Below are 111,948 nucleotides of genomic sequence, written 5' to 3'. Positions count from 1 at the left end.
CATCCTCATTTCCACCCTGGCCTATGGATCATGGAATCCTCCCTTGCTGCCTGTGGTCATTCTGTGATGTCAGCCTCACTTGAAATCCCTCTTGCAGAGCAAACAAGAAGCACAACCTGTGGACTTTGCTTTGAATATTCTCCTTTTCTTCTGATGGAGAAGTGTCTGGAATGAGAGGAGATGCAGGGATAAACCCTACAGCTTGACCCAGCATGGCAGATTTTGAATGTGAATAAGAAATATCAAAGTAATATCCAGTCTCTTACTTGAGCAAAAACTTGTATTTTGTTAAAGATGGACAAAGCAGGCAGCAAGTGCCTGGGCAATAAGTGATCAAGTAACTCTTCAGCTGTACAGGCTCACAGGAAATTGTCTAATCTTCCTTACAACTCACAAAACAAGGGAAGCAGGATGCAGAAAATGAGATATATTCTCTTTTTGCCTTGACTTAACTTGTCTTTTCAACTGAATTTCTCAGAAATCCAGGTCCAGTGACTGGAGGAGCTTCAGCCTTATGAGATGTCTCGTCCTGGACACTGAAAAGGATCAAAAAACAAAATGGGATGAGGCTCCAGAGCTGGAATGCTCCAGTTCAGGCTCATCCATATTATTAATATTTCTCTTGACATCTTGTTCATTCAAGACACCTGTATAGCTCAGGCCCTCCCACCAACCACAAGAATACCCTGCCAATCCACAGGGATTTCCTACAGGGCTATTTTTAGAAAAAAATCAGAGTTTTGAATCAATAAAATCTGCTTAGGTCAGAGTTCCATCAGTGTCGAGCCTGGCTGGTTTTCAATCAATCTCTTCATTAAATTTTCATGTCTTGATAGAAAATTAGGGGGAAAAAAAATGAGGATTTGTTATTGTGTAGGAAAAAAAAAATTGCCTTTCAAGCAATGCAGCTATAATTTGTCCAAAGTTGATCCACACTTACAGAACTTCTTTGACTTCTGTGAATATTTTTAGTTTTTGTCTGGCTACTTTTGATGGTTTATTTAAGGTGTTGTTGGCACAAGTGGGAGATTTCTGGGAATTTTATAAAAGCTTTTATGTTTTTTTTGCTTTTATTCTGGAAGCTTTTGTGTGCCCAACAGCTGACAAGCTGCTTCCAGCTCTAGTGGCTTGTCCAATAAAATATATTAATGTTCCCTACGGCCTCGATACATTTCTGTGATGCTCAGAAAAACAGAGGGCTGCAATTCCCACCTCAAAGCCTCTCACCAAGTACTCTGCCTGACATGTAAAAACCCCAGTGTCCTGAGGCATTTGTAATACAAAGTTGAGGTTATATAATGAACCATCCCCTTCAATCCTGATCAGGACAGACCCAAGGTCATTTCCCTGGGAATTTCAGGAGACTTTGGCACAAACCCATGGCTTTTTTTTTCTTTTTTATAATTACAAGCCACTTTTGAAAATATTGCCTGATACCACCAAAATGTCCTCAACCCAAAGAGAGATTTTTTTTCAAAATCTTTTCCTTGCAATGCTTTTTTTCCCCCCAGGTGCTCCTTTTTCAGGGTGAGGAGGTGTTGGCATCTCTTTTGATGCTGTCCAACACGTGAGATCCAACAGGAGGTGGCATCCAAGCAGAGGACCAGTTCCCCCAGGTGGCTCTGGCACATCTGGCTGGGATTTTGTGCCCTGTGGCCCTTCAGTCTGAAGGCACATGAGCCTTGCAGTTGATAGATTAACATCAAACCAGCCCCATCCAGGTAAAGGCATTTTTACTTATTCCAGAGATGTGGCTGCTCTCCTTAGTGGGCATGGCTCCACAGCCTCTCCACTGCCCTCCTTCCCAAACCCTGGGGTCCTTGAATGTTTGAGTTCTTCCTTTTAATCTCAGATTCAGTCTTGAGAAGAGTAAATGCTTTGCAGCCTGAGTGAACCCAGCCAGGAGTTACTCCCCAGTAAACATCTTGTCCTTTGTTTTGCCATGTTATCTTGGTCATTGTTTTTCCTGCTCAGTCCCACTCCAGGTGACTGAAACCACATAGAAACCATAAAATGGGGAACTCCCAGTTTTCAGGGCCCATCTTCTACCATTGTTTGGATGCTCACCTCACCTTCTCCACCCTAATTTCCACCCCACTGAGAGCTCCTGAGTTTTCTCCTCACGGCAGTGTCTCACCAATGCCCCCATGGGAGGGGTTTGCTGAGGTCATTCTGCATGGAGGACATGGCCTGGTGGTCATTATGAGTGCCTCTGGGGTGAACCTCAAACACCTGAACTCTGTCTCTGTAAAGAAATCAACCCCCTAAGGCTCAGTTCTGTAACAGTGAGCATGAAAATGAAAAAAAAAAAAAATTCAAATAGAGTAGACTTTTCTATCCCCACTCAGCTCTGTGTTTAGCTCTGAACACCAGCACTCATGGCAGGACTGTGTTTCCATGTAACACACACTCCCCTTTAGATAATTGCACTTAATTGCTGGTGTTGGTGGCTCAGACATCTCCCAGGCTCCACTCACAGCAGTGCTGGGGAGCTGAGCAGGGCCACCACGTGTGGTCCAAGCTGCATCCCCAGGATGCCCAGGGCCACTCACACCTCTCCCTGCTGCCTTGGCAGCTCTGGGAAAATAAAAAAGGCCCAGGGTCTGTCACAGTTCTGCCCCAGCATGCAGGGCAGGAGTTCTCTGTGAAATGGGAATCACTCTTTTCATCCCAGCCAATTAACTCCGAAGGATAAAGATGGAGATGGAGCTGACAGCAGCTGAGTTTATCACAGCTTTCAGTTTAGAGGAAACAACCCTCCAATGTGTGCTCTGAGCAGATGGATGTCACACAAGCCAGGGTTTTAGGAAGCATTCCTGATTTTTCCAGGCTTCTCTCCTTAAGACATTCCCATTGCCTCTTTTGAGCTCCAGGGAGATCAGCAAGGCCAGCATGGGATGGTGGGGGAGCAGCAGCCAAGGAAGGGCAGGAAGGACTGGCTGGAAAGCCAGGGTGGGGAGCACTGAGGCTGGATAACTTCTGCCCCATGGGGCCCTGCAACAGAGAACCCTCCCCCATCAGGAAGGGATTTGCCCCTGGAGCCTGCCTTGGTTCCTGTGCTCACACTGCTTTTCAAGGGAAGGACCCCACAGAGCTTTATGAAGGCAGTAGTCTGACCCCAGCTCATAACTGAGATGCTAGATATGTAACAGCCTCTAAAATAAACATTTTTTTAATTGCTCAAATGGAGTATGAAGAGAATCACTATTTTTCTGTCTTATTTTCGCAGCCCTTCTCTTTTGTAGTTTCTGAAATGCCCAGCCCCGCAGCAAGGTTAGCAAGAGTTTGGTGTTCTACCCTTAGGGTATGAATCAGTGTGAGTGGACACAGGATAACTTAAGGATCTGCTCTTTGCACAGGGATTTATTGCCAAATAATTCTTCATTCCTGAAATCATCAACCCCAGCGCTCTGAAATAGCAAGAGATAAATATTAATTTTGGTGATTCCCTAAGCCACACTCACAGAACTTGTTCACAGCGTTTATCTGTATCTGTTTCAGTCAAAAATTGTTGTAATACTTCTTGGTGATTATTTGAAAAATCCACTGCAATGTGCCACCTGCCCCTCTGCACAATGTGCCTGTCCCCTGTTTTTCTGGGCAGCTACAGGAACCAGATACCAGGGTGAGGAAGAAATTCCCCCATGGCTCTTTTGGCAAACTCCAAAGACCATTATGCCAACCACCCTCTCTGGTGTAAATTCTGGTTGTGCAATGTGGTTGTGAGCTGGCACCAAAACCTTGCTCTTCCAGGCACCTTCTGTCTTCAGGTGACTTTTGAATGTAGAAGAGTGCTTTGCCCAAAAGACCTGCTTTCTTGAAAGCTTCTCAGCTTATCTATGCTGTCTTTGTTTCTCAGCTGCACCCTTTGCTAGCCTCAGACCTAAACCAGACCAGAAGAATTTTGTGAAGTCTGCCTTGGGAGTGCATTGAGGTGCAAATGCAGTGAAGAAAGTAGCCTTTGACTGGTGTTATTTTTTGGCTGGTGAAAAATATGCCTCCTGTCTTCTATCAAATGCATTGAAATTACTACATTAAATTAAATAGTTTCCTCCTCTTCTTTTTTTTTTTTCTTAAATATACAGTGTTTTGTTTCATATAGTACCATTTGCTATAGTAGAATGGCAAATTATTGTGGTAGAGCTAAACTACTGTGGCTTGAAGAGTTTTGCAAAAATATGGGGTTTTATATTAGACGAACATGGAGATTTTGGTTAGTCTGAGGTAGCAGCTAATGAGGCAGAAATAAAAAACTTGGAAAGTTAAGAGACTGCTCTCTCTGTTTGGTTCTCTACTTACATAGGAAACATTCTTGATTTTATAGGAAACTTTCTTTACTCCCCTTCTTAAACTGATGCTCTGCTTTGCCAGGACCTGAAACATTACAATTAAAAATAATAGACTGTCCTGCATGAATTATGAGACATTTACACCTTGAATGCATCTTCTTTCTATTATTAATTGTCCTTTTCCCAGAGGGATTGTGAAAAATGGGCTGCTTTGAAAACAGCCTTCCCCAGCCTGCTGATGGAAGGAGGGATGATGGACGTGGTTTGGATTCTACATCTTGTCACTCCTGGGGTACCTCTTGCCTGCTCCTTCTGCCTGCAGGAGAGGAGAGGGGTCCAAGGGCACAACTGCCAGGCCAAAAATCACGAGTTTCATCCCCAAACCCACCGAGATGTTTATGCTGAAGGGCTTCTCCCTCAGGGCTTTAATTACAGCAGCTCTAGCTGAGCAAACAGAGAGGGACCACCAGGTCCCTGTCACTGCAGCAAGAGTCCCTGTCCCCCCAGGAGAGCTCAAAGGGAGCTCTGGAATAGCTGCTCTTGCACAATGGCCATGCATTAAGTGTCTGAGTGGAAAAACTGCACTAAAAGGTGCATTGTGCTGCCTAAAAATAACCAGCACGTCTTTGTCCAAACCACATGCCTCCAGAGGGCTCCAGGATTGAAGCACGTTTGGATCAGGGAGGAATGCTAGTCAGGGAGATCTTTTGCTCTCTGAAGCCACGGGGAAGAGTCTGCAGAGGCTCTGGGAGGATTTGGCACTGCAGCACCAAGCTGCTTTCACCGGGGTGATCACCCATGTGCACAGGAGCCTGTTAAAATCTGGGAGCTTGGCTCTCCAGAGGAGCTCACAGCTGCCCAGGGGAGGCTGGGCACTGCCACAGAGCTCTGGGCTCCTTTAGGTTGGAACAGGACTTCAAGGTCATCAAATCCAACGCAGCACAGCCGAGGCCACCACGAAACCATGTCCCCAGGTGCCACATCCACACCTTTTAAAGACCTCCAGGGATAGTGACTCCACCACTTCCCAGGGCAGCCTATTCCAGTGCTTCCCTAGAAGCTTCTCCAGACCCTTTCCCACCTTTACTGACCCCCTCTGGATGTGCTCCAGTACCTCAATCTCTTTCTTGTAGAGAGACCTCCAAAACTGAAGACAGACATATTTTGAAGTGCAGCCTCACTTGTGCTGCATAAAGGGGACAATCTCTGCTCTGGTCCTGCTGGCCACACTACTTTGGTGAGCAGGAGGTGTCACTTGTCATCCCATCACCTGCCCCCATGGCAAAAAAATTCCCCTTCAGACATCATGTTTGCCTTTGCCTGGAGGGAAGAGGCTCCCCAGAGTATGGTGTCTTACTGTGAGCTGTTCCAGCATATTCTGGGGATGCCACGAGCTGCCGTGCTGGGTTTGTGCCTCCAAACTCACTTCTCATCTGTCTCCCCTGTCTGCAGGATTCCTGTACCTTCCTCCCAGGTAGATGGATGAGATTTTGGATGGGAAGGGTCAAGGTCCAGCTGAATCCAACAGACTCCCTTCCTCCTTCACCCTCACCCTGCCAGGCTGTCCTTTGTGCAGCTCAGCTTTACTCCTTCCATGATAGCATGCATTTCAAACACTACTTTAAAAAAATTTTAAATTGTCCCAAAACTCTCTCACTCTCTCACTCTTTTTCTTTTCCCAGCAGCTTTCTTTCTTTACATTTAAGATGGTGCCGGTCACCTTTGCTCCAAAAATACACAAAGCTGCTGCATAACTATTTTCCAAATAATTAATCTTTCCAGTGGAATAACTTAAAGCCTCACGTTTCCTGTTATGTTACACAGCTGCAATTTGTAACAAGAGATCCTGCGCTGAGCTACGTGGGCAGAGGGCCAAGGACGTGGTGCTTTACCTACACAAGAGCCCTACATAAATAATCCTTCCCTGCATGTTAAACAGTTAGGTACTGTTCAGTTCAAGAAAAAAAAAAAAAAAAGGAGATGGAAAACAAAAGCCTTTCTTTTGGTTGTCATTTCACAGTTTGGAATTAAATTTTCAGTGGTAATCTCTTTTGTTTGGTAAGCTTCGGGGGCTGGGAAAGCACCTTCTCAGCTGCCAGGGACAGACATGCTTAGTTTCACTACCTATAGCTGTTTTATTGATTAATTCACATATCACACAAATATTTTGTCTGCCATAAATCTTACAGCCTCCTATATAACTGAGATCTCCAGATATGCCAAGAATAAGCAAAGTAATCCTTACTGCTCTGCCAAAAAGCAGGTTTGGGTGGAAGATGGGAGAAGATGGGAAGAACTCGTGGGAGATGGCCAGAAGATAGGGATGTCACTGGATGGGACACTTGGAGCCAGGCACAGATCAGAGCCACCCTGAGATGGTGAGAAAGGATGCCAGGAGCTGCACTGGTGCCCTGCCAGCTGCAGCATGGGGACAGCTCTGAGGTGAAATGAAACCTCCCTTGGCAAACCTTCATCCCTCCTCTGCCTGGCACGCTGCAATTTTGGGGTCTGGCCACCCCAAATCCCGGAGTGCCCTTTGTCATGTGTGTTTTACATATCCAAAACAACAGCATCATATGGGCTGTGGGGTGAATGCAGGGCTTGGATGAGGCAGCAGCAGTGTTTATGGGTGTTATAAATCATCATCAGAATCATGCACGCTGCACTTGTACTTTCAGGATAGCAATGAGAAGGACTGGGACATGGCATAAATCAGTTGTAAATTGTTGTCTTATCAAATGGAGGGAAAGGATTTCAAAGGCTTTCAGGAAAGACAGATAAGCACAGTGTGCATGCTCACGGGTCAGCCTCCCAATTTCATCCCTAAAGATACAAGAAGGAGCTTGCCAGAAGTTTGCTGTGGGATGGGAAGATCTGAAAGCATCTAAACCAATTTAGCACCCAGCCTCTTGTGCTCTCAGGGGGATTTTAGGCATCATTCACTTCCAGACCTCTAAATACACTCAAAGCATCTAACCTGTGGTTAAGGGGACTAACATGAGGGAGGTGGGATGGGCTGGAGGACAAGTCCCTTGTAAGAGCAGGTGCTGCAGTTTTTCTCCTCTTTTTGGTGAGGAGATGAGGCTGTGAGTGAAGCAAGGTAAAAATCACAGTTCACTCAGCCCAGTGAGGCAATGAGCCTGGAAAGATTGCTCCCAGCTCCTCCCAAATTTGAAGGACACTCCAACCTGTTCTGGGGGTTACTGTGAGACTCGCAGGTGATGGAGTGCTCAGTGAGGACACTGCAGGCTGTGCTTTCCCTTGGCTGGTGCTCACACTGGAAGGATTTTACCCCAGGTGATGGACAAGAGCTAGGTGCCCATGTCAGGACCAGTCCCAGCTGCTCAGCTTCTTTCAGACCAGCCACATCAGCTGCAATGTGCAGGAATAACCCTTCAAAAGGAAAACAGTTTGAAATTAGGCAAACAGGAGAACAGCTTCCAAAAGGCATGAAAATTAGCTTGTTTCATGCTTAGAATAACCCCATTAGCTCAATATCCTGAATGAATTATGCCAAACTTCCCATGCACACAGGCACATGCACAAAATCCCCCTTTGGGCTACTTAACAACAGTGAGAAATTTCAGAAGAAGCAGCTCCTGAAAAGAGGGAATTTGAAACAAAAGTGTCCTTTGGAGCAGAACTATAAAGTGTGTATCATTTTGCTTTGATATTTAGAATGGCAACTGTTCTTCTTCAATTGTGAAATATATTTCTTTTGTACCAGCAAATCCTTGAAAAAAGCTTAATCTTGCACACATTGTGCATTAGGAAAATTCCCAAATTAAGACCTCTTTGAGACACTGATCAATGCAGTGGTGAGGAAGGCCAAGAGGAAGAAAAAGCAGCTCAGAGAGGGAAAATTACTTCCTTCTGGACAGAGAGAGCTATTTATTGTAAGCATAGACTGCATTATGAGAAATTATGTTTGTGACTTCACTTCTCCTACGTGAGAAGGTTTGCACCCAGGTAAAGCAGGTATAGAGGTAATTGTTCTTCAAGAGTGTTTGATGTTCTCCTCACACACGGGTGCTGTCGAGCTCCATGCAACTCTAAGAGCTTAAAAACTTGTTTGTGAACTTTTTTATTTCAGAGCTCAGAATAAAATGCTGGACTCACACGAAGTCCTTGCCTTTCCCCCATGTCTGCTCCTAGTTGCTTCTCTACATGTGACTAAACCATGAGTCCATTTTTTCCATCAGAGTGATCCAAAAGGCTGCATGCCACCTGGAAATGACTTTGTGTCAGCACAACTCTTGTTAGACATCAGAGTGTCCCTACCAGCAAATTGGCCCAACCCTGGAACACTTCTACCCTTTCTGGCACGGAAGAGACACAAATCCAGGGTAAATTTGTATATACTTTTCCCACCACTTGTGAAATTTGTAGTTTGGATATCTTCTCCCAAGTTTGAAGCAGTGGGTGGTAAACTTTGGAGAAGAAATGGAAAGGCCAGAATGGGAGGTCATATATGGCTGGGGAAAGGAATGTGGCAGGAAAGGTGATGAATTGGTGAAAAGAACAAGCAAGCAAGCAAAAAGTAAAATAAACTTACAGAAACATAGAGGAGTTCCATTGAAAGAGGAAAGAGAAACAATCTGGGAATGTCAGGCAGAGATGTGGACAGTATATTTAGTTAAGCCACTGACACTGGTGGGAAAAGTGACAATTGCAGGGTTGAGATCTTAATCCAACAAGGGAATTTCAGCATGGCTTATTTTTAGACATGTGAGTAATCCTCATGATTTCAGATCAGAAAGGTAGATCCCAGCTGGTATTATCCTGTTGTCAGCAGGGACCTTGCTGTTAGGAAAAAAAAAAAAATGTTTTAAACCTCTTTTATGTCACATTTTATTTTTCCCTGTGAAAAAAAAAATATATACATACCCAAATTTATTCAGATTTATTAATATTTATTAATAAAGACATGGAGGTGGCTGTTGTGAGATGGGAAACAGGGTTTGAGGTTTCCTGTGGGCTGACAGGTCTGCCTGGAGGCTGCTCCTGCTCTGGTTGTGTTTTGCTGAAAGCAGGCAGAGCCAGAAAAGCAGAATGATGGAGTCACTCCTGGCATGATGGAGTGAGCAGCAGGACATGGGCACCCAAGACAGCACATCCTCAAGAGTGGGACTTGTCTGGTGTGGAAAAAACAGGCAGGGCACAACTGTGCCCACCCCAGGCTCTTGCATCCTGTACAGAACATGGATGGAAAGGGAAACACAGAAGAGCACATCTAAAGGTGAGCCTGGCTCAAACATTCAGTGCACAATATATTATATTTACATTTTACATGAGATAATCTTGTTGTAGTTATTTATTGATTGTTTCCAACTCCACTGTCTCCTCTTAAAAGTCAGACTAGACAGAAGCTTGAGATAAAGTATTTTATTCACTAGATTTTAGGGTGGGATTTTTGGAGGGGGAGGCAGGATTGCTGGTTCTTTCTGCATCCATCCTTTTAAAATGGTCTCAACAATAAGTGTTTTAAAGGTTTCAGACACGGAGAAAACAATGATTCTTGGAGTGACCCAGCTTCAAGCAACCTGTTCCTATGTGGAGATGGTCCTGCTCTCTCTCAGTGACATTTTATCACTTACTGCAAACACTGCAGTGTCCCCTGACACAGCCAAGCCCACCACGGGCTGCTCCTTATGTGCCACTGATTTCCACTGATACCAAAAAGATTAAACACAAGCTCACTGTCCCCTTTTTGTGCTGGGTTTGCACTGGTTGTCCTGGTTTTGGGCATATTTGGGAGAAATCTTCCAAAGGAGTTTCTCTAGAAAGCAGATTCAAATTGCTGGGTGCAATATGGTGTCACAGAGAGATGGTTCCACCACTTGGCATTGATGTGGCATTTGTGGGCCCCATGGAAAGACCCAAATCTGGGAGAAATGAACATCTTTCTTGGAAAGGAGCACATCTCAAGGCATTGGCTGATCAGAAAGATCTGTATCTGCCTGCCTGTGACCTGGCATCTTCTGCTTAACAAGTTGATTTTTAGCAAATAGACCCATATAAGAAGAATTTGTCAGCAGGTTACTCTGCTTCTTTCCATTGAACTGTCGTGAGCAACATCAACAATGTCCCATCATTAAAAATTTATTTTGGAAGAAGGTGTAAAGCAGTGAGATTGGGTTAGTCCATCCTCATCCTTTTATCAGTGGCATTGTGGGTCTCTGAAATTCAGGAAGTTAAGAAAAGATAAGGAGCACTCCATGAACTGGGCCCTTTCAAATATACATCAAATTGCCTCCAAGTTTGCCAAACCTTCCAAGGAAGAATTAAGGAATACAAAAGAGACAGAGAAATGACTGATATGAAGCAGGTCAGATGCTCAGAAAATACAGCATTGTTGCAAAAAACAAAAAACAAACACAGAAACAAAAAAACAATCAAAGAAACAAAAAAAAAACCAAACAAACAAAAAAGGTGGGGGAAAACTAATTTTAATCAGTATAAAAATTAATCCCTATGATTATGTAAGCATTTTATACTGTCTTAGATACAAGTTCTGTGGAAGAACTGCTTTACCATAGCTGGGAGCAGGAGCTCAGGAAAGCAAAGGCCAGGTCCTCTATCATTCTATTCCTGAAACCTGGATTAGACAGCAATGGTTTAAAAGGACCAGGCAGGAGCAGCAGCTTTATTTATGAGAGGGTGATCTCCAGTGGTGTGGAGTGATGGTGACAGCAATGGAAATTTGGGCTAGAAATGCTCAGGAGCATCCCTGAGACTTCTGCCTTTGGGCAGCTTTGAGAGCAGCATTTAAACCTGCAGAGGAGGGATCACTGAGCCAGCCTGTGCATCTTGCCCACCTTTAGCTCCTCATCTTCCTCCTCTGTTTTCCTGAAGGGAGAGGAGGAGTGAGGTGGGGGAGCAAACAGCACAGCAGGGCTTCAGAAACCCTCCAACACCTTGAAGCCCCATGTATTCCAGTCAGGAGCCACCCAGGCAGTCACAAGAGCAGGAACCAGAATGTGGGGTTCCTTAAAATCAGAGAGTCTGGGGCATGTTACAAAAAGCAAACCTCAGAAACAACAAGATAGCAATTTAGAGCTGAACAGTAACTCTAAGATTTGTCAACAGAAAAATTATACAAGAAGTAGAAAGAAAAGACAAATAGAACCATAGTCTGTGAATTAACACTTAAGTGAAATAACTCCCTAAGTTAGAGAAAAGTGTATCTAGTGAAATATTAAGAAGTTTTAAGCTTAATAATAAAGCTCTGTACATTGTATCTTAAAACTTGCAAACAAATATTGTATTGGAAACAAACAAACATTGTTTTAACCAAAAGTACATGTACTTATAGTAGTTGGGTAAAACTACTGTCATTATGCTTTTGCTTTGTGTGATTAGCCAAAAAGCTTTTAAAGTAAATTGTAAGTTCTGAGTCTACTACCTAAGATGTAAGCTACTAGCATTTTCCCATTGTCATAACCATGTAATGAGACCAGTACTAAAAACCAAACAACTCAAGACACGTTCCTCAACAGCCCCATCCCATTCATGATTTATACACACCCCCCAAACCAACAATCCCAGCTTTGCAACGCTCGGGCGAGGCTCGCAGGGACTCGTGGACCATTTCCCCCTTTCAATCCCGAGCCGGACCGCGGCAGACAAAGCTCAGGCAGCCCCTGTGCACCTCCCGGCCCCTTGTCCCGGTGCATCGCTGCATCCCTGCATCCCTGCATCCCTGCATCCCTGCATCCCTGCGCAGCGCCGCCGCCGGGCCCGGGGCGGCCGGGAGGGCGCGGGTGACGCACCCGATCGGTATTAGAAGACTTCACCGGCTATTTATAGGCCCCCACCGACCGCAGAAAGCTCTTGGGCTCGCTTTTCCTGCCTCCCTCCATCTCGCTCAGCGCGGCGGGGGAAGCACGAGAAATGCCGGCAGTAAAGCGGCGAGTCCGAGCGCCACATCCCCAAGCACAGCGGAATTTCTGCCCCTCCGCTAGGGGATTCAGTCTGAACAAATGATTTCCAGCATGCCCCGGCCTCCTTTTCAGCCTGGATTTCTTTCCCGTTCCGATTCTTTTTTTTTTTTTTTTTTTTTTCCTCTCTTTCTCTCTGTGCAGTTTCACTTTCCAGTTCCTGGCATTGGCTTGGCTGCTCCTCAGCAGGGCTGGATACACACCAGAGACCGGGAGACCTCTCCACTGAGCCGGGCAGATTTCCCTGCAGCTTCCCTGTGTGTCCCTCAAACAGCCAGGCTGAGCCTTGTCACTTTGGCCAGTGACATCTGATGCTCTCCTGACTGCAGGGCCAGCCTTCATCTCCCACCTTCACCCTCTGAAGGACAAACCCACGGTCCCCACCCTTGTCACCCACGTCTCTGCAGCCCCTGCCCTGCTCCCATGCTGGTGGGTGAGTCAGTGAGGACTGAGCAGAGCTGCGGATGGAAATTGCACCTACACATCCACCCTGGATGCTTCTTTCAGCATGGATAACCACAGCAGTAAGTCTTAAAGTACTGTTGTTGCAAAAGCACGGTGTACTCCAATTTGGGGCAGAGGTGGCATTTGGAAATGTGAGTAAAAAGTTCAGTACACCTGGATACGGGCAGTGAGGTAAAAACAATGCCTAGTGTCCACAGCAAAGGCACTGATGGAGAAGTAGAGCCATCTATAATCACTTCAGTGAAGTGAAAAATAGAGGTCACTGGAGGTGCACATCTATTCTTTTTTTTTTAGCAAAACTGATTTTCACAATATTTATTGTCAGAAGCATTTCCAGCAGAAACACTCCCGTCTGCATGCGGGCCCTGAGGTTTACAACAGAGGTAAGAGAGGACGACTGTGGGAATTAAATCTGGAGCAAGCTAGTCTTCTGCTTTTTCAGTGAATTAACCATTGCCCCACCTGAGAGGCTCTGCTCCTTGCAGCTCCATCAGCAATTCAGGGCTAAAGCAATCAGGGGTGGGGTGTCTTCTCAGTCTTATCCTTAAGTAAATCACTTTATCTCTCAGTTTTTGTATGGCACCCTGCTCCACGCTTATCTCTGTGGACTTGCAGGCTGCAGGGCTCTGTCTCACTGCAAGGTAGGATGTCCACACCAACTCCAGGCACATCCCCAGAGGGATGAGGCTCAAAGAAATACTGGCAGACAAATAGCAGGACCGGGGTCTTTCTCTTCACAGAGGAATGGCACATACAGCTGCAAAGAGCTGGTCCCAAAGATAATGCATTATGATTTTCAAATTTATTTTTATTTCTTGCATTCACCATGTCCAGTTCAGGGCTCCTCTCCTATAAGAGACATTGAGCTTAGTTCAGCTTCTGGTCCAGCAGAAAGAAAGGTGATGAAGGGATTGGAGTTCTGAGGAGAGGCTGGGGGAGCTGGGCCTGTTCCCCTGGAGCAGAGACACCCAGAGGAACCTGATCCATGGCTGCCAGTGTCTGCAGGGAGGGGCCAGAGCAGGGCCAGGCTCTGCTGGGCACCGGGCAGTGGCACAGGAGGCAGCGGGCAGGAGCTGAGGCTCAGCAAGTTCCACCTGAACGTGAGGAAGAACTTCCCTGTGCAGTGCCCCAGCAGGGCACAGATTGCCCACAGAGGCTGTGGAGTGTCCCTCCTGGGGACAGTCAGGAGCCATCTGGACACCATCCTGTGCCTGTGCTCTGGGGTGGCCCTGCCTGAGCAGGGAGGTTGGATCTCCAACCTGACCCATTCTGTGATTCTGTAGCTCATCAAAATGAAGATACAGGAAATTCACTTGAACCTGGGCATGGTGCTTAACATTTGGCCAACAGAACCAAGAGCATTCTACCTTTTTCTTGACAAGCTCATCCCTTTGTAACCTTCTGATCTCATTTCTAAACCTTGATGTGAATGAGACTTTTGCTATAGGTGTCTTACTCACAGCTGTGTCATGACCAGGTCATGTGGGATGTGTGGGACTGAAAACTGGGTAAGAGAAAGGAAATTCTTATTCCTTCTATGCAGTTCCTTTAGAGGCTTCACAGAACTTCACAGCGTTCAAGCCAGTAAAACTTCAGGATGCCTCTGGAAGGCTGTTTTAAAAGCAGATAAAAGCAACAGCCTGCACAGGAAAATTTTGATTTATTCCTTAGTTCCTACTTCTTCAGTTTTGGAGAGGCACATTCATAAACCATAAAAGCAAATTATCCCTCCACTGACAAAGATCCAGCCTTGACCTTTCTGCAGTACAATTAAAATGTGAAAGCATTTTTGCCATATGACTAGAATTGTTCCTTTCATTTACACCTCATTTTCTGCCAGCACCAATGTGTAAGGTGGTCATGACTCACAATAAATGTCCGGGAGTTCTCCTACAATAAAATCCTGACTTTGAGGGACTTCCAACTTGAGCTGGACAGAAACCTCATAAGATGTAACTTACTCTTGAATTCAGCATCAGGCAGCTTTGTTTCCTCTGATTTTTGTGTGCAAGATTTTCTCTTGAATTCAGCATCCTGGTCCACATGCAGCTTTGTTTCCTCTGATTTTTGTGTGCAAGATTCTCTTACCAGGAGTTTCCTAGAAGTAAAACTTGTTTTCATGGGCCACACGGAAGCAACCCTCCTACAAGTACCTGACCCTTGGCATTTGGCAGAGGAACGTGCTTGATTCACTGCTATCATTTATGGTGTTTTAGCCAGTGCTGCAGTTGTGCCACTGCATTCCTAAGCAGGAAAACCCACACAGGCTCTGCCTTGGATGGGCTGCAGTCAGATGAGGACTGGTCGTGCTGAGATGCTGCAGGTGGCACTCATGGCTGGGGAAGTTTGCACACAAGCACCCATTAGGCATTTCAGAGCTCTACATAAAAGTTCTGTTAATTTCTACAATAAATATGCAGAGGGACAAACTCCATATTTAAATTGCTGCTCAAACTTTGGACTATTGTATTTTAATATAGTAAGTGTCATGTGGCTTCTGGTAGTGGAATAATACAAGCAACTCAGTGTGTTATGCATTTGCGGATTAGGTTGTAAATGTTTGTAAACCAGGCAATAAAGCTGTACGAGCAGAAGCATTTACAAGATAATAGTGAAGTAATTTGAGTTTTAAAATTATGGGAGAAGTTGTTGCTTGGCAGTGCTGTGTGCGGAGACAGACACTGGACAGATGAAAACATTATAACCAATAGAAGAACACAGTCCAAGGTGAAGAGCAGCTTACAAATGTGTATAAATGGCATGCTTTAGGGATAAAACATTACAGATTTTTTTGCCTTTAGATAAAGGAGAGTCTGTTTTCTTGCAACAAGAGCTCTGGGTCTTCTCTCCTGGCCATTTGCAAAGCAAAGGGATTTGGAATGTGATGCTAAACTTCTGGAGAATGCACATGAGCATGATTATGTGATGGTAGTAATGATATTAAACTTGAATCTCAATCTTTCAAACTACACAAACTGTTTGTCCTGTAATCCAATAATTTTCATATAACTATTTAGAAGGATGAATGTAATTTTAAAAAAGCAGGCATGTAACACAGGTATACCTATGTTCCCAGTTCTACTTCACAGAGAAAGGGTCAGAAGCACCCAATATCTAAATGAAATGTATAAAATGGCAATTATCTCTGTTTCAGAACATGGTATTGTTATTTCTTTGCTAAATACAGATGGTTTCCAAGAATCTATATACTCATTGCAGCTGGACAATGTTTATAGGCCCGTGGCAGAGGATGGTTTCCAAAGGAATTTAAATACTGCAGGGAGTGGTTTTATATTCCAGGGCCCCAAGTTTGCTTTGTGATAGTGGTTTAGTTTCACTGTTGCTCAAGAAAGAAGCCCTCTGTTCAAGAGGGAAATGCAGAAGGTGTGAAGTGAACAAATAAAATGTTCAGTTCTCCATGCCCAGCACAGCAGAGGACTAGGAATCAGCATGGCAGAAAAGGAGACAAGACAAGATAAACAGCAGAGCTACGAATCCTGAACAAATCAGACACGTAATACTGGTTTGCATTCCCAGAATATAAATTAACACCTGGTAAGATGACTGTGTTTTTGAGATAAAATTTTGCTTTCCATGAATACCCTCTAAAATGGGCTTAAAAATCTTTCCATAAACATTTCTAGCCACTAATCTAATTGATGGGAATGTGCTCAAAAATAAATACAGATGAAGGAAATTCACTGCTTTTATTCACTTAAAAGTGAGTATTTGCAGGTTTTTAAAGGTATTTCCTAAGGTCAATAACTAACTAAACAATCTTATTTTGTAAACAGCTGTGGTGCAGTAAAAAAGCCAGACTTCACAGGTCTTTGTGTGAACCTATGAACAAAATAATCTCAATTATGCTCAGAGGAACAAATATTTTTAGCAATTGTTCCCCTCAACACGATACACACTTTCTGGAAGATGCAGTTGAAAGTGAAGTTTATGTCAGCAGGGCACCTGCATGGGATCAGAGATTTCTGACAGCTTGGGATGTGCATGGATGTGAGCAAGGAGGGATCAGTTTGAAACCTCAAAGCCATGGGATTCAGGGGAGCTGCTCCCTGCTCACGAGGGTGGAAGAGCTGCATGGTGTTGCTATAGGACACGAAAAAGCACAACACGATGGCAAGGTAAAAAAGAAGAAGGTTTATTCTCTGACTCCAACTTTTATACTTTTCCAAAGGTGACAGTGGATTGGAGAGTGAATGGGCCACCTCTCCAAAGGCATTGGACAAACCACCAGTACATCAACTTCCTCCACCCCCACGAAGGAATGCAAAACAATATGTTGTTTATAGAAAATGTGTGGGAAAGTTTTCTAACAGAATGTAAACTCAGAAGGCTTTAGAAAATTTTAAGGATCAGGGCAACAGCATGGAGCCCCTGGGACCTGCCCCAGCTGCAGGCACCCTGCACACCTCCAGCAGACCTCCTTGCCCTCCTTTTGCTCTGTATTTTCTGCTTTGGTTCTCTCGGGTGAAGCCAGAGCCAAACCCCTGAGACACTTATTGCAGTTTTACCCAAATTACAGGGGAGAGCTGCTGGGTGTCCCAGCAACTATCCCTGCAGAGCTGATCCTCCCTGTGAGCATCCTGCAGCAGTTTGGTGCAAGTGGTGTAGCTTCTAAGCCCAATCTAACTGAGCAGCAGCCTAGCAAACAAAATCCCAAACAGCCAAACGTGCAAAAGCACCTCCGAGAGAAATCACCTTTGGCAGGCGGGCTGCATTTTCAAACTTTTCTCTGGAGCTCTGAAATTGAGACTTCAAAAGCAAAAGCCAAAAAACCCTGCTGCATATTGGGAAAGCTGCAGTGATGATATGGAATATTCCCTGGGCTGCTGGCTCTGGAAGGGTGCAAAACCCCCGTGCAAGGCTGCACAGCAGCACGGGATGATTGCCTGTAGGCTTTCAGCAGCCACAAGCAACCAAACTCACAAACTCCATTTTTGTCTCAATTCTGTCCGATTATTGATGCCAAAGAAGGTACAGCTACAAAAAGACAATTACCTGCCCTGAGATTCCCACCCTTTTCAGTTCTTTGAAGGGGGGGGGGGGGTGTTTATATATATATATTTTTTAAAATTTTATTATTTTTTTATCTGTCATTGACTGGTGAATGCTCTGTTCATTCTGTTTGCCAAATTGCACAGGACCTGATGCAAAGCCCTCTTTATTGCAGAGTGAGCACTGCTGAAGGCTGCAGAGCCCTGCAAGTATTTGAACCTCTTGCTAATGGCAAGGAGTGGGGAGAAAGATGACAGATCCTAAATTCTCTGCTTTTGCTACCAATTCAATGATGGGAGTCACTGACAAACATCCTTCATTATTCCCAATGATTAGCTGAAAAGAAAATCTTATCCCCACTGTCTTTATTTTTCTTCCTTTTTTTTTGTTCTGACAGGGTGGCTTTAATGGTCTTATTTCCTTCCCCTTTCACATTAAAGCAATTTGTGTACTGTCCATCCTGGATTTATTGTGAGACACTATGGCAAGGATGGCAGAATGGGGCCTTAGATGCTGGGACACAAATCAGAAAGCCTTTTTTGGTGTCTGATTTAACTGCTCCTGCTTCAAATGAGGAACTGTGAATACTCCCCTGTAACTCCCTTGGATTTCAATAAAAGCAAGCAGGAAAATACTGTATTTAGTCCCACCATTTCTGAAGTGAACAACATGAACAAATTATTGCAGGTTACCATTTTTCAGCTCTTCAATTACTGTGGATGTCAAAACAAGAAAAAAGAAATCTTTATTTATAGTAGTCTGTTGACGGAACAAGTTTTTAAAGCAAACAAAATTGCATTTTTTCAGCCTGTGAAAATGCCAATGTAGCCCCTTCTTCTGTTACCTCATTATCTTACAGAAGTCTATCAGCTGTTTTGTGCTTTTACTATAAAAAAGCAGGTCTTGGTGTAAGAGTTTGTACGTAGAGATGAAGAGGTGAAGCACAATTTGAATATCTCATTTACTTCACGGGGATGAAAATGCTGGTAAGGTTCCAGTATTTGTCGGAAAATCCTACCGGGCATTATTTCCTCCTCGTGCCCGACAGAAATTCTTCCAATATGAATCATTTGTGATAACAGCATTGCTTTTTATTTTACACCACTGACGCTGCTCCTACGCTGCTCCTACCTGTCCATTCCCCCCAGCAGCAGCAGGAGAGAGGAACTGCGCTGACGGTGTTATTTTTCTTTTTTTTTTAATTTTTTTTTCATTTAACTGGACAAATTCTGACAGCGTGCTGGATCCTGGGATGTGCTTTGTTGTCTAAAATCTGTCAGAATTAAAAAAAAAAAAAGAAAAAGAAAAAAAAAGAAAAAAAGAAAAAACAGAAAAAAAAAGAAAAAAAAAGAAAAAACAGAAAAAAAGAAAGAAAAAAAGAAAAAAGAAAAAAGAAAAAAAAGAAAAAAGAAAAAAAGAAAAAAAAAAGAAAAAAAGAAAAAAGAAAAAAAGAAAAAAGAAAAAAGAAAAAAAGAAAAAAGAAAAAAAAAAGAAAAAAAAAAGAAAAAAAAGAAAAAAAGAAAAAAACCCCTCAACCCCCCAAAAAACCAACCAAACAAAAAAAGCCCTCAAAAAACCCCAAAAAAACCAAAAAACAAACACAAAAAAAACCAAAAAAACTCACCAAAACCCAGCAAAAAAACCCAACAAAAAACCCCCAAAACAAAAACCCCCCAAAACCCCAAAAAACCCAAAAAAAACAAACAAAAAAACCCCCCAAAAATCAAAAAAAAACCCAAAATAACCCCAAAATAAACAACAAAAAAAAAAAAACCAAAAAAAAGCGGAGCTCTCGAGCCGTGACACCTGTCAAGCACAGGCGAGCCGCGGCTCCCCGCTTCCGCTCGGCAGGCGGCTCCGGGCCGAGCCCTTCCCGTGCCCGGGGTCTCGGAGGCGCCGGCCCCGCCTGCCCCGCCGGGGTTCCGCCGCCGCGGCCGCCGCCCCCGCTCCCCGCGCGACCACCTCCCCGCCGCGCCCCCGCGCGCTCCCCATTGGCCGCCCGCGCCGTCCATCAAGCCGAGCCCCGCTGCCGATTGGCCGGCGGCCGGGCCGGCGCGCGGGTCCCGCCCCGCGGGGCTCCCCCCGGCCCTCGGCGGCGGAGTGTCCTCAGAAGACTCGCGGGGCCGGAGGGGCCGGCGGCCGGCCCGCGCTCCCATTGGCCGCCCGCCCTGCCAATCATCCGGGCCGCGGCTCGCCGTTGGCCGGCGGGCGGGCGGGGGGCGGGGCGCTCCCCCCGCGCGGTGCCGCCCTGCGGCCAACTCCCGTGTGTGAGTCACGGCAGCGCCGTCAATGCCGTGTGCGGGCGGGCGGCGCTGCCTGGGCTGCCCCGGCCCCCTCCCCCGGCACAGGGCTGGCGGGCCGCGCTTGTCACCGTGTCACATCCTCCCCGCCGCCTGCCCTCGCGGCTCGCCCTCCCCAGCGCGGCGGCATGGGATAGCGCCGGGCACGGCCGCCCCCGCCGCTCGTTTCGCATTGACCTCCCCGCGGTTTCAGTCCCTCCCCCGCGTGTCCCCCGGGCGCCTCCCTCGCCGGTCCTCGCCGCGGAGCCCCCGGAGCGGGTGAGTGCCGGGCTCGGCCCTCCCGGGCTGGCTGAGGGGGCAGAGGGTGCGGGGGGCCCACAACTGCTCCGAACTTGGGGCATCCCCCTCCCGCCGGGCTGCGAAAGAACGGGGAAAAAAAAAAAAAAAAAAAAAGAAAAATAGGTATAACCCCCCGGCGTCGCTGCCAACTTCGCGCTGCCGGCGATTGTGATGTTGATTTTATTTTGGTTGTTTTTTTTTTTCCCTGATGGTTGATGTGAGGGTATCCCGAAAGGGAGCAGCCCCTCCGTGCCGGGCTCCGGGCACTGTCCGCGCTGGAGGAGCGGGGAGAGCTCCTTTTGGAATTCCAGGTGCTCCATCCTCCTCCCCGCGCTCTCAGCCTGGATGCTTCGCTGTTACCTGGCTTCTCTCGCAGGAACATGCGTGCTGGGAAGGGGGAAGCCGTGGTCCGCAGCTTTGGGGAGTTTTGGTGTCTTGGCTTGGGATTGGGAGCGCTTGATGTGAAATCGTTATGTCTCTGTTTCACTGCTATTGATTTTTCTTTTTTTTTTTTTTTTTTTTTTCCCCTCAATGTATTTTTAGAACGTGAATGTGGTATATGTTCTCGTGTGCTGTATATACAGAGCAGCTAAAATAAAACAGAGGCGTGGAAAACCCCAGCGAATACAGCAGCGCACAGGGCATCCAAAGCCTCAGTGCTCTGCCGGGTTCATTTATTAATATTAATTGCTCGATCTTTGTAATTTATATCATATGGAATTGCTGAATTGAAGGTTTACCAAACCTCACAGGGCTCCAAAATCTTCTATCTCAGGCATCTGAAAAATAGATCTACTGAATTTTTGTTCAGAGGAAGGGCCAGCATCATTCTGGGAATCCTCCACATGAAGTTTCTCTTTCTAAAGGCAAGCACCCTGGTAAATAAGTCATAGTAAAGCATGGCTTTACTCAGTGGGTGCTCAGGTGTGTGCAGAAGGCCAGAGGGTTACAAGAGAAAATGAAATCTTTACTAAATCTTGTCTTGCTTTTATCTATAAATAGAGGGAGGGAAACAAAAATAAATCAGCTGTGATATTGACATCAAATAGAAAATCAGTCCTTTTCCCAGGGGTAAACTTGTCCAACGTGACCTGAAAACTTCCTAAATTTTGCCTTTATGGGGAGGGGTTCTTCAGCTGCGGTCTGTTGAATCAGTACAAAGTGGGCCTGCTTCTCCTCTGCAACGGGCTTGGCACCAGTGTAACTTCATTAACAGAGCAGCTTTGCATTAATGAGAGGAGCAATCAAGAAACTCAGGTTTTGAGGAAGGCCCCTGTAGTAATGACGTGACAAGTCGTGATTCCTCCCCTCATCAGCCCCAGTGACACCACCCTTACTCACCCGGAGTGGCACTTCACTGCGCAAGTGCTCCCTGGATGCTTCTGTGACTGCTTGTGTACTACGGTGCCACTCTGGGTGAGGTAGAGCATGTTTTTCTCAGAGCTATTTTATTCCCTTTCCTTGAAATGACAACGCGTTGGATAACTATTTTTATCTTGGGCCACGAAGAAAACTTCTGAGGATTAAATGTAAATCTGCTTTGTTAAGTGACCGTACCAAAACCTCTCCCTGTTTAAGACTTCTGCGCCGCCAAGTGAAACGGGCAGGTAAGTTTTCTGTGCGTTTTAGCTTTCCCTCGTTGCTACAGAAAGTAGGAAAAAGATTGTTGAAAAATTAATTATCTTCTCCTGAAATTCCTCTGCGCCTGTGGGATTCCACACCTGTATGCGGTGCTCAAGTTGGAGTTGTTTTCCTAATTCCCCCCAGACGTACACATGGCACTGTTAAAGTGTTTGCTATTGAAATCACTGGCAGAAGGATCAGGCCCTCGGCTGGTTTTCTTTACAGCAGTTGTTAATGACTTGGATGTGGTGTTGTAGAAAAATGATATTATCTGGTGTGTCCATAGCTCAGATCCGCTGTCTTACTACAGTCTCTAAGAAGAAAGCTCTGTGCTAAGTAGCCTGTAAAGAAAATGTCTAACAAAGCAGAGTTGTCTTCTGCCTTTCTGCGCTTATTTATAAATCTCTTGAAAGTTTGTGTGATACTCTTTCAGAACACGACAAGATCCCTGCATGTTTGTTTCATGTTTTCATTTCCTCGTATGACTGTGTTCATTGCTAAGCCTTTGTGTCACTGATTGAGATGGTATTGTAATTAACATTAATTATGCAAACTAGATTGTTTTTAGAGGCTCTCCAACTCTGTATTGATACTGTCAACTTGTTTGTTTGTTGAACAAAAATCCACGCATTTCACCGTTCTCAGAGGAAATAGATTAACCGATTCCAAGTTAATACATGCATGGGAAACCATAGCAAAAAATCAAGTAGTATTAGCTCAAATGGCACACTGAATCTTGATGGATGTGGTGAACCGAGTGTGGCTGGATCTGAAATATCAAGGCAGGGCAAACAGGGGGAGCAGGAAAGGAGACTCGAGGTACAGTCATCTGGGGAGGGTGTTTACACTGCAGAGTTCCATTACAATTTTCCAGACAGACAGTACTAGGATCAATTGGGCCAAATTCTGCCATCCCTAATTGAATGAAATTCTCACTAAAATATACTGGAGCTGCCTGCTTGAATTTTTTTGAGAAATGGAGAAAAATAGCAGAGTTTACTTCATTAAATATTTAGGACATTTTTGATTTTAGACTTGGAGAAGATATTTTCCTTAAATTTGGTTTAGAAGGTGTTCCTGGTTTGTCTTTTTAAAAGAAAAGCTTAATAAAAATATCTTTGAAATATACATCCGTGTAGCAATGGTAACAGTTTATAGTTTTTTTACAATGTTAATTGTAGTGACATCCACAAAAGGCTCCATGTCTGATTCTGAATCACCCTCTTGAAACCCTTTTGAGCTGAGAAGGATTTTAGAATTTCTCCCTAGAAGTCACAATTGTTGCAATATTTGTATTTTGTATTCTTCTGTACTCTTAGGAAGAAAACCAATAGAGGTGGGGACAGTTTAAATGGGAATTGGTTGTCATGATATCACATCTGAAAATATATGCAGACTGGCAGATTATTCCCCGTCTTAAAAATCAAGTCTCTCTAACTTCTCATTTAAATAAGCAAAATTTGGTTTGCAGCTTGCTTTGGGTAATAAAAGAGATTTTTTTTTGTTGTTGTTGTTTCTACTTTTGGTGCAGTGGTCCTCTGGAAAGGTAGAAACGGCGCCCTGGGGCTCAGCAGAGTGGAGGGTGTATAATTATATGGGAAGGCTCCATAGCATCAGTGAATTAGCATTAGCAGCTGACTGAGTTTGTTAAGTTGTAGAGATGGCATTATGGAAATCAATAAAATTCTGATTTCTTTTCCTTATTGCAGATTCCTTGTTAAAAGGAAAAGATGCTATTTGTTTGTCTGCCTTTCATGTAGGCTTGCCAAACCATTAGTTGATTTGGAAAGGCAGGTTTTTCAGTTCTGGCAATCGGCAGTCAGGTTTGTTTTGTTTTGCTTTTTTAAAACTCTTTTTAATCTCTATTTATTAGATTGTCTTCCAGAAATCACGCTAACATCCTGGCCTGCAAGTGGCTTCATGTGTGTCTGTCAGCAGAGGCAGAAGGGAAGGTCACTTATTTTCCTTATGACATGCTGGTGTGGCACTGTTTGTTGTAGCCCAAAAGCTCTACGTTCCTGTTTCTGCTTTAAATTAAGTTCTCCCAAGGATTTGGAGGATACCGATGCTGAAATCCACATTCAAAATAAAAGAGAAATAGTGCCGTTAACTGTTTTCAGACGTGTGTGTCAGGAGGAATGATATTAAGTGCTGTAAGATGTATAATATGCGTTGGCCTTTATTTCTTTGTCTCAAAGCTTCTCCTGCTTTTATACCAGAGATACAAGTACCCAGATCATTCATCACACTGAGACATGACAGACCACCAGCCTTATGTTGCACGCTGTGGAACATGTACGATGCATTAGGCTCTGATGATCTATATAAAACATTTTAATTGGGAGGAGCTGTGAATGGGAACGGCTGTCTTCTCATCCAAGGCTTTAGCTTTTTCTTCTCTTCTTCCCGATTGAAATGAAACTTCAGTTCACCACCAGATTATTCTGGTTTAATGTGGCTGTATGCTATGACTCTGATGAAATGGTTTTTCATGCTAAAGTACAGTGCGGGGGACCCCTTTGTGGTGGATGCTAATTTGGTGGATTTTCTGGAGCTAAGAAGGTCCAACCCTGCAGCTTCCTCGAGGATGCAGTGGGGAGCATCTGCTGTGTGACACGTGAGCAGCCTATGTAACAGAGCTGGGATGTCACGAGGCTTGTGGAGCACCTTCTTGTATGAAGAGAAACACTCCGAAATGCTGGCTGCATGATGCAGGCAACACTGAAGATCAGCAACTTGGAAAATTAATACTGTGGTGCATGTTGATGTTTCAGGGGGAATTCTGATGGAGGCGTGGTCCCAGCAAAGGTAAACTCATGGGTCTGGCAGCAAAGGTGAAGTAGCAGCCTTGCTCTTATCTCTTTGGTAACCCAAAGCTGTTTGCTGATAAACTGGCAAAATTGTGTTTATAGTTTCCCTATGCTTTGTTTCTGTTAATCTCTAATTAAGTGGATCCAGGGAAAGCCAGCATGGTGCTTTTAGTGCTCCACTACAGCTTAGAAATGACACTCTGCTTTCTAATGATTACAAGTAGGTGAAGTGACAGGAAGGGCAGAGATGTTGGAGTAATGTGATCTGGAATTAAATTCCTGATTCTGTTAAATATTTACCCATAGCTGTAGTGATCCACAGTACTTCATATCTGCCATTGGCCACATGTGTCCAGTTAAGGACAGTTTAAAAGCACAGAAATACAGGGGGGAAGAAAGAAAAAAAGATAAAGAGACCTTAGCTGAATCAGAACAAAATCTCTTTAGCTCCTACCATTTGAAATAGGGAGGAATCCCAAGAAATAACAAGGGTAAAGTCTCTCACAGCTGCAAGATGACTGTAGTGATTGTGACTCTGAACAAGCAGGTTCTAGATAGAGAAGGAATTGTAGTTACTCTGTGGTCTTGTCATAACCCTGTAATGTGGTTAAAGCATTAGTTCTGGAAACAAGTACATTGAGAGCTTGAAGTCGTTTCCTTAAAAAGGTACCAGTCTATATTCATGTATTTTCTGTGGGCCAAAATAAAATACTGCTTGTTGGATTACCCAATTTCAATATTGTTATTAAAAAAAAAGAAATGCATCCTATTTTCCATCTGTCAGATTAAGTTAGCTATTCCTATGGATGCCTTTTTCTCTTTTATCTTTGTTTGTTTGTTTCCTTCTAAGAACCTTTACATCATCTGCTTTCCTACTTTCTGTCCTACTGAATTCCTTTTTCATTGTTGTTTTGATTCCTTCCACTTAATTCTGGAATGTTTTTTTCAATTTGTTATTGTTCCTTCCTAGCCTTAATCAACTACCAGTGCTGCTGCTTGCTTGTAGAATCACAAGGTCCGTGTTGAGGAGTGTCATGCCAATAATATTTAATGTCCTCTGTCCTCAGGAAGGGAAAGGTTTACCACTGCTGACCTGTAGTCCCATGGAAAAGGTGAAGGGAGAGCCTGTTGGAGGTGTGACTTGGATCAGTGCAGTCATTATACCCAGGTGTCATCAGCTTCCAGTGCCCTGTGCTGTAGCAAAGCAGGTTTTTTGCTTCTTCTCTCCTTTGCAGAGCTCACTTCTTTTTGTTGGCTTGTTTTTCTGCTTCTCTTTATTTGGCTGTCTTTTCTAATTTTGTCTTTTTTCCTCTGTAATTTGTAATAGCTACTGATGACCTCTCAAACTGCATCACAGGAGTGTTAAGGCTAGGTCTTTCCCTCATCCTCTCTGGAATATTTGGCTGTTGCCAAAGAAATTGAGGTCAGAATCAGTGTCTCTTTAAGTACCATGCACCAAAAGTGTATGTACATGTGTTGAAGACAACAAAATACTGTTAAAAAAAAAAAAAAGTCAAGATTTGTAAAGTTAAAAAAGCTAATATTTGTTTTAAGATGCATTGTGAGAACTAAGGTGTAAAATGATATAATGAATAAAGGCAAGGATGCAGCCTTTTTCAAGTGCCTTTAAACCTTTTTAAAGGAACACATCAGTTCTTTGCTGGACCTACTCAACTGAAGGAAGGTGAGCCATCCTCCTTCCTGTGAGAGGGAACAAATCTGATAGAGCTGAGGTCTTTAGGCCTGGTGGTGGTGGTGATTGTTGCCTGATGTCAAGTGAAGGAAGTAGTGGCAGATATGCAGTGGAAAAATGCCCAGGAACAGGCATTCAGCCAATCCAAGGAGGCTGTTTTAACTGTCCTTTGATTTGGAATATTTTTAGTTCAGATATTTCAGTGCAAATTCTAGAAAAGGCAGTTTCTCTCTTTTCAGATAGGCATGCTACAAAAATCTGCCAATCTTGAAAAATCCAAAAGAGGGAGGAGGTAAAAAGTAAATCTCAGATACAGTTTTCTTCTGTCCCTCCTGCCATGTTCAAAATGATATCTCATCTTGTTCTTATCCTTGTTCAGAATAAAAGCTGTGATAATCCATTTCCTTTGCTGTGATAATCCCTTGCCCAAATGTCCTGGTAGCATTATTTGATTTTGGTGCTTGGACAGCTATCATATCGCTCCTACAAAGCAACAGTAATAGATGTTACAAACAACAATATAATCCAAGAAATCCAGAGTTAAACTGCTTACAGCAGAGACTAATTGCATGCTAGAGAGTATTATTGTGTCTTCCTGATTGATGTCCCTCATTGGCCAAGACAGACTTGCAGATGAGTTCTTAACATATTATTTAACAACATGGTAGTGCTCTGTGTTTAAATTGCTTGTTGTTGTGGGGTTTTTTATTGCCCCTCCCCAGTGTGGGGTTCAGATCCTCCTTATTAGTTTTATAGAAAAGCCACAGATCCAGATTCCTTCTGGAACCATTGCAACATGAGGGAACAAAGTGTAGGGATTTTTTTCAAGAGCTACTAAAGTAGCCTGTGCTCCTTGCCCAAGGAGAGTTAAGAATCCTTATAATCGCTGGGGCTTTCATGTGGTTTTATTTTTTATTTTTCCTTTGACTTTCTTTCCCACTTGAACCCTAATCCTGAGGGAGCTGGAGCAATTACCCAGCCTATCTTACATCTTCCCATTCAGAAGAGGATGGAGTGGGAAAGAAGGTCTGCATTGGACCTCAGATATTCTCTCTAGCCCCTTTGCTACCCCTAAGCCACACTACTTCAACCTGAAAAACAGCAGAGGAAAAAATCCTGCTTGAACACTTTTTCCTGGCTTTAATGAGAGATTTTTACAAAGAGAGGAAATAGTGTAGGTGAATGCATCTAGCACCCTGTAGGAAAGGGTCACCACCACAGGGATGCTGCTGAAAAAGGATGCCAGATCCTCCCAGACTCTGTACCAGGCTCTTTGAAAGGCTCCTGTGAAACAAAGAAGCTATATAGCCAGTGTATATGTATATTTCTGAAGGTTATGCTGGATTTCTGCCATGCCACAAACCCAGATTAGAATAATTTATAATAAAAAGTGAGGCATGGATTCCAGAAGTGGGTAATATGATGGGGGAAAGAGGGAAGTGAGTAGCAGAGAAAGCAAATCCGAAGGTTTTCTGGTCCATAGATGTACCCCAAAGTGTGCATTTACTGCCACTGTCTGTAGGAAGAAGCTACAGTCCTAATTTTTGATGTCAGAGATGACTGTTACATAGTTGGTTTAATAGACACACTGTGCACTGCTGTTTGTTTATTTATTTGCACTGGGACTGGGGATATTTCAGGTACTTTCCAGGTGCTTACAGATAATTTCTGCTCCAAGGGCTTCACAAATCAGAGAGGCCGGAGGAAAGTAAATGGGTGGGAATTGAGTGCTGAGAAGCAGAACGAGATTCACAGGATGCAGGGCCCTTGAGAGCAGTGCAAGCATGTGGCAGAGGTGTTGTGCAGGTAAGATGGGGAGGAGGATGACTGCAGTGGCCTCCAGGAAAGAAAAGGGCACCTGGTATGTCTGGAAAACAAGAGAGATCTTTTTGCTTTTCCTCTGCATTTCAAGTCAGTCTGTGGTCAGTTTAGAGCTCCCAGCTCCTCATCTCTCTCTTGGATCCTCTCCCCTGTATTTGTGATTGTGTGATGTGGTGGCTTTGAAAGTGGAGTTATTCTGTCGTGTTCTATGCAGAGAAATGCTGTAAAAATGGGAGAGCAGGAGAATGAGGCACATGAGGTGCGTGCAGACAATATGAGGCTTGACATGGCCAGGGAGAAGTAGCATTGGGGTTTTGCACAAGCATTCTTTGGGGCACAAAGTGTCATCATCTTCAGTTATTTTTTTTTTTTTCTGTGATTAAGGCCCTGAGCATGCCTGTAATGCGAAACAGAAAACATAAAGAAAATGTTTTCTCTTCAGCCATCATTCTAGCATGCTTATGTGTGTATGAATCATTCCTCCTCCATCTGGAAGGATGAGATGCAGAGCTCTTTTCTAAGGAGGTATCTAAAGTACATCCTCATAACAGCCAGCAATTGGCATGACAAAAGGGTTATAGCAAGTGGCTGGCACTTTTCCCATCCATCTTGCCACTGGAAACATAATGCTTTTGCAATGTGCTTGTTCTTCAGGCACCAGTGTGCAGAGCCAGTCCTTGGGACATGCAAACAGAAAAGTTACACGTTGTTTGCTTTTCTTTGTGCACCTCCTCAGCAGCCCAAAAACTGGGAAGAGGAAATAACACTGATAAACTGTTTTCCTTGTTTGAAGCATGATGTGGAGTGGATGGGAACAGTGGGGTACTTGTGGAACATCCCCAGGGCAGAAGGCATTTGGCACTGCCAGTGTGACATCAAGTGTGGGAGAAGACTTTGTTTTGCTTCTAAGCTTGTATGCTTTGCACAGAACAAGGGAAAATATAGTAGTATTGAGTGCACAAGGAAAAAGGTCTGATTTTTAAAAATGTCATCTGTTGTTCATGTGTTTACATACAAGATGGTTTTATCTTGTATGTATTTTGTCTTTCACTTGATTTGCAACAAGGCTAAGGCCTGAATCCATTTAGTCTTAAGTGTTCCTGTGATGTTCAGAAAGGGTTTTATTGCACTTTTTTTGGTAGAGGAGTGTTTAATGTGGTGTCAGAACAGGCAGTAGAAAGAAGGGCCCCTAAATCTGAGTGCTCTGCTTTAACAATTCTGTTGTTACCTTTCTCTTTTCCTGACCATGATTGGGAATGTCCTTGTCTTGCAAGCAGTGGCCAGCTCTGTATGTAGTTCAAACCTAAATGTAGAAACTGGGTGTTGTTCTGCTGAAGCTCCTTGGGGCACTCTTGAAACTCACCAAATACATGTGCATGGGATTGGACATGTCTTTGCTGTTTCCTTCTTTTGGAGGTAGGAGAGTCCAGGATTCATTGCCTGCCCTCAGGGTCTTTGATGCAGTAATGAGCTTGTGTTTTGGACCAGTTGTTCTCAAAGCTGGGACCAATGGCTTTTCCTCCCTGGAAAGTGCCCCTGCAGACAGGAAAAGCCTCTCTGCCCCCCATCCCTGCTCTGCTTGTTAACCAGTGTCTGTTCAGCAAGGCAGGCTCATTCCTGCTGCAGGAGCTGAGAGGATCTCTCCACCTCATGCAGGATAGTCTGGAGGTTTAAGGCACTGCTCCTGCAAGACCTCAGCTGACTTGGATTGCAGTGGGAATGGCAGGGAGGAAGTCACCAGTCTGTCTTACTGGAGAGCACCAACTCCTGTTCTGCTGCATGGAGAAAGCAGGCTGCTTAGTGCCTTGTTCATGAGGCTTTTTAAAGGACAGGTTTCTGCCTCAGTATACGGATGCAGAAACTTCCTTTCTGCTTCTTTGCAAAGGGTGGGTTCAAGATGCAGCCCTGTTCTTGGCATCTCATATGAGCTGACTCTACACAGTGACATGCTGGCTTCAGGACTTCCAAGTACTCTCCTGTTCCTTGGTATACTTTGGGTTTGGGTTAGAGGAGATGGATGGTGGGTCTGGAGGCTTTCTGCTGCAGGGCTCCTCTTGTGAGGTGAGAACAGCCGTGCCCCTTTCCTTGGAGCTGTGTGACTGCGGGCAGGGTCTGTGAAACCCTCCCGTGCCACTGAAGCTGAACACTGTGTATCAGTCTGCTTTTAGGGGGCTGCTCTGGATCTGGGATGTAAAATGTCCTAGAAAGCCATTCTGCCCTGGAGAGTGAAATCCTCTTGCATATTAGGGCACAGTGTTGGACTTTGTATCCGGGGAGAGCTTTTCTTTGACTGTGTCTCAAGCTTCTGTGTTATGCATCTTTTTGCTGATACATGATAGCCCGGAGAAGACCCTTCAGGCAGGGATGCTTTGTTACTTTCTTTAGCTTCATAATTCCTGTTTCTAGTATTGTGCAATAAACACAATTAGCATTTCTGGTTTACTTCAGGGTGTGTGCTAGCATGTGAAAAGGATTTGATATGTTAACTCTGCCATCTTTCTTACCTGTGCCTGAGATATGACCTGATTATGATCTTTCCTGATACATAACAGCTTTGGAAAGGAAGTAACACTCCCTATACTTTCAAAAACACTTGAGTAGCTTGACTTCAGTGTGCAGTACATTGGTACCTTCAGTCTCTTGCTTTGAAAACTGGTTTCTGGATCCTGCAGAGCACAGTCAGCAGGTGGAGGATGTTCACATTGCACACTTCACCTGCAGTGTCCAGCTGGGACGTGCTCTATGAATATAAATTTAGTTTTGCTTTTCTTTGTGTCATGGGTCAGAGTTTACAGTCTGGGGACCCCCGAGGCAGAAGAATTGCTCTGCCATGTGTGTATGAGCACACTCAGCAGGTGTAGTTTGTCCTCTAAAGTGTTTGGTATTTTCTAGCCCGAGTCAGCCGTGGGTATTTCCACTTGTTGAGAGGCTGAAGACCAGGTTCCCATGACCTAAATTGTGCCTAAGTCTCTGTGCTTGAAGGCCAGGAGTCAGATGGAAGAAAATAAAAGATACAGTGACTTAGGTGCAATTTAGGACATAAGAATCTGGCTCCTCCTCTCCTGAAATACCAGTGTGCCAGAAGCATCTGATGTAGGAAGCTGCTAGGAACAGGCCAGGCCAGTGACCATATTTCACTTTCCAAGGTATTTCTAAACATCCCAAACTAGACTTTGCACCTTTAACCAATTTGAATTCTCAAGCCAATCCCTTCAATGTTAGGCAGAGCAAGGAACCTGATCCAAGCAGCACTGCTGATTACTGGAAAGGTCCTGACATCTCGCTTTACCCTCTGGAGAGTAACTGGAGGGGTGGGGGAGAGGCCTGGAGCTTTGTTAGTACATGTGTTGTTTTCTGCCTCTGGGGATTTTTGTTGTTGTGCATGCTCTTGTTTTTCCATCTTACACAAAATCTGAAAGCTTGTGTTGCAGCTGTGGCCTAGGAGGAGTAGGCAATGTTACCCATCAGAAGCAGACAGACCTGGTGATGAATGAGGGGGAATTTTGGGCTCTCCAGGGATGTTGAGGTTGCTTTGCAGCCTTCCCAGGGTGATGGGCTGTGGGGGACTGAGCCCTGTCAGGCTTGCTTGTGGTCACAAAGAGTGTGATCTCTCACTGTGTTGGCCCTGGTAATCTCTGACTATCAGTCATCCTCTTCTTGTTTGGAGGAACTTTGACTTAATGAGAGATACCCCTTGAGCTTGAGTAACTTCTACTTGAAGATACTAAGCTCTGTGAATACTGCAGAATATAATATCCTATGCATTTGAGCCCTTCTGAGTGTAATGCAGTGCTGTTCTTGGAATGATTTGTTTCAACTATAGGGCCAGTTTAAATAGAACTATTGAAGTACATGTTGCTGTTCATCATACATCAAAAAGTGAAGTCCAGTGAATAATGAGTTACCACGGGGCACCATAATGAGATAAGAACTCATCATAGCTTTGCAATAAATGGCAATGTCATTAAAAGAGAAAAAAAAAAAAACTTTTTGTCTATAAGCTTAATTGGAAAAGCCAGAAATCTTGAGTGGAGATTTTTAGCATGCTGACCAACTGAAATATATTGTAATAAGAGCAAAATTATGTGTGCAGAGAGTGTCCAGTATTTTGATTGCTGCATGAGACACATGGCTTTGGGATATTTTCCTATGTATGCCTTTTGTGTAGGTAAGTGACAGTACCTGATTTTTGGTCCTGGAGGGAAAATGTAATCTCTTATTATTGAGCAGCTTTCCAAGATGCAGCAGTTGTCATTAAAACTCAACAGTAGACCATGGGGCTGAATTTGGCAGGTGAATTCTTCTTCCCCTAAACATTTAATGGCAATGACTTGCAGTTATGTCATGCCATAGTTTTAAAGTGTGCAAGGCACTTTGACTCATTTATGTTCTCATTCAGGTTTCTAATGAGCATACAGAAGCAGCTGCTTTCTGGGATTGCTGATAATATGAAATATGGTGAGGGTGGCCAGCCCTGGTGGGTACAGGGGTATCAAGCACTCCCTCTTTCACTGAGTTTTGCAGAAAAGCCTCTATACTCAAATTTCCTTGACTGCAGAATGTGGCTCTGCCCTGCAGTTTGTGAAATATTTTAAATAAAAAATTCTAAGAGGAATGATGTGGAAGATCCATGTCACTTTTCTTCCCTTTGTGGTGCTTACTTTAAGTTATTGCTTTTAGCAAGTAGAATCATTATACCACAGTGGTCTCAGGCATAGTTAAGGAGGACACCATGATCTGCCCATCTGCAGCAGCTCTGCTGGAAAGGTCTCATCTGCAGGAGCCCTTGTTTGCTCTTAAGGATGAAATGCAATTGAGCATCTGGTGAAGTCTGCTCTATGGTCTAAATTAATAATAAATATATACCCGGGGATTTTTTAATCCTTGGTCTTGAATTGATTATTTCCTACCAGTTGTAGGACTCCAAAGAGTCCTACTTTTTCTTCCATAAGAAAAATAACCTGAAGGCTTCAAGGTTTGGTGGGCAAATGCAACACTACAGGTAAGATGTGGCAACAATAATGCATGAAGAGCAGTGTGAGGAAAAAGACAACTTCCTGCTCTGTGGTGTTTTTTTGTTTTTGTTTTTTTTTTTTTTCCCCTAATTACATGGAGTTGGAAGAGTGAGCTGGTAGGATATGAATGTTGCCATCCAACAAAAAGTGTTGTGATCATGGGTGCCATGCAAGCATGAAGCTACAAGAGACTATGATGTGTTTTGGGGAACAGACCAGGAATAATTCAGGCCTGCATATGGCTTTCTCTGGTTTCTACCTTAACTAGGTAGGTTAAGGGAATGTCTGCAAAGCTAGTGCCCAAAGCTGGAATTGTGCTCCCTATTCCAGTTAAACCAATGTGTAAATAAACCAGTTCACTTGATGTTCCCATTAATTTGGACTGCTTACCTTTCCAGTTTTTCTAGCTTGTGATTTGAGCAGAATGAGCCAGTAGGAAAAATGACAGTCTGAAACTGGCTTGGCTTGTCTCTGGCTCTCCCCAGAAATCCAGTTCCTTTTCTACCACCAAAATGGGGCCTGGCTCCATAGCTATTGTTCAGGACACCTGAGACAGCAAGATCATCTGCCACTGCCTAGAAAAGGACAGCAAGGAAAAACTTTCAATCCTTTGCCAGCTTCTTCTGCATCTTTCTACCTGCTAAAGCCTTTCTCCACTGTACAAATGGCGTAGCAGCTGTGGCTTGAAAATCCCTGAGGCTTTCTCCTCACCCTGGGGTATTTAACTGTGTCCAGCCCTGGCACTCTCATAGGCACAGGCAGCAGGAGCTGTGTGTGGGCCCAGTGTCACATCTGTGCCAAGCACACTGCTCTGCCTGTGCCTCCTTCCAGCACAGCCACAAAAGCAGGCTGGCCTCTGGGAAGACAAGTTGTGCCATTTTTCTGACTTGAGACCTTCAGGCCTGTGATGACCTTGAGCCTCTTATCCCTGAAGAAGGGAATATCATGAAGAAGCCTAATGGGGAACCAAAACTTGGGTTACTGAGGGATCTCTGGGACCAGTCAGTTTTCCCACTGTGTGTGTGAGGGGGAATGGTGAAAGGAGAAGGAGATTGGGTTCAGCATTTAATTGGATTGTGTAACTCCAGTGTAGCATGTTCATGACGTGTGTTTCTGACTTCACCAAGAACCACTGAAGGTGCAAAGCCCCTCGGTGTCCTCACTATTCCAGGAAGTCAGACAAGCTTTTGGCTAAGCAGTCAACAAATCCACAGAGTGCCTTTGGTCTTTTGATGCCTGTGGAAAGAATAGTTGGCAGTAGAAGTAATTTTCTGGCTTTTGTTGCTGACTGTGACAAAAAAAAGTCAGCTTTCTTGATCTGCAGTGATGCCAAGTCTGTGTGCAGGCTAGAAAATGCAGCCAGTGGTCTTTCCCTGGTGCCTTGCATCTTTGGAAAGAGATTTTATGGGTGTTAGAGTAGACCTTAACCTTTCATGAGATCTGGTAGAATTCAGAGGTCTGCAGCTGAGATCTGAGGGCTGCCTTCTGGTCAGGCTCACTTCACCATCATTTTTTATGTGGCTCTGCATGGGGCAGCAGTAGAGATTTTGATGTTCTGTATTCTCACACATCACTCCATGCTTTGGTATGCTGCCTGTGTATCAGTGGATACAGCTGGAATGCTTGCCTACCAAAAGTGTTTCCTTTTTTCCCTTGATATTGCTAGAAGCCATTCTCAAGTACGTTTTGCCAGACAAAACCCCAAGATCTACCCTAGGCTCTAGTGGGAGAAATGAAGCAGATTGCAAACTCCCAGAAAGTTGTTTGAATGTTGGTTGAGGAATACCACCTGAGAAAGGGGTATTCTTGCTTCTTGAGGAGAGAGAACAAGAGATCAGCTGAGACCATTTTCTCTAGCCATACATACAGTGTAAAAACAATTCATGATAATTTTGGTTTTGACTAGTTATCAAGTTGAGGAGTAGCAATAAAAGTTATTTGAGCCATGGTTAACTGTGTTGCTTTTGATCATGTGGCTGAATCAAAAATATGGATTGGTTTGACTCTGAAACATGAAAAGTTTCTTTTGCTAACATGAAAAATTAAGATTTTGGGTAATCCTAAACCCAAATATTTTGGATTGTATAAAGTCCTTTAGGTTAAAGAGTCATTGAAAACAGTTTTTTCTAGTTTCAGGGAAACAAGAATCTTTATGGTTATTCACTTAATTCAAATTGATTTCTGTCCTCTTGAATCCACGTTTTACTGAATATAACCTGGGAGAGGAAAATGGAGCTGCAGTTCCCCCAGAGTCTCTCCTGTGTCATGAGAATGAAATCACAACTGTTCAGCTCCCTTTTTCAAAGCAGTGTTGCACACATCTCTGTGATAGTCCTCCAGACCAAAAAACTTCCCAGCATTGATTACAGACAGACCAAACTGAAAGTCTGTCACAGTGAGAAACAGAGCTTTTTTTTTTTTTCCCCAAAGAGCAATGTGCATGTAGAAGGCAAGTGAAAATTATTCCCTAATGAAAAAGCAGTAAAATTGCTGAAGAGCACAGCTAAACAAAGGTCAAACTGCAGTCTGAATGGATTCAGAGGCTAAACCTGTTTGCAATACATACAGAGTGCAGGATGAAATGTAGGTAACCACCCCAAGGAATATTTCCATGCATAGATAATACATGTATGTGTAGATAATACATGCAAACATTATTTTATGAAAGCCTGTCCTCAGAACAGATTGCAAAGCACAGAATGCACCCAGGAATTCAAAAAGTTGTAGCTGCAGAACAGAATACCAAGGTCACCACAGAAACAGAGCATTATTTTTCAAGAACACAAGAAGCTTATCAAGGAATAGTGGATTAAAGGAGTTGTTTGAGATACTGGTGCAGGTCCTGGCATTCCAGCAGTGTGTATGATCCATGCTGCATCCCACTTTTCCCTGAGATATGAAGGAAAAGGTGATGGTGTTAAAAGTAAAGGGCTGACAATTCAATGTAGTTATCAACCAAGTTTTTAGCATATGGTTCTGGTGTACAGAAATAAATGTTATTTTGAACTGTTCTGTATACAGAAGGTCTAGATGAGGCCACCTTGAGAGTGTGGTTACATGGGGAAGGTACAGAGATGAGGAGGCTTCCAAAAGAGGAAATCATGTCTAGACTTCAAAATGCCAGTTCTCGGTTTTGTTTTAGGTGGTGATATCCTGTCTGGTATCTTTGAGGAGAAATAATTGAGAGGAAACCGTCAGTGACATGTAAGAAGGAGGTATGTATCATTTCAGAGTAAAAGTTCCTGAACTTTTGTATTGAAAATTGTCACCAATCCTGAAAATTCGTCACACTAGGAAGGCAGCATGTATTTCATTATCTGATAGAGTATCAATTTAATACCACTGGCCAGCAGTGATGGAAAATGTTCTTGTGAAGGTTGGAATGGTTATGCTGATTCTCAGCTTGGTGTTTTTATAGTTAACTTGATAAATGGAAGTAAAATATAGAACATTGGACCTACAGAGTAAAGTTCACTGCTTCTGATAGTTCAAATTAAGTTCCCCCATTTTTGCATATTTTCTATGTGCACTGTATTTCTGATGTTGAGAAGAGAGATCTCAAACTCAGTACTTCCTTAAATGAAGAGGAAAATAATTATTTATGTTGTTTGTGGTTAACCTACAGAGCAGTATTAATGGTCTGTAAAACCTCTTCAGATAATTGACTCAAAAGAAACTTCTGAAAAATTATTTAAACTTGAAAGAAAAGTTCCATGGGAAGAGAGGACAAGAGGGAGTTAAAATCGTCAGGAGGGTGAGTTGGTGTGTAGGTGAAGATCCTTTTGTAATACTTTCATGGGAAGTAAGAAGGCAGAGGAGTGTGGATTTAGGTGGTAGGGGCAAGAAGCCATTCAGTTGAACCAAAAATCTTCAGTACAGTTAATTCTTTCACTCAGATGACAGTGGCAGTCCATGCTTCGATGCAAATACTGGAAACTTCACCTGAGGTGCCAATAATTTCTTCTGTATTCCTCAAATTCAAATATGCTGGAGTGTTTTCCCAGGCAAAAATGACAGTGTAATACTTAAAACTTGAAACGGAACCTAACAGCCATTGAGATATTTATATTTGTGCTATATAAAAGTTGTGCTTGAAAACAGGATTTGATGCCATTTGATGTAATGTGTACCTTTACAGAGAATAATGTGAATTAATAAAAAGTTATGAAAAAGTCACACATGGTTGGACTTATTTTTTTTTTTTTCCTCTGGATTTTTATTAATGATTTAGAATATTTTGATATAGAAAGTTCAATTAAGTAATTGTACTTATGCCTGAGCCAGGGCTTTCATAGTCTTAGAAGAGGAAGGCAATTAAGTTACTCTGAAAGCTTATGTAGTCCTTGTAAAACTTGGCTATTTCTTCTCTTCTGTCAAATATTTAAATTTTCACCTCAATCCTTGTATGGATGGACAGGCATTAAGGTTTTTAAAAATTTTTTGGCTGTGTAAACTTCTTTGCAGGGATTTTAGGGGTATCCTAAGCTTTTAATTATGTTTTCATCCATACTGTGATAGCTCTTGGAAGAAAACTGGCAGTGTTTCCCCCTCTGTGCTTCTCTATCTCTCAGAGAAGATGAAGTGCTGTATTTTTTTTTTTTTTCTGTCATTGTTTTTATTTCTGGTATCTGAGTGGAAAACAAAAGGCAGTCTCTTCCCCCCACGTTTGTGTGTGCCCGCAAGCAGACACGCGTGCACACTCTTCGCGTGCACGCAAGCACACACAAGGAATTCTTGCTTGTGCACAGCCAAAAGAGGCTGGACCTGGCTGTCTTCAGCTCAGTGGGAATTGGCACTGTCCCATCTCCAGTAAACAACAGCCTGACGTCAGCTCAGGCAGCAGTGATAGCAGCAGAACTTGAGAGATTTTTCAACTGGCCGAGCTGTTGAAAGGCTATCGCTGGGTTTGATAATCTCTGGCTGCACTTGAGAGGATTTGGTGCAAAGGTGGGGGGAGGAATGGTTGGTTAATGACAGAAATAATAGAGCAATTCCTGATAACTTCATACGAGGTGGAGAGGTGATTTTTAAGTCTTACACCAAAGGGTATTTTGATTCCCAGCTCATCAGCTGCAGTCACTCTCCTCAGGTTCTGAAATCCTGGCTGCTCTGTAGAATTCACTTCGTGCCCTGTTGGAAGTTAGAGAACAATTAAAGTGCTGTAGAACAGTCAATCAAGCAGATTATGAAATTTGATTCTTTTAATGTGTTGAATTAAGCACTTTTATTATGATTTCAATTCCTGATGTTTGCTTTATTCAGTTGTAGATATGGTTCAAAGGACCTGAGCCTGGCAATGCTAAGATTTTTGCTGGTTTCTGTGTATTCCATTTCCATTAGTAGGATATTTGTCATTGAGGCCGCACATTGTGGCCACAACACCCAGAAAAGGTTTATTTAAAGATACTTGGTTATTCATAATTATCAAATTAATCTAGAATAAAGCGATCATTTTGTGGAGCTGGTTTCAGATAAGGCCTTCAGAAAAGTACCTGTTTTCCTGGAATGGTACAAACTCCTTGACTGCAAAGTTATAGTGAAGACTGTTGCATTTCTGAATCAGAGCCACTATGACTTAAATTTAATTACAGCTGGTTCTCCTCATAACCCAACAGTTGAAAGATACTTTTCTATTGTTCAGTACTACCGCTGAAAACACATTTCCATTATGAATGTAGAGTCCTCCTATGCCAAAATCAACAGTTAAAAATGAATGGTTTGCTCTGGTAACAGGAAAAACAAACATGAAAATCATTGTGTTGTGTGACAGAAAATCAGAATGTTAAAGTAAAAGAAGTTGATAAACCTACACTAGTAACTATCTGATGGGCTGTTCTTGAATCAAAGACATTTCCAAGCAAGTGTTTCGAGGACATTAATAATAATGCATCAGCTTCTGCTTTGTTTCTTGTATGGCTGCAAAGATAGCAAAAAGTTCATGTTCCATTTAGGTCCTGTCACCAGGGATTAAGAGTTTTGTGAAACCCTGGAAAGGAATGTGAATATCTGCCAATATTAACATTTTCTAATGTACACATTTTTACATCTGCTTTTAGGGTACATTCAGACTAGGTTAATCATAAAATCTGTCTTAGCAGGGAGGGACAAGAATGCAAAAGGGAAAGAAAAACTGGACTTTCTAGGACTGTGTCCTATTAGCAGTTTTTGAGCCTTTTGATCAAATCTGATGGGGATGCACAAGTCTCAAAAGTTCACAGCTTCTGTGAAAGTGGGCAAGAAAGCAAGGACCTGTCTGAGCCTATACTTCTTGGTGAATTCACAGTCACTGTATAGATCATAACAATACAACTGGGATTGTTGATTTTGCAGAGGGGAAGGAATTGGTGAAAAATGGGTTTTTAAGAACCAGGGAAGACCCGGATTTCTGTCAGTCTGACTGTCCTTGGAGACTCGCGTGGCTGCTTGACATCCTGCTCCCCAGAGGGGCTGCCATGTGGCAGGGCTTGACTGTGCTTGATTTATGAGAAAAGCCCAGGACAGTTTTAGACCAAAAGCCAAGCTGTCAGAAAGTTTGTGCTCGAGAGCTTGCAGTAGCACAATAGTTGACAGCTCAGGTAAGGAAGTTGTTCAAGAGAAGTTGGCTGGAGCAAAACTCTGAGACTTCCTACACTTGAGGGCCCATGTGCAACTCCAGTGTCACAGCTTTGGCCCTGTGCAAACGTGAACTTGCCAGCATGCAGGAGAAGGGCAGACCTCTTCAGCTGTCCTTCCTAGGCAGGTGTGACACAGGCTGGGCAGCATGACCTGTATACAAACCTTGGAACAGGTTGCCTTAGGTCTTTTTATGGCCTCTTTCCTTCTCTGTGGTGGTAGGCTCTGAGACAATGGCTTCCCTGCAGCCTGCCTCCTTTTCTAGGCTTGTGCCTGCAGAGGGGAAACTGGGCCTTGTGACCCTGTGAAATTTTTATAGTGGCTGTAGCTGGGCAGGGGTCTCATCCCTGGTCACTTCAGCAGTACTGAGAACTTGTCACAACCCTGAGCAGAACTTCCCCTTCCAAAAACCAAACCAGCAGCTCACAGGGGTAGTTAATCTCTCAGCTGCAGCCTCTCTGAAGATGATGTTAGGCCATAACTGGGAGGAGACATGCAGTAGGAAAGGTCCTTTATGTTGTTGTTTTGGTTTTTTTTCCTCTTGCCTTCTTTTACTATGTCTCATCTTGTTTAACCAGCCTGCTCCTGCTCTCTAAACAGGGAGATGAGGTGGTGGGAAAGGGCTGTACACTTCTTTCTGCCTCCAAGTGGGTAACAATTGCATTTGCTGCTGGTGGTAGGAATTAGCCAGGACTGCTCACAGTAGCCTTGACCTAACCCAGAAGCCAGAGACATGTTGCAGCATGTTTCCTCTTGCTGGAAACCTGCAGAATGGCCTTTGGGATACTCAGCCCTGCTTGTCTCTGCATGTAACAAAGTCTACTGCATGGCTGTTGAGGTTAGGGTTCACTCTGTATCAAGAGAAGTAACATTTGACTTTAGAGTGGCCAGGTATGCAATAATACAGATTTTTAATCAGTTGAAAAAGATATTGAATTTGCTTTTGTTTTTATGGAAGAAGCTGTAAAAAGGCTCCCAAATAGGCTGGTTTGCTATCAAGGGGTAATTTTGGAACAGCTTTGTCAGGCATCTTGAAAGGAATTATCCTTCCCCAAAGATTCAGAAACATCTTGTGGTCATCCCCTTCAAAATAACATTGCAAGGCTTCTAAAGAAATTATTCTGGGGGCATCCTCCTTTTGCTCTTAGATGATTTTGGATCCTTGCAGGTTGATATTTTTAAGATTTTTGTTTAACATAAAGGGCTAAAAATAAAAGAAAGTAGTAAAGCTGAAGTTCTTTTTTCATGGCTTCTCAGTACTTGGAAATGTTACATGCTCCTGCCCTTATTCCTTCTCTGTTCCTGAAATGTTAAAACTTTTCTGAATAGTAAGAAAGCATCATAAGGATGGCTTTTCCCAGTGCTTGATCACAATGTGAGATCCAATGCACAAATAGCTCTGGGCAAGACTGAGGGAGGGACGATTCTTACCAGCCTCTGCCACTGGAGCCTTGCAGGAGCTGCTCCCAAACCTGTTCTGTGTCTGCTACAGCACACACATCAGTGAGGTTAACAAGGCAGAGGGCAGACCCCAGTAAAATTTGGGGATTTGAGGTTTTCTTGTTTAAGACACTTCTACAAAGTGAAGGAACAAAATAACTTTATCTAAACTCAGAAAAACCAAGAACATTTTCCTTGGCCAGGTCCTCACATCTTACTGGTATAAAAAATGGCTTTCCATCTGAAAAGACCAGCAAGACCAAAAAGGAGGAAGGCACAGTGATCTTGTTTCACAGCTTAGAGATAGCCACCGTAGCTTGCTCCTTCCTTTTTTTATTCTCTTTAGTTATTTCTCCCTAGTGGGTGGGGAATCCTGTGGAGCAGGTGATGCCTTTGCATCCTCATGTCTCATTGACTGGGAGACCCATCCCACCCAGAGGAATCTCAAAGTTCCCCACAGACATTTCATTGGACTGGAAAGGTTCTCCTTCTTGTTTGGTCATTTTTAGGGTGGTGTCAAGCACAGGAAATGTACTGATTTCTTTTTGTTGGCAATGCCATGAAAGCCCATCATGGAGGAAGAAATCAAGAAAACCAGAGCAGAGGGTGGGGTAGAAAGGTGAGCAGGAGAAATTGGACTTTTATGGATCTACACTGAGCAGAACAGGGATTTGTGTGCTATTTGGACAGTTGGGTAAAATGCACAGCCCTACTGCTGTTCCCTATTGAGGCTCCCCCAGTTTTATCTGTGCAAATTCCTTGTGGATTTTTTTTCACCTGAAATAAAATAGAATGATTTGGGAGAAAAACCACAAAAAAAAAAAAACAAAACCCAAAAAATAACCACACCCTAACACACACACAAAAAAGTTCTTGCAACTGAAATGTTTGTTTCTACCACTAAAAGCTCAGTTTTCTCATTACTTACAGTAATGTGTTTATTTGAAATGGCTGAGTGGCTTTAATTATAATACTGATTTTACTTTCCTTTTTGGTAGCAATAATAGTCAAGCAATGGCACGCCGACAAAGACAGCTTTGAACGAGCAGCAGCCCTGAGAGGTGCCGTCCTGCTCCCTCCCTCCAGCCCCATCTCCCAACTCCTGACAAAGAAAACAAGTCGCTGCCTCTTCAAGACTTTTCTTGTCCTTTCTGTTCGTGACAGGCGTAAGTGTTAGTAACATCTGCTGGCCCGAGCTGCCTTCCTCCTGCTGTGCTGGGCTCTGGCAGGGCCGTGCAGAGGAGCCAGGACGCTGTGCCAAGCACGGAGCGTGGCCGTGCCGAGCCAGCGCTGAACTCAGCGGAGCCGCGCCTGCCATAGCCGGGCACGGGCTCCGTGCGCCTGGCAGGCTCTGCCCGGCTCCTCCCGCCTTCTCTCACAAGCTGGCTTTTCCTCCCTGTGGATAATGAATGTTATTTCAACTCAAATAGACAGATCAACACGTGAATCTGAAAATATCTTCTATCAGCTTTGACTTAGAAAGTTACTATAAATTAGACGCTACAGAGAACACTTTTCTTTCACAATTTATTCTTATATCTGCCTTTCCGCAATGTCTTGTGGTTCACTAGGCAGTGGGGTTTTTAGTGGGTTTTTTTCCCTTTGCTCTGTCAGATTTCCTTGGTGGTGGCAGTACTTTCCAGGGAAAGTAGATACGTATATAATTTCGTAGGGACATAGAATCTGTGAAGACAGATTGAGACCCTGCTTTATTTTGTAACTGTTTGCTTCAGAGCAGGCTAGTTTTTCCCTTTGCTCTGTCAGATTTCCTTGGTGGTGGCAGCATTTTCCAGAGCAACCTGAAGGGAAAGTAGATATGTATATAATTTCATAGGGACATAGAATCTGTGAAGACAGATGGAGACCCTGCTTTATTTTGTAATTGTTTGCTTCAGAACGGGCTAGTTTTCCCTTTGACGAAATGGACAAAAAGTATTTGGGTTTTGATTTTTTAAAGTTTCTCTTCCTTAGACTGGTTGGTTGAATACTTTTAATTTTTTTCATCAAATTAAAAAAGAAAATTAAGGAATATGCATAAATTTGGTCTATTTCATGTCACATGTGAGGTCAATGGGAAAAAATTATGTGCATCTAAGAGTTAAATTTATCTCTGACTTGTCAGCTCCTAACAAGTAGTGATCTTGCTACTTGCTCTTAGGTTGGCGATAATGTGATGCTGTGCTTCAGATGTGTTTTTTAGGGGATGGACAGGGAGTTCCTGAGACTATTTTACATGCCATTTCCTGATGTGAGAATTTTTAAAGATTCTTGTAATGATTTATATGGATATTTTCTTCTAAAAACATCAAAAGGCAGCCTGAATATTATGCTGTTCTATACTTCACTCTGTTTGGAGCCTTATAAATTAATCCAGTTATTTCTTCCTTCTGAGTATACAAAGAGTGTGTATGGCAATGATCCTGGAGCCTGCAGGCAGCTGCAACAGAAAAGGACTTCCGTGGTTTGCTTTTGCTTTCTCTTCCTGTCGCCTCCATTTTCATATATGTTTTTGAGAAGGCTGAGTTTCTAATAGACTACCTTGCGCAAGACCAGGGGAAAGTGAAACTGTATTTTGGGGCTTGTTTTGTTAGTTCTTTTGGTTTTCACGTAGTGTTCTATCAAAGGCACTGTTCTTTAATATTAAAAACAACCCAGTGGATGGATAAATTCAAGATACCAGTCAAAAAAAATTAACACATGAACTTTATCTGTAGAAAATACTAATGAGAGAGAAGCTGAGTATGTCTCCCCCTCAGCCCTGCCCTCTGTAGAATGCCAAACATCATCACTCTGGCATCATTTAGAAGTAACTTCTAAGCAGCTGAAAGTGAAAAGATTAGAAATCAGGTTGATGATACAGTTTCTTTTCAAATGCTTTCTCTAAGTGTTTAATACTGTGTCCCTGAGGAAGTCCCATTTTTAAAGCTGCGTGACTCTGAAATCACCTTGATTCTGCGGGGGCGATATTTGAGAGTTCTGGGGATTTTCCTCATCTGACTCTCAGAGTTCCCTTTTGCTGCAGGGATTGAAAAGGTTTTTTTGTGAAACATGTCCCTCTCACAGTTTTTATCATCTCCAGTCAAGTCAAATTGACAGGGGTGACAGGAATTACCCTGTGTACACTAGGTGTATAAACCAAATCATGTTATTAACTGAGACTAAGGATTGCTGTATACTTTTCCCAAAGGATTTTGGAGCTTGTTCACAAACAAATGCTGAGGAAGAGTTTTGGTGCTTTCCAGGTACTTTTTCCTCCAAGTGACATTAATAACATTAACAAAAATGACTAGAGTGCATACTTCCAATAGAGTTAATGACAGAGACCCTAACACACTTTGCACTATGGATAGTTGTAGAGGGGAGCTGTTCCTCTCTCCTCTGCCACAGCCTGGTGTGGGGTGGGACATGGCAGCTGTGTGTCAGCATGGCAGCACACCAGGCATTGGGATGAAAAGTGGGACCATTTCACTATGTCCTGTAGAAATGGTGAAGAACTTCACGAGAAACAGGAGCTGATAAAGACATGAGAGTCCAGCAGTTGGCTGGTTGGGGAGTTTCATTTCTCTGCAGAGTGCAGACTGTTGGCTGTTGGCTGGTTTTTTTCTCTCCTGAGTTACAAAAACTTGCTCATTCTTTGCTTCGACTGTCCTTATTCCAGGTTTGGTCATAGGGCAGCCAGTGAGCCAAGGCATGGGGTGTGCAGGGTGAGGTACAGGGTGCTCTGCTTTATCCTCTCCTCTGTGGATGATGTGGTATCAGCTTTGAAAGCGTGGTGTGTTGCGTAAGGGCGTCGCATGTCTCCTCCAGGATCTGCTCAGAGCTGTGAGGCTCTGAGGTACCCTGCTGCAGATCTGCACAGCAGCTTCCCTGGGGGGAGGCAGGCAGTCTGTGAGAGAGCAGAGCAGTGCTGCTACATCACTACTAGCTCTAGTATCTGCAGCACTTGGATCTTTCCCCGGGGGCCTCTCCTCTGCGTATTAACCCAGCCTGACCCTGCTTGCCTTGCAGGAACTGCCTAGATCACAGCTAAAGGGGGTATGGCTGTAGGCATGGAAGTGTAAGGTCTGACACTGATGGTATCAATGAGCAGGGAGCCCTACACTGCTCTGTGTGTTCTTAATGAATACTGAAGGGAAAATATTCATGCATTTCTTTCTTCATCTGTTACAAATACAGCATGTTTAATAGTTTTTTGAAAACTGTGTGATGAAAAAGAAAAGCCAAAACTCCTTTGCTAAACCATTAACAAAGCATTCTTCTTCATCTGTGTGGACATAAATATGAGCAGAATACCCTTACAGGTTTCTGACTGGGTCATGCAGCCTTAAATTGAAGTGACCTCATTCTGGGGGGATCCAAGGAGCTCATGCCTTGAATTTTTTTCTTGACATGGTTGCTGATGATTTTTATACTTCTGGGTGATACACCAAAAAGCTTGCAGTGGCAAAAATAGCTGTTGAATTCAGTGAAGGAAAGCTGTGTGTGTGGAGGTCCCAAGGAGAAGAGAATGTCTTTGGATTTTTGTTATTTCACCCTGAGCTTTGGTGGGCAGTTTGTCGGGCTTTTAGAGCTACCACTCTCTGACAGTGAATTCACATTTCAGGTTTCTTTCAGCTGATTTGATTTTGCCTAACAGGTCAAATTTTTTACTTACTTATGATCAGACAGTGCTGATGAGTTTAGGAGGGCTGATTTTGGGGTAAAACTCCAGGTGTAAAGTGATTCTTTCTGTTTAGATATACATGAGCACTGAAATATTTTTAGTGACGTGTTCCTTCTAGAAGCACATGCTCTTCTCAAAGCTTTGGGCTTGGTTGGTTGTATATAGCAAAACCACTTTCTCTTCTGTTTTCCTCTTTCTGTTCCAGAAACTGGTCAAATATCTGTTTGATTTCAGGTTTTCTTTTTAATAAATTTTTTTTAACGGACAGATTTCAGCAATGATTTGAAATGAGCCTGACATAGCAGTTAGGCATTAATGTCACAAAATTTAGTATCTGTGCATGATTTCAATTCTAAACCATGAAAAACTGAGATTTGCTTTCAGATTTAAAGACAAATCAAACTGCAAAGCAAGGCAAAAAGAAAGTCTGGTACTTCTAATGCTGCTGAAGTTCATGCAGCTTTTGAAGCCACCAGCTACTAAAACATGCTAATTACTCCATGGAGAGGATAATGTTTTTGGGATGTCAGCTGAACAGTTGGCATGAAACCTGGGCCCTGGGAAGTCAGCTGCTACTGACTGTGATGGAGTCAGTGTCACCTGCTGACCCTTTTTTAAAAAGAGTTTAGGCATGGTGTGTAAAGGGGGTAGAAGATGTTTTCCTTCCCATAACAGAAGATATGGGGATGTGACTACAGGAGTTGCCACTGCCCAGAGGCAGAGACTTGGGGTAATTAAGCAGGAGCACAGACACCTAAAAGAGGGAGAGAATTTCCAATAGCTAGACATACAAATTTAAATCAAACTGGTGATTCTAGTTTCAGGTAGTGACTGTACTGGTTTTGCATGGCAGAGACAGTGTACACAGGGAGTGTTAGGTTATAGTGCCCACAGTAGCTTTCAAAAAACCACTCAGACAGCCACAATTGATTTTGTGCCTCCAATTTTGACTTATTTGATCAGCAGGAAAAACAGATTCCTCTAAGTCAAGGGGACCATACCCCACCATCTTGCAATTGTAAATAAAGCTTGATTCTCTCCAAACTTCATTGTGAGTTGCTGTAGCATGTGTGACTCATAGCCTCATGAAACAGTCTCAAAAAGAATACAATCTCAGCATTAGCTGTGTTTTTACTAAGCATATCCAAGTATTTTCTATCTCTTGGAGAGTCAGATATGTGGTTTTAAATCAACTGCCTGACTGACATTAGGTTGCCAAACCATCAGTATATCTGTTGTGCATGTGCAGGACTGGGTTGTCCTGTGAGCATGCTGGATGTCTGGTTTGGAAAGGGAGATTTCTGTCAAAAAGTTGCACCTGCACTTAAATGTTAATTGGGCCTTCACTTCTTAGATGTGCATATCTGTCTGTGTAAGTGTATGATAAAAACCAGCTATGGAAAGTAATCTTATGGTTCTCTGTGTGGGTATAATGGAGGAAGGAAGCTTCTTTATTTCTTATTTTATTTTTTAAATCTATTTTGCTTAGTAAAATAATGTAAGGAGGTTCAGCCCTGTGTTTTCAGTGAATAGCTACTTGGTAGTGAAACAAAGTAATGAAAAAACATCCAGTTTTTGGGGATACTGTGCATGTGAAATAGAACATTTTTGCATACTGAGTAGGATGCTCCAAGGCATGTTTAGTCTTTGAGGCTTTTTTTGCTCCTTTTACATATGGGCCTTGGTGAAAAGTCAGACTTGCTATAGGTAAAATTTCCATTTGTGATACTCTTGCTTCTAACCTTGTTGAGTTCTTAGATATACTAACTTGTGTCTTTGAATCTCTATGTGTGGTGCAGAGCTGTTTATGCATCTCTCACTCCTGTTTGCTCACCAAAAGCCATCTGATGCCCACAGAGGTATCTTTCCAGGCCCAGGTACTCTTAAATATAAGACTTGGTTTTGATTGTTTGGTACCTAATGCTTTATTACCTCAAACTGTTGTGAGAATATTGATAACTTCCGAGACTGCCATTCCTTTGAATTAGCTTGGGTTTGGATGTGTTTGCTTTAATTCTTGTCTATGTTTTATAAATGTCCGTCTTATCACTGCTGCTCCAAATTTGTCATTATCATGCTATGCTAACACCTTTCTTTGGCTTTTGAAGCTGCCTTGTGTTGCTTTTGGGTTAGTAGTTTCTTCAGAGGGGAAAACCTTTTGGTTAGTACTTAACCTACTCAATAGCATAGGTTCTTTGCAGAATAAGTTTTTATAAATCCCCCTAAAACAGGAGTCTTCCAGTGGACTGGAATACAGGAGAGGAGAGCAGGGAGTGTGTGGGATGGGAAGACAAATCAGAAGACTTGAGTTGAGTGCCCAGCCTTTAAATGCTCCCTTTGCTCTCTTGCGTTTGCTGTTTAATTCCTGAGGATTGTATTTCCTTTTCCCATCCCTCTGACATATCTGTTTAGTGTGTAAGATGCCTGGCACGGGGCTGTGTGTCCAGACATGGATGTGTGTGCAGAGCTGGACCCCCGTGAATCTCCGGGTTCAAGAGGAGGACAGCAGCAACAGCGTTGCCAGCCTGGAGCTGCGGTGGTTCTATTCCCATCCTGGGAGCTCCTGTACTTGAGGCTGCTCGTCTCTAGGTAACTCCTCATGTAGAAACAAGAAAATCCCACTCCTCTGCAAGCTGCTGCAGCACATGCTGGGAGCGCTGTGCCGCATCCCAGCTCTCCTTCCCGGGGCTCCCTGATCCCGGTCTGAGGGAGCAGCGCTGGTCACCTGAGAGCCCCAAACTGCGTGAGCCAGACCCGCTTGGGTGATTCCTTCTCTGCTGGGGTTTAGGGCATTTGCCGGCCTGTCTGCAGGTGTTCAAGCTTTCACTACTTCACTATTTAAACCTCTGCCTTGCTACATTTTCCCCTGAAAGTGGTGTAGCGCCGCAGCTGCCTCTGGCTGGGGCTGGCGCTGCCTGATCCTGCCGGGAAGTCTCCCGGCCCTCTCCATCTCTGGGCGAACTACCTCAGCCATAGTTACCTGCTGTAGCTGCCTTACAGGATGCTGCTTTTCCTTCCCTTCCTCCTGCATCCTCCTTTCCTTTCCTGGCTAGCAGCCATAGGTGTCGCGTTGCCTGGAGTGGGCGCTTCCCTCCCGTTGCCGTCCCCTCGCTGCCCCGCGCCCATCACCTGCGGGCAGCGCTCCCGGCACTGGCGGCTGCTCTCCTTTCTCTGAGCTCCCAGAGCGGCGGCACATTAGCGGCGGGAGCAGCCGGAGCGCTGCTTTATGGGGCTTTACTCCCGTACACCTCCGGTTTTCCACGCATCTTGCCAAGTGAGTTTCCTGGTTGCGGGCTGTGTCATTCGCTGTGCTCCCCTTCCCTGCCCCCACCCATTTCCTGACATCACTTCAGATCCGGCTGTAGCGCTGGTCCGGTTCTGCTGGAGCACTCCACCCTGGACTTCCGAATGCAGTAAATCTTCCTGGCCGGGAGAGTCGTACGGTGTGTGGAGCATGAAAAGCTACACAGCTTTGTCAAGCTTAGGAAAGAAATCCTCAAAAAATGAGCGAGGCTATTGAACTACTGTTTTTTTTTTTCCCTCCCTTCTCTCCCCCCCCCCATATTGTGTTGTCTTCATTTGGTGAGTTTGCTCTACCTAAATAGAAATAAGTAAACAAACAAAAACTTTAAATTTGTCTTTACTGCAGTCTCCTGCAGCAGTTTTGAAATTATCTGGCATAAAGGAATAAATAAAATACATTCTCATTTCTTTCAGTGGTATCTTTGGGGTGCATTTCTAGGCTATCACTGTCATCATCTTTCAGAACAGCATGGCTACTGTTTAGTTTACCAGTGCTTACACCATCTGGCCTCAGAGGTTAGAATTGGTCATTCTGGGGCTAAAACTGACCAAAGCAAAGGTTTGCAGTGCAGTGATTATGAATAACCTCTTGGCAATCTTCCTGCCATATACCCTACTAAAAAAAGCTTTTTATTAATAAAAAAGTGTTGGAGCCCCCACTGGCATTATGACTAGATATTTTTCTGCTGGAGATCCCTAGGATCCAGGATTTCCTCACCTTCCTGGCATTTGTGTTTGTCCCATTTGCTACCGATTCAAATCTCAAACAGCAAACACAGACTAGGTTTTGTACTTTTTTTGTCTTTTGTGTCAGTGCCAGGAGTAAAAGGACATGTCAAATTTTGAGCATTGCTTTTCCCAGTGTAAAGTCAAAAGTCTTTCCACCTGCATAAATGGGGGAGGGATCATATGGACTTGAGTCAGGTGTGTTTATAACAGCATGCTCCTCTTCTAAAGAAAACTTAATTTCTTTAAACAGTGGGCAATTGATGGAATTTATAGGCCAGTATGTTTTGCTGTAGGATTAATAAGTGGTGTCCTGCAGGACAGCTGCAATTTGCTGCCCTAAAACACTGCTTGGGATCAAAGTGCCCTTCTGCCATAGTGCCCATGAGCTATATATGGTGACCAGACTTGGGTGTGAAATGTCTTCAGGTCCTTTTTTCCAGGTCAGTTGTCTAAGGCAAACACAGCCACCCCTTTGCCTATCTCTGCTTCCTTGCCTTCAGCCACAGTTGAGTTTTTGCTCACTTTGTATCAGTCTAAAGATATTTGCCATCATAGTGCAGTGTCAAAGCCCTGGAGAGAAACATCTGGTGGAAATGATGTCTTGTGTGGATTGAAATCACTTTAATGAATACTGTAGAAAGAATGATGGTTGCTGGTGAAAGTTTTTAGGATTTAAAATCTTGACCAAATGGAGAAATCACTTGGTAAAAAATAAGAGGTTATTCAGAAAAGGACAAGCACAAAGTTGTAACTTAGGTGGGAATAATGGGCTGCCCAGACCCAGAATGGGAGATGGCTGGCTGAGCAGCAGCTCTGCAGAGGGGGGATGGAGTTGATGGTGGATTCCAGGCTGACTGTGAGTCACCGGCCTCATACAGTTGTGAAAAAGGCAAGCTGAGGTTTATAACCAAAAGGGTACAGTGATCCTTCCACTCAGCTCAGCTTGGTGAGGTCTCAGCTGGAGTCTTGAACCAGTTTTCTGCTCACAGCCTTTAAAAACAGCAAAACAACTCAAAAGTGGGTCAAAAAAAAAAAAAAAAAAAAAAAGGAAAATAGCATGAATGGATGGTTTAGCAGATATGACCTATACAGATATACAGAGAAAGTGTAAGTATTGGGGTTGCTCAGTCCATGGAAGAAAAACGTGAGGGGATGGATGAACATGTTAGCACCTGTAAAATGTGGGAAGGAATAAGCTGTTTGGCATATATTTTAGGAAGAGCACTGTGTACTTGAGTCTCGTGGAAGCTTTGTGCAGAGCAGTCCCGGTGACAGGCTGTCACCAGAAATCCACGGGAGCCTCTTTTTAGCAAACGTCTTTATCTGGAACTGTTTCTGTGGCAATGGCCCTTCCTCTCTGCTGCTTTGTGAGGGCCAAGCCTGAGGAGCTTGGTGGGAAGGGAGCCTGTGCTGCCCATTGCAGGAGAGCTGGCTCTGGCCCAGTGAGTGGAGGAGAGCCGGGCAGCTGCAGAGCTGAGCTGCGCCTCCCGTGCGATCGATGCCGGCATGGCACAGCTCACCCTGTCCTCTTGTGCTGAGGAGGCGACGCCTTCGTATCCAGGTGAGGCCCCCTAAGTGCTTGCTCAGAGGTGTGCTCTGACACCAGGCAGTGAGATTTTCTTGCTGTAGGGAAGTTGAACATATGCATTTGGCTTGCATGGAAAGGCCAGTCATTTTCCTCGCTGAGGCTGGAGGCAGGAGAGGTGACCAGGGTGGAAGCCGGAATGAGGCTTTAGACTCACTGCAGGACTTGGTGCTCCTGCAGGAGGAGCACCAGGTATCAGCTCTCAGGATATGAGAGATCCGTCCTGACTGATGTCCCTTTAGCACCAGCAGCCAAAGCATCATGCTTGTTGTTGTCCTGAGGGGTTTGTTTTCATCTTTTAGGGAGATTTTTGTCTCGGGGATGGGCTTGCTCTTCTCCATCATGTAGCAGCTACTGCAGCAAAGCAATATTAGGAAGCAAGATTTTAGCTGTCTTCCATGTGATTAGTCCTGCTTGAGGGAGGGGGAAGGGCCTCACACTCCCTATTAATCATTTCTTCTTCCCTCCTCCCATCTGCTCAGTGATTCTCTTGGTCTTGCATACACCACTAATATTTGATCACTTTTATTTCTCTCTGATTCTCTAACTCCTTCCCTCTCCTTGTTGGTTCTTTCTTGAATCTCTGCCCTCCTTGCTCCCACATTCTTGCAGAGATGCTACTCAATGACCTAATTTTCTTCCCTAGCTTTCTTAAAAAAAAAAAAAAAAAAAAAAAAAAAAAAAAAAAAAAAAAGGTGAAAAAAAAGAAAGACAAAATACTTCTAAGTTCCTCATTCCCTTCTCCATGTACATTATGCCTTTTCCCAGTGGTCAGCACCTTCAGTCAGAGTTGTAGAGCATGTGTGGGCAGTGCCTGCTTCCCTCCTCCTCTCTTTGGGCCCTCCCCAGAGGGTGCTAGCCTGACTCCTCCTCCACCTCCTTCTCTTCCAGCTGCTTTCACTAGCCTCCTAGCTCTTCTTGGCAGTGAGGAGCCTGGACATCTGTAGAAGCAGCTGGAAGCAAGATGGAGAGCCAATATCCTGCAGCTCATCAGATCTCTACAAACCTCAGCTCAGGAACAAACCGCTTAATTTGCTGGGTTTTTGTACTCTTTTAGTTCTCAGCGCACGCCACTCGTTCCTCACGATCCCAGCAAAGCTCCAGCTTTATTGATACATGTCATGGCATGGCTATAACCTGTTGTTTTAGAAATATTGTCACCAGTAAATCAGAAGAAGGCAAAGTTAAGCTTTGTTTCCACCTGGATCTTCAGCACTATCTGCCATTAGCATCATACGGTTCCACGGACAGTATTTAATCCCGCGATAGTAAAATTTGACCTCTGTCAAACAAGCAAGCAGTACCACAAATCCATAGTCCTGAGAACACAGCAAAAGTGTTTTTTTGCTGGTTCTCTGTCACTTCCCCACCTGATTTACACCAAAACCTTCTGGCGAAGATGACTGGTGATACTCTGAAAGGTGACAGTCATCCTTCCCCGTAAACACTGGAAGGCAGCGTTAAACGGAGCTCCGCAGGGCTGCAGGAGCAAGAAGAGGTGCAGGATCCCTGCTGCTGTTCCTGTGCAGGTGGGAGAAGCTGGAGGGGGCTGGGAGCTGCAGCATTTTGCAGCAGGGCGTTCGGGGATGGGCCCCCGAAGGGAAGCTTGCGAGCCGCGTTGCCGTGAAAAGCCTCGCAGCGTGTTACATGATGCAAGCTCCTTGGCAAGTGCTGTAATTGTGTCACTGAAATGGCTGAGCCACAATGCTCGGGGAAAGGGTTTTCCTGCGAGCACTGTACCCTTCCCCGGTGCACGAGAGCAGTCTGGGAAGCCAGGGATGCCACAGAGTGCCGAGAGAGCTCGTGTTTGGGGAAGGCTTCCTCTGCTCTGTTTCGGGATTTGACATTTGCCAATTTGTGCCTGAGAGCAAGTAACAAGAGATATAACTAGACAGATGCTTTAAAAATATTTTTCAAAGGATTTGGAAATGAGTGTGATGATTACGGACACCATTTTCATAAAGCTTTCAGCCCAGCATCCTGTTTTACTCTCACGACAAACTGCAGTTATGCACAAAAACAGCTACTGGAGTTTTTAATATCTTGCTCCCTCAGCAGTAGCTGTTTGCTTTCAAATGCCATTTGCACCCAGAGCTGTTGGAGCACAGAGGTACAAAGCAAAGGGAACTGCTTTAGAAATCAGGCTTTAGGCTTGATTTGGGGTCAGTCTTCAAACCACCAGCTCTGACATGGCTGGGCAGTGCTTTGCAGCGTGGGTGCCCATAGGTACCTCTGGGTACACAAAGCCTGCACGTGGTGTTGTCAGGTGTTGAAGTCCAGTGTAAACCAAATACCATTTGCAAGTAGCCCTAATATGTCCTTTTTTTTTTTTTTTCTTCCCCTGTCTCTAAACCTTTGCTGTGAAACAGAGCTCTCATATTTTCCATTCCTAATTCAAGAGCTGGAGGGATTGCTAAAGCCAGGTATCAAGTTACAGGAGAAGGAGTGAAGACATTTGGTTGCAGCTTCATTGGCTCACACAGTGCATACACCCAAGCAAACATTTTCATCAGCCCCCATGTCTCTGTTAAAACTCTAAGGAAAGTAATCTTTTCTCTAGATCTGTCCTTGGGAAGGACACTGTCTGCAAGGTAAGTTCCCTTCAAGAGAGGTGTTTGAAGGCTGGAAACAGGAGGAAGGAAAAACCCTGTAATGATCAAAAAGCATCTCGTCCATAGTACAGGAAATGTTCTTCCTACTCATCTGAGCTACCAAAATAAGGCAAACCAGCAAGTTTCAACAATAACAATGTTCAAATTAAATCCTTTGAATGGGTAATGTGTGTAGCTTAAAATGTGACTCAGCCAGGAATTGTTACTATTTCTGGTACTGTTTTAGTTCTTAAACCTAGTCTACTTCAGATATTTGGCATGTCCTTGGTTCTGATAGGAAGCTGATTAGAGGTGGTGAGTAAATATCCTTTATGGTCTGACTAATTCAAGCTTGGATCTTTTTTGCTGAAATTGATATTTAATACTCTCCAAGTTAGACGTGAACTTGAGTGAAGATTGCAGGGTGTAAAAGAAAGCCAAACCCCTGTATTCTTTTATTTTTCTTTTTTTACCTTCTCATTCATTATCACCTCCTATCTATCATGTATTTTCTTGTTTTCAAGACCATGGGTTTTTTTTTCCCTCAGAGAGAACCTCTTCTCTGTGTTAGGATGCTTTCTTCAAACCTTCAGCTGCTTCTGTTTGATTCTTAGAGTGGTGATGTGTGTTTGGCTGTTTCCTCAGAGGTTGATCCCACCAGAAGAGCCTTCTCACGTCCTCTTTTCCTTTCCTATGTAGTCTCTTGGTCTTTCCCCTGTGTGCTGGTTTTCCTTTTGCTGATCTCCATGTGTTAGTCCTTTTTGTTGCTCATTTGCACTTGTCTGGCTGGGAATGATCTGCAGCCAGCTCTTCTGTTTCCCCACCATGCCTTTCCTTTGGTAGAGCTGATAGGAAATGCTGTATTTCCCCCTTCCCTCCTCCCTCTGCCCTCTTCCTCTCCTGCTTCCTTTGCTTGTACACAGCTAAGTGAAAAGCACTTAATGAAAAGGACTTTGGGTAAAAGAAGAGCAGAACAAGCTCCAGTTATTTCCCAGTATGTGTTTTCTACTGTCTGCCTGTTCCTGCGAGCAGGCACTCAGCTTTTGAAGCTGCATATTCTTGGGAATCAATAGAGATTAATTTTGGGCAGGGTAGTAGTGGACTGGCATTTGGTTTCCTTGTTTAAGTGTGGCTGTTATCCATATGCTGGAGACCACATGTGACTTACAGCACCCGCTCTCTGTGCTTCCTCAGTTTTTCTGCCCAACCTTCAGTTCACATTTTGTTGGCTACCCTTGCAGTGAAAAGATGTAGAAATTGTCTCCCTTCCCACTGAAAGTTTAGGGTGAAATTAAAACACATACAGAGCTGCAGAAGCTCTGGGACTCATCTCCTATAACCCAAAGGTTGCCTCTGGGGGCTTTTCAGAGAGCTGGAAAGGGAAATTTCAGTGTTGTACACAAGGATTTTGCTTCTTGCTGCCTATGTGGCAGTTGTGAAGGTGTTCCTAAACTGTAGTAGTTGTCAGTGTGTGTTTGCTGTACTGAGATACTCCATGAACCCTAAACGTGAGGCATGCTGAGATCAGAGGGGAACCATAAATGAATCTGTATTTTCAGCTTTTCCGTCTTTACTTTTCCTAGTTTGGTGGACAGTGATTTGTTGTGTGTGTTCTGCTTGTGTTCTGTGTGGCATGAACAGTGTCCATGGAAGATGAAGGACACAAATAGAATTAAAACTGTTGAGTTCTTTCTCTCCTGGGCAGTTTTTCCCTGTGTGGGCTGTGTGTTGTTTGCATGCTTCCGCTGCTGCTCAATGAAGCACACAGCACTTCTGGAGAGCAGACAAAACAAAATTAGGTGCTTTTTGTCACCCATATGCACAAAACCAAGGATAAGAAAAGACTCGTCCCTTCTGATGGTGTGACTCTTGTGGATGGTTCTGTGCAGGGCCAGGAGTTGGACTCAACAATCCTTGTGGGTCCCTTCCAGCTCAACAGATTCTGTGACTCTGTCCCTCATCTCCACAGACCTTCAGTGCAAGCAGTGGAGTTTGAAGAAGTTGGGTGAAAACCTGAAGGGAGTCCAAGGTCTTCTTAAATTTGTGTAATTCCTGGTGGGAGCAGTGTGATGTAACACCGAGCAGAGTCACTGTGCTAATGTACCTTTGGACCTGGGTGAGAGGAAGAAAAGCTGTGAGACAGCCTCTTGTCAGGAGCTTCTCCCTGCAGTCCTCTGGATTCCTGAAAGACAGGTCATGTCCTACCAGGCATGAGAGATGCTGAGTGAGGATGTACAGCCTGTGCTCTGCAGGTCTGCAGACCGGATGGGTCCTTAGAGACTTTGCCTATGAATACAGGAAGGACACACTGTGGATGTCTTCAATAGATGAGAAAAAAGAAAGCCCAAGTTATCTTCCTCTTTTTCCATCTTGCCCTTACAAGTGCTTCCCATAGTTGCTAGCCCTTTCCTGGGAAGCACAACCCCCTTCCCTCTGAGGGGCTGTGGACTGGAGGCTTGCTCTGGGGCAGTCCAAAGAGCCAAATCACCTTTGAGAATAAGACAAGGATATTTGGATCACACCTGCATGCCCTGCTGTGTACCCTGGTGCTCAGGAAAGGGTATTAGTGGAGAGCTCTAACAGATGATGCTCAGATGAGCAAAACCACATGTCAAACATATTTTCTACCTATCCAAGCCGTCCCTTACTGTAACAGTGGCAGCAGGAGAAATTTCAAACCTTCTGCAAGTGAAAATGCAGAAGCCCCAAATTTTGAATTGCTTGTTCAGCTGCTGTGTCAGATAGATGGTGTGGGATAGAAGCACACATCATCTTCTGTCAGTGTGGGAGGCTCCCATAGCAAGGTGGACAGGATGCTTAGGGTGGGATAGCTTGGAAAGGCTCCCCAGAGCTCAATCCACGTGTGCTGTTAGTCACTGCCTGTCCTTTACTCAGGCATGAGTTTCAGGCTGGTTGCTGTAGCTCAGTCTGACCCCAGATGTGTGTTAATTATTTATTTTCCTCCACGTGCTAGCAGATGGTTGGAAGAAGAGTTTGCCAAGCATAGTGCATGCTTGAGGGCAGTGATTTTAAGACACGTTGTTGAGATTATCTGATGTTTCACATTTTCTGTAATTTAGTTTGTGTGTGTGTGTAGTATTTAAAACTTGCAGACAATAGTTTGCTGGGTTGCAGGGAATGAAACCCCTAATGAATAGTCCATTGTTTACATCCATTTGAGACTGTTTCTTTGCTGAATTAGTGCCATGAAACATAGCTGCAACTCTGTTGTTTTTAACTCCCTTCTCCTACCCATCCCCCCTTCCTATTCCTTATGGTTGCTAAATCCTGCTGCTATCTTCTCTACATAAGTTTCCAGGCTTCCTTCTCTCCTCTTGATTTTCTCCTGCTTAAACCTCTTGTCCAAACTGGGTCATCTTTTGCTTCTAGTATGATACATTTTCCATCCTGGCCTCTTGGACTTACACTTCAGTCCTTATTATTTTTATCCTGATGAATGCGGAGAAAGAAAGAAAAAAAAAAAAGGCGCCTGAACTGTTTTCAGCCATAATCAGGTCTAGATCCCCCTCTTGCCATTGCCTTTCCCTCCCCACCTCCTTGCTTTGGAGCTCTTTCTATGCCCGTTTGCAGCTGTGTGTAGATATACAACTGTTTTATCTCATATTTGCCTGCAAGTCCCCTGCCCAGTTTCTAGCTCTTATTTTCCTCTCCATTCAGGAGGCTTCCCCCCTTGCTCTGTCCGTACTGCTCCATGCTCCATGCTCTGATGTCTGTGCCTTCTTCTGGTGACCCCTACACTTTGAGGTGGCTCCCTTTCCCCTGTCTTCAAACAGATAAGTGATCAGCTGGCAAAATTGTAAGCTTTTTTTTCCTGTGCTCTGGTTTGTAGATGGCCCTTTTTTTCTGTGTTGCTAATTGATGCTGTGTTTACCTGCATGATGCTGGAGTGATTGCTCAGACTGATGCATACCACACTCTGGAACTGTTTCTTTTCTCTCCAACCCTGATTTATAGATAACTGGAAAAAGCAATTCTTGGCTGCCCTGTTTTGAAAACTATTACACCACAGAAAAACTCATTACATGAACACAGCACCTGATATGAAGAATCTCTGCTTGGTTTTCTGGTTTCTCCCATGAACAAAAAAAAGCTTCCCTTTATTATTGAAACAATAATTCCCCTCAAATTACATTCAAGGGATGTAGGCACCAAGGCTTGCCTGGTCTTCTAAGAGTTCCTGGAAATTAGAACTGGGGAGTTTTTTGTAATCAATAGAGGGAATGGGGTATTTTGGAGAGGTTTTGTTTGTTTTCTAGATAGGAAGTGTGCACATGCCACATAATACAAACCCATCACATCTCTATAGGGCTTGTGTATACCAGACAAAATGCTAGCAGAGGTATCTGCAGAGAATTCCGTGTGGATGAAAGGGTTGGGAGGGTTGGAAAGCCCCAAAGATTTCAGGAAAGTAGGTACAGACCAACTGAGAGTCTCCTTTAATTAAAGGAGTGCTGTGCATTGTGCAAATCAAGTGCATTTGCTTCTCTTTTCTCCACAACCTCGGTGGGATGCCCTCTGGGCTGCAACTTGGGGGAAATGCTGAAAATTTTGAAATACTGTTGGTTTGTTTAGGATGGTGCTGGTGTCCTTTTGGGTCAGCATAGCTGCTCTAAAATATGGCAAAATCATCAAGTGACAAGCAAAGCTATGATGCTGCAGCCTAATGCCAAAGAAAATCCTGCAAGAGGCAGAATTAGCTGTGAAAATTTACCCTGTTGCTACGGAGCTCATTTGGTTGCATGTATCATGTCAGAGTTGAATGATTGAAGAAATACTCCACTTGGAAAATGAATATTTGTGCCAGTTACAGGACAGCTTATTCATGCATAAAACCTGAGACACCTGGTAGTGGTGCTGGACAGATTGTTTTTGAATTAATGTGCTTGTTGGAAGGCAAAGGAGGAGTGAAATGCCTTTGTGTCTTTAAAGTATTTCTCCTTTTGATGACATCTACTGTTAAGGAAACCAGATTTTGGGGACACGTTAGTTCTGTAAGCAACAAAAGTTTCTGCTTCCTACAGTGGGGATCCTTTCTCCTTCTTACTTCCACTCCAGATTGATGTTAAGATCCTGAGGCTGTGGCACTGCTTTTGTTTTGGCCTCTTACTTCCCTCTAAAAACACAGAGCCAATACATAAAATATGATCAATTCCTGACTTTCTTATGACAATTTTCTCTTCTTCCCACCTCCATCACTAGGCATTGCACATCCCTCCCAAACCAAACCCCTGTAGCCCAGAAATAGGTCACACCCCACCACCTGGCCAACAGTCATGGCTTGCGTCATCGCTTGGCGTGACGTTGGCGAGCACTCGGCAAGCAGGACCGGCTTCTTCAGGGAGCAGGATGTGAGAACACCCCTTGTGATTCCTCCAGATGAGCCTTGGGAGGTGATGGGGGAGAGGATGCTGTTTACACAGGGAGAAAATAAAGAGGAGGTATAAGCTAACGTGATCGGCACACGGATTTTCTGCTGGTTGGTTTGGGTGATTTATAGGGGTATACAGAGCTTTGTCGCCTTTAAGCTGACTTGCTCCACTGCTGGCCAGAGGTCAGCCCGTTGGCCTGTAAAAAATGAATTGTTGATCTCTGTGGCTTTTCCTGGTGGCCACAGTCCTGGGGCTGTTGTCAGTCCTGATGCTGAGCTCAACTGGGGGCTGGAGGGGACTGCCCAGGGTACTCGCTCAGCCTCTTAGCAATGGTGATTTCATTTTGGACATCCCTATAAAGTGACCCTATGCAGGGCATATCCAAATCTCTTTTTTAGTTAGTGGGTAGAAGAGCAGCAATGCCAGCAGCTGGACTGGTAGCCTTTGCTCAAAAATGCGATTTCTTGTCACAGTGGTTACTTTGGGAAGCTCACAGGAAAGAAGCACGTTTCCTTTTTTTTTTCAGATTATTTCTGTTGTTGCAGAAGGTTAGCTGCACAGCGGATGGGCACAATGGAATTAACAGCAGAGGCAGGGGTATCTACAAGCATGTGACCGTTTTTGTACGACATGTACGTTGTGCTTCTTCCTGAGAAATGCTGGGAACAAATTGTCATAGAAATGCAAAATACAGTCAGTCTGTATTGGGCTGAGGCAAGAAATGAGGGCCCTATAGCCTGGAGAGATGTGTATGAATCTGCGTGAGGAAAATGCTCCTTAATTAGATGGGTTGACAGATTCTGTTTCTCCTGCTCCTTCCGCAGTTTGCAGTGTTCAGTGTAGGAAACACCTCCCGAGCTCGCCCACTGCTGCCCTTACGGAAGGCCGGGCACACTCACCTGGAGTCCTCCATGCCATAGGGCTGGACGTCACCCAGACCTGGATCGTGACCTGTTTGGCTGGATGGACAACTTCAGCCTGGGAGGGGAGCCCAGCACATCCCCTGCCCTCTGCACGCCGTGTTCTTTAATTCTCCTTCCCGGCAGCTGGCTGGGCTCTGGCGTGGAGAGGACGGTGTCTGTCCCAGCAGGGCCTGGCCGGGCGCTGGGGCTGTGCCAGGGGCTCTGTCCCCTCCTCTCTCTCCTCTCGGCGCTTGCTGTGCTGCCCTGCCGAGCACCGCTGCTCTGAAAGTTGCTTAACAGACAATGCTTGACTCTATCTTGACAATACACCCTTTTCTTGAGAGAAATGAGAAGTTTCAATTTCAGTCACTAGCCTGTTTTTCATTGACCTGTTTTAGTCAGCAAGTCATGGCTTTACTGTGCCACTCTCTCAAACTGCCACTCATGAGCCTAACGAGACTGTGGAGCAAAACTCCTCTCCTCTGCAGAAAATGCAGAGAAGAGACAGTTTTACCCCAAACATTAGAGGAGACTCAGTCATATTAATGCTACAGTAAATGTAAAATATTTTTAATTTACAGAGTGCTTTAGGCCCCAACTGGGAGGTGGGGGGAAAGGCTTTGGAGTGAAGTTAATAAACCTTTTAAAACTTTTGACTGAATCTTTTATTCAGTGTTTGTATAACTCAGTTATCTGCTAGTTAATACCAGTATTTTTGATACCTCTCCAGAGCCAATACATGACAAACCTTCAGCCCTGTTGGGTATTTGTGCTACAGCATATTTAATAGCCATGACAACAATTCAACAATTGTATAGAAGCCTCCCCTCCCTGTCTGAGTGTTGCAGGCACCAGAGTGTCTCCATTGGAAAACCCCTAAACATACAGTTTCAGCCAAAACTGGCTTAATGATAGTCTACTGAGAGCTTGACGGGCTTTTTTTTTCCCTTTAAAAAAAAAAAAAAAAAAAAAAGGGGAGGGGGGCACTTTTTTCCCTCCCCCACCCCAATTTTTTTTTCTTAACTTCTTCTCTGCTTTTGTGAAAGCTGCCGCTGTAAAACACAAGGCAAATTAAAAAAAAATAAATTGCCTTAAGTTGCTTAACAGGCTTGATGAGACAAAGCCTGGTGTGTTGGAGTGGCTGCAGGGAGCTCTGCGGCTGCTTTTGTATGATTTCAGAGGTGAATTTAGATGGCTGGAAGATAGATGGGTGCCAGATGCAGTTTGACACAGATTCCGGCAGCTGCTCCTGCGCGAGGTTTCATTAGCGGTGAGTTAGCGAGCAGCGGAGCGCCAGCGAGGCCCCCAGTGCTGCGCTGACAGCACCAGCACTGAAACAATACAATATTCGCTAAGTGATTTTAATCTGGGAGATTAAATGACACCCAGTTGGTTTCCCGACTTAGAAAGCCAACACAGTAGAAAGCTGTTCGTGGCACTCACTCTACCCGGGCCCTTGTCACATACATTTACATTGAGAGTGCTTTCCCGAGCCCCTCGTCCTGAAATGGGTAGAGAAGGGTTGATTTTGTGTTGCAGACATATTTTTCCATCCTCACTGTATAATGTGCTTTTAACTACAACAGGAAACATTGGCCTCACTTCAGCAAATGCTTACATTGGACCGAAGTACTCGCGTGCTCCTGCTAGGCGCAGGCCAAACGGTTTGAAAGATTAGGGCCATGGTCTGTAAAGTGAACGGCTTCCTTTTTAATAGATGGGCAAGTCCCAAAATCAGGAAACAGTCAGTATTTATGGGCTTGGGCAATTGAGTTTGGTTTTAAATAAACCAGTGTACTACAATGGATGACTTGATAGAAATGGTGGAGGAGCTGCTGTTCTCCAGGCAGATGAAGTTTTATTTGTGGAGGTACACTAAATATTAGGACTTGGTGAAGGGAGAGTAAATGGAATCAAACTTATTTGCACTACAACCCAGGCTGACTTCAAGATTCTTCTAGGGGGACTTCATGGGCTGTATTTTGGGAACCCTAGCTGTAGTGCATTAACTGTGTGGTTATTCAGGCTTTCTATATATTTTGTGTATCTCTTAATTGCTTCAGCAAGTAAATCTCTGACTAGGAAAAAAAACAAAAAAGGTTTTCTCCTCTGATAGATGGGGGAAAATATGTAGAGAAGCAAACAAACAAAATCTCTTTTCTTTCACGTGTGCCACCTGAATTTTGCCTTTACATATTTAACTGTTGATGTCAAACTACTCTGTTCACTTTGAGTCATTTACTATCCTCACTGTAAACAGACAAACTAGGCTTTTTTTCCCCCCTCCAATAAATATGCGAGTTGGATGTGTATGGGCTGCTGTCTTTGGATCTCAACAGTTGTTTGTTTGTGCATGTTACAATTCTGTTTCTAGATGCCTTTGGTAAATACCCCATGCATGGCTTCAATTAAGCTTTCTATATTGAGAAAGTATGCCTTAATTTATCAGGTTAAAGATATCTCTGTTACATCAATTTGTTCACAGTGTGTTGTGACCTAATCAACTAGGGATGTAAGCCATTTCATGAGGAGTAATTACTCAACAACAAAAAATGTCTCTCTCTCCTAATAGCTGTGAGTGAGTTGGCTAATTGGAATCCATTTTGATAGTGGCAGGTCAGCAATCAGGAGGTGGCTTTCCTGGCTGGCTTCTAGGTGGGAGGGAGAAGGCAGCAGCAGCAGAAACACAGAGCTGTGGTTTCCTCAGGTCACTGGGAGAGCTTCTCTCCATCGGATCAGTGTCACATGTGCTGGCATCAGGGTGTCCTTGTGATCCCCTTTACCACCAATGCTGTGACAGTTTGGTCAGAACCCTTTCCTGGATATATTTGAGGGAAAGAATTCATGAGTGGGTTGGAAATGCCAGATCTTCTTTCAAGACTTGCAAAAGAGTTCTGTTGTTGTTATTGTTAGTGGGGGCAGGGGTCTGCAGTGATGTGACAAATCTCCATGGCCTGGCTAGGCCTTGGTCAGGAGATGATGTGAAGTTTAGGGGTGATGGCTCGTTATGTCTCTACTCAGATTGACTTATGACAGTGACAGAGCAATTTTTGCTTTCAGTGCTGCATCACTTAGGAGCATGAGCTGCCAGTCCTGCTAGGGGTGACATGCAGAGGCAGATGCAGAGGCATCTTCTAGATGACCCCACTGGTTGCTGTCCTGGTTTCCTACTTGATAGATTATTGAGGTACATTCTGGTTGTTTCTTTTTCTTTTCCTCCCCTCCTTGTCTTCAAACCTTGCTGAGAGGGAGGTGGAGAGGAAAATCCTCATGAATTAACATTATTTCCCTGGTGGGCTTTGCTGCCATTTTATCTAATTACGCCTGCTGTTTTCCAGATCACATTGTAAGCATTTGCATGAAGGGGCTTTCACTTACCTCCTCAAGTAAATTAAATAACAGCCCTTAGGCTGGGCTGACAGCATAATGCATTTTCATGCGGGAGATCAACAGCTCCCATACCTTGAGATGGGAAATGCTGAAATGACAGGGAAGCTCTGTGCTTTTGTCTCAAATTAGGGCAGATAGACAGAGTTAGGGCCACTTCAAAAATGCCCACTGCTGGCTCTTGTGGTGTGTAGGGATTGGTAGGAAGAGAGGGGCACATAGGAATCTGCAGAAGGCCACAGAGCACAGACTCAGGAGGATCCACGAGCTACGTGCAAGATGTGCAGGAAAGCCAGGGAAAGCAAGCCTGTTGTCAGCAGGTTTAAATGCACAGCCCTATTGGAAAGCGTGAAGGGATCTGCAAATTGTGGAAGATCGGAAGCCACAGACATAAAGCAAATGAGAGGTGCAGGCCCTGCCCCGAGGATGTTTACAGCATGACTTCATGGATGAGGAAGGCTGGACTTGTGTGGAGAGCTCAGGAAATCAAAACACACGGCCTTGACTTTCATTTCCACAATAAGCCAACCCGTAGTTTCCCTGTGCTTCATTTCTCCAATTTGCAAAATGAGGCTGTAGCCCGTCTGCTGAAGCGACAGTCCGCTGCTTTCCTTGCCTGACCCGTTACTCCCAGCGAACATCCAGCCCCAGGAATTATCCTTCTGCAAATGTTTCAGTGTTCCCAAAGCCCTTCATGATACCAGCCTATGGGATGATCTGGTCCCTTCACACTCATGTGTGTTACACATCAGAAATGTAGATCTGCCCTTCCCTGGCTGTGATCACTCCTTCATTCCTTTGCTGTAGTTGGGAGCTTCTGAGGAGGAGAATGGATTGGGAATAAATGACCATGAGGAAATGTGTTTCTTCAGCTCCTGATCAGCCCAGGCTTGCCTTGGCAAAAAAGAGGATGTGGATGGGAAGGCAGAGAGACCTCCCCCAGCCACTGTGCTTAGACAAGCTTTGGGTAGCTCAAAATTCTGGTGTCCTCTTGGATTCTTTCTCTACAGGACCTGAAGCTGGGACGTGCCAGGAAGCGGGCTAGTGAGCTGCACGATGATGCTGAGTCAGCACCTGGGGAGTGAGGAAGAGAAGGAGATGGACTTCAACAGCAAGTAGGGAATTTAATCCCTACTCTGACTTGCTCGTGTTGGTCATGAATGGGGGTCTGCAACAGGAGAGGCTGCTTAGCTTGAGAGGCTGTACCTGACTTATGCAAAGCTCCCACCACATAGATGTTTCACGTAAAGGAAGAAAGCTGATATGTGTTCATCTAGTTCACTGTAATTCTGAGGTGACAGTGACCCTCTCAGTATTACACCTATAATTTTGAAGTACCTTCTAGCTTTTGGTTCCTTTTATCCTGTGTAATTGGTTAGGGATTAAGGAAATCATGCAGATCACTAAGATCTGCTTGAAGGAATCTCCAGTGACTCGCTTTTGTCTAGGGGTCTTTGCTGAAGAAATGTGATTTACTTGTTTTTCTTTAGAAATCAAATTTTCTGTTCCATCAAAACATAGTTCCAGGTTGAAGGTGGAGGAGAGCTAGAAATGTTACTGTGGTGGGTGTGTAAACACCTTTTGACTTACATGTTAAAGCATCTTGGCTCTTCCAAGTAACTAGAGAACTACTTTGTGATGCATTTCTGTGTCTGAGATGAATTTTGAATGCCAGCGAGATAATGAGATTTATCAAATAAAAAGCCTGTCTTTCACTTTGTTCAAGCTTGGCCTCATGCCTCAAATACATGGAGTTTAGCTCAGAAGCAGCTTGTAATTTGTATCACAAAACCTCCGTGTGCAATGCGTGATGGATGGTGGCCACTGGGTGCGGGAGGTTTGCAGTCAGGACGTGCTGACGGCTCCCACTGACATTCCTGCCTGCCCAAAGTGGCTGCAAGGGCCAGGGGACCAGTGAATGGTCACCACGAGGCTACCGTGGGAGGGGCTGAGGAGGTGTTTGCCTTCATAAATCAGGGATTCAGGTTTAATGTCAATCACTCTTCAGCATGAACTTGCGGGATGTTCACGATGCAAGACACAGTGCTGCTTTTAACGTGGATGGGGAGATGATTCAGGACTGATACAGGTGCTTCAGTGATCTGGTAGTATACATCCCATTATCATTATTCACTCACATTATTCACTGTTAGAAAGCTTTCTAACAATTCATATTTCTCAAGCTCTCATCCCCTCCTCTCTCTTTCTAAAAAAACTAATTTAATTTTATTATTATTATTATTCAGATTCCTGCTGTATACATCCCCCAAGCAGGTGGGAGGGGGAGTTGGTGGGTGATGACTTGGCTTTGTTGGAACTTCACTTAATGCAGGGTGGGGGCAGAGAAAATGAAGCTAAATTACGCAGATCCTGAAGGCACAGCTAGTGCACTGCATCACTTGTGAGCATGACTAGAACTGAAAATGAATCACAGCCTTGTTAGACACGGTATGTGTCAGTGCATGTGGGCAGAAATATCATTCAGTGAGAGAGAGAAAAAGACAGAGAGACTACATCTTTTAAAGTATGCTGGTCCCACTGAAATCTCTGTAGTATTTAACCTCATGGGTGAGAACTGGGGAGCAGTGGGACTGTTCCCCAGGATACTTTACCTTGTCAATTTTTATTCCTTTCCGAAGGTTCAGAAGGAGTCTAGATTTGTCAGCAGTGACATCTATTTTCTAAACAATAAAAGGATATAATTGCAAGCTGAAGTTTGAACCTACTGTTGAGGACTTTAAAATACAACCACCCATTTGGGGCTAGATTCAGCTCATGTGTTCATTGTGCATTAGGAAGCAAATGTGATTTGCTCTTTGTGCAAACTTTTGATGGTCGCATGTGCACACGAACACACAGTGCACACACGTGCACACTGGGCCAGTTTGCATATTCCAGAGCCTGGAACTGTAACCCTGGTTCTTGCAGCTGTATAACTCAAACATTCTATTTCTAGAATGGAAATTGGTTTTGCAGTTCAGTTGCAGTGTGACAGAGCCACGTCAGGTGATTTAATGGGGAGATGCTGGAATCAGCTGGCCACTGGAACCTGCTGTATCTGTGTTTGTGTTCCAGAAGATACTTGCCACAAGTGATAGCAACGTTCCTAAAGAGGCTCTCCCACCTCGGGCAGAGACCTATCCATTGCAGCAACAAGCAGCAGCCATCTTAAAATTCCCCCCTTGGCACACTAAAACCACATTTTTGCAAAGGCAGATGGAATCAACCAGTGTATTCTTCAAGGGATTTTGGTTGTACATTTTTGAATGTTGTGCTCGGTGCCTGTGCTCAGTCATTGGCCTGTTATGTATGATGTGTTGTATAATTTAAAAGCTGATGAATCTAGGCAGTAGCCTGAGTTTTTAATAAGTGGCTAGAGATGTGTGGTTTTTCCTCTATCCCCCTCCCACAGACCAGGTGCTTTGTATTTTCTGAACATGCAGTGGTTTTTGAACGTTGTGAAGGATGTAAACTGCAGCTGAGAACACAACAGTGCACCTCCCGTGGCCAAAAAAAAAAAAAAAAAACAAAACCAAAAAAACCCCAAGGAAAAAAATATAAAACCCCCACCATCAGTAGCTTTCTTAAATCCTGGTCATCATGTGGCATTCCTAGAATGTCCCTATTTGCTAAATTAAAGAGGGAAAATGAGGCTAGCTTGTGATTTTCTGACTCTTAATGTGACTTTTTTGGGAGGAAGGCAAGGAATGGATCCGTACGTGCGACAAGTTAAAAATAATTTTTAATTACTTGGAGTAAGAACATGTTCTGAAAAGTAAAGATTTTGGACCTAATGTGCATGGAACAAAAGGCCGTTGTGAGCTATGTACGAGAGTTGCTGCGAGTTTGTATTCTGCCCTTTTTTTTTCTGTGGGAGTTATTTCCTGTTGTTGACTAGAGTTCTTTATTTAGAACCACCTAGCTTCTGAATGACGGCTCGCTTGCAAGAAGAAAAAGTGTGATTAAAACTTGCTAAGGCTTATTCCAAGATCTCCCTACTTCCATTTATTTAAGGGAAATCTTTGCTAAATGAAAGAAAGTGAAGTTCAAAACAACAAATGCATTTTCTTCTCATTATTGCGCCAACATCGGCTGTGGCAGCTAGAAAAAAGATCTTGGGAAGCTGAGGTCTTTCACCTGAACATCTCATGGAAGGCAGTGTTTGTCTAAGAGGTGATTTGGTTTAGGTTGTTCTGGTTTTAAGAGACAAACCCATCAAATGCCAGGCCTCCCTTTTTGCTGGCAGGAGTAATGCACTGACGTTCTTGGGGGCAGTTCTTTCTATGAACCCCACAGGTCGAGTGAGGAGCGGGCACTTGCACTTTCCCAGCTGCTCAGAGAAGGGTTTCTTTGAAGAGCACTGCCAGCAAAAAGTTTCTGTATGCTGACCTGCTTGGCAATAGTATTTGGGTATGTGTGTGGAGTCAAATTATCATCACTTTGACAGCTGCCTAACTTCTTTTGCTCTTGTGGCAGGTCTGAACATCCAGCGAGAGTACAGTAAAGTTAGCAGAAAGCAGATTCAGAGGGAAAAAGAAAAAAGAAAGATTTAACATGAAGATTATCTCTACTGTAGGTAATAGGTAAGCAGGCAAAGTAGCTGGTGTTTATTATGACTTTTTTTTGCTTAGCAGGAAATGCACTAGGAATGTCCCTGGGTGTGGATGACTAGAAAATGCACTGGGGCATGAGTGATAGCAGATGGACAATCATCCCTCCTTGGCTTGGCTGGCCCCTTGCTGTGAACCTCTGGCAGAGGGTGCCTCTTTCTGCCCAGCTCTTGCAAAAGCTCTGGTGGTGCCCCTCTCTGCAGTACCTGGGGCTGGCTGCTCTGGGTGGGCAGAGACTTCACTCAGCGGGCAGGAGTTACAGCTCAGTCGTTGGCACCTTCCCTTCTACAAATGAATCCGACAGAAACTGGTTTGCAGAGTTGAACCTCTGTAGGAAAGTGGATCTCTGTGAAAGACAGAGGGGTTTGGGAGCCTTCTGCCCATGCCACGTCTGCTGGGGAAGTTTGTGGCTGGGAGAAGAAGCAGGGAAAACCTCAGTGCTACACCTCGTGTTGCTTTCTTCTCCTGCTGCTGTCCAGTGGTCAAACAAGAGAAGACCCTGGACTCAGTAGCAGCACCATCAGTGGGAATGCAGCTCATCCTCCTCGTTTCGTGGGTCCACTCCTTTACCTTGACTTGTTTCCTTCTGTACTCCAATTATGTCTCTGTTTTGCCCCCTCACCAAGGCTAAAATAAAAATAAAAAGGGACAATTATTATTGTTTGAGCAACCTGCTTATATGGCTGTCACAGAAAGCCACCATAGTTTATGCCACATGCAGCACCTTCTTCCCTACTGCCATGCCATCCCTGCTCAGGACATCTCTTTTCTTTCTTGCTTGCTTTCTTGCTTTCTTTTCTTCCCCTACTATTTTCTTCTGCATCCCTGTAAATTCCTGCACATGCTATGTCTTATGGGTGTGACCAGACAGGAGAGCTGCCCCTTTCCTCTTCAAGGACATTAGCACCCCAGAGTCACTGTGGGAGGAAGAAAGAGACCATTAAGAGGTGTGAAAGGAAGGGGACTCTGATGATAAATGATGGATTTTCAGTTTTTTTCCTTTGTCCTGTTGGTAGGACCTAAATGCTGGGTGGGTTTGCAGTGATTTAATGTTTTATCCTTGCTTGGGAATACTAATTAGGTGTAAACCTCTTTTAGCCTTTGGCTAATGGTCACTATAAATGAACAGCTTCCTTGAAAGTAAAATAACATATAAAAAAGGTTAGAGGAGAACCTGAATTAATTTGTGCAGTTCCCTTTTTCTTCAGAAAGATAAAATGCATTTCTGACGGTTATGGGGTGGTTTTAGGTAGAGTTAAGAAATGCAGACATCACCCACAGTCTGTTTACCTGCATATGCAGTATGAGCTTCTGCTGACTCTTAGCCATGCTAGCACTAGGGAATGTAGAAAGACAAAATGAATCATTACCACAGGCATAGTCACTAAAAGCATCTGATGTACTCATTCAGTCTTTTTTTTTTTTTTTTAATCTCCTTTTTGCACATAATCTAAGGAGTTACACAATTTGTGAAGGGTTAAAACAGAAAGATTTGTGCATTCACTGCATTGACTCAATGAGTTCAGTTCTGTATGAACTTCAATTATTTGTAGAGGAACAGAATGGCAGTGGGAGTTAATGCTGCTACATTTGATGTTCTTGTGCTAGGTTTTCTGCCAGCTACTTTTTTTTTTCTTCCTCTTCTGAATTTGGCCCTACAGATTCAACTTCTGTTTTATTGGGTTTGTTGGTTTTAGCTTTTTGCTTTTTTTGTAAAGAAGTGGTGTAGGTCACTTACTGTTTACTTAAAATTAGACCCTCAGAAACCTCTGTCTGAAAGGAGTACAGATAAACATCATCTGTAAAGAATTTTGCACCTGGGACAGCCAGAGAAAGGATTTATCTTTGCAAATTTGAATTACTTTGAAAAATCCTCTGTCTTGGTAAGTATTCTTTGAATCTAGAGGCTCTAAGAAGCTGCAGAAACTAGTTTTAAATAATAGGCCCAAGCCCCCAAATCTGCATAGAAGCATTAATGTGCTTTACAGGTTGTATTCCAGACAGCAAAAGCAGCTATGGGTGAGTGCATTCATTTGGATGTCCATATATTAACTCATGTTTTCATATAAATAAGGATGAGACAGCTTGATGTTGGTTTGGCTTTTGTTTTGCTTTTTTTTCTGGTAATGCATCTGAGCACAAACACATTTAACTCCAGTGACATGGTTTAAGTCCTGCTTAACATATTGAAATGCTGTGTGACATCCTCCATCAGCACTGTAGCCACAACACCATTTCAGTTGTGCCCTCCTAGCCTCCAACTCCTTGTAAATGTTGTACAATGCTGTAATGCAACAAATCTGAGCAGGAACATCCACTTCTAGAAGCCTCTGGTCACCCTGCTGGTGGCCCCATTGGTCTATCAAGCCTTTGGCATCTGAGCAGGATTGAGCAGTGCTAAACATATTCCGGCCTGCCTATGCACCCAGGCCTCTTTCAGGTTTCAAGAGCTTTTAGGAAAAGTGTGGGGAGCATCTGTGCTCCAGAAATGTATGGCTCCACGGAGAGCTTTGTAGGAGTAGCTTTGCTTCAGGAGAGGGCTGCAGTCTGTGCAGGGTAAGCAGAGCAGTAGAGCTGTTCTCCCCTGGTGAGCAAGGAGCAGGTGGTCCCTCAGCACTGGGGATGTGGTGGTGACCTTTGTGCTCAAGTGTGTGTGGCTTGCACGTTGTTAAGATTTTCAGGCTCGTGTTGGGTTTGTGCTCAAGGCTGGTGGGTGGCCCAAAGTCTTCTGGCTTGATTGCAGCGACATCTGTTTACACCAGTGGTTAATTAGGCCTGAAGACTGGCCATCTCTATTTTTTCCCCACTGTTTCTGTGTTTTTTCTTGATTAGAAGTATTGCCTCCTCAGCTCTAAAACAGAAGCTTTGGTTTTATCTGCAGATTTTTTACCCCCGTGATCCACTGGCCCTGGTGTGAGATGAATATCAGGACATCAGCATAGCCTCTCTTCAAAAAAGTAACCAAGTGTTCCAGAAAAGAATGACTTGTGCTTTTGATAGAGACTGCAGAGTGAGCATTGAAAGGGAAAGAAAAGCAGCCTGAAATTGTTTAAAACTCAGCTCAGTGCAGAGTACAATTCACTGTGTCACAAGAAGCAAGATTGGAAAGGGGAGACTGTTTTAGGAGCCTGTGTGCCATACAGGCAGTGCCAGTGTGAACAGTCTGGCCTGGGCCAGGAATGAAGCACATTTTGCAGGGGATGCAGCCTGAACGGGATTTGGAAAGGAGCACAGATTTTTATGAAAAGGCAGGAAGATGTGAGGAGATCCACAGCAATGGTAGGCAGCCTGAACCTCTGTCAGAGGACAGTCTTTCAGCTGGAGCAGGGATGATGCACACCAACAGTCTCCAGAGGACTGGGAGTGCGCAGGGAATTACAGAGGGAGGGAGTCATCTCCGTGCATGAGGAATGCAGCAAAACCTCCTCTGACTAAGCCAGCTAATGCACACTGCTTTTTTTTTTTTTTTTTCTTTCCTGATAATCCTGTTCCATAATATTTCCTTAATAATTTAGTATGTGAAGAGTAGCCCTTCTGAAAAACATCTAAATCACCAAATTTTACAATCAGATGAAACCTTGCTTACCCCTGTCGTTCATACACACTGGGGATTTTTATTTGGTATGGCTATTTGAGAGCAATCCTGGAGTTAAGAGTTGGGGTTTTTCCCTTAATTACTTAACGAATTTACCATGTGGCACAACCCTTGGTACTGCCAAGCAATAGCTTCCTATTACTAGACTGTGCAGGCCTGATCCTGCATTACCAAAGCCAAAAGCAGTATTTGGGAACTGACATTGTCATCAAAATCTGTAGGAAGCTTAGAATAACTATACAAAAGGGGTTAGTTGCACTTAGAATATTGATTCATGAGCTCCCTCATTTTTTGCATCGCTGTTCATTTTACCCAAAGAAGATCAACTGCCCAACTGGACATATAATATATGATACTGCATTAGAACTAAGGCTGCATTTGGTCATACTCATTAATTAAACTGATTTCTCCTGTAGGTTTTTTTTTTTTTTTTCCTGGAGAACTAACCGAGAATGATAATTAAGCATATTATGCATTCTAGGGAATGGTGTTTCTCCTACTGCCACAAAAACATTAAAGGAGAAAAATATGAACTAAAGCAGAAAATGACGAGGGGAAAAGAGCTAAAACTGGAGTGAGAAGGGGTAGAGCATTCCTTCATTTGGTTTTTACTGACTCCTGTGCCTTGGGACACATGGGGCAGCCTTGTTAGAGTGGAAGAGTAGCAGCAGCAAAAAAAGAAGACAAAGCCATTGAAATCCCAAGGAAAGCAGCCCAGCTCCCAGGTGCAGCTCCCTCCCTGCTTGTGTACAGGTGCAGTAATGCAGCACCCCATTTTTTTACTGAGGAACTTGTTTTTATTTGTGGCTGAGCCTCACACGAGAAGGGCCCTACTCCTGGAGGTCAGTGCTGAGCTTGAAGAGAGACTGCACGAGGCGTGGGCAGTGTTTAACTGTGCCTTTGCTTGCAGTGTGCTTTCTCCTTACCCAGGAGAACCTCGCTGCCCAAGAGGAACAAGCAGCTCTGGCTGTAGGCAGGCCCTTTGTCTAGTTTCTCCCAAGGTACCAGTGCTGAGGGGGTCTTGATTTGCAAAAAGTTGTCTGCTCTGGTGGGCCTGCTAGCTTCTGCATGCACCAAAGCAAAAACATCCAAGGAGAAAATGAAGTTGTGTTGAACAATTACCTGATGAAATCTCATAGTATTCATATGTACCGCAATCAGAAAGGAAAAGGCCAAGGATGCAATTAGAAGCATAGGAAGCAGTTCACTCCCTCTATTTTTGAAAAGTGCAAGGGATGCCAACATTCCAGCACAAACTTTGCCGCTCTTTCCTAATTAGCACGCGTGTTGATGGGCAGATTACCTGGCAGTCTGTAGTGTTTCTAATTAATTGATTTATGAAGTCCAGTGTCTGTTTCCCCCTTCCCAATCTTTGATTTCTGTTTGTTCATTTATTACCTTGTTCATTTATTTATCTTCAATGCAGAGGTGTTTTTTGAATGATCTCCATGAGACCGGGCCTCAATCAGACAGGCTTTGACCATCCTTGCTCAAAGACAGGGCTGCACTCAGGCCATGCCTGTAGCCAAGCCAGGTCGGTACTGCTGCAGAAAGACTCAGCTCAGCTCCTTCTCTTTTACTGTGTCATCTTCACATGTCAGCAGCTCAAGGGCCTCTGTCAAAGCTACGGCTGCACAATTAAACCTGTGCTACTACTCCCTGGGAAGCCCATGCATGCATGGTTCTGAAATGGAATGCATTTTGGGTGGCTCCTTGCAGACGCTCAGGCTTTCCCCCACTCCCGCTGGCTCTGGAAACCTCTGCCGACACACAGCACAGCATCTTGTGGCTCCATTGCAGGCTGCTTCCCCGTGCTTACTGAAGTGTTTGGGCCAACTGCATTTGGGTCTTGCAGACACCTTCGGGTCAGGCTCCTCCGGAGCTGCAGAGTTTCTTGGCCAGAAAGGTCTCGCTCAGTCAGGTGCGGGGCCATGTGAGGAGCAGCCGGCAGCGGGATTATTCCCCTTGCGTAGCCCAAGCTCGTCCCGCCGCGCTGGAGCCTGTGCTGGGCACGAAGCACAGGAAGGAGCTCTATTCATATCGATTCCTATCGTGACCTATGCTCAGCTGGGAGTGCTTCTGAGTGTGGATGCAGGTTGTACTAGTTGTGTTCAGAGGCACAAGCTGAGTTACAGCGTGACTGTAAACTCCTGCCAAGAAAGACTCGGGAGAGTTACAGTAGGAAACAGAAGGGGCGGCGAGCTTTTTCTTATGCTGCTGTAAAATTGGAGCAACCCAGAGAAGTCAGAAGCGTTTAAAACTCGGCTCAGGCTTTTTACTGCCGACTCTACCATGGCAAGAGCGGGGCTGTGCACATCGGGCTGGAGCCCAGCTGCTTATTTAGCAAATGTTTGTGGTTGTGCCTCTGGTGCCGGTGATAGCGTGCACACACCCAGGCACGGGGACTGTGAACCTGCTGCGGACTTTGAGCTCTGCAAGGCAGGCGCTGCTGGCTGGGCGCATCCCCGCCGCGATTGCGCAAGGCCAGATCCCGCCGGGTTACAAATCTGCTCCAAAGGAGGGTGGAATGGGGCCCCGAAATTCAGTGAATCTGGCACGCAAAAAAAAAAAAAAAAAAAAACAAAAACAAAAAAAAAAAAACAAAAAAACCAACCCACAACCAAACAACCCAGCCAGCAATGTGCAAGTATTACAAATATTCTCTGTGGCATTTGAGTAGGCAGAAGCCCACTGAACAGGTATTACTCAGGCTCTAAAGAAGATGAACCTTTTCCTCTTATTTAGTGATTTTATTGTGACGCTGGTAATTGCAGGGAGAGACTCGTTTCCCCAGGCAGAAGGACCAAATTTCAGTGCCTTGCTGCTGGAAGGTATCCAGCCAGGGAGATTCTGGTTTTAATGTTTGCCAGCTCCTGGGCAATTCGCAAATCACTCGTCAAAATCTAGTAAATGGCTCGTGAATTGCTTTGCAGATTGGTTTAGCGCTAACTCTGTGCCATAGATACGGGTTGAGAGAGCTTGGATCTCCTCAAAGGAATGCCTGATGGCAAGGATGGAAAGGGAGAGGTGTGCTGAGGCCTCCACACCGGCAGAATAGAACGTCAGGTTTTAGATCTGCTGCCCTTTCCGTCCTTTTCAGTGAGTTCAGCAAAGTGCTCAAGTGCCAGTCCTGGTGTTTTAACATCAATTTGATGGGGCCTTTTCAATTCCAATTTTAAGAATCAAAAAAATCAGCACATAGTCTCCTTTTATTTTGGCAGATTCGCTATTTTAATTGTTTGGTGATGTTTTTCCTTTGTGGATTTTTTTTTTTTCAGATACAGTTTCCACGGTAAGGAAACCTTTATTCCAAAGGTATCATTTTCCTTTTCGGTTTTCTAACTGAAAATGGAACTTAGTTTCTAGCAAGACCATCATCTTGATTGATCTGAAATCATTACAGACCGTTTTGAGCATAATACCTAAACGAGTTGTGGTATTAATGACTAATAATCGCCTTTATATTAGGTCTTAAAGCTTTATTGTCCCGAAGTACAACCGGTTTAGTGGAACATGAAAGGCCGGAACGATCCGAGATGCCTGCTGGGGCTAGAGCCAAAACTATAAGGTGTTTGAATCGCCTTTAACAGCGCCGGCTGGGATTACAGCCCCTTTCAAAACTCAATCATTGAGGTGACTTAAAATAATCATCTTCTTTCCAGATAGCGCCTGGTGCCGAGCGCTTCCCTCCTTCCCCCAAGTCTTGGCGCGCTCGAACATCTCCGTTTGGCCTCATTTTTGTGCTTCGCTGGTACCTGCACGGCCCAAATTAGCAGCGAGGATTCCACGGACGGGGGCCGGCGCCTCCCTCGGCTCCCAGGTGAGGTCCCGGGGCGGGGGGCGGCCGGCAGCGCTCCGGGCTTCCCCCACACCTCCACCCTGCTGCGCTTGGCCGGGCCGGGGGCTGCCCGGAGCTGCGGGGGGGAGAGTTTTGGCTCGTACCGGGACAATCAGGGGCCAGCCCCGGCCGGGTCCCCTCCACCGGATAGCGGGGATACTTGTCATATTTGCGGTCGGGGCGCGCTGGCACCCGCCTTTGTGCCGGCCCGGCGCTCCCCGGGGAAGCCGCGGCGGCTGCGGGGGCCGCGCCGCCCGCTCGGGGCCGGGGCACGCGTGGGCAGCGCGGGGAGCCGGAGCGGGGGAGGAGGAGGAGGAGCAGCAGGAGCAGCCGCGGGGGTTGGGGGGGCGGGGGAGGAAGGCCGGGGCCGAGGCGGAGCTTTGACGCGGGCCGGAGGGTGAGGAGCTCGCCGGAGCCGCCCCTGTCGTCAGTGCTGGCGGCAAGTGCTGGGAGCCGGGGCTGGTGGTGCCTCCTCCTTCTCCTCCTTCCTCTCCTCCTCCTCCATTGTATAATGCTGCGTGATCGCAGCCGCCGGGGCAGAGCGGAGGCTTAAATCCTCACGCCGCCTGCTCCTGCCTCCTCCTCCTCCTCTTTTCCTCCTCCTCCTCTTTTCCTCCTCCTCCGCATCCCACCCGGCCCCTCCCCGGAGCGGCGCGGCGAGGAGCGACATATGGAGCTGCTCTAGGGCGAGAGTTTCCGACCTCCCCCTCTCCATGCTTTAGTTCTCAGGTGGAGCTGCATGTGGTGAGTGGGGCTGGGGGGCTGCGGGGCATCGGGGGCGGGGGTGGACGGGACACGGGGCGGCGACACTCCCCCACCCCCCTCTGGCTTTGCGAGTCATCGGGGCTTGTTTTATCTCTACCTTTAAATTGGTCCCCGGGCAGAGGAGCCCGGGGCGGGGATCCTCCCCCTCTCCTCCGGGGTGGGGAGGGGGTTCGTACTGAGATGAGCAGAGGAGGGAGAGCGGCGAAGTTGACCTTAAAATCCGCCCCCTCCCCCGCCGATGCGGGGGGATCCCGAGCCGAAGCAGGTGCGGGGAGCTGGAATATACTTTTTTATCGAGGTGGCCGTGCCGGCCCCGGTAGTGCGGCCGGTTGTGCTCTCCGGAGCCGGGCTCCCTCGGACGCCGCGGAAGCCGCGCCGCCCCGGTAAGTTCGCGTGTGCGCCCGGAGCAGGGCTGCAGCCCGGCTCCCTTCTCCCAGCGAGAGCGGCGGATTCGGGGAGCCCCGAAAAGTGCGTGCTGTCGTGCCGGGGCAGCTAAAAGGCTTGGGGGGGACTTTCACTCCGCTGAAGCAAAGCTGACATATGGCCGGGCAGGAGCCGGCTGGCCCCGCTGCCCGGCCCTTTTCAGGGGTTGGTGTTAGGGCTGGGGATTAGCCTGTCTTTTCCCGGAGCAATAGCGCGCATGGGTCTTCCTTGGGAGCACCGCCAGCACGGAGAGATAGAGGCGTCTGGGGGGGATTTTGTGACCTACGTGGTTCATCTTTTGGAAGCGACGGCAAAAATGTATATTTATTAGGATTTTCTTCGGGGTGGATGAACACTTGAAGAAAAAATCCTTTTGCGGTGCCACTTCTGCTTTAACTCACATCAGGATCTGGAAAAATAAGTTCTTCCTAAGCATGAAAATAGGAGTACAGTTACCTGCTGTCATTTCTTGCATTTTGTGACGCACAGCCGGAGAACCCAGGGCCACTTTAGTTGGAAATCTATGGAGAGGCTTGTGTGCTGTCCAGTGGGCCCCTTGGTGGCTGATTTACAGCTGTGGGTCAGCTGCTGGTGTAAAATAAAGCGAATCTGCCCATTTTATCTCCATCCGGGGGAGGGCTGTCAGCTTCTTCAGCCGAACTTCAGTGCAGCACGCCAGAGCTGTTGCGTGTGGCAGCGTGTGCTCAGACAGATCCAAGGCTCTCGGGAGCAGGGAAATCCAGGCTTTTTCATCTGCTGCCTGGTGCAGTCATCAGGGTGACTCTCGCTGCCGTCAGTGAGTGCTGGATTTTGCCATTCTAGAATGCACTATTGCTCAAACAACGGTGGCAGAGAGCTTGGCTGCCCCGAACACCAGTTTTATATTTGTGTCTCTCCAATGAGTGCACACGTGCAGTGTGTGTGAGCTCAAACAACGCTTTCTGCCTTTTTTAAATTCTGATCATTTTAGGCATGCATCTGCACAAGTGAAGGTTCCTGTGTCTTATGGACTTTTTACAGGGTATGGAATTGACAGAGGCACCTCAGTTTGCATCTAAAGGCACAGGAAGCTTTCACATGGCAAAACAAGCTGTAAAAATGAATTGTGTTTTCAAATGATTGCTATAGAAATTAGCCAACCGATTTAGCAGCGTAAATTGAAAGTAGCCCTTTCTGGCTGAAGTTAAAATGCATGCATTTTACATAATAGGATGGTGTCTTCGGGCTCTGATTTAACATAATGAACCAGTGGTGGTGGTACAGATGGGAGAAGGAGTAGGAGTTTGTGCTGCTGGACAGGTATCCAAGAGCATTCCTTCGGAATATTTCCATTGTTCAGGCAAGTATTGCAGCATCCAATGTAACAGCTCTAGATATCCCTCCTCGCGTGACTGATCCTGCTTCCATTTAAGTTGGTAGCAGCAACCACCCACTCCTTTTCTGCAGGAACTGGATTGGACTGCTGAACGAACGAAGCTAGACTTTGTGCATATTAAAAACACTGCTTTGATTTTTGTGTCGAGCTGATTTCTCTGAAGCTGATTGGAAACAAACAAAAAGAAACTTGATAGCCATAGGTCCCTCAGGTTTTGTCTTAAAGAGCATTAAATACATCTGTAGGTGCTGATTTATTAAGAGTTGTAATTGTGTTCCTTTATACACCTTCTCTTTTTAATGGGAAAGATGAAATAAAGAGTTTCACAGGGGAAATAATAACATAAATATACCAAGTGCTCAAATTGTTTGCCTGAGAGGCATCAAGGACTTTGAGATAATGTTCTAATAGCAAGGAAACACTCAAACTTCATATTCAAAATTTATTTTTTTATCTTCCATGAAGTACAGCAGGTTTTATGCAATATCTAGTTTGAAGGATTTTGCCATCATTCACACAAGCTGCTTTTAGTTTTTCAATAAATATTTCATTGGGAAAACATTTTTTTTTTTTTTTTTTTAGGAACTCTGATTTTTTTCGCACTGATGTAAAGCACTCCTGGCACAGTTCATCTCTGGCAGTGCTAACACTAGACAGGTGATCCAAAGTATTTGTGACTATTTTTGCTTTTATGTAACATCTTAAAGTGTAATCTGTCAAACAAGGAGAATGCAGCCCTTTGAAAGTGCAAGTAGTCTTCTGGTGATCTACTTCTTACAAGGGCCAGGTAGCAAGAGAGACACCTTCTTTTAACTCAGCTCTGTAGTGTAAGTGGCTCACAAGGAGACAGCTCCAGTTGCAGTGGTTCCTTAACAGGCACACGAATCAGTGCCAGAAATAGCAGCTTTCAGTTACCAAGTCCAAAGATCAGGAGTGTTTCAAAGGAGAGAGCAAGGTCCAGCTTCAATGTGAGCAGGTTGGCACGAAGCAGAGATCTTTAGTCTTGATGAATCTTTTGCTAATTAATGGTTTGTGGAAGATGAAATTTGCCAATCTGAGCACAGCACTCATTTTCTTCAGGGGTGTATAATAGCATGTTTTCTGCCACATCTTTTGATTTCTAAACTTTCATCAGTCAGAGAAACTGCTGTCATGAAGAGGTGCCTGTTTTCTATAAATGGAGAGAGACTCAACATGCGTTAGTTCTTCAATTCTTTTATAAACAGAGTCAATTTTTGTGTTTGCTGTATGGAGGCTTCAGGTTTGTTCAGCATTACCAGTGCAAACACTATAACAAAAATAAGATAACAATGCTCAGCTGTTCGACACCACTGGGGAAGGCAAGGCCAGGTAAATGTTGTGCTAACGTTGCTCTTGGGTGTGCTGAAGTGTAGCCCAAGCTGAGGACCAAAGCAAACGTGTGGCTGGGAGACAGCAGAGGTTCATTGGGAGAAACAGCCTTGTGTGTCCCTGTCCTGTCTCCTGGCTGTGTGGGCATTCAGCTGTGTGTCACACAGAGTAGAAGCTGCACTGCCACCACGTTTGCCTCCCCCACGGCTCCTGGTGAGCATGTCAGATCTGGCTGTCATTGCCAGTGGCAGGAGGAGCTGTGAAGATGTGCTGCCTGGGACATTCCTCCAGAGCAGAGGGGATTTTCGGGGTGGGGAAGACCCGATTCAGTGGGCATTTCCAAGGGAGACTTGGGGCAGTCTCCAGGGGCATTGGGTGCAGCCTCAGGGGCCTTCAGAAAGGGCTTTAAGCTGTGACTAGGGGTGGGAAGGCTTGAAAGGCCCCAAGAAACTGTCAAGTCACCAGAGAGCAAGTTTTTGGTTTTCATGTGTCCCTTCTTTGAGGGTGGAGGCTCATCTAGCTCAGGTGAGACAGCAGCCACCACCACGTCAGAGTGACACTGGATTCAGGCTGCTGCAGTGAAATTAAAACCATGCTCAGGGCCCTGCATTAGGTTAGGTCAGACCACTGGTCTTCAAATGAGGAGCCAAGTCTGGTACCCTCCTCATCTTGGAGGTGTTAAAAATAAAATAATCCTAAAATCAGAGGTGTTGCCATAGAACGTCTGAAGTTCCAACCTGTATAACATGAGCAGTGTTTTGAGTACCAGTGGTTTTAAAGAAAAATTTCTCTTTAATATCACTCTGGAATTGAGTTTTAAGTGGCATTGAATGACATGAGTCTCAGTCTGTGTAATTATTAGAAGCCAGAACCTGTTTACTTTGTTTCACACCAGTAAGGTGTGTTGGATTTCATCTGACAGTTGTTTTCAGTGAAGTTAGAATAAAAATTGAATTCTTGATATAGTAGAATACAGAGAGAAAAGTTCAAACATGGGTTGTTTTCTTTTAATGTTATTTTGAAAACTGGGTGGTATATGGAAGTAGCAGAAAAAAGAAGTTCCCTTTTTCAAGGAGTCCTGAATTAGTGGAAAGATCTAAACTTGCCCTAATACTTCCTCAGATGTAACAATTAAAACTGTTTTTCGTGATCCCAGATTTTCCACCCCACCCCAGAAACCCATGAGCTGTTTGAACCGCACTCACCTTTAATGGAAATGTGGCAATTATTGGCTGTTTTTGTACAGATTCTTATAGTAGCCTGTAACATTACTCTGAAAAAACCCTCCTGTCGTGCCAGGCAGGCAGTAAGGTTGAGTGAACTGTGCTATAGCAAGAACCACCCATGATTGGAGGTAAACTATGCGGATATATGTTGGGGTGGAGGTTGAAAGGAGCGTGGAGGGCATATTTGAAGCAGACTGTGCAACTGCTATAGCAGGTCTGACTAGTTTGAGATGCCTAAAGGCAGCTTTGTCTTAACTTCAGGTAGCTGCAAAATGAAGTTTTAAATCCTAATTCAGAAATTCATCATCATCATCTTCCGGTGCCTCCGCAAACTTTACTTTTCATGTGTTTTTACAGGCTCTTTCTCCCTTGGAAAAAAAAGCCTTTAGTAGGTACACATCCACGTGCATGCATATCATTTGCATATTTTTCAAATATACATTTCATCAAGATAGGAGACTAGCGTTTGTGTGCAAACCACAGTGTTTTTTTTGAGCAGTGGTGGTTACATTTTGCTTTCTCACTGCTCTGTGGGCCTCGTGTGAGACAAGCCACTCTACTTCAGCACTTCTGGCATGGCCTGATTTGCTGCAGGTCGGGTCTCCTGCCTGCTCCTGGCCCTGTGTGGGAGCAGTGCCTTGGCTGGTCGCAGGGATTTTGACCAGGGTACTTCCATGCTGGTGTCCCAGGGGTCCAAAAACCTGCTTGGGTTACCCTGCTGGGACCTGGCTCCCCCTTACCCCCTCCTGTTCCATCTGCTTGGTGAAATTAGTTCTTCTGAACCCTTCCACTTTCCTTCCCCAACTAAACTGTTCCACAAATAGCTTGTGAATGAATACAAGAGGGAGAATATTTTCTCTGTGTGTGACACACAATGTCAAGCTTCCTGTGGCTGCTCTGCTTCCCCTTGCTGGCAGAGGCACACACGTGATGTGTGTCTGCTTGGATGAGGACTTTAATTGTGGGGAAAATCAGTATAGTACTATCATGGGTGAGGTGAGTGGGTTGTGCCTGACTGAATATGAAATAAAGTTTCAGACATTTAGTTTCCTGAGCTGTTCTCCTCCTGTATTTTCCGCTCCCAATTTCCAAAATCTAAGTTTGTGGTTAAGTTTTTTGTTCTGTGTTAATTAATTGGTCCTAAACATGCTTCAAAATACATGTTACACTTAATACATGTGTTGTCAAAATATGCTGTTAAAAGAGAACCTCCATCTAAGCTGAAATGATTTACTTGAAAATGTTTAACTTACTCCACATAGAAGAGACACGGGTCCCATGGTGGCTGTTTTAAAGAACATCGCTTTGGTGTAGTAATTTTTATTGTGAACAAGCAGGTGCCACGAGAAATGGAATCTCTTTTGTCTCTAACTCATGGCTGGTACAGGTTGGGAATAGTTCAAGGTTAGCCAAAGTTCCCTTTAATCAGTTTTCAGAAGGCTCCTTTGTAGGACATGGAAACACATGCTGTATTTCAACAAATGCAGGAGTTTTAGTGCACTGGACTGAAAGGCCAGCAGTTATCATCTTGTCCAACATCATTTAACACCATCTGAGCAAACTTTCGTGTCAAATTTTACCTATGTTTTAAAAAATTGTTTTGTTTTCATTGGTGGTGAAGAACAACTTTTTCAGCTCTTTAAGAGAAACTTGTGAGGTGAGTGGATTCTTTTTCACAGAATGTATTTGTTTGCAGGGTTGCGTTCATTTCATTTAAGCAAAAATGTTGGAAACAACTCATGTGCTGTTTGAGCTACTTTAAAAAATGCCAGGGAAACACCTTTCTTTTCTCCTGACCCTCAGTAGTGCAAAACTGGTTAGCAAATGAAATCTGCAGGCCAGATTGACTGAAAAAATGACTTGTCATTGCTGAGATTTGTATGGTGCATTTGCAGTATGTATTTCTTCTGAGGATTTTTTTTCCTTTCTCCTATTTTTCTCTCCTGCCGTTTGCTGCTTTTCAGTTTGACTGTGATAATTTATTCAACACTGTTTTCAGAGCAATAACCTACTTTTTTGGCAAACCATTCAGTTCTTTCAGTAGTATGGGGGTTCCCCCCCCCCACCAACCACCACCATGTGTTTATTAAGGGTCTGTGACAAGGGGGAAAAGCAAGGTATCTTTGGGGAAAAGATGCTATGATAGGATTCAAACAAACTAATTATACATAGATGAGAAAAACTCCCTTATTCTACACGAAGGGGGTCTCGTCTCTGGGTGGGTGCACACACAATTCTCATTAACCTTTGCAGGAATTGCACAGGTCCAGTGGAGATGGGTGTGCAGTGCTCAGTCCCTAAAAATACCAGGCAGCCCGTGACACGTGCATGCCACCAGGGATGTCCATTGTTCTGTGAGCCAGTGCAGGGGAGGAGGGATGCACAGCAGGGCTGGCTATTTCATCATTCTCCCTTTGAGCCTGACCAGTAGCATCTTGTCATTACAGGCGTGGAATTTTAGCAGTGAAGAGGGAGTGTGTGGGTCTGTGTGTGTGTGTGTGCCACTTTCTGGTAGCTGTTCCAGGTGTTTCGGATTGTTTTGGATTTCATTTACAAGCGAGGTGTCTCTTTTTAGGCTGTGCCTGTGCCTGCTGGCTCTGCAGTGGGAAGGAATGGAAGGCAGTCTTGGCTGAACTGGGCCCTGGAGCAGTACACAGCCATCTTAATTGCTGCTGCTCCACCTCATGAGGAGATGGCTCTGGTTCTCCCAGCACGGAGCTGTGTGCAGCGTGGCTCCTGGCCCTCTGACACGGGAATTCGTGGTGTCCTGGTCCTGCCTCTGGGGCCAGCACCTCCTGCTTCCATGCAGGGAGGCCCAGAGTGCTGCACTTGTGGGAAGAAACAGTGCTGTGGAGCAGGAAGAGTTTCTGGGCTGATCCCAGGGAGGCTTGTGTGGAGAAGCCCTCGCATATTTTTTGGGAGTCGACAAGCAGAGGCTGCTGAATAATCAGTTAATCACGTAGTGAAGTCAGGGGATCTGGCCCGGTGCTGTGCCTGGTTTGCTTTACTGCAGCTCTGATTTCCTGCTGCTGATGCCCAGGTGTGTAAAGCAGCTCCTGGTCCTTCAGCAGAGTGCTGAGCCCATGTGTCCACAGCACAACAGAACCCAATTCACACTTGGCAGGCCTGGCTGCTTCCTTAACACTGCCACATGGAGACCCAAATTTCAAAACAGCCTCAGCCTGGCTCTTTTTGGTGGCTCTTCGAAGCACAGAGCCCAGCTAAGCTGAACCCCAGGGAGGAGGCTCCTGGTGGTGGCTCCTGTTGTGACCAGACCGTGTGTGCAGCCATCCTGGGAAAGGAGGTAAAGGAGATCTGGCACAGAGGTGACCTGAGATAAGGGCAGCTTTGCCATCTTCTGGAAAATCTCTGTCCCCTCAGTAGGTAGCCCTAACAAAGCATCCCCTGGCAGTGGAAAGGGGCACAGCTCCACCCTGATCTGGCTCAGAGCAGGTGGTTGGTGGTCAGCGGGGCCGTGTCGGCACCAGGCCTGTGAAGGGCTGTGGCAGGGTTGGCAGTCGTGGACAGTGGGATTCCTAAAGCTTCCAGTTAAGGACGAGACCAAAAAAGGGCAGGCTGGGGGCTTGTTTGCATCTTCTGGGCACTGTTTTATAAGGAAGCACATGGGAAGTCCTGTCTGAAGCAGAACATGTGAGGATTGACATTTTGGCTTTGAGATCTTTGAGACAGAAATTAGTTTCTGCTGGGCAGTCCAAACCTGTTCTGTTTTTTTCCAGTAAAGACAACTGCCTGCGTGTATGTGAATATCAAATAAATGTTTTTCAACCCTGGTGTGTTACCCAGGTATATTCTCCCTCTTGCTTTACCCTGAAGTGGAGTTGTCAGAGTTGCCCAGGGCTTTTGCTCTTGCCTTCAGCCTCACAGTGGTTTGCAGTGTGCCTTGCTGGCTGTCCATACTCAGAATCTGTGTGGTCTCGTCCACCTTCTGGTTCTGCCAGGGCAGTCTTTAATGCTTTAACAAGCTAACAAGTGCTTCTCTGATTTAAACCTGCATTAACTTCTGCTATCCTGATAGAATTCCTAATATTATAAACACCCTTAATAACACAGCTATAATCTAGAAAACCTGCTGTCCTTTTTCCAAACAATTACTTAATGAGGCAGTAATTTATTCTAAGCTATATTTATTGGAGCCCATTCCAGCTTTATCAGAGGTACTCTGGATGTGCGCAGTTAGTCAAAAACATTAAAACCGCTCCGCTTCTTCCAGGGGAACATGTTACATTTAGCAAACTGACAGCATTAGAAACTGTTTCCAATTTAATAGAAGCATATGTTTCCTGCAAGGCTTAACACGCTGCAGAGTCAGAGATTGCCTTGGACTGCGGCTTTGCCTTTTTTTAGCCTGGTGAAAAGGAGCTGCAAGCTGAAGGCAGAAGTGGAGTTTGCGTTTTTGGTTGTTTTGCAGAGATCTTTCTAGCAGGGCTTCTTCAGCAGGCTGCAAGTTGAAGAAACTCTCAGGAAAGTGGTGTGGGCGGTGCACACAGAGCTCCCGCTCCAAACGCAGTTTCTGATCATGAGCAAACAGCAAGAGCTTGCTTTGCCCTCTGGGCCTCAAATAGTACAGTATGCAACAAGGGAGAGCAGGCAAGGCACGAGGATGGAAACAGTAGGATCAGATTACAGTTTCAAAATATCGCTGGAACACGTTGGCTGGCGTTACACTATTGACTGGCTTTATAATTGCATTGCTTATTTGCTAGGGAAGGCTTCACCTTACTCTCTGATTAACATGGGCACTCCTTCGGGGACCTGGGGACTCCAGGCTCTGGGTATCAGAGGCAAACCCCGTGAGACCTGCATGACTTCAGACGCTTCTCAAATGAGAGTCTGGGCTTCCTCTGTTGTCTCCTGTTTGCCAGAGGTTTCCTTACACAGCCCCTGTTGAAGTTCTACTCAGAATACCCTCTAACAACCACCCACTATGGTTTTCCATCTTATTTTGATTTTAACTGGAGAGGAGAAAAGACCCCCGTCACTCAGCTTGCTAGCTGCTCTTCGCTCAGTTTTCACTCTGGGTGAAGTGCCTAAAGCAGGGGGCTAAAGCTGTGTTTCTGAAGGGAGAGAGGAGCTGCCTTTCTTGCTAAGTGCAGGACTGGGGTGCTGAGGAGCTTTACTTGCTTCTCTGTTTCTTCTGGAAGAGCTGAGGTTTACCCATCCACCACAGGAGATGGGGAAGAGTTAGGTCCCTGTAAAATATGTGTGAGAAATACCTGCCACTTAGAGTTACTGCTGGCACTGACAGCCTTGCAGTGAAGGCTTGCAAACGTAAAAACAATCCCCTGTACTCTCTGGAAGCAGAGAGCTGCCCAGGAGGCCAATTTTTTTATATACTCTAAAGGAGAGTTTTGTAAGTGCTTATTAAACCTCACGAAGTTAAAAAAAAAAATAAATAAAAAAGGGCAGCCAGAATTAATGTAAAATGTGTCAGGGAAAACAAACCTTGTAAATATGGAATGTCTGAGCACTGGCTCTGGAGAGGACAGAAACCCCTGCACAGCTCCATTCCCTCTGCCTCTCTTGGGGGCTTGGGGATTTGTTTCCTGACTCACATGTGACAAGAGACACAATTCTTACCAGGCAGCGTTGTCAGGAGTCCCCTTTAGCCAGGCAGCGTGGATGCAGTACACTCCAACATGTAAAAAGTGCATCGGCTCCCGAGAAAGCGGCCTTGTGGGGAAAAAAAAAAAAATAAAAAAAAAATTGAAGAACACTCCCACCCCACCCCCCCATCCGGACTGGCCGGTTCACACCCTGCAGGCCAGCTGCAGCACGGCACAGCAGCGTGGCCGTGCAGCTCTGCAGGGAACAGGCTGTCCCGGCTCCGGGATGCCGCCGTGCCAGCCTTTAAACACTCGCTGTCAGCAGATGAAATCCCCAAGGAGGGGCCATTTCCACCCAGCTCTGCCTGTTGCCTCTGAAAGTCCATGTTGGTTTTTGCTCCAGCCCTGGAGTTAAAGCTCCGCACACCTGGGCTGCTCAGCTCTCCCCCCAGTTCTGAGCGAGGCTGCACTGGCTTTGCCCTCTGCTTTTCCTTTGTAACTTTGAATGGGAGGAGGTGCCAGTCTCTCAGATGTCTGCGCTTCCACCTGCTGGGGCAGGTTCGCTGTGCTCTGCCAGGATCCTGCAGGCCAAGGAGCATCCTTCCGTAGTGGGGGAGCCCGTGGTCCTGCCCCAAGAGGTTTCTGCAGATGTGTCCATTCTCCCTCTCTGCTGTGGCCTTGGGGATGTGGAAACAGGGACAGGGAGGTTTGCTGGTTTGCCTCCCTAGCTCTAGGGGACAGTTACCTGGAAGTTGTGGAGACTGGTTGCAAGTTCAGGCGGTCCCTCAGGCTGGGTCCAGCAGCATTGAAATACCTCACAGCAGCCCAACCTGCCTCTGCTAGGTTCTGATCTCAGAGGATCTGGCCCTTGAACAGTTGAACCCAGTTGGCATAAAAGGCCTTTTTATTTTGATCCTGCAGCTATCTGTGCCAAATCCTCGTTCTGCTGAGGTCAGTAACAAAACACCCATTGACTACCATTGGGCCAGGATATAACCAATGGATCCCTCAAGGATGAGGAGTGAAGGATGGAGGGAAGGCAAATTGCGTTTCATGTGCCAGAAGTGACCCAGAAAGCACTTCCATAATTCACTGCATAGGTTCTCCAAGAAAACCTGGTGAAGGTCACTTGCATCTGGGGTTTGTGAAACTTAGGGCACTGAAGTGTACAAATTCAGCACTCTCATTGCACTTTGGGGGCTCTTATGGGGGAGTTTTTGTGTTGTGGGGTTTTGTTGGGTTTTTCCCTGCACACATGTAAAGTAACATTTTATTTTAATTCCCCCAAGTTGCCTTTTTCTTTCTCTCTCCTTTTTTACCCCCCTGTGGTTTTAATTACCTTAGATTTCAGAAAGTAACTGGTCCTGCTTTAAACTCCTCTTCCTGCACAAGCCCCTGTGGTTCACACCTGTGTTTCAGTGTTCGGCTGCCTGGAGAGGAATGGTTGCCTGTGGACTCGGGGATTTTGATGCTTTTACCTTTTTCAGCAACGTGGTGTTCTGAAAGTAACCTCACCTCTAATAAGCTGTTCATCCCCTAGACTGACTGAGGGGCTGGCATAAATCTGTGAGTGGAAATGTGACTTCTTAAAAACCCTTTTCCACTGTTCCTCTTGGGGTTCAGTTCCTCCTTTTTTTTCCTTCCTGTCTGCCTTGACAAGCAGGGAGGACCTAGTGCATTGTAGAATTGATTTCCAAGATGAGCTTTCAGTCTTGAGAGTTATTTTAAACTTAATTGTTAAAAGTCTTTGGAAATTAAAATTAAAGGTTATTTTTTTTGTTATTAGGTGAGCAAAACCACTTTTCCTCTCACTTTTTACATATCTGGTGCTTTTCTATGCCAAAGTGCTGATTATTAAAGACTTCATAAACAGTCTGGTGGTGTTGAAGTGTCAGAAGCACAACCAATAAACACAAGGCTCCTCTCACAACCTGCACTTACCTCTGTCCTCTGGAGAGCAAAGGATTCTCATCACTAAGTGGGCTCAGAGACACAGGCATTGCACAAACTCTTCTGGGTCTAATCGCTGAGGGTTGACTCCAGAGAACCATCCACTCCAGGCTGATTATCTCTTCTACTGAGCCCCAACTACACTTCTTTCCCATCTCTGTCTGAAGAGCATGCAGAGCCAATAAAAGGAAGCTAAATGACACGCAAATGAGAGAAAAAAATATACTACTTTTGTTTTTCAATTAAGAAAAGACAACTCCCAAACAATGCTAGAGTTTCTCTGGCGCTGAGGCGCGTGCAATCGCCCTAAATGGGCAAAAAAAGCAAGTAGAATCTTCCTCAGCAACAATGGTTTAGCTTTTGGTTCTGGCTCTTCCAGAGCTGGAGCCAACTGGTAGATAATATTGGGGAAGATCTCCAAGTAACTCGCCCCGCCCCAATCTCCAGAAAGATGCAGCTTTTCCATTGTTTTTCTTCAGCTTTCTAGTTCCACATACCTAAGAAACATTGAAAACTCACTTGCAGACCAAAACCCTGCAGCACCCTTTATTACAACAACAACAACAATGTGAAGTCCAGTCTCAACTCTCAGCATCTGGCCTCAAAATTATGTTCAGCAAATGGATGAAAATGCAGCAGAAATACATCTGGCTGAGGTTGGTGCTCAGCCAAAACAGATGCATGAAAGACCTTCCATGAACATTATCCATGGTGTGCCACATTTGGATGGGTTGGTGTTGCCTGGCTGCCCTTGTCACAGCTGTATGATTTGGTTGGACAACTCTCTTTTGACACCTGGGATGGGGTGGGTTTGTCTCATTTTGTTGGGTCAAGCTGATCTTTTGAGTTTGGCATTTTTGTTTTCCCAGCAGGAGGTTTGGCTTGGAAAGGCTAGGAGCAAAGTTTTGAGGTGAATAGAACTGATTCGGATCAAATGCTGGTATTGTACAGCATGTTTTTTTCTTTTTTTCTTTTTTCTTTTTTTTTTTAAATGTTATTTTCTATCTTAAGACATACAACACAGACCCCTCTAATGCAAGCATGAAACGGGTTGCTTGAAGGAGGGAAGAGATGGTTTGAACTGTAAAGAATAAGCAGACAACATTGTCTTAAGCTTTGATGGTCAGAAACTATGAAATTCCTTTATCAAGAGCCAAAGAAAGTCTTGTGCAAGCCCCCAAGCATGTCTGACTTTACAAACTCTATCAGTTGGTCTAAAAAGATATCACGTCCTTGCTTCACTTGGCATGAATGAAGTGATTTATGGAAACTGGAGGAAAACATTCTTTACAATTCCCATTGGCAGGCCAGAGGAGAAAGGGATAAAATAAAACTTTATATAGCTGAGACTCTAGCAGTGCTTATTTGAGCCCTCCCCTTGGTGGAATAAAACCTCCATGCTGAGGGTGACATCCTGCTTTGGTGCTTTAGGGGTTAAACCCTCTTCAGAGAGCATTAGTGGGGAGAAAGGAAACTGAAAGCTGTGCTGAAAAGCTAGTAGGTGAGACTGGGAGTTGCCTGATCTATTTTATCTTTTAAAAGGGCAAGCTCTGAATCAAGCTGTGTGAAGATCTAGTGAGATGTGAAAGCTTGACAGTCACACATACAGGAAATCTTGAATTATCACTGAGCTTCCTGGAAAATGACGTCGTGAGGCTATCGTAGTATTTACTTAGTGATGATCCCACAGTTCTTACTGACCAGCTTTGCAAATGTGTTCTGGAGCAGCACCTCAGTCTTGGGTGGAAATGGGCTCGGTTGGGTTTGTTGGAAACGCTTGGCAGCGTCACCTGGCAATGATGAATAGCTGAGCACAGGGAACGGAGCCTGGGCTGTTTTCTTTATCATGGGGGAAAAGGTTTGCTTTGTGCAGGGAATGTTTTTATACATTCCTGGCAGAGGCTGACAAACTTCAAACTCTTCTAGTCCCCAAGCCATTTAAAAATGTCTTCTTTAAATAGAGCATTGTGGAAGGAGCCCTGGTATGTCTTTAGGTCAGAGTCTGTCTTTTTTCAGGGGGAGGAGATAGCAGGAAGGGATGGAAAGCTGCTCATCTCCTCCTAACCCCTTGCTGCTTTTAAAACGTGCTGGAATTGGGCAGGGTTTTTAATTCTTGCTAGCCTGATCCTCCCTTTCTTGCTCTTTTCTGTCTGAAGTGAAAGGAAACATGTCTGCTGTGAGCACTGGAATAGCAAAGCCCCCCTCTTGCACCCCAAAGCCATGAGAACAGCTCCAGAGGAGTCCATGGGAGTGACACCAGGGAGCAGAGAAAAGCCAGACTTCGGCAGTAGCGCTGAATTTCAGAGGTTTTGTTCACCCGAGATTCCAGGCGCTGGAATTGCTGGTAGCTGGCCAAGGAGCTTGGATGGCAGCCTACCTGTTCCTCAGCTCTGCTCAGCCTGCTCCCTCGCCCCGCCTTGCTTGTTTTAATTGCATAATATGCTAGAAAATTATCTGGATTTGGGGCTTATTTTTAACCAGAAGAGGCTCTCTTCACCCCATCTGGTTTTGGATTTACCACCCAGCAAATGTTTTTTGAAACTCTTGTAGCACTGAAATCCTGACTTCTTTAGCCCCCCCCTCTTCTGCTTTCCAAGGGTCTCTTTGCTCTTCAGTGTTTGTCAGTCATTTTTGATGATGTTTAACTACATTGTCTGTCTGCTGAACTGGTGTGCGACCATCAAACTGTGTTAGACCTGCCTGGTGCAGTTGTTTTGCAGGCACTAATCCCACTGGGTGGACTGGGAATTGTACTCAAATAAAGAAGGCAAATTTTGTCTCCCAGATGATAGCTGCAAATTGTGAGACTGGTCAGGTCTGGGGTAAAAATCTATATGGCCATTGCAACTTCTTTCAGAATACCTGTGGCTAGAAAGCCTCTTCCACTCCTTTTTCTTTCTTTTTCTTTTTCTTTTTCTTTTTCTTTTTCTTTTTCTTTTTCCTTTTCCTTTTCCTTTTCCTTTTCCTTTTTCTTTTTCTTTTTCTTTTTCTTTTTCTTTTTCTTTTTCTTTTTCTTTTTCTTTTTCTTTTTCTTTCTTTTCTTTTTCTTTTTCTTTTTCTTTTTCTTTTTCTTTTTCTTTTTCTTTTTCTTTTTCTTTTTCTTTCTTTTTCCTTTTTTTTTTCTTTTTTCTTTTTTCCCCTCTTTAAACAAGGCAGACTTCTTCATGCCAGAAGAATTTGTTAAACAGAAGGAGGGATATAGGAATGAACAGCGAGCTCCTTCATATTAAAATAGTGAGTTGGGTTAGAGCTCCAGCACCTCACCACTCTACCTGGGAAAATGAGAGAGCATCACGTTAGGTCATGCTACTGTCACAGCACAGTGACTCCTTCATTCCTCTGCGTTTGGGGGAATCTTGGTGTCACAAAAATAATGGTGACAAAATGAGGTTGGGACTGTGCTGTGTAGAGGAGCATTTCCAGGCTCTGACACATCCTGGAAAGATGGCACTGGGGACTGAACTGCCCTACTTAATCTTAGCTCAGAAATTATTTATAATGTGGGGCAAGTTTGGTAAAATCCCCTTTGTTTTCTTCAAAATCTGCCATCCGACCAGCAGCAGAGTGTAGTGCAGAGAGTGGTCCTGGGGATTAGACTAAAAGACTTGACAGATCGTCTTCTTCATCTGTAATTTATCTAATTCTGAGTATAATAACTGCATTTCCTGCTCCGGTAGTTTAGTCCTTAGGCAATCAGCTAAATAAACCCATATGTGTATATCCTGGTGTACCAAAGGGCTGGATCTCCCAACCTCACTGGGGAAGTTTCTCTCAACACACAATTGCTTAAGCCTCGCTTCCCTTCCCCCGTGAACACACTTTTGAATAAAAAGAGGAAATTCATTGTGAGAACCTTGGTGCTTTACATTTGTATTCCCAGGCATAGCGCCGCCTCAGCCGGGGAATGTAAGGAAACGTTCAGTGCAGTGCCTGTGGCTTGTGCTGCTGTGGACAGGTATTTGCTTAATGTAAGGAAGAGGGAATTTGCTGCCAAGCATGCCAGATCTTGAGTATTATAGATGCTGTGTGAATTCCTGCTTGGAATTTACCAGCACAGCCGTGCCTAGGTATGGATGGGCCAGAGCCCTGCGTTAGGGTGGCTGCTGCCTGCTCGTCACGCTGCTGTGGGCCAAGGCCGTGTAGTGGATGGGGAGAGGTGTGCACCTGCCTTGCTGCCTTCATCAGTCTCCTCTCTTCCCTTGCAGATATATGTTGGGGAAAGGAGGAAAGCGGAAGTTTGACGAGCATGAAGATGGGTTGGAAGGCAAAGTGGTGTCTCCCACTGACGGTCCCTCTAAGGTGTCTTACACCTTACAGCGTCAGACTATCTTCAACATTTCCCTTATGAAACTTTATAACCACAGGCCATTAACCGAGCCAAGCTTGCAAAAGACAGTTTTAATTAACAACATGTTGAGGCGAATCCAGGAAGAACTCAAACAAGAAGGCAGCTTGAGGCCCATGTTTGTGGCCGCTTCGCAGCCTGCCGACCCTCTCAGCGACAACTTCCGCGAGGCGCAGCCGGCCTTCAGCCACCTGGCCTCGCCGCCCCTGCTCCCCCCCGACCTGGTAAGCACTATGCCCCTGGAGTCCTGCCTCACCCCCGCCTCTTTGCTCGAGGACGACACGTTTTGCACTTCCCCGGCTGTCCAGCACGACGGTCCGACGAAGCCAACACCTCCTGCTCTCCAGCCAGTAAAGGACAGCTTCTCCTCAGCCTTGGACGAAATCGAGGAGCTTTGTCCAGCACCTACCTCCGCAGAGGCAGTAGCAGCTGAATCGGCAGCCGGCGACCCTAAAGCCCAGCCCGGCGAGTCCAACATCATCCACAAGCCCGAGGGCCTCCCGGAGAGCAGAACGGCTGAATCCAAACTCATGGAGCCCCTGCCTGGCAACTTTGAGATAACAGCTTCCACAGGTTTCCTCACAGACTTGACCCTGGATGACATTCTGTTCGCTGACATTGATACGTCCATGTATGATTTTGACCCCTGCACGTCTGCCACGGGGGCTGCCTCAAAAATGGCTCCTGTCTCAGCAGATGAGCTCCTAAAAACTCTCGCTCCGTACAGCAGTCAACCAGTAACTCCAAATCAGCCTTTCAAAATGGATCTCACAGAACTGGATCACATCATGGAGGTGCTTGTTGGGTCTTAAAAATATTAGAAATATAGCAACTTTTGTTTTGTCTTTTTTCTTTTTCTTTTTTTTTTTTTTAATTTTAATTTTAAGTACCAGTATATACACTTGGTAGTATTTCCATAGTTCCTCCCAGCCCCGATTCACAGCACTGTGCATGCATCCTTGCTTGCCTTTTTTGATAAGAAAAGGATCACACTAGTTTTTGCTTCGAGCAGAGTTGGAGTGCCTTCATCCATGTATGACCACTTCTAATGTATTTTTTTTAAAGTGGTTCCTCAAGGAAGACCGAATATCCTGGTATAGGAAAGAATATGTATTGTAGACAATGTTATGTTATTACAAAAAAAAAAGAAAAAAATGGGAAAAAAAAGGTAAAAGCTAAGCACAAGGATTATGTTGGGGAAAGCTGTAAATTGCATGTGCATACTTGTCTATTTTTTCTATAAGTTTTATTGCAAGAGGTAAAAAATTTTATTATTTAGATAATCTCAATACCATTTTAGCCCTGTATAGGTTGACTTTAGCAATTCAGCCTTTTGGAGGCATTAACCTGCTCCTCTTTAAGTGTTGCATTTACATGGCTGTTTAGAAACTGCTGCCCAAATTTATTTTATATTTTTGTACAGATTCTGCAGTTTATGGTATTGTTTTTTCTAAAAACAAATGCTGTTTATACACACAAAAAAAATAGCTATTTTGATAGGATTTGCTCACATAGTTCCTGCATAATTCAGATGTACAAGAACCACTTGTACTTTTATACAGAGTTGTAATGTTTTATATGTGTATGGTGCAAAGAGAAAATTGGATCAAATAAGCCTGCAGTCGGTTTCCCTGAATGCAAACAACAACAACAAAAAAAAGTGCTTTAAGAAAGGGCTGGGAGCTGCTTCTGCCGGAGTTTCACAAGTGTTTGCTCCCTGCTGTACCCACTGCGCACTACTGTGATTCCCGAAACCTAGAGCCATGTCCTTTTCCAACATGTACGTGAAGCAGTTGGCAGGAAACAGTTGTGGAACTTCACCCCCGGAGGTCCTGCCAGACCCCCACCCCGCCTGACGGAGCCTTAACCCGGCGGAGATCGGCACCTCCTCGCCCGGAGCTCCCGGGAATGCTGGGGGGGGAGCGCCGTGCCCGGAGCCCACGGAGAGCCTGCTGCCCTGGGCACCCTCCTGAGAGAGCCCACCGAGAGTCATCCTCCCTGGGCACCCTCCTGACAGAGCCCACCGAGAGTCATCCTCCCTGGGCACCCTCCTGACAGAGCCCACCGAGAGTCATCCTCCCTGGGCACCCTCCTGACAGAGCCCACCGAGAGTCATCCTGCCTGGGCACCCTCCTGAGAGAGCCCACCGAGAGTCATCCTCCCTGGGCACCCTCCTGAGAGAGCCCACCGAGAGTCATCCTCCCTGGGCACCCTCCTGACAGAGCCCACCGAGAGTCATCCTGCCTGGGCACCCTCCTGACAGAGCCCACCGAGAGTCATCCTGCCTGGGCACCCTCCTGACAGAGCCCACCGAGAGTCATCCTCCCTGGGCACCCTCCTGAGAGAGCCCACCGAGAGTCATCCTGCCTGGGCACCCTCCTGACAGAGCCCACCGAGAGTCATCCTGCCATGGCATCTCCCTGACTGATGGGCACAGGCTGGGAGCATCCGCTCGCCCTTTCTTGGAGCATTTCTCCTCCCCTCTCCCACCTCACTGTGCTAAGTGCTGAAAAAGGCAGCTTCAGTATTCCTGCAGTGAAGCTCATCTCGTACCTGCACTGGATGGACTTGCTTTGGTATCCATTGCTGTCGAAACTGGAGCCAGTCGTGTGACATCACTTGGCATCTCGTCTAGAGTTGGGTTCTTGTATCAACTGTGTTACCTGCTTTACACTTTATAGACCAGTTTTACAAGGAATATACAGACACAGCTTTCTATGCATGGTCCCCCTCCCCCGTAACACCTGAGAAGTCTTCTTACTGCACCAATGGCTATTTTTATTTTTTTTCCCTGAGTTCGTTGTGGTGTACATTTAATTTAAAAAGAAAAAAAAAAACGTTTGCAATGTATCATGCCTATTGCTGAAGTTGCTATGGCATTTTAGTTTTCCAATGGTACTTTAGTTGTCGAGTGCCGGTTACAACCTGTATTGTTGACATGCCTATGGCTTCTTTAGGAATAACTTTTATATTTATTTAAGAAATTTTAAATTATGTTTTACGTCATTTGGCAATATTCAGTCAATTCTGCTCCCTTCTTGTCATGGATGAAATTGGGTCTTTACCTGCCTTTTGAGGAGGCGGCTTTTTATAAATTGGCACTTTAAAACAGGCCATATATATTTATTAGTGTATAGATAGATGTAACATAGATATGCACACAGACACAGGATGAGAGCAAACACATTTTTGCAATGAAGGAACTCCTAATGGAAATGAAATGCATCATGTACAGCTGCGAAAGGCGCTTCTGGCTCCCAGTTCATCTGTCAGGGAGAGACAGGGCTGGGGAGGAGGGGGGCGCTGGCCCAGCGGGGTGGGTTTGCTTTCTTCTTTTTCCAGGCTGAGCTCCGTGAAGCACTGGGGCGCTGATGGATTTGCAGTCATTACACAGACTAAAGACAAAAGGAAGTTATTGCTTCAAATTGAGAACCATTGACCAAGTGGAGCTTTAGGGAGCAGGGGCAGGGAGGGCGGGGAGCAGGGGACAGCTCCAGCTGACCCAGCCCTTGTTCCACAGCAGTTCTCTGCCCTTGCAGGAGAGCCCACGGCCTTTCTGTCCCTGCACCTCGAGTACCTGGGAGCACAAACCTGGAACAGCACCAGCCTCACACGGCAGCTTGGCAGGCACTTGCCTTACCATGGGTAAAAAGTGATTTGCAGGACACTGGAGCTGCCCATCTTTTGGGATTACTTAAGTATTGACACCTGCATAAATACCACCTGCTAGGCCAAAGCTCCCAGAGCCCTTCTCAGAGAGCCGTGCTGTTAAGGGGAGTCAGCTGAAGGTTTTGTACCCAGAGAGAAGGAGCTGAGCTCTAAATCCAGTTTGCCACTTGGGCAGTGTCTGTGGCTCCTTGGTGCTGAAGTGCATGTCCTGGGGCAGAATCCCTACAGGAATCCCACAGGACAAAAACCTACTTGATTTGTGGGACTCAGCAGAAGGTTGGGAAGGCTGGTGCAGGCCTGGGAAGGAAGGGCTGAGCTGTGCCTTTCCCCCTGCACAGTCACTGACTCTCTAGCTGGGCCTGTGCTGTGGTCCCAGCAGCAGCCAAGCATGGAATTTCTCTGAGACCTACACCAGGGATGGAGATTGACATTAACGTGCAATGAAGTGACAAGATGGGAGCAGAACAAGAGGGCTTTGGATTTGAAGTGATTTTTTTTTTTCTTAAATTATTTATTCTTTTTTTTTTTTTCTTCTGTAAATATATTTATTTTATTGTGAAGCTAACAACATCTGGATTGTAACATGTACAGAATGTATGGTAGGAATGTATCCTCTTGTAGGAATGTAAATCTGTATGAAAAAGGGTATGGGAGCCAGATTCAGAAAGAATTAATTGAGTTCCAGTCAGGATATGCATGGATCACAGGATTTTTTTCCCCCCTATACTCTTTTTCAAATATGGGTCTGGTTGTTTGAAATATGCAAAAAAAGGTATGGAGGAGGGACAGGGTTATGTTCAAATTTAGTCCTGATCAGGCTCCTACCCCCACTGGCTGCTTGAGAGGGGCCTCCCTTGGCACGCTCCTGGAATCTGCCACTGAAGGCAGGAGCAGATGCAGTCATCTCCATCGTGCTGCCTCGGAAAGGTTTAGAAAAGAAATTTTTTTTTTCCTTATTTTTTTTTAAACACGCATGGGAGGCCCAGCAGAATTCCCTGGGCCCGGACATCCGTAGAAGGGGGCAGGATGTTCCCTCCGGCCCCGGAGTTGTGCCAGAGCCGGGCGGGACCCAAAGCCGCGGCTCTGAGCCCGAGCAGCCGCGCCCGGGGCTCCGCATCCCTCGGGAGCCCCGGGAGCAAAGGAAGCGGAGCATCCCTGCGGGGCAGAGCACGCCGTCTGTCCGGCATCCCTCCGTCTGTCCGGCATCCCTCCGTCTGTCCCGGCATCCCTCGGTCTGTCCGGGCATCCCTCGGGCACCGCCCGCAGCCGGCTGGGAGAGCCACGCCTGCAGCAATCACTGTCAGCAGAAATTCGGACCTTGGGCCAGGTAATTCGGTTTTTCTGGTAAGAGCCTGGGTAATTTAAAATGTATGATTTTGAATCCAAAGTTTACACTGTTAAATTGAGTATCTAGCAATGGGTCCTGTCTGACAAATGGTTTAATTCATTCTGGCATGTTTTGAACTTTTTGTTCTTGTTACAGGGTTTCTTTTGGTTTGGTTTTGTTCTTTTTTTTTTCTCCCCCAACCCCCAATGAGGCTTCAGTATCCTGCTTCTGTGCAAGTTGCTTTCAATATTCTATTAATTAATGAGACTGAACATTTTAAAGTAGTTATTTTTAAGCACTTTTTTCTTTTTCTGAAAATAAGCCTAATGCAAGTTCTGGAACCTCTTTGAAAACACAAATTGCAGATAAAATCCCAACCTCAAATCCTATCTTAGTTCTGAACGTATTCCATACTAGTGCCTGCAAAGGCCAAGATTCTGGAAAAGGTGTAAATAGTGTGACATGTTCAGTGCATGGTTGTTTGAACAGGGCTTGTTATTGTCAAAAAATAAAAAAAAAAGAAAAAAAAGGAAAAAAAAGGAAAAAAAAAAAAGAAAAAAGGCTGTATTTCCCCTTCCCCTTCCACAGACCTTAGAGCTGTGCCTTTTCTATGCAATATTACAGACATCTGAAACCAGATTACTGTATTCACATGTAGGTATGGGCTGTAATCAAAAAAAAAAAAAAAAAAACAATTGGACAAATGTACATGGAAATGAGCAGTCTTACTTTTGTAGTTTTATATTATACAATAAACAATTAAAATAAAATCCGGCTGGTTCTTTCCCTCCACGAAAGAGGGCGGTCAGGGGAAGACAGGACCCCGGGAGGGCTGCAGCAGGAGGGACAGGGGAGGGACAGCGCGTCCGACCCCGCTGCTCCCGGCAGGACAAGAGGAACGCCGCCGAGTGCGAGGCCCGCTCCTGCTGCGAGGCTTTTGTGCTCCTGAGCAGAGAGGAGCCCGTGCCGGCCGCTCCTTGAGCCGAGGGATGCTCCGAGCGGCTTCCCGGGGAGCGGCCAGGCCGGCCCGCAGCGGGACCCGCTCGCTGCTGCCGCACGGAACGCAGCGTCCTCCGGGCCGCCAAATCCCAGCAGGAAACACCGGATACCTCCAGCAGCGCTTCGCTTATCGGTGCCCTCCTCCCCGCTCCTCCGGGTGCCTGGTGTTCGCTTTCAGGGCCAGCCAGGAGGGAGATCTCGCCCCTGCCTTTGGCTCCCTCAGCCTTTTGTGGCCCGGCTGCGGTGCTCAGCTCCTGAGGCAGCCCTCCCGCACCCGCTGCTCCATTTGGGATTTCCAGAGAGCGGCGAGCTGTCCCCGTCCCTCCCCGGCCGCGGGCGGCTGGCTCCTGTCCTGCCGCCGGGCACGAACGGCTGCGGGGACGCGGGCGCCAGAAACGCACGGGAAGGAGAAGCGGGAGAACTAAAGGCGGCCCCGGGATTGGGTTTTCTGCCTGCTCAGCAAGCGCGGGGGTGAAGCGCAGCCGGGGCTGCGGAGCGAACCCTTCCCCGCGGGATCAGCTCCCGCACGGACACGCCGGGCGCTGGGGCGCCCATCCCGGGCAGGGCCGTCGGAGATGCCGCTGCTGCGCTCCCGAAGCTGCCCCGGTTTTCTTGCCGCTTACCTTTAAAGAGTTGATTTCCTCACTTGGGGCTTGTCAGCGGGAGCTGCCTCCAGCGCAGAGCCCCTCCTGAGGCGAGCAGCTCCAACCCCCGAGCTCCCACCTCTGCTCTGGGCGTTTAAGGTGCAGGGAGCTGCATCTCCCCTCAGGGTGTGTCCCGACCCCAGGGCAGCTCCGGCCATTTCCCCGCAGGCAGCCCTTGCTCCGAGCCCGCCGTGAGGGGAGCAGCAGGGAGGGGAAGCGGCTGGAGTTCGGCTGGACGAGGCGCAGGTCCGAGGTACCTCACACCAGCACCACAGCGGAGCGAGGCACTTACCCTGTTTCTGGAGGTGACAGGGCACCTGGGGACCGAAGGACACTCCCTCCCTCCCTCGGGTGCTGCCACTGTGCCCCAGGAGCGTTCCGGGCAGAGGAGGCACCGCAGCTCGTTCCAGCAGCATCGGCCAGGTCTGCATTCAGCTCTGCAGGGCAGCGGCTCCACGGCTACCAAGAGCCACACCAAACCCCTCTCCGGGCCCGAGTAAGTGGAGGATCAGGGAGCTGAGCCCACCAGCTGTCAGGGACCTTGCTCAAGTATATGCTGTGTGGGCAGAGAGACACTCAAACACGGCACTGAGGCAAGGAGGGGACAGCAAAAGTGCCCTTGTGCACCACGCTGCTGGTGGCCTCACCCAGGAAGGGTAACAGTCCCTCCAACCTGCACATCCATGTGGGACACGTGTGCCTCCAGCACTGGCATTAGGAGCCAGCCCTGCTCACACAGCACAGCCAGCTTCCCTGGACCACACACGTCTCGTACTCACCAGAGGAAACACAGCAGGGAAAAATCATTGGAGAAAGAAATCCCCTCCTGCCACAGGCAGTGCTTCGTAAATCTGCTACGAAGCACAGCAAACCCATCAGCTGAGACAGGTCTGCTGGGATGCTGGCTCCACGGCTGAGCTGTGCAAGGAGCTGCTTCTCCTGGCTCCCCCTGCCCCTTTCCACATCACCCCTCTCCTCTGGGCTCCTTGCCCCCTGCTCCCACTCAGCCCTGGGTCCCATTTGTCTCCATCACTGGTGGCTGCAGGCTCCTCTCCCTGCCTGCTCCTTGCCTACATCATCTGCCTCCTCTCCAGGCAGCTCCCTCCTTCCACAGCTCCCCTCCCTTTTCAAGAAACTGCCTTAGCAACTGGCAGGAGGCCAGCAAGATCATGGGTTTTCCCTCCCACCTTTCCTACTCCTCCAAAGAAGGAGGTGGCCAGGGAGGGGGAAGGAGCCCTAAGGGCTCCTGTGCAGCAGCCACAGGGGTTCTGCGGGTGGCAGTGGGCTGGGCACACCTCCTGACCTCCACATCTCATCCTCAGCACTCCAGGTGTGCCAGCTGCTCTGGGGTCAGGAGCAGGGAGGGCTTCTTTTAGTCCTCAGCCTCTCTCTCTTTTTCAACCAACATGTCCCCAGAACCCAGCTGATTCCTCCCCAACCATCTCCAGATCAAGAGACCTGCCAGGGGAAGGCACAGAAGGAACAGCTTCCAAATAGCCCATTTCTGCCAGGATTCCCTTCCATTCTTTTGGCCCTGCCTTCCCCACCTCATGCTACTCTCCCTGGACTATTTCCTCTCCTGTTTCTTCTCTTTTCCCCCCTGTTCACTGGGCTTCTTTCCCCTCGCCCTGTTCTTCCCCTTGCTTTCTCTCCTTCACACAGTTTGGCCTTCCATACTTGCCCCTTTCCTGGTGTGAGCTGGGATCTCATGGATTGTGTGCTTGTGCCAAGCTCTACACTTATTAGAGAGGGGGAGGAAAAAGAGGAAAAAAAAAAGCCTCAACCCCTGGAAGCTTGCTAGAAGACAATACTCAGGGAGGGTAACATTGCTCTTGCTTTCCTTGCCTTACTGTCTGCATGGAGGAAGGATTATTTGGGCTGCTCCAAAGGGACTTTACTGCCTGCCTTGCAACCCTTTGGCAGAGCTAATTTGGCTGCTGGGGTGGGAAGCACAGAGGGATGAAACCCCCTTCCTCTGCCCTGACAGCAGAAAAAGGCAGCTACCACCACCCTTTCCCTGCCTGCCAAGGGTTAATATCGTGGCAGCCAAAGTGACACCTTGCTTTAACCAAAAGCTTCCACCTAAATCCTTCAAAAGTGTCACACAAAGTGCTCTGCATTTCTTGTCCTCCCTGCTGTTTGGTGGGAAAACTTGGTGAAGCAGATCTGCCTAGTATAACCTTCACTAAGGGATGTGAGGGGGAATGTAGGAGACCCCACTGGGAAAAGTCTTTAACCAGCCCAAGTGAAGAACTCTGATGCAACAAAAATAAAAATAAAAAATTAAAAAAAAAAAAAAGGGGGAAATTAAATCACCTCTGCCACTCAATTTGGGTTATTAAAAAGCCTCAACTTAGTGGGTATGGGATGACCAGAATCACCTGCAGAGAGGAGCACAATGATTTGTACACCTGTGCTGTGTCACAGGGGCTCTGGGGACGGCAGCCACAGCACGGCCCCAAAACCAGACACTGCAGGAGCAAAGCAAAGGCCAGAACGTGCCCAGTGAATCATCCACTACGAATTGGTTCAACCAGTCTGGAGTCCCACACACCAAAGCACGGACAGCCCAGGACTGTGTCATCCCAGGCACAGGAGTGGGGGAAAAGGGAGAGAAACACGCTGGGCAGGAGGGACAACTCTTCGATGTGGCCCTGGGGATGAGCCTGGAAAGGTGGCAAGTCCCAGCCTGCTCCCTCCTGCCAGAACTCCTATTCCTGCCTCCCCTGCCACGCCCTGTGCTCCTGAGGTGACCTTCCTCCCAGCTCAGCCACCACCCCGCTGCTCCCAGGCAGGTCCCCGTGGGGAGCAGAGGTGCAGGGGGTGAGGGGAAGGAGAAGGGCTCCAAGGGCTGGGGACCTGCCAAACAGAGCATCCCTTGGAAGGGATGGGAGGAAAACCAACCTTCCCACAGCCCATGGGCTGCTCCTGGAGGATAGCAAATCCTCTGACTTCATTCCACACCTGGACCTGGAGCAGGGTAAGTGCTCTCTGAAGTTGTGGGTGAAAAAGATGTAATTTAAAAATAAAGAATAATCCTCTCCAAGACATCTTGCCAGGCTCAGAGCAGGCACGGTGGCTCCAGCCTGGCCAGGCTAAACTGGCTTTGGCACCACTCTGGGAGCCAGAACGTGCCCAGCTGGCTGGGAAGGGCTCCCTGGGACAGTGGCACCAAGGGAAAACTGCAGCCTCAGGAACACACACACCGAGCCTGGTCTCCTGTGCTGCTCTAAATGCTTCACTGCTTCAAGGGACAGGCATCACGATTTAAGCCTAAATTAAGATTTAAGATAAACAGCAGGAACAAACCCATTTGGCCCAGCTCCTTCCTCTCCAGCAGACTTGCAATCTGTACCAGGTGAGCAGGGCCCAACCATTTCTGGTTGTGGTGTCTGTTCTAAAGCAACTGATCTAAACTTCAGTGAAGCAGGCAAATTTGGTTCTGTTGTTCCAGAACACCCTGTGCCATCTGCAGATGATTCTTTACAGAGAGAATGTGCCCTGACAAAAAGAGTTAAACAACCCAATAGCTTTGTGTAATATATAATTTATCACCCAGAGTAACCATAAGAAAAGCACATTTTAAATGTGGGGTTTGGCAGTGGTTAACCCTGAAATTAGGGACTTTCTTTTCTTGATTACTGCACTCCTCTTTTTGAAGCACAGCTACCCCCAAAGCCAAGCTCAACGCTGCTGCTTTAAACCCAGCTCCTCACACAGCCTTCAGCACAAAACAGGTCCTGCAACTGCACCTTTGGGCCAGCAAAGGCAACACCTGCCATGGAGGAGAAGAGTTAAAAACACTTCATAAAACACTGGCTCCTTGTTAACCCAAGGGAGAAAACCCAGGCACTCCTGGTTTAGTGTCTCACAGCACCCCGAGCAGCAGAATAATAATTTACCAACATATAAACGGAGGGCTTAGGGGCAGCTGCACCACATAAACAGTCACGGTGGGGCTCTGAAGTTTCTGTCAGGATATGGGATATAAAGCTGGGTGAATAACCGATTTTTCGGTTCACTGGCAACCCTGAAAAAAGTTTCAAAAGAAAAAAAAATTCATTTGGGGTCGACTGAAACAAATGTTTCGCTTTGACTTTTCAGCCCCTTTAACAAAAGTTAGCTCTGAAGATCATTCCAAATGAAAAGTTGCTTCAAAGAGGAAAATCTCAAAGCCTTTTATTCAGAAAAGGCTGAAACAAAATAGGTTTGTTTCTTTTCTAGCTAGGAAAAAAAAATGTGGCAAATCAAAACAACTCATTTTCATTTTGCCAAAATTTGCCTTTTTTTGCTCAAGATTTCACCCAGCTCCAGCACAACCAATTTACACATGCAATAATTTAAAGAGAGACACTAGTGATCCCGATGGAATACAAGTTTGTTTTGTTTAAAAAAAAAAACAAAACAAACAACAACACTGCACAAATGTCCTGAAACTGAAACCCAACAGAAAGTAAGCTCAAAACCACTAAGCTTTTCTTGGCTCGGCTAGAGAATCTTATTAAGACTCTGATTCACAGAGCCACAGATTTGGGATGTTGTGAAAATTAAATTAGTCTTACTTATTATTAGCAAGGCAAGAAAGGAACCAGGAGATTAGGATGCAGCAAGTGGCATTGTGAGCCAACTTTTCAGCGTGTCCCTGCCTTTCTCCTGCAAACCCACAATCAGTGGTGTTTTTCATCTCGGGATGCAGGTTCCTGACTCTCCCCTCAGCCTAAAGCAAATCCAGGATTTAATGCCACACCACAGTGAGATTCCCATTTCACTCCCTGCCTTGTTTCTTTGGGAGCCTCTGCTTGCCTGTGCTCTGTAGGTACATCGTTCCCTATGGCTGCAACCATTTAAGATCCAGGGAAAGCAGAGTTAAGCCCTTGGGACAGAGGAGGAAAGGCACCCATCCATAAGGACATCCAGAGGGTACAAGTGGGATGGCATCACCCTCTCCTGGTTGGCCTTTTTCATTGGGAGTTTAATATTGGAGTTTGCTGGGTGGCTCTGGTGCCTTGGGGGACAGAGGCTGGACAGCTGGGACAGGAAAATGCCCTACACTATGGGACCAGAGACAGAGATGGGATTTATCCAGATTTATTCATGCCTTCACTCACGATTCAGTTGCTTCACATGCCAGGGAAGAAGTGGGAGCAAGGCACTTTGTTTTTCTAACTGCTGTACTTTTAAATTAAGCCAGGCTATAGCACAGGTCTCCTTTGTAATTCACAGCTTCCAGATATCCCACCACACTCCTCAGTGGAGAGAAAGCAAAGAGCAGATATTCCAAATGCCTCACCCAAACCTGGGTTTTAAACAGTAGGGAAAAAAAACCCCACCAGTTTTCATATGTCATAAAGAGACAAAGACAGGCAGTGACAGTTTGCTGGAAATTGTTTTAACAGATCACATCTGAAAGTGGCTTTAAACCCACAGAAATCCTTGGAAGGTAAAAAAAACCCATCCAAAGAAGAATTTGGACCATCTCAAATCACTGCTACACTATGAAACCACAGCCTTCCTGAGGACAAACTCCAAAGCAATATTTAATGAGCCAATACTTCCATTTATCATGAGCTCATTTGAATACCAGAGTCCCTACATAATAAATCAAACCTGCCTGCAGTGCTATTATTATTGTTTTATTTAAAGAGCTCCTTTAATCCCCAAACAGCTGGCTATCAGCAGGGCTAGGGGTGAGCAGCTGGGCAGCACAGCACCTCTGCTCCCTCAGGCCTCGGGGCTTCCAGCAGGTGAGGTGGGAAGGGCTGCCCTGCTTTTCCAGCCTCAGCTTTCCCAGGAAACAGAGAGGAACATCTCCAACCTTGCTCAGAGCAAAAAGGAGCTGAAAACCCTCCTAGGTGGATGTAGCTTTTAGCCCTGCACACTGGGAGTGGGAGCCCAGGCAGCTCCAGCAGTGACTGCACAGCTCCATCATCACTTCTGTCCTTCAGCCAAGGACAGCAGCTTCTCATCCCTTCCCCCTCCAGGTTGCAGCACCCCACAAAACACGCAGGCTTTGCACAGCCTGACTTAAAGAATAAGCAAGGTTGGTTCTGTGCAGAAGAGCATGGAGAGCTGGAGCTCCTGCATCCAGGACCTCGGCAGTCCTGGAAGAGACAAGCTGCAGGGAGCTCCTGGCACACATTCCTGTCCCTTGCCCTTGCTCCTGGTTTCACACCTCCTGTGGTGTGCCAGCTGAACAGAGGGATGAACCAGATTTGCTCCCAATCTCCCCTCACAGCCTTTTGGGAGCAGAGTTTTCCCTTGTCAGAGGTCTCCAGCCCAAGGTGAGCACACGCAGCCTGCCAGGCCAGAGCAGAGCCCAGGGACTCACTCATTCCTTGGAAAACTGCAGGCCCTCAGAGGACCAGGGACCCAATTTCACCAGGTGAAACCCACAGGAGATGGGATGTGCTGCCACTTCCAGCAGAGAACAAGGAGCTGGGGCTCTGTAAGCACCCTGATCACTGCTGCAGCACTGAAGATGAGCAGCTCCCATGTGCACTGTGCTCATGAGACACAGCTGCATCAGCCCAGACAGCATCCAGTGCATCCCAGGATAATTCCAGCTGCAGGAAAGGTCTCCCTGTATCAGTCATGTGTGTATATAATCATATATAACTGTGTATGATAATATCCAAAATTACACAAAAAAGCAAAAGTAAATCCCTATTATTTGACACTTGAGTTGAAGTGTTTGGCTAGAGAGTGCAGCCTTGAGGTCATCAGCCCCTTCTGTGACCAGCTCCAAGCAGGCAGCAAACACCACACTGAGACTGCAGCATCTTTCCTGACCCTGGCATCTCCCTCTGCAGGGAAAAGACACCTCTTAACTCTGGGGTTGCACTTCTGCAGCTGCAACAGCAACAGCAGAAAAGCCTTAAAATTAACTTTTGTGAGTCATTTAGTTTCCCACATGTGAGTTTGCTTTGCAGGAGAAGAGAAAGGCCTACCTCTGTCTCACTTTCCTCTTTTGCAGGGCCAGCTGTGTTTGTGGGGTGCTTAGAGCAGCAGTGGGGCTGCAGTGCCCAGGCAGGCAGGAGGGACAAGCAAGCCCTGTTGGAAGTGGAGCAGGATCCCTCGGCTGCCTCCTCCTGTTTGGGTCGCTGAGGAGAAAGCAGAGCCCATTGTCAGGCCCTCCTCTGATGTAAATTCGGCCAGGATCAGATGTGCTGATGGCAGCAAAGAGCCAGAGAGAACCCAACTGCCCTGCACGGTGCCTGCAGAGATCAGAGCTGTGGACAAATCACGGAGATTAAACCTGAACGAGCAGAGAAGTCTTGGGGGAAGCACCCAGGGAGGCAAAAATAAGCAATGCAGACAGAAAATAGGAAAACAAGGCAGACCAAGGATTGACTACACCCTGCTCCACTTTCTGCAGGGCAGCTTAGTGCACCTTTGCTGGATTCTGCCTGTCACAGTCATCACTGCAGAACCAACTCAGCCCTTATAGAGGGGAAAAAAACAGACTTCCCCCACCCACCCCTTTCTTTTCTCCTTTTTTTTCTTTTTCAAAAATTTGTGGAGACCTTTAGCAAGGGTAGAGGAGCAGGAGGCCTGCAAGGCCACAAAATCCCATGCCTGCATCTAAGTTGAAGCAATGCAGCTTCCCTTCCTGCAAACCTGTCCCTGCCTGCAGCTCAGCTGCACTTTGCAAGGTTTCTTTAAAATTTGGAGAGTAGGGCTCTGCTTTTGAAGGTGGAAACATTTAACTTGGGGCAGTATAGCACACCATTGCATTACCTCATTTTTTCATTTTTTTATCTGCTGCCAGTGGCGATGTTCTGCCCCTACAAGATCTCAGATTTGAAGACCATTTCTGATTTAGGGACCACTCAGCAGTGTGGCAGGTGACAGATGGTATTCAGATACCCAAATTTATGGGCAAAACCAGAGAGCACCAGAGAAAAGTACCTTTTTCACTGATCAACCTTTCTGCAGCTAAATGAGGCCTGAGGCCTTACTACAGGCACATCTATCCTTGGATACCCAGTTGCAGACAGCATTCTCTGTATCCATCAAAAAGAGAATTTCTCTAGCAACAGCAGCACAACTGTAAAATTCCTCCTGCAAGCACACTAAAATCCCCCTTGCCACTGCACACCACGGCTCTTCTCACCACCACCTGCAAACCAGGGCAGCCACACTGTGTTCACACCTGCAAACACGAGGGTGAATTTTCAACCTTGCTGACCAGAAGTGGCAGAATAAGACCAAGATGTCATCGGGACACATTTCTGCACACCAGGCCTTTTATTTGCTAACAAGATCTCAGCTGCGATCCTCCCCACTCAAAACAAACTCCAGGTACAGTCAGGAATTTGTTTCCAGCAAGCCCTGGAGTCTCTCCCCTCATGCTGTGGTGCCAGGCTGGCCTGGGCAGTGCTGCACCTCACCAGGTATCTCCCTACACCCACTCCCAGTCTCAGGGGAAAGTGGCTTTCAGGGAGAGATGAAAATTGAAACGCACACACTGCAACATTTCAGCAGTGTCCTGAGACAGCTTCACCCCCACAGTGCCAGCACGGCCCTCCAGTGCACTGCACAAACCAAGCACAGGGAATAAACAGGAGCCTGTGCCAGCTGCAATGGTCCTGCAAGCTGGAAAGGACCAAACTCCCTACCTCTTCAGCCCTGGACTGAGGAGAATTGGCTGAGGCTGCCTCTTGAGTGAAAGAACAGCTTTCCAAAGGACTGAGTTCACACTGCCAGCTTGCTAAGGAGATGCATTGATTGGAAACCTAAAGGACAGCTGTTTGTTCCTCCCTTTCCACCCTGCTTCCTCCTCCCCAGCCAAAGGAGGGGGAAAGTTGCCAGAAGAGACTTCATCTAGGTGGCCAAGGATAGAGAGAAAGGGATAGGACACCCCTTCAAAATGCAAAAGGGGAGAAAATGTTCCCGTAGGAGCACGAAGCAGCCACACAACTTTCCCTTTTGCCATTGTCAGAGGGAGGCAGCTCAGTGCAAGGGAGAGTGGAGTAACCTGCAGGAGTCTGAACAGCTGCAGATCACCCCACCAGCTGCACTTGGATTCTTAACTCGCCTCACCATCAACTCAGTGAAGAAAGGCTTTAGTGCTCCTAATGAAAACACAGTCCCTGCACCAGTCAAGTAACACAGCTTTGAAAAAAAAGCCCTTTTTGGTAGTAAAATTCACATGCAAACAGGTTTCACGTCCAAGTTGCTGAGATTGAGACAAAATGTTTGATGATGTTTGGGGCTGGAGACAGAGAGGAAAGGGAGGATTTGAAGGTGTTAGGGGGACACTTCATGACTGCTTTTGATTTGTTTCCAAAATATCCATGTTTTCTATTTGTCCTAATGCTCCCTGTAGTTTAAAAGCCAAAATATGATCCAAAAGTGGCTTATGGGTCCTGAGCCAGCCTTTGCATTTTTGAAAGTGCCTGTTAGGTACTTTCTGCTTGGAATTCCTGTGGAAGGTGCTCCCACATCCTTCTCCAAGACTGCTGTGAGCAACTGAAGTGCTTTAGGAAGAGACTCAGCAAATCTTATTGCCTTGTCTTCTATAAACTCCTTGGACTAGTGAGCATAAAGGAGTTAAAAAAACCCCAAACCAGTGGTCCAGCTACTTATGGAGTGTCTGCACACGTTCACTTGTTCTTTCCAGGCAGCCTCCTCACACACTTCTTTCCCCCAGCTGAAGAAGACCTGAAAAACCAGCTCCAACCACAGCAAAAATTACAACTCAGACAGTATCAGAGCTCTGCAGACCTGAGTGACAGCCCAAGAGGACACTAGAACATAGACATTAGACAGAGACAGCTCTGTCACAACAACACACGTGTCTTCTGCATGTCCCACTGCACCTCAAGAGTCTAAAAACAACTGAGACACATTTCATTGGAAAAGCAAAGCCAAAAGCACACACATGGCTGCTGAGCTGAACCTCCCCCTTGGCTTCCCCTCCCTCTCCACGTAACTTCACTGCTTTAAACATGGAAGGTGAGGCTCACACCGTGGCAGCAATCCCAGCAGGAAACCTACTGGGATTTTGGAGGTTTGCTTGCTGGACCATGTAAACACCAGGAGCTGCCCATGCACCAGCACTAACAAACCCTGATGAGCAAGCATCACTCACAACAGCTCCACTGACAGTAGGTGTAGCAAATACCACCTGGGCAGGTGACAGCCCAGCAGAATCCCCTAGGGAACACAGCCCAATCTGATGCCTCAGATCAGTATTTTGCACACAATGGGTACATGTTCTAGACATACAAAACCATGCCAAAAGGATCATTAAGCATATGGAAAACCATGCCAGAAGAATCATTAAGGATGTTTAGGCAAACATTAAAAATACGTACAATACCTTTGTATTTGATCCTCCTTTGAATTATTTTGCTTTCCACGGGACTCCAGTGTCTTTTAGTTCAAGGAGAAATATTTTTTTGCCCCTTCATATTCTAGAAGTAGTCCCAAGCCTTACTTGAGGCACACAATCCAGTCACTGCATGGTGTACAGCACTAGGAACCTCTGCAGGTATGTGCCAGGTCAGCAGGGTCCTGATAGATTCAGTGGACCTGCAGAGGAAGACTCAGACACTCTAAACTAGGAAAAACTCTTTTCTTTGGTGAGCCTATACTGAATCCAGACATGAGACAGTCAGAATGCTCCTCTGTCTTTGAGATGTGTGTGAGACCTGTGCCAGCTGAGTCTTCTCAGATATTGCAGACAAAGAGCTCATCTTCCCAACCTGTCTATAACACAGGGTTAACAACACATATTACATTTTTAAGTACAGGTCACATGGTGAAAACAAGAGCTCCACCAGTTTTGGATGCATCACACGTGCACCTGACCCCCAGTGCCACAGAGCCACGACTGAGTATCAAACAAGCAAAGCTCCTAACTGCTTAAGCTACATCCCAGAGAAATGAGCATTTCTGCCTCCCAATCAGGCAACTCATGCTGGATACTGAATGACAGAAGTGCACAAGTGACCTCCTGCAAAAAAAAGCTGGCATGGCCAGCTGCTTCCAGCCAGGAGAGCATCACACTGCACTGTGCCTTCTCTGCCATTTCCACACAGGGCCAGCCCTCCCCTTCAGCCACAGGAAGCAGGGGCCCTTCAGAGAAGAGTTTCACTGCACTGCACTGATTCAGAGAATAAATCTGCACAGGGCACGAGGCAAGAATCAGGTGAAGACAGGAGGATGTATAAGCAACAACTGTCACATTGCAGACACATGACAGGACTGAAGCTGCAGTTCCAAACCCATGGCAGAGCTTTGCTTTGGAGGATTTGATTTCATACCTACAGTGAGGAACCATAATGTACCTCCTTATCTAAAAATAATTTTTGAAAAAGGTCTTCTAACATCTGGACTTGTATCAGTGCTAGGACAGGCACCAGCAGCTGCATTTAAACCTCAGTTTATCCCTCAGCTTACCCTCAGTCTGCAGTCCAGCTCTCTAGCAGCAGTGACTGACAGCAATAGAGGGGCTGTGGTGATGCAGCTCCCACGCACCCCATGGCTGTGACACATTTCCTCTGCAGAACAGGAACTCAGACCCTTGCAGCTCCAAGGCTCAGTTCCAGATTTTGGAGGAAAGCAGCCAGTGGGCACAGTGTGTGCACCTGTAATCCAGCCCAGGCTTTCCCTTCTCTCCAAATGCTCCTGCTCCTCATGCTTGTATCCCACTTTCTCCACCATCTGCTCTTCCTACAGCTATCCCAGCTGCCTATACTGAGTACTGCTTCACCTTCTATCCCCCCCACTCAGAGCTTCTGCTGAGCTCTTGCTTTGTGTTTTCTTCCAGCTCCTCCTCCAATTGCTTTTAGCCCTCTGAACTTAAATGTGTTTCTTCCCACCTCCTTTCACAGTCCAGGCTCTCTGGAGGGAGCAGACCAGGTTGCTTGCTGCCTTTAGTGGCAGAGGCCAGAAGACAAAAAACTTCCTTGATTTTGTAGCAGGCACTCCTAGCAGGTAGTATGTGCAATTATTAGATGACCTATGCTTTTATAGATTATATTCAAGTGTATTTTGCAACTATCCTGTATTTTCAAAATGCTTTGAAATTTAGAACATAAATAGCAGAGTTGCAGAACTGGCACAAAATGTAAATGGTTGGACCAAGGATGATTCATCTTACGTGCACTGAGCTACATCTCTCTCACATCCTAAAAGCCCACCAGATATTCAGCTCAAGTGCAGGAGTCCAACAACCAAACTTTCCACAGGATGATTTCAATTACCAGGCAAAATTCTGTACAACAACTCAATGTGATGAAGAGTTAACTTCAGTACACACTCACTGCATTTGAGGATATGTACACACATCTGCAAGCTTTACTTCTGGCATCTCAAGATGAATTTGCTGAGCTAATGATATTCTGAGAAGGTGTCAAGGCTGCAGGTGCTGTGGGCAGTCCAGCACTGCCAGCACCTGCAGCAGGTGATGGTG

The 111,948-nt window shown here is 45.6% G+C and overlaps 1 protein-coding gene and 2 long non-coding RNA genes across 7 annotated transcripts; 2 read left to right on the top strand and 1 right to left on the bottom strand.

Moving 5' to 3' along the window:
• Positions 1-8,894: 8,894 nt before the first annotated feature.
• LOC116183357 (uncharacterized) lies at positions 8,895-12,215 on the bottom strand. Its single transcript, XR_004147958.2, has 2 exons — positions 12,062-12,215; positions 8,895-9,092 (listed from the first exon to the last, which is right to left on the bottom strand). It is a non-coding gene; the product is annotated as an uncharacterized LOC116183357 (long non-coding RNA).
• Positions 12,216-12,367: 152 nt separating this feature from the next.
• Positions 12,368-18,343, top strand: LOC116183451 (uncharacterized). Its single transcript, XR_013339570.1, has 2 exons — positions 12,368-12,753; positions 18,102-18,343. It is a non-coding gene; the product is annotated as an uncharacterized LOC116183451 (long non-coding RNA).
• A 1,705-nt stretch (positions 18,344-20,048) lies between these two features.
• On the top strand, positions 20,049-98,654 carry SERTAD2 (SERTA domain containing 2). 5 transcript variants are annotated; one of them, XM_077781839.1, is made up of 3 exons: positions 20,049-20,262; positions 75,715-75,872; positions 92,749-98,654. In XM_077781839.1, exon 3 carries the CDS (start codon positions 92,753-92,755, stop codon positions 93,698-93,700), a length of 948 nt encoding a protein of 315 aa, XP_077637965.1. In that variant the 5' UTR covers positions 20,049-20,262; positions 75,715-75,872; positions 92,749-92,752; the 3' UTR covers positions 93,701-98,654. The 5 variants fall into 5 exon arrangements, with proteins under 5 accessions (XP_077637965.1, XP_021411528.1, XP_021411527.1 ...); XM_021555853.3 differs by lacking the exon at positions 20,049-20,262 and having other exon boundaries at positions 75,516-75,872; XM_021555852.3 differs by lacking the exons at positions 20,049-20,262; positions 75,715-75,872 and adding an exon at positions 76,334-76,634.
• The last annotated feature ends 13,294 nt before the right edge of the window (positions 98,655-111,948 follow it).

The sequence above is a fragment of the Lonchura striata genome, chromosome 3 (assembly GCF_046129695.1).
Source record: "Lonchura striata isolate bLonStr1 chromosome 3, bLonStr1.mat, whole genome shotgun sequence".
Lineage (NCBI taxonomy): Eukaryota > Metazoa > Chordata > Aves > Passeriformes > Estrildidae > Lonchura > Lonchura striata.
This window is presented reverse-complemented; position numbering and strand designations above follow the sequence as displayed.

What these genes read in the sequence shown, in the direction of transcription:
- SERTAD2 (XM_021555850.3), top strand. Translation starts at nt 76,836, where the DNA reads ATGAGCAGAGGAGGGAGAGCGGCGAAGTTGACCTTAAAATCCGCCCCC. An exon ending in GCGGAAGCCGCGCCGCCCCG is followed by an intron (nt 77,039 to 92,748) that starts GTAAGTTCGCGT and finishes CTTCCCTTGCAG; the next exon opens with ATATATGTTGGGGAAAGGAG.